Here is a 122,475-nt window from a genome sequence, read left to right as displayed (position 1 = left end):
TTTGCTGAGAATATAAACACGTCAGTGAGAAAAAAATGGTTTGTTTACATTTTTCTTCTGACTAAGAGGCATAACAATGATTTGACGTTTAAACATGTCAAAACATTTTTTTTTTTTTAAAGGGCTTGCTTTAAAATAAAAATGAGATTGACTTCTCATCTGTGCATTTAGTGGGAAATTTAAATGGTGTTTTTGTCTGTGTCTCCTAATTAAAAATTGCTGGAAAACAAAAAGCTATATTTAACAGTGTGAGAAAGATCAAATCGCTAGAATTTGTTTGCACTATATAAATCACGGCTTGATGGTTAGGCATGAAAATCACTTGGCAACCCACTGGGCGATTTTCTCAGTAAAAACTATAGCAAATAGTTATCAAGAGTGACTGAGAGAGGGAGGGATATCTCCAGCCAGTGCCTCCACTAATCTTGAAAAGCTTGCAGCCCCATATGGTAGACATCTTGGATGAATTCTGGTAACATACACTCTCTGGGTGGCCTTCAAATGTGCTAGAAAGACTCAGAATACACAAAATACATTTAACAAAAAAGAAAATCAAAGTGGACACCTGAAGAGTTTCTACAAAAAATAAGAAATAAGATATGAAATAAGAAATGTTTCTTAAACACAAAATCAACATATTAAATGATTTCTGAAGGATCATGTGACACTTAAGACTAAAGTAATTACTGCTTAAAAAACCTACAGGAATTTACAGAAATAAATTACATTTCTATGTACATTCTTGGCCTTATACCTCTTCCACCTGTACTATTTATACCCTTTGTGTTGTTGTTTTGGCCTTATTGTAAATCTGAAATCTGTAAATCTCTTTGTTCTAAAACTAGCTCTCTGACCCTTTTTTTTCTCTTTTCAAATTACGACTCTTCTTTGCACTTTTCCAGATTGGTGGTCTCTTCATGCTGCTTAGTTTGGGCCAAGTTTGGACTGTGGTTACGTTATGTTTAACTTTATAACCACTATCATTTGATTGAGATGAGGCGAATAAAGCCACAAAATTTTGTAAACAACAACAACAAAAGAATTCCATGTTGAAATGCTTTGTTTTGATTAAAAGCCACTTCATTCTCCTTTTGACAGACTTCACAATCAAGCCTGGAGAACGCAAGAAACACTTTATAAATCAGTGTTGACCCAACCCTTTGAAGACTATGAGAAATCCAAAAAGGAAATCATGTGTTTTTTCTTCTGTCACAAATTTGACTCCTTAAATGCCAGAGAGTTAAACAGATAAGGTGTACAGGAAAAACTCCTTTATTTTATTTTATTTTTTAAACCATGCATCAAAACGGATTTATCGTTCAAACCACAAAATGTTACTGCATTATTTAAAACCCAAAGCCAAGATCAACAACTGCTGCAATCAGAGAACATTCAGTGCTACAGGAATTGTTCCTTATATAGCAATATTGATTTTAACATGACTTTGAATAAGGTTAAATGTCGCAGTTGAGTTTCAAGATGCAAGTATTTTTAGAAAGGAAGTAAGGTTTCGAGTTTATCCCTAATCTTTTTTTTTTATTATTATTATTAAAGCTCTTAATCATGATGGATTTCATGCTTTATTAGAACTGCAGACAGAAGAGACTAAAGTCCTTAGTCTATTCAATATCAACTGGAAACGCAAATAAAGGGAAGTTTCCTTTTTCAGTGTTTATCCCCTAAGTTAAGCAATAAACAAAGTCATTTCCGCAGTGGATGATTGCTGTAATTAAGTGAACTTAATCAAAGAAGCTTAAACGTCTCCCAGCCATCTCTCACTAGAATTAGTTGCAACCTTTAGGCTTTGTTACATGCAATATTTTCTCTCTAGTGTATCAAACACTACTACTTCTATAATTTTAGTTTAATTTTCTACATCACTTTCTGTTATTCTTTCTAAAATTTGAGAAAATAGAAACTGCAGATGTTCAGCAAACTTGGTTCTGCATCTCATCAAAACATCACAACTCACTTTATCCATATTTGGCTTAATGAGGAAATTGGAACATCTGAAGCGGAAAATTGCTGATGTGTGTTATCACCTTGGCATGACAGAGAAGTTCCAACAATGATTTCAGCCAAGTGTTTTGTGTCAAAAATATTGGTGAAATATTGTCTCAAAGATAATGTATTGTTTTATTTATTAGATTAAATAAACAATCCCACTTATTAAAGTAACATGCAGTCTTAATTCATAATAGAGCATATGGAATATTGACAAACACTACCAGTTAACAGTTTTGAACAGTAAGATTTTTAATGTTTTTTAAAGAATTCTCTTCTGTTCACCAAACCTGTATTTACTTGATCCAAAATACAGAAAACAGTAATCTTGTAAAATATTTTTACTATTTAAAATATCTAAGAAATTGTAAAAATGTATACTTTTATTTAGCAAGGATGCTTAAGTTGATCAAACATGATGATAAAGACATTTACAATGTTACAAAAGATTTCTATTTCAGATAAATGCTGTTCTTCTATTCAAAGAACCTGAAAAAATTCTACTCAGCTGTTTTTAACATAATAATACATTTTTATGATAGCAAATCAAAATAGTAATGATAAGCATTGATTTCTTGTCGGCGGCGAAAGCCAAAAAAAAAAAGAATGATTTCTGAAGGATCATGTGACTGGAGTAATGATGCTAAAAATTCAGCTTTGAAATCACAGTAATAAATTACATTTGAAAATATATTTAAATAGAAAGCAGTTATTTTAAATAGTAAAAATATTTCAAAATTGTAGTGTTTTGCCGTACTTTGGATCAAATAAATGCAGGTTTGGTGAGCAGAAGAGACTTCTTTAAAAAAAAAAAAACATTAAAAAACTTTTGAAATGGTTGTGTATGTTTAATTTTTTTTAATTGTGGAAAGGTTGTTTCACCAAAAAATAAAAAATATGTAATTTACTCACTGTCTTGTTGTTGTTACAAACCTATATGGCTTTCTTTCTTCTGAGGAATATAAAAGAAGTTTTTTGAGAAATGTCTGTTTTTTATGTTTATGGATTACCAAAATATTTACCAAAATTTGGTTATGTGTCCCACAGAAAAAAGAACGGAACTATGCCTTTAGAATTACTTCATATATTAAAGCTAATCTTGCTATAATCATTTTACAGCATAATTTGACTTAGTGTAAATCAAAACCATACTTGAGGGCCAGATGGTGCATTAGCAAAATTCTGAGGAATCACAGCGAGTTGCTGGCCACAGTGAATCATCTCTCACTGTTCTTTTGGCTATGATGGGATGTTATTATACAAGGCAGTCTCAGTTGTGTGAGGAAAAGTAAATAAATGCAACAGAACAGTGGACAAGATTCAACTGGCTAAAGAGACATTCATTTTAATATTTCCCCTGCCACTTGCTGCTCTCTAAACATTAAAGTATTGAAACAGATGATAGTGGAAAAAATGTTTTGCAAGTACTTCAAAAGAAATTGTGTGATTTGGTAGTTAAATTAGCAAAAAACTAACAGTTCCTTCACCACTGAACCACACTCTTAAAAATAAAGGTGCTTCTCAATGCCATAGAAGAACAATTTTTGTCCATTAAGAAACTTTAACATCTGAGGAACCTTTTTGTAAAACCTTTTGTGGTGAAAGAGTGTTCTTCAGATTATAAAAAGGTAAGAAAGAGATGGTTCTTTAAAGAACCTTTGACTAAATGGTTCTTTGTGGAACCAAAAATGGTTCTTCTATGGCATCGCTGTGAAGAACCTTTTAAAGCACCTTTATTTTTAAGAGTGTAAAAGACCAGCTGTGCTGTGCATTAGTCACTCGGTGACTTCACAGGCACGTTTTTTTAGGTGCTCCCTAATTGGTTACAGACAAGCTTTGAAGAAACCATTACATCATGTCTGAAAAGTTAGAAAAGTGGTTCTGAAGCACAAGAAATTGTAAGTCTGCAAAAATCCTAAATGTTAATAATAAAATATAACAGATAAAGTTCTGGACTATGAAATATATAGTACATTGACAAAGTCAACAAAAGCAGGTAGAGCTTTTTGGTATTTGGCTCTGAATCAAGATTGAATCTAGATTAAAGAAACATCTCTTAAACAACACATCTTACAGTCATATCCTGTAAAATGACATTTTTATATGAGATCATTTTGGGGGGATCAACCAGGGGAGGATGGGCCTCATGTGAATCTGATTCTCTTTGAAGTTTCCTCACTACACATTTTTTTTTTTTTTTTTTTGCTTTGACACAGCCACATGTGGCTGCTCAGTAGGATGGTACTTTCTTTATTTAACGCTGTATTTCCTATTTATTGGGTCCTAATTACATTGTATCATTGAAACATTTTCTGAGCAGCTGCCATGTATTGTGAAAAGCGCTATACAAGTAAACTTGAACTGAACTGGAACACAGGACAGTAAAATAAATAGACTTAAATATTTTAAAAGGGAGGAGAACACACTTTCCATCTCATTTGCTGACAATATTTTAGCACAAATGGATATCTCCTTTGGTAAAGGCTTGCTTAATTATGCAATGAAACCAACATGTTATTATTAAGTTAAAAGAAAAGCTATTCATTTGTGACAAGAATAAACATAGTCCACACATAGTCCACAATTTGTTTTGCACAATGAACTATTAGCAGCCAGGAGAATGACATCAAAATAATAATAAATAAAAAAAAACACAAATAGTTAGAAACTGAACATTCAAACTCTAAAGGTAAGTCTGGTGGACATTCTCTACAAAACTTCTAAATCCTGAAAATCTATAAATACATTACAAATTGCATTAGCAACAGCAGCCAATACAACATCCAAAGCAATCCCTCAGTTGGGCCATTACAAAAGTTTAAACAGTGTTTAAACAAGACTTTGAAGAAAAAATGTAATTTGTAGTATTATGCCAAGGAACCTTGCAGAAATAGTTGTTGCTGCTGTAACATCAACTGTGTTGTTTCAGTACAATTAACTACACATTCTAGTCCAAGGATGTTTGAAAGGACTGTTATCCATCTGCTGCCAAGTAACTTTTGGCAGCAAACTCTGAAAAGAGAGAACTGCTCAGTGCCAGACTTTGAGTGATTAACATTCTCCAATCAGACTCATTTGGAGTATGAAGTCATTCTTTAAATTATGGGCTAAAGCCAACAAGACAAACGAGAAAGTTTAAGAGTTACTAAGCCAAATGTTGGGCTTTGCCTGAGTTAGGGACTTTGTAAGCTGATAAGGGAGTTCGAGGCTAAATTTCCAGGAATTGCTCAGCAAGCAATGGCTGAAAAAGAAAGACAGACCATGAATAACAGTGAACAACAAAGCTACACTGACAGGACACAAGGGAGGGCAGAAAAAAACTACTGTAAGATAAACGAGCAATGTGCACTGCGTTCTTTTCATAGAATTTAAAGGGAGAGTTCACCCAAAAAATGTAGATGTGATGTTTATCTGCTTACCCCAGGGCAAGATGTTAGATGACTATGTTTCTTCAGAAGAACCCAAACTAAGATTTTTATCTCAAACCGTTGCAGTCTGTCAATCATATAATGGCAGTCAATGGGATCCATGGCTTTGAGAGTCAAAAAAACACACAGACAAAACTAAATGAAACCCTGTGGCTTGTGACAATACATTGAGGTCTTAAAACACGAAACAATTAGTCTGTGAAAGAACCTGAACAGTATTTATATAATTTATTTTTTACCTCTGATCCACCGCAATGTTCAACTGTCCTGAGCGCATTCACAACAGCCGGCACAGTGCAGATTGTTGCAACCGATTAAAAACGAAAAGATTACATTTTTATCCGGGAGTGTTGACTTTTTGCCGATTCCCAACTTTTGAAACAGATTGACTGAAATTATGGTTGCTGGCTGTTGGGAACGCGCTCAGGACAGCTGGACATTGTGGTGGATCAGAGGTAAAAAATTATTTCAATACTGTTCAGTTTCTTGCACAGAGCAATCGTTTGATGTCTTAAGACCTCAATGTATTGTCATGAGCCGCAGGGTTTAATTTGGTTTTATCTATGTATGTTTTTTTGACTCTAAAAGCCATGGAGACCATTGAATGCCATTGAATGACTGACAGACTGCAACGGTTTGAGTTAAAAATCTTTGTTTGTGTTCTACTGAAGAAACAAAGTCACCTACATCTTGGATGCTCTGGGGGTTAGCAGATAACATAAAATTTTCATTTTTTGGTTGTACTATCCCTTTAATTATTATGACATCTTATTCATTTTGTCCTTGACAATCTTGCCTCATGCCATACAGAGAAACTCTTTTCTGGAAGCCAAAAGTAATTTGTTTTGAGTGATGTGTTTATGAGCTGTATGGCTGGCAGCCTGTTAAAGTTTGATATTAAACACATTTGTTGAAGATATTATTTTAAATTTCAATTACTGTAACTGGCACTACGGCTAACTTAGAAGCATTTCTAGGACAGTCTGCCTCACATGTTTCCATCTCTGTGTGAGAGCCACAATTCCCTTTTATGAGACAAGGAAATCCGCTGTCAAACATGAGGTCTATTTTACAACTGCTACAGCCATATGTAATAAATAATATAAAGTCTTTTACAGCTGCTGAACTTAGGTTTTTAAGATGAGTCTGGTGATTTTACATTGAACAACAATAATTACATCAAATGCCTCATTTTTGTTATACTACATAGTGATCTCAAAAAAGATGAATGCTGTGAAAACTGTCTGTTGGTTTGTCCAGATGGTTTTTTTCATGCCACAAAAGCAACAAAATAAAACTGTAAATCAAAGAACAATGCTTACGAGACAATGAGCTTAAAACATCTTGAATAAAACAATCCTGCCAGACAGCATTTTTTATTTTTTGGTCAATGAGATCATGTCTAAGTATCTTATCAATAGAATGTCTATTTTAAAACAAATTATTCTCAGTTAGTACATCCTTAATGTTATTGTTAAATAAATGAGTCAAAATCTGCTAATATTGGAAGTGATTTTTCACTATGAACTCTTCACCAGCGAGATATGAACTCAGAATTGCGACTTTATTTCTCAGAATTGCAACTTTATTTATAGAGATAGATATAAGGTCGCAATTCTGAAAAATATAGTCACAATTGTGAGTTAAGTCAGAATTGTGAGATCAGTCTTTTTTTCCATCAAAATTTGTTTATATCATGCAATTCTGACAGTTTTCTCAGAATTGTGTGATATAAATGCAAAATTGTGAGAAAAAAATCTGAATTGCGAGATACAAACTTTATATCACACAATTCTGAGAAAAACATATTTTAAAAACAAATTATTTTCAGTTCATACATCATTCATTTTTATTGTTTTTAGTACAATAAACTGTTTAAATGTATAAAATATTTAATGAGTCGAAAAGGAAATCCTAAATGAGTCAAAATATGCTAAGATTATAATCGTAATAATGGAACACGTTTTAAAAAGTGATTTTTTACTATTATTTACAACAGGATCTGCATTTTCATAGGTTTAAATAAAATGATTGACAGACAGAAAGTGTCTTCTGACTGGCTTAAATAAAGCCTCTTTTCATATTATTGTTTACAGATATGTTAGTATTATCTTTTGGTGAGTAGATTTTCTGCATGTTGTTAAATTTAAAAAAAATTGTCAATAAAGTGTCATTTATTGATTTTCACTGTACTACTGTACACTCACTTACAGCATTGCCTACAACATTATATGATTTCTTGATTGTGATTGGTTGACAGACATTTTAAAAGTTGATTAATAACTGCTCAACTTTGGTATCCATTCAAGTCTTGCAACACTAAAGAGAAACGAACCCAGAACTTTAACTAGACTAATTAGAGAGGTCCCTGCAACACACTTATACTTCATTTTGCAATCATGTTTGGGTTTATGTAAATGAGTGTTCATATGGCAATAATTAGCTGGTGGTCTGGGTGTTGGTTATCTCACATTTGTTTCTATTTTTTTCCATTGCAGTAAATTTACGTTGTGGTTATAAAGCCAGGTGCACACCCACAGAAATATGCAATCCACTTGACATAAACAAATCATTTTAACGCCAGCTATATGACTTACACATGACCACTGGCACATTTATGAGAGAAGTTAGTACACATACACATATGCTACACACTACAGACATGAACACATCACCCTTTATTACACACTCTAAAAAATGCTGGGTTAAAAACTGGGTTGTTTTGACCCAGCGGTTGATTTAAATGTTTAACCCAACCTTCTGGGTAGTTTCATTTAACTCAAATATTGCTTAAAAATTACTATAGTTCTTGCTTAAAATGAGCCCAAATAGTTTGGAAATCAACATCTATTAATAATTTTAATAAATGAATATTTATTAATAAGTTGAATAAATCATAATTAAATAATACACTTTTTTTTTTAATTGCTTGTTAATAAATATTCACCTTTTCGTTATTGCTGATGCCTCTAGTAATTATGTGCCTGATTTTAAATTTACAAACTATTTTGGGTTTATTTGAAGCAGTAATTAAGTTAAATAATACTGCCCAGAAGGCTGGGTTAAAGATATAACCTGTGTCAAAACTACCCAAACTCCTACTGGGTTGTATTTAACCCAGCATTTTTTGAAGTGTATGGAAGCCGTTTCCGCTACTGAATTTTTTTTTTTTTTTAAAAGGTTATTGCGACTTTTTATCTCAAAATTCTGACTTTTATTCTTAGAATTTTGTGATACAAATTCACAATTCTGACTTTTTTCTCCAAATTGTAAGATAAAAATTTGCAATTGTGAGTTATAAAGTCAGAATTGTGAGATACAAACTCACAATTATGAGAAATACAGCAATTCTGAGAGATAATGTCAGAACTGCGAGATATAAAGTCAGAATTGTGAGAAATAAAAAAAGCAATTCTGAGAGACAAAGTCAGAACTGTGAAAAATATAGTCTCGCAATTCTAAAAAAAATAATGTTGCAATTCTGAGAAATAAAGTAGCAATGCTGAGAGATAATGTCTTTATAACGAGTTTATATCTGCAATTCTGACTTTATAACTTGCAATTGCGAGTTTATATCTCACAATTCTGAGAAAAAGTCAGAATTGCAAGATGTAAACTCACAATTCTACTCATTAAACTGCACCTTTTTTTTTCCAGACTTCCTTAGAATTTCCCTAGAATCCATCATGGAGAAACATCTGCCCAGCAGCACAGCCGTTATTGGAACACTCTGACATGAATGGATTTATAAAAGACACATCCAAGTCTCAGCTCTTTTTTTTTTGGTCCTAGAATGGCAATTCTTTCCAAAGACACCTAGAAATTGTTTACTTCAAGGTATATAACAGAAGAAAAAACAAAATAGCATGCATATTAATGGTAAATACTCTATAACAGTTCTTAAGTCATACATTTGATAAGCACTTGGCTTCATAATGGGTTTGTAATGATATGAAGACTAAACCCATAGACCAAACCACAAACAATATCCCATAGGCATTAGCCAAAACAAATCTAAACAAAGTCTTCTTGCCTGGCCAGTTCTGCATAATGTTCCCCATTCTGTTTAGCTTTGTCTGACACATCTATTGAGAACCTAAATCCTGATGCTGACAAGTCAGTCAACATTTGTTTTTGTTTTTTTTTTACTGTGAATGTCCATGGTGAATACATTTAGCAATCAGTATAATTAGCTATATTTGTTATAGTCTACACAGCGTGCTTTCATATAGCTAAAACGACAGCTTAAGTTAATTACATTTTGCATACAAAGTTAAAAATCCAAGAATATATGGCAGAGAAAACAAAATGTCAGCCAAACAGGAACCTTGCTAGTTTTAAAGAATTTCTGAAGAACTTCTCTTGAATTTAGGAGAAACTACTGATTAGTATTGCCAGTGTTCAAATGAATAGTTCAGCCAAAAATGAAAATGTACACATTCTCTGGCCATCCAAGATGTAGATGAGTTTGTTTATTCAGCCAAACAAATCTGGAGAAATTTAGGATTACACTAGTTGTTCACAAGTAGATTCTCTGCAGTGAATGGGTGCCGCCAGAATGAGAGTCTAAACAGTTGATAAAACATCACAATAATCCACAAATAATCCACACGACTCCAGTCCATCAATTAATGTTATGTGGAGTAGAAAGCTGTGTGTTTGTAAAAAAACAAATCCATCATTAAGATATTTGAACTTTAAACCTTCCCTTCTGGACAAACTTGAGTCTGTATTCTACAATAATGCTACCTCCAGTGAAAAAGTCCATCCTCTGTTGTCCTCTTTACATTGAAATACACATTTTTGTTCAAAACTGTTTTGGATGATTTTACTTATAAAGGTGCTTGATCTGGGCATATTTTTCTCCTTATTCAGACTAAACAAAGTAAAAATGTCTTGATGGATTTGTCGGTTACAAACACAGCTTTTTGATGTTAATTGATTGATTTATTGAGTCGTGTATAATTTGTGTAGTATTGTAATGTTTTTATCAGCTGTTTGAACTCTCATTCTGACAGCACCCATTCACTGCTGAGCAAGTGATGTGATGCTAAATTGTTGTAATGAAGAAACAAATGCTTCTACATTTTGGATGGTCTGAGGATTTTCAGCATTTTTTATGTTTGGGTGAGTTATTCCTTTAATAAAAAAGTAAATGGGTCTGAAACAGCAAGCTGTAATGGTATGTGGACTATGTGTGGGAGTTGTCTCTTCTCACCTTACAGAAGAGCACATGTTCTGAGTTAAGATAGCTGTTTTAGCACAAGGGATAGTAAAGTGGGTATGCAAACATTTATTTAGATATTTAGTGCTTTAGGTTTACTAGAGCATTTACATCAACTGCTAATGCAATGTCAAATGCAAGTTTGGCCAAATTACAATTTAAATCAGTCAGGTTTTTTTGACAGCTTTGACATCCATGAACGTTTTTTAATCTTGTCACACCAGGGTTTAACTCTACATTGGTTCATGACAACTTCCAGGGCTTGGTTTGTGAGTTGACTAAAGCCAGCACAGCTTGAGGTGAAGGCCCTTGAGTGGCTGTCAGGGATTGTTCCCAAGATATATGGCTCAAGTCGGGGAGTGTGAGAAGCGAAGACTGTGTTTTCATTTAACTATGTGGTCACTGGTGACTAGATCATCCATTCATTATTGTGTCACCAGATATTTTAATAATTTTGCACATCTGTTTTATAATGTGCTAAACAAGTAACATGCAAGACAAGATTTTGTTACCGTTTAAGAGAATTATACCAGCAATGATCTTAAATATTCTTAACAGTCTTCTTTAAACTCTTGTTTTTCATTACACAGAAATTTGTGCATTAATCTAAATGCAGCTGGATCTGAACATTCAACAGCTCTGGAGACACATGGGTTCAAGCCAAAAATAAGCATTATATAATAGTACACTCTAAAAAATGCTGGGTTCAAAACAACAATTTCTGTTATTTAGCATCCCTGCGCTGGGTAAATATTGGACAGAACACATGCTGGGTTATTTTGACAGCTTGTTGGGTTTTATATATTAACCAATTTTCTGAGTTGTTTTTGACATAGGCTAGTGCTGGGTCAGACCTTAGCTGCGACTTATATTTAAACAAAAGACAGAAAATGTGAGACTACAGACGATTTTCTGTTTATACAGTGAAAATTTGAAAGGAATACATTGTAATTCAAACCTTAATTTCATTTAGAATGTTTCCCGTCAGTCAGTCAGGACAAAACAAAATGACTGCCAAAAAATGTAACCGGTTTTATCCGGTTTGGCACATACTACCCAACATTAGGTTACACTGGTCATTTTACTGGGCTATTTGCCCATGTGCTGGGTAGTTTCGTTCGTTTCGCATGATGGAAACGCCTTTTGCCTTGTTCATTATAATACTGAATTTAATTGATTTGATGTTAAAATATGTTCTCTAATCTAAGTACAGTTTTTTGGAGTCAGTCACGTCATTTTTTAGCTAGACGTGAAAGGCGAGGCCGCGGTCTGAGGTTTATAATTCCCCTGGGAACAGCAGCCCAGATTTCGCCGACACACCAGCACGAGAATTAGCAGTGATTACAGTGAACGGTTGAATACACTTTTAATTTTTTATTTTAATTTTTTCAAAAATGCTTAAGCGACTTTAAGGGTGCTTTCAAAGCTGTAGATCGATTTCTCTGTTCCAAAACAGGAATTTAAAATTATTACAATGTTGCATTTTATTCTTGGTGCGGTTGGCTTTCACAAGGCAAAGTTTCTGAACTGACCAAATATGTTAGTGTTAACGCGCGAGTAAACTGTCCGCTCATTGGTCAAAATTCCACAGGTTATTTTCTAGGATTCTGCTCAACTGTCATCCGTTAGGATAAAACAACACAGTTTTGCGTGTTTATTGTTGCAGTTTTTGTAGCTGTGGTTATATAAATTTATAATTTTGTGCAGGAGTCCAGGATTTGTAGGGAAAGCATTTTTTAAATGCATCTACTACAATGACAGCAATAAGAATGACATTATGAAATGAAAAGGCGCGCTTTGATTTTGAATAGTAAAGACGTGTCCACACACAGACATTCACGGGTTAATTTTAAGAGGTATTAGCAACAACAACAAAAAAAAAAAAAAAAAAAAAAAAAGCTACTGCTTTTCCCAGAACTGTAATTGCCCTTTATACATTGTGATATAGCCCGGTTCGTTGGTCCGAAACAAAGTGCCAGGTGTGAAAGCACCCTAAATGTATGCAATATTGTAAACTATGTGGTATTCACCCAAATAAATTTAATTTCTCTTATATTTTTGCCCATGGGTGTTCTTGCTTAATAATAAAAGTGAATTGATTATTGATTGTTGATTATTGCTGTTGTGATTTTTCATTTCCAGCCCATTTTAAGAAATATAATCATTTTTAAACAATAGTTGACTTAAATAAAACAACCCAGCATGTGTTCTTTCCAATATTTACCCAGAACAAGTTTGCCAAATAACCCATTTTTTTTTTAACCCAGCATTTTGGTGTGTGAGGGGGTTCATTATTTCTACCCAGCACCTGGGTAAAACATTAAAAATAACCCAATAAAGTGACCCAATAGGCTGAACCCAGCATTTGGGTTAAAAAATAACCCAGCATTTTTTAGAGTGCATAAAAACTAGCACTTGGGTAAAAATATTAAAAATAACACAATAAAATGACCCAAAAAGCTTAACCCAGGATTTAGGTAAAAAAAGTAACCCTGTATTTTTAGAGTGCAGAAAAATGACCAAGCACCTGGGTAAATTTAAAAATGACCCAACAGGTTGAACCCAGTATCTGGGTTAAAAATAATAATAATAAGCCAGCATTTTCAGAGTGCATATATCTTATATATATTGTAATATTATTTGTGAAATGAAATGTGAATATTAGAAGTTTAAAGTTGTAAATGTAATGAGCCCTATAAAAACAAATATTATTTATATACAATCTTCCAAATACACTACTAAACTATATTCAGAAACATAGACATTAAATTTATGAAAAGAATGGAGAAACGGCGGGGGAGGGGGTTCATTGAGGAGTGGTCACACACCGTCTATGCACAGACACGCTCCTGCAGTGGGATTGTCGTCTCGCGCTCCGACAGATGTACAGTAAGTGCACGCGCTTTATTCATTAGTTGCTGAAAATGATTGCAGTTTTTTGTTATAATAGGTGTTGAGGGGTTGTCGTGGGTCCTAAGTGTTTGGAGAAGACTAAGCATAGCTAGAAATATTTGAGTTGAAAGTATATTTGGAAACTGGTTTATTTCAAAGTAAAGCTGTCTCTGTTTGCATTTTATTTTAAAACGGTGTTTAAAAATATGTTCAATTATTTTCAGTACTTAGGGTTATATACTTTATTACAATGATGATGATAACGATCTTTTTAACAGTTAAATGTCTCCCCACATAGCTGCAAATAATTATGCACGTTTTCTGACAAACTATATTAATTTGTTTTTATTTGTCAATAGCACATATTTCGTTATATTAGTCTATTGTAGATTTTTTTTTAATTAGTGGCCGGATTTGAGGTCTCTTACAAGTGTGCAAAACTTTATTTATGAAAAGTGGTATAGATAGGGGGAAATAGTATATTTAAATGGTAAAAACATACTTTAATATATTATTAAAATTACTTTTACACAGCAACTATTCTATGGTCATCACTGAAGAAAGCTTTTGCAACCAGATGGTGTAGTTACGAGTGTTTACCAGTAGGTAAACAAGGCTAACTGAGCTTATCAGACTTTAGTCGTCATTCATTATCTCAAAATACTATTAAAATTAAATATAACACTGGAGCAAATTAATTGCAAATAAAAGCACTACTGAAAGCTGCTGAGAAGTAGGCAAAAGTTGTTGTGGGTGGATATGCATATTGTAAGTATTTGTTTATTTGTAAAACATCCTCATTCCATGCTTGCAAGAATATGGTATATTTGTTGCTTGTTCTGAGTGTTCTGAGATACGCCAATCCATTAGCAGGAATTTCCTTCAGTCATGCATAACAGTGTCGCCAATCAGATAGAGGCCTGGTCTGATTTGGAAATGAGGGGGAAATGAAGTGTTGTTGCAACAGTTCCTGAGGCACACCACTTAAGCTCCTCGTCGAAATATATTCATATTTACAGCGATTAAATTGCACATAAAACAATTGTGAAAGAGCAGTTTTAGAATATTTGGCAAACTAACAGAACAGAAATCTTATCTAGACAAAAAATCGGAATGGTATGACAACGCCTTTAAGTCTGAAGGTCATTGAGGTCTTTTCCAGCTGAAATATTTTGTCAGTTTTAAGAGGGATGCGGTAACTACTCTGTTTTGAGAGATTGTTAGGCTTGTTAGTCTAAGTGGTGACTCGAATGAATTGTAATTTACATGTTCAGACAGGTTTCTACAATGCTAGTTAGGTCATTTCATGTATGTAGGCCAAAATTTGCTCCGGGTTTACGGATTTTAAAAGCCAACATAATTGCACATCTGGAAATCCAGTTAGAGCTGATCAGATCCATATGTTCCATGCTGTCATCATGCTTGACCATACACAAAACATGGTATGCAGCTGTGTTATAGACATGGTCAGGGTGTAAAATAAATGGGAATAACTAGAAGAGAGCATCAAAGGCGTTTGTTTACCTTCCAGGATATGTTGTGCATTGCCACATGGTGTCTGTCAGCACTTGAACGTTTGCCATTGTGGAATACACTTGTAGCTGAGGTTCAGACTGCACCATAAGGAAGGCAACTGGTTGTAAAATTGGAGTCAGATCTAGTGCATGGGCTTAGAAATATACTCTATACTGTCATCCATTTATATTTGTCTACTATAATGTATTAGCATAATATTCCTCTCTCTCTTATCGCTTGTGTGTCGATGTTTATTTGCTACATTCCAGTGGTGGCATGCATGCCAAAGATTTTTGATGCCTGGGCGGCATGTTACCAAATCTCCAAAATCAATTTCTGACTTAAAAACAGTAAATGATTTAATGTTGTCCTATTAATATTTGTGTCAAACACTGACCTCTGAAATCACAAGGCAGGAAACTAGCATGAAATAATCATGCATGCAAAGATTTGCCTCAGTGAAGTGACATGTCATGGCCTCTGGTTTTGGTTTTCTCAATCAGTCAAGTCTCTCTTCACAGTTTAATTACTTCCATGTGCATATCATTTGATCCACCTTTCCTGTTACTCCTAAACACATGGGCGCCACAAGAGTTTTTCACTCAGTTGATTCTGGCTTAAAGGTTTAAAACTGTCTTTGTTTTGGATATTATTTGTTTTTTTTGGTCCAAATCTCTTTTATCAAAACTCTTGACATTGGCTGCGTCCTAATGTGCACACTATCCATCCTAAATTCTATGTTGTAGTAGTAATTCTCAATACTATTTAGGGCATATAGTGTGGATAGTATGCAGGGACTCTTGATATAGAACGAGGTGGGCCGACCATTTTCTTTCAACGTGCACTGTGGTTTAGTGTGGGGGAAGAATAAAATCCTGGTTACCAAAGTTTGCCGAGAATTCAAGCAGTTCAATGACAGAATGATAATGGAATCTAAAAATGTGCAGATTTTATTTTGCTGGTTTAATAAAAAAAAATTTATATTTTCTGCCATTCAAAAGTTTTTTACTGAAAGAAATGAATAGTTTCATTTAACACAAATAATATTACAAAATATTCTACAGCACATCTAAGGATGTCACTTTATTAATTTGGTAATAAAGTAATCAGATAATTTTTCTGATGATTATTCGATTAATTGGATTTTTGTAGTAATAAAAATAGACCTAAGCAAACCATAGCCTTTAAAATTACTTCAAATACATATTAGGGCTGTGCAATTAATCGCAATCGCAAAAAAATCGCGATTTAAGCACATGCGATTTCTAAACCGCGATTTTATCTATCCCCCCAACGGCACCCCCGCCCCCCTTGAACGTCAAGTTCATTTTATTTTCGATATAGCGCCAGATCACAATAGAAGTCATTTAAGGTGATCTTTCCTATAGAACAGGTATATACATAGTTCTTTTATTAAAGAAACTAAATTGCATTATGTTATTTATCTTATTTACAATACATGTCATTTCTGTCTCTTCATGTTCGCGTGATTACAATGTCTCCTCCGCGAAAACACGGACTGGATCGCGGACTCCATTCATAAAAACGGAATCTACTGTAGCGCGGAATGCCACGTAATTCGTCGATTTTTGAATTAATAAATCAAAAGTTGGTCTGTCACTTAATTCAAAACGCGATATTGACTAGTGTCTGTGAAAACTGAAATGCAAAAAGACCGTTTTAATATGAATCCTGCATGTTCCGTTTGCCTCTGTATGTTTGAATGGCAGAGATGCGTATTTCTTTCTTTACTACAGTGGTTCTCAATCCTGGTCCTGGAGGACCCCTGCTCTGCACATTTTGCATGTCTCTCTTATTTAACACACCTGATTGAGATCTTCAGCTTGTTAGTTCAGTTCATGGATCTCTCTCCTAATGAGCTGATGATCTCAACCAGGTGTGTTAAATAAGGGAGACATGCAAAATGTGCAGAGCAGGGGTCCCCCAGGACCAGGATTGAGAACCACTGCTTTACTACATGCATACATGCATGCATACTGAAGCACACGTGACGCTCCCGCTAATTTTTGGCATTTGCATCTCACATGAACAGATACACTCAATCTCCAAAGCTGCTGTGAGTTTCACTTTTACCCTTTCATTTGAGAAAACTAGCATCATATCTGTACACACAGAAACTTCACGGCAACCTGTCAAAATAAAAGCACGGTTTAACATGAAGCAGAACAATATTAGTCTTGTATTACATTTGTACAGTATAATGTAGGTTTTTATATATTCCTATTGAAATAATTTACATAAAACAATATATATGATAAAAAAAATTATATTACAACAAGATAACCACTTAATTATTATTTAAACGTTTTAAACTGAATATAATTTTTCTTCCATGATTGATTTTAACAGTAAACTTCTGTTTGTTTGCCAAAAATTAAAAGGGTTTATTTTTCATTTGATTAAAAATAAATAAATGTTTATGCTTTTTGATTATCAGAAAAATTAAAACACATTAAAAAAAAAAAAAAAAAAGCGCAAAAGATTGTAGAGCCCTCAAAATGTTAAAATAGAGAGTTTTGGACTTATTTTTCCACTGAAATGAATGTTTTCGTTATTACACAAAGTAGGCTAAAGTACCGGGGGAAAAAGTAACATGGCTAATTTATTTTATGTTGTCTGTTTTAAAGACAATTTTACTACATTTTTGTTTATTAAACTTAATACTATGTTATTTAATTGTGAAATGTTTTGTTATGCACTTAATGTGCACTGAATACATTTAGAATGTATGTATGTAGCTGTCACACCCCCGGACTTTCTATTTGGTTTCTCCCAGTTTTCCCCGCAGTTCTGAATGTTTTTGGTTTCCCCCTCATCGTCGACACCTGTGTTTGTAATTAGTCTGTGTATTTAAGGTGTGTGTTTTCCCCTGTACTCTTGTTGGTCTTTAATGTTATTCCTGATGTTTCTACTCCGTGTTCCTGTGTCTGCCTGTTCCCATTTGGATTTATTAAATGTACGTCTTTAAATACGTCGTTGTTCGTTTGTTCCTGCCTACAGCGTGACAGTAGCTTGTTTGAAAAAGCAAAAAAAAAAAATTAAATAAATAAATAAATCGCAAATAAAATCGCAATCGCAATATTCGTTCAAAAAATCGCAATATGATTATTTTGTCCATATTGCACAGCCCTAAGACATATATACACTAGCAATAATGCAATAATAATTAGTTCTGGCGCCAATAGCCTTGTGGGCAGCGCGCCGTCGCGCTCCGGGTGTCCCATGTTCGAATCCCGACTCGAGGACCTTTCCCGATCCTGCCCCCTGTCTCTCTCCCACTTTGCTTCCTGTCATGTCTGATCGTCCTATCATAATAAAGGCAAAAATGCCAAAAACTAAATCTTTAAAAAAAAAAATTATAATAATAATTAGTTATAATAAAGTATCAAAAGCAAGTAATCATATGGTTTTATTGAACAAAACTGTTAAAATATATAATGTATTACAACTATAGAGCTAATGTACATTACGCATTATAACAAATGCCTGCAGAGGGCGCCAACGGCCTGACGATTGTCACACTTTACTGCGGGATCTAATCCTTGTTTAATACTGACTCAACATTTAATTCAAATGTCCACTTAATCTTTAATATATGTTCATTTATTTATGATAGAAAACCTACAGCCACTGTGATTTTTTTTGAATATGTGGACATCAAAATGTGTAAATTCAGAGTGAGAAACTTTTATTTTGAAATTGCGATGAGCATATAATGGTGTATTCTCCTGTGTTTGCTTATATATCTCCTGTGTTTGTTTATAAATGATTTACAGATCCGATGAAATTGCGCGTGTTGTGTTCCCAGATGAACGATAATACCCAAACTCACAACAACATGCAGTGATGGAGTTTTAGACGCTCCAGTCCACACATGTAAATGATAACGGTTTGAGTAGCAGCATTTAAAGGTGCACTGATCTGAAGTGCCTTGAAACTAGTGATGTGTCGTTCGCGAACGAGCCGGCTCTAAGAGCCGATTCTTTGTCGCGAACGAGAAGAGCCGACTCCCGTTGGGGAGAGCCGAATCTTCTGCCGTAAGTAGGGGCGGGGCTTCATTTGGGAACACCATGCGGCTAATCACATGGGAGGACCCTTATGGATCGTACCATTATGTGAGGAAAGAAGCGATAGCGAGTGTAGTGGTTGGGGAGAGTGGGGACAGTTGCAACACTGTTTGCATTTCCTTTAGTTTCTCAGAGACTGTTTGTATTAGAAAGCCGAAATTTTAATACAATAAAGCCACATCTGTCAGCTACTCACCCATATTGCTGCAACATGCGTACATATGATAATATACGTACAATTTACACTTAAAGGTTGTATCAGCGATTTCTAGCCTAAAACATAAAGTGTCGATTTCAGCTTACCTTTCATCACGATCCGCTCGCTGCCTGCCCCATAAATTGTCTGTGAAAAAACCGCGTCTCTCTGGTCAGCCTAGGGTCCGAGATATGCCAAAAAAAACAATCGGCGCTATCAACACACCACAGATAACCAAACAGTGTTCCAACCAATCAGCGTCAGGGGTTTGGTGTTGTGGACTTTCCTACTGGTGCAGGGATGTGAGGGAGGCGGAGCGAAAGTCCACAACACCAAACCCCTGACGCTGATTGGTTGGAACAATGTTTGTTTTTGTGGGGAAAGGTTGGTAGTGCCGATTGTTTTTTTGGCATATCTCGGACCCTAGGCTGACCAGAGAGACGCGGTTTTTTCACAGACAATTTATGGGGCAGGCAGCGAGCGGATCCTGAAGAAAGGTAAGCTGAAATTGACACTTATGTTTTAGGCTAGAAATCGCTGATACAACCTTTAAATAGACAAAGTGAAATGTTGCAACTGTCCCCACAATAAAAAACCAAAGAATAGTAAATGAAAAACATTCTTGAGTAACAAGTACATTTTTTACCTATTTACTTAAAAAAGGAGAGATAACTAACTATTAAAGGGGTTAATTTCTATTATCGTTATAAAATTACAATTATGTAATGTAATGGCAAGCTTTTAAATCAATTTTGTGGTAAAGGGACAGCATGTTGGGATGGTTGCAACAGTGTGTTGCAACTGTCCCTACAGTGATAGCCATGATAAAAATTGTTATATTAGCTTGAGACAATATCATTGAAACATTAAATGCGAGTCCATTGGGAGAAAGTGAAAAAAATGAGTGAAAAACGAAAAAGCAGCAGCATCTGGCTGCATTTCAGTGATGTTGATTGAAATTAAAATTCAATTCAAATTCAATTAAATTCAATGATTTTTAATGAAAATAAGGAATTAAAAAGTTGCTTACCAATACACGAAACATTCACAACTGAAAAATTGGGCTAAAATAGAAGGGAGAGTGATACTAGAGTGATACTAAATAAAGAGCCATTTGGGAGCCGTAAGAGCCGGCTCTTTTAAGGGAGCCGAGCCAAAAGAGCCGAATCTTTGAAAAGAGCCGAACGTCCCATCACTACTTGAAACACGCATTATTCTATGTGGTGACGAAATTTTAACTGAAACAGGAAAACAGCTCGAGACATATCGCACAGCCCCGCCTACTTTTTTAAAAAAGCCAATAGCGTTCCATTTATATCTGCTTGGGTCATAGCTGTTGAGCTCGGTAAAAGCCGTGTTTGACAGCTTATGACAGCCACAGTCTAATAGATTACCCCCTAGATTCAATATGAAACTCTTACTAAAACAAAATAGTGATCATAATCATGCTGAGGCTGTGTAGTTTAATACATGCCGACTTGCACATATGATCTTCTCCGTGCTATCGCGCCTCTGGACCAAAACCAAAGTCTGGAGTAGACTGTGACTGACACAACGCAAAACTAGACTGCATTTGCCCCAATGGAAAGCAAACACTGTCTAAATTGTTCCCTATCACCTACATTGTGCACTACATGCTATCCACCATGCAGAAAACACTAACACTGTGAACAAGTGACCGATCTCAGCCACAGCTTCAGCATCTATTTATAGTGTAGGGGGCGGGACGCTATAATTATAGAGAGCATTTGATTGGATTGAACGTTTGAAGAGAAGCTGAAGTGCAGCGTGATGTCATCAAATTCATTGATTCATATTTGGCGGAAGTGAGAGACTGTAATGGTATGTTCACACCAAAAGCGAAACAAGTATGCGCATCACGTCACTCGCTTTTACTCACAGGATGTTTTTCCCGTCACTCGTGTGAATAACAAGAAGACACGATCAACCATGGCGGAGATAAATACGAGCGCTGCTTTGAACCTGTTGTGGAAGTCCTAAATATGCTGGAAAGCCAAACGCCGACTTGTCTGGATTTACAGCACCTTCCAGATATGCCTAATTTTACAGTATATACACTGACATTATTATTATTATTTATTGATTGCAGCATCTCTGTAGCCATGCTAATAAAATACGACTACCACTACAACTGAATTTAATTCTGTCTATACTCCAGATACCTATATCATAAATTTCAGGCTATAATATGCTCTCTTCCATTTTCTGATTCAATTGGCTTGCGTGAGAACTAGTAATGCAAATTTTCTGCTCCAGTTGAAATTTTTGAACTTGCGCAGAAGACGCGATTGAGGCAAATATCGCGTGATTGAGGCAAATATTGTCACGCATTTCGCATCATTCGGGTCACCCGGCGCAAATTCGCCTCTATTCACGTCTTTGCATTGACTTTGTATGTAATCGAGTCACGCAAATAATTACATTCGCATTTGGTGTGAATGCACCAGAAGTTTTGAATGCTCATATCTTGTAAACGCTAATTTTGTCATTGTTTTGGAACACCCTAGCTTATAGATAACTTTAAGGCTAACAATGTCATACTAAAAGCCCTAAATACTAAAAACTTTAATTTTCATTTCATGGGGACTTTAACCGACTGTTTAGAATGGAGCCGTCTGAGATGCACATATGTAACTCACACGCATGTAAATTATTAAAGCGCACATATTAAATTAATATGAGTTCTTATTAGCATTATGCTTTATTATGATTTTTTAATAGGTTTAATGCGCCAAATAAATAGGTGGAATGCGCCACTTCTGGTATTGTACAAAATGCAGTTGAGGATTTTTTTAAATCGAATACTCGAATAGAGTCGAGGAATCGTTGCAGTGCTCAAATTGGAATTGTGACAGCCCTAAGCAAAACTGTCTTCAACATTGATAATATTAAATATTTCTTGAGCAGAAAATCAGCATATTATGATTTCTGAAAAAGTCTGTTGAAAGATATATATATATATTTTTTTTATTAAAAACGTTAATCTGTTGGAAATGCTTTATACTGAGAGAGTCTTTCAAGAACAGCAGAGACCACATCAAAGCAACTGCACCATCCGGCTCAACTGTGCAGCTCATAAATGAATTAAACAGGCTGTGCGACGCTGAAAGATTACTGAAGGAAGTTGTTTGAGATGCACATGCAAATAACTTCAGCTGAAACTAACAACAAAGTAAAAAAAAGTACATATAATATTAATCATTCTTTGCTGTTTATACTCCATGTGCCTAAGTTTTCCTACTCCTTGTATAGGAAGTAATAGTAATGTGAAACACAAGACATAAAAGCCTGTCAATGGTTGTATTTGGCCTGGAGTCGATTAGCATCTTAATGAAAGAGCTGTGTTAGAAAGAATTTTGTAATAGAGCAAGTTGTTCTGTTAGATTGCCTGAAACAGATATAGGCTCCATGTGTCTCTCATGTGTGATTTTATTATAGAAGACATTTTATTAAGCATGAGAGCAGAGGAGCAGAATACAGATTAGATGTGATTTCCGTTGAGCTCCTACTTTGGGACGACGGGCACATGTGTAACCCTCTATGCATGATGTTTATCTCTCAAAAACATTAGAGAAGCAGACAGACACAGATGTGTCCGTTGCCTCATGGAAGGGAAAGTAGAATGTGACTGAATTTGATTCATGAAAATTAACAACACATTTTTTTTTGATTTATGACTTTTTTCTCTCTCCCGTGCCGACCAGCCTAATATAGTTAAGCAATGGTGTGAGATAAAGAAATATTTCACCCAAAGTAAAAACCAGATAAAAATCAACAAAGATGGACATGGGTTTGTTTCTTCATTGGAACGGATTTGGAGAAATTTAGCATTAATGGCTCACCAATGGATCCTCTGTTGTGAATGGGTGCCATCAGAATGTTTTTTCTTCATTCCTCCATTCATTCCATCCTCTGTTGTCCTCTCACGTCCAAATTCATTGACATATTTGCTTAGAACCATTTTGGAAAAGGAGTTTGATTTGTGCATATTTCTCTCCTGATTCAGACATTTTCACTGGATAAAGCAATATTATGGATAAAGGATTTATATCTTAACAACAGTTCAAAGTTAAAAACATCTAAATATGGATTTGTTTCTTACAAACATGCAGCTTTTAACTTTACAAGATGTTCATTGATAAACTGGAGTCTGGTGGGTTACTTGTGGATTATTGTGATGTTTTTATCAGCTGTATGAACTCTCATTCTGACGGCACCCATTCACTTCAGAGGATCCATTGGTGAGCAAGTGATGCTAAATTTCTCCAAATCTGTTACGATGAAGAAATTAACTCATCTGAGGGTGGATACATTTTCAGCAAATTTTCATTTTTGGGTATTCCTTTAAAGGCAGAAATATGTGTTATTTGACTGATGGCAGACATGGGGCAATGTTTGCATCCTGTTAGCAAATGATCAATTTGGATGTCTTCACAAAAAGAATAGATTTGATCTAAACATTTACATCATTTTGCATGTATTTTTCTTCACAAGACAATATCTTAGCAACTGAAAACATTACATGGGACTATGGGAAGTCTAGCATTTATTTATGTGGTGGTTGGGTCCTGTCTTTGAGAGGTTGTGTTTTTCATGCCAGGAACAGATTGGTATTCCTTTTTTCTCACCACATAAAAGAGTTCAGCTCTTGGGCTGTGAGAGCTTGAGGGTTCAGACAGGCCCTCAATTGACCTTAAATTTCACAGCTGGTCTGTGAGTGAAACATGCTCTATGTTGTCATTCCAACACAAACATTTCTTAACAGGAAAAAATAAACACTTTTGTTTGTGTCACTGCAGTAGATCATTTACCAGGACATTGTTATGTTTTTAGTTCATTTGGGTATAGCAGACAAACAGATGGGCTGATTCATTTAAGCACATTTACATAATTGCCATATTTTTAGACATTTTTATTTGAACATCAATGTTTGTGGGATTTGTTTAGTTAGAAATTGTGGTTTTGTGATTCATTTTTTGTCTTAATTCATAATAATAAGTATAATCATTATTTATTATTAATTGTATTGTTCCTTGTTTTAAAATATGTATTTTATGAAATAATTATATGTCTGTTGTATTTATTTGACTTCAAATGCATGCTTAGGGGTCAAGTTAGGTTTAGTATTAGGTGATACTAAATGTATTAAAATTGTGTGCATTGCAAATGTAAATGATTTCTGTTTTTTCTTTTTTTTTTCTTTTGTTAAGGTCTTCGGGACGCATTCAGACAATGGGGAAGGCACGGGCATTTCATTCTGGTTTAATCATCATATCATGTTTCCTTGTAAGCACTGCACAGCAAACAGGTAAACACATTTTTTAGACAAATCCTTGCCATGACCAATTTTCTGACTATGAATAATTTATTGAATAGTATATGTACTTTTATTTAAACATGGTCAAACGCCCACAGAAAATCATTTAAATGTTATTGATGCTGAATGTTATGTGTATTTAGTGATTTGACCAACTATTTTTAATTAATTAATTGTGTTCATGTAATAGTTTGTGTTGTAATTTTTTGATCAAAGTTTTATTCAGCAAGGATAATGTGACTGAAGACTGAAGTAATGATGCTGAAAATTCAGCTTTGCATCACAGGAATAAATTACATTTTAAAAATACAGTTGAGGTCAGAAGTTTACATACACCTTACAGAATCTGCAAAATGTTAATTATTTTATAAAAATAAGAGGAATCGTACAAAATGCATGTTACTTTTTTATTTAGTACTGACCTTAATAAGGTATTTCACATAAAATACATTTACATATAGTCCACAAAAGAAAATAATAGTTGAATTTATAAAAATGAACCTGTTTAAAAGTTTACATACACTTGATTCTTAATACTGTGTGGTTACCTGATTCATCTTTTCACACTGAGGGACTCATGCAACTATTACAGAAGGTTCAAACGCTCACTGATGCATTAAGAGGGGGTGAAAACCTTTTAAATTTGAAGATCAGTGTAAATGTAACTTATTTTGTTTTCTGGGAAACAAGTATCTTCTCTAGCTTCTGAAGGGCAGTAGTAAATGAAAAGAAAAGACATAATGAATATATGTACATATGAAAAATAAGAAAAATGTACACATCTTCATCCTGTTCAAAAGTTTACACCCCTGGCTCTTAATGCCAAAATATTTTTTTTTCCTTTTGGAGCATCAGTGAGCTATTAAACCTTCTGTAATAGTTGCATATGACTCCCTCAGTTGTCCTCAGTGTGAAAAGATGGATCTCAAAATCATACAGTCATTGTTGGAAAGGGTTCAAATACACAAAAAAGCTGAAAAAAGAATTTGTGGGACCTGAAGGATTTTTCTAAAGAACAGCGGACAGTTCAACTGTTCAGGACAAACAAGGGACTCATGAACAACTATCACTAAACAAAAAAACACAGCTGTGGATCATTCAGGTAACAACACAGCTTTAAAAATCAAGTGTATGTAAACTTTTGAACGGGGTCATTTTTATGAATTCAACTATTATTTTCTCTTGTGTACTATATGTAAACGTATTTTATGTGAAAATTTTTATTCACGTCATTACTAAATGAAAAATAACATGCATTCCCCATTGTAAAATAATTAACATTTTGCAGATTTTGCAATGTTTATGCAAACTTTTGACCTCAACTGTACATATTAAAATAGAAAGCAGCTATTTTAAAGTTTAAATAATATTTCACATTTTTACTGTTTTTAGTGTATTTTTGATCAAATAAATGCTTCAAGTAACTGACTTGATGACATAAGAGACTTAACATTAAAAAATCCTTCCAGCCTCCAAATTTTGAACAGCATTTGTGTATATGTTTATATGTCTTCATTCTTACGTGTTGTCTATTATACTCTCATTGATAGGCTGCCTGGATGAAAAACCACCCTATGACATTGTATTCCTTGTGGATAGTTCTAGCAGCATCGGTACTCGAGACTTCCGGGAGGTTAAGACGTTCATGCGCAGTTTCGTGGATGGTTTGGATATTGACACGAAAAAAGTACAAGTTGGCCTTGCTCAGTTCAGCACCGATCCCCACAAAGAGTTTCTGTTAGGGGACTATGCAAACAAAGTGGATCTGTTTAAGAAAATCGATAACCTTCCATACCGAACAGGAGGCACGTACATGGGAAAAGCCATGAAGTTTCTTAAGGACAGCTATTTCACAAGTGTGGGTGGAAGCCGTATCAATGAAAAAGTGCCTCAAATTGTTGTGGTGGTCACAGACGGGGACTCAGCCGATGATATAAAGGGACCTGCTGGAGAGCTGCGGCAGAAGGGTATTATCATCTTTGCCATTGGCGTTGGTCCAACCAATATGACGGAGTTAAAGGCTATCGCCAACAGCCCACCTGAACGTTTTGTGGTTAATATTGACAATTACCAAGCACTGCAAGGACTGACAACCACCATGAAGGAGACAGTGTGTATCTTGATGAGGGATCAGGGGAAAGGTAAATTAAGTTTTAAAAGCTTTGTTTATAAGTCAACAAGCCTGCATACAATCCAATCACAAGTAGTCAAGCGCAAGAAGTTTGTGCTGTTTTGTGAATATTCATGTATTTATATGTGCAAATATATAAAATAATGTCAAGTTTTCATTTTGTGTCTATTTCAGCCATTGCTCCAAAGTTTGTTGATGTATTTATCCTGGTGGATAGTTCTGCCCAGGGGGAAACGCAGCAGATAAGGGATCTTCTCAACCAACTGGCTGTGCAGCTCAAAGTGGGTGATGGATCTCATAAGATCGCACTGGCTCAGTTTGGTGAAAATGTCGTCAAGGAGTTCCTGTTCAATGACTACAAAGTAACAGCAAAAGCCAGAGAGTTCATAAATCGGTTCGAGCCCAGGCCCAACGGAGAGCGAAAATTAGGGCTAGCCATAGATTATGTTCGTACTCACTTTCTCAACACAGCATCTGGCAGCAGAATTGCTAAAGGCTACAAGCAGTATCTGTTGGTGCTGAGAGCAGGGAACTCTTTCGACTCCACTCTGAGGGCCATACGAACAATGAAGAATGAAGATGTAACCATTATTGATATCAGATTGGAAGCAAATTTACGCTATCTGTCTCCTACGCTACGCACTTTTCAAGTTGAACAGAATATCATTGATGATGTTGCTGCAGAGATCTCGAAAAGAGTTCAGGAAAAAGACATTTTCAATGTTACAGGAGGTTAGTTTGCCTTTATTTGAACTACAAACAATACAGACATAACAGCATATTATCAATTATATGTTGTTTAAGGTGCACTAAGTAAGTTTAGACAACAGTTCTTTCTAGTCCTCAAATCTGATTGGCTGAGACGAGTGTGATATTCTAGTGATATTGGAACTCTAACCATTTTTACTGTTTGTATCACTCTGCTTATGGCATTTATATAAACACTCGCTGTGAGATAAAGTGTTTATATAACAGTTCAACGGCATGAGTGTGTAAATACATAAGAAACAACAACGGAGTGTCTTAAAAACTCTCTTTTGTGCAAAACTACCTCCTTCCGCCACAGATTTGAATCTCAGTTTGACAGTTTAACAGCTGAGCCCAAGCCTCCATTACTAATACGAAAACACCTCTTCAGAATTCATTAAAAGCTTATTGTATTACTGCAGTAAAAGTTCATTGTATTATGTGTAGTAGAGTAGATTACCTGCATTTGATACAGCATTCATTCTTCAGCTCAATCTCATATTCACAATAATACATTAGTTTGAATGTTCGCTAAGGAAAACGTTATCTTTGTCGTAACATTAATATCCTTTCATCTGTTAAGGGTGATTTCTGATTACAGTGCTGCTCAGTGCATTTGTTGGCTGTGTCAAGCTGTTGTTGAAACCAAGAAATAATTTCTATTTTTAACAGCAATCATTTTTCAATACAAAAGTCTTTACTGCTGACTCATCTAATGGCGGGACAATGTAGCTAAAATCACGAACACACACTGATTCTCAACACTAAATGCTTTTATTAAATACTACTATTATACTTATATTCAATAGTATTTATTGAATAATAATATTTAATAGACAACAACAACAGCCATCATAAAAGTTGCTGAACAATTAAGTCAAAAGTATACAGGCAATGCTCTGATAGACACCATTGAAGGTACATACACATGATGAAATTTTACCAAAACTATTTGCTCTGGAACAAATAATAGATTAATGAGACCAAAGAGTGCCCATTATATTTTTACCCAAAACGAATTATATCTCATGTTGAACCACTATAGAGACATCAGAGCCAGCAGCAAATTTCAGAAGCAAATTTCACAGCCGCTGACCTCTTGGAACTCGCCCTCTCCGAAAACATTGATTAAAATTTTCAAATGGATGTTATCTTTATTAACTGCATGTTTGAACTATAAACAAGTACATTTTCACAAAAACGCTTGTTGGAGTTCTGTTGGACTCTAATTGCACTCTTATTAGCCAATCAGATTCAAGGACCAGAAAGAGCTGTTGTATAAACTCTAATATACAAATATAATTTTAATGTTATGTATAATTTTGTGAAAATATCTATTTTTTTTCTGTTACTGTTACATTTTACCACAGTGTTTTCCTCCTGTTAACCTAAAATAATGTGTTCTTATTGTCTTTGAACAGATTGCAAATCAGCCCAAGTGGCAGATATTGTGTTCATTGTGGATGAATCGGGTAGCATCACCAGAAGCAACTTTGAGCTAATGAAACGTTTCCTCCACCGCACAATTAGTGGCCTCGAGGTGAACTCTGACAGTGTGCGGGTGGGAATGGTTCTTTACAATGACAGACCCAGTGCTGAATTCTACTTGGACACTTTCGTTAATAAGAATGATATTCTGAACTATATTAAAATCATACCATACAGAGGCGGGGGAACCTCAACTGGTGAGGCCCTGAAGTTTGCCAAGAACTATCTCTTTACTAAGACAAGGGGCAGCAGGAAAGCTCTCGGTGTGAAGCAGATTGCTGTTGTCATCACTGATGGCAAGTCTGAAGATGATGTCACTGCCCCAGCTGCTGAACTGAGGCGCTTAGGGGTCACCGTATATGCCCTCGGGGTGAAGAATGCTAGTGTGGAGGAGCTCAAAAGAATAGGATCTTACCCTGACAGGGAGTTTGTGTTCAATGTGGACAGTTTTCAGATGCTTACGTCGCTGGAGAAAAGCCTCAGAAAGAGCCTTTGTAAGGTTGTGGTCGATAGAGGTTTTGACAAGAACAATAGATTCAACCTAAAACAAGGTAACAAACAACAAACATCACTTTCTACGCTGTTGAGGAATGACATACTAAATAAAAATAATACACTTAACTTAAAGGGATAGTTCACCCAGAAATGAAAATTCTGTCATTAATTACTCACCCTCATAAAGAGAGCAGGAACTGGCGTTATGGCGTAGAACATTCATCTCACGCATGCATCATGGTACTCACGAGACTGAGACATGAAAGAGAAGAAATAGTTGAATAAAGTCATTATTTTTGTTTTCTTTGCACACAAAATTTATTCTCATAGCTCCATAACATTACAATTGAACCACAGATGTCATATGGACTATTTCAATAATGTCCTTACTACTTTTCTGGGCCTTGAATGTGGTAGTTGCATTGCTGTTTACGGAGGTTCAGAAAGCCCTCAGATTTGATCAAAAATATCTTAATTTGTGTTCTGAAGATGTATGAAGGTCTTGCGGGTTTGGAACGGCCTGAAGGTGAGTAATTAATGACAGAATTTTAATTTTTTGGTAATTTTTTGGTGAACTATCCCTTTACTTCAATTCCAGAAAAATTCCAGATAATTTACTCAACCTCTCTTTCTTCAGTCAATAAGAAATTATGTTTCTTGAGGAAAACATTTCAGGATTTCTCTCCATATAATGGAGTTTAATGGTGCCCCCAAGTTTGAACCTCCAAAATGCAGTTTAAATGCAGCTTCAAAGGGCTTTAAACGATCCCAGTCGAGGAAGAAGGGTCTTATCTAGCAAGAAGATTGGTCATTTTCCAAACAAACTGAAAATTTATATATTTTTAACCTCAAACACTCGTCTTGTCTATGTCTGCATGAACTCAAAGAACAAAGAAAAAACAGAGATATAGGATGATTTTGAATTTGAAGAAGAAAAGAATTTTCCAACATACCCTAACTGTTTAAAAAAGTATGTAAATTGTCAATTTGTTTTGAAAGTGACCGATCGTTTCGCTAAATAAGACCCTTCTTCCTCAGCTCTTTTAGAGCCATCTGAAGATGCATTTAAACTGCATTTTGGAAGTTCAAACTTGTGGGCCCCATTGAAGTCCACTATATGGAGACATTCTGAAAATGTTTTCCTCAAGGGTCATAATTTCTTTACGACTAAAGAAAGAAAGACATAAACGTCTTGGATGACAAAGGGGTGAGTAAAGTATCTACAAATTTATGTTCTGGAAGTGAACTAATCCTTTAAAGAGCTTGTGCTGAATATGTTATGCTTTAATTTAGTACGTTAAAATATCTTCCGGTTTCTGATTATAATTTCTTGTAACGTTTACTTGTTAATTTAATCCTCACTTTTAGGATGTGTAAACACAGAGGAAGCTGATATTTATTTCCTGTTGGACAACTCCGTCAGCACTCGTACTGACTTCGAAGATGTGAAGAAATTTATTCTAGGCTTCCTGCAATTATTCAACGTTGGTCCCAATCGAGTTCGTGTGGGAGTTGTGAAAGTCGACCGTGTTCCGACTCTACAGTTTAGCCTGACGGAGCACAAAAATAGAGTCTCTTTAGAAGCAGCTGTGAACAAAATCATTCAGCCCTATGGAGGCACAGAAACAGGCAAAGCACTAAGTTATGTGGCCAATCTTTTTAATCAGGCCAGAGCATCCCGTCCCGTTACGGTGCAGGAGATTCTCATTGTCATTACTGATAAGGACTCACAAGTTGAGGTGAGCGATCCAGCGGAGGAACTGAGGATTCAAGGTGTTTCAGTCTATGCTATTGGAGTAAGGAATGCCAACGAGAATGAGCTCTTGAAGATGACGGCTGACGCAACCAAGCAGTTCTATGTGAGCAGCTATGATGGTCTGAATGCCCTCAAAAGCGAAATTATCACAGATATCTGCTCACAAGAGGGTAAGGCTAATCAATAATTGGTTGCATTTTTTTTTGGTAAAATTTTTATTTTAAATATGTTACATATTTACAGATTTTTTTTACTTTCTTTAGCCTGCAAGAACCAAGTGGCAGATATCATGTTTTTGATTGACGGATCTTCTAGCATTTATAGCCTAGACTTTATATCAATGAAGAAGTTTATTACCAAAGTTGTAAATGGTACCATCATTGGAGAAGATAGTGTCCATATTGGGGTGGTCCAGTTCAGCAATAATCCAAGGGAGCAGTTTCCGCTGAATAGGTTCTACAGCCAAAATGAAGTGGAGGAAGCAATCAATGACATTTCTCAACTAACTGGAGACACATACACAGGAAAAGCGCTCTCATTCATTTCAAAGTATTTTGACAAATCCAAAGGCGGTCGGCCTGATGTTCCACAGTTTCTCGTAGTTATCACAGATGGGGAAGCTCATGATGCTGTCGCTGTACCCGCCAAGGCCATCAGAGACAAGGGTGTGACCATCTTCTCAATAGGTGTGGGCAGTGTTAACACCACACAGCTCTGGGAGATCAGTGGAACTCGGGATAAAGTGTACTTGGAGAGGGATTTTGATGCACTTCTGTCCATTGACAAAAACCTACAATTCAAGCTCTGCAGCGCTGATACAGGTGAATCATAAACATTCTTAAAATGTTCCTGTTTGCCATGCATGTCTGTTGAAAAGATCCACTTTGTGGTTTGGATGTTGTTTATTTAGGGGTTTGGCAAAATTTCTCTCTTTCATTTCATTAGTTGAATTGTAATTTGAATTGGACTGACAGAAATTTGAATTTACTGATTTGTAATTTTGAGAAATTCATCAGATATCTGGTAAATTTTAATTTATCAAAAATAAAGACGTATATACACATTAAGAATAGGGGTGGACAATATACCGGTACACATGACTAAACGGTAGAGATTTTTGACTGTTGTCTCTTTCACGGTTACAAGTTAATTGTCTTATTTTTGCAGCTTTATAGGTCTTGAAAGGGTAAATGCACACACTTGTAAGGATCAAAATGCCTGTCTTTGCAAGTATGTAAATACAGTAATTTAGGTCTTGAGTGAAAGCAAACTGCTGAGAAAGAAAACACTTGTAACAGTATATTGGATCCGAGTACCTCTTAAAGTGACAGCAGTCTAATATACCTGCTGTGTCATGATCGGGGCTGTGGGTTTTCCCTCAGCCACCTGAGGTCGCTGTTTGCACTGCACTCTGATTCATCACGTCTGTTTTGTCATTACCACTGATTCACACACAGCTGTTCACAATCTGGACTCTGTATAAGAACACTCACACTTCATTCCGTTTTCAGGTCTGCATTGTCTTATGTCTCCTGTTTTGTCTGTTCACTCTGCGTTCCTGAATTCCTGGCTCAAGATCATGTTCCCTGTTTAGTTTATTTAGTGTTTCAGTTTGTTTCATTTGTGCCGTGTTGGCCTTTTGTTTTGTTTATTTTCTGTTAATAAAATACTTACCTGCATCTGGACCCAGACCCCCTTGGCTGTAACGTGACAGAATGCAGACCTCACTGATGGGTCCAGCGGGGAGTAATTTTTTTTCTGAGGAGGCGGAGGCAGCGTCGGCCACCCGCTTTGAGACCATCTACGCCTGTTTGGCGGCGATGGAGGCCATTAACGCTGAGGCGGAGCGGAAGCGCCCCTACTATAGGGCCAGGGCGGAGGCGTTTTTTCGGGAGAGGGCGACCGCTCTCTCTGTGCCGGACGCGGCGGTGACCGCTCTCTCTGTGCCGGACGCGGCGTTGACCGCTCTCTCTGTGCCGGACGCGGCGTTGACCGCTCTCTCTGTTCCGGACGCGGCGGTGACCGCTCTCTCTGCTCCGGACGCGGCGGTGACCGCTCTCTCTGTGCCGGACGCGGCGTTGACCGCTCTCTCTGTTCCGGACGCGGCGGTGACCGCTCTCTCTGTTCCGGACGCGGCGGTGACCGCTCTCTCTGCTCCGGACGCGGCGGTGACCGCTCTCTCTGCTCCGGACGCGGCGGTGACCGCTCTCTCTGCTCCGGACGCGGCGGTGACCGCTCTCTCTGCTCCGGACGCGGCGGTGACCGCTCTCTCTGCGCCGGACGCGGCGGTGACCGCTCTCTCTGCGCCGGACGCGGCGTCGACCGCTCTCTCTGCGCCGGACGCGGCGGTGACCGCGCTATCTGTTCCGGACGCGGCGGTGACCGCGCTATCTGTTCCGGACGCGGCGGTGACCGCGCTCTCTGCTACGGACGCGCCGGTGACCGCTCTCTCTGCTCCTGACGCGGCGGTGACCGCTCTCTCTGCTCCGGACGCGGCGGTGACCGCTCTCTCTGCTCCGGACGCGGCGGTGACCGCTCTCTCTGCTCCGGACGCGGCGGTGACCGCTGAAGTTCCTCTGGCGGCGAGGCCAGCTCACGTTCCACTGGCAGCGAGGCCAGCTCACGTTCCTCTGGCGGCGGTGTCCGCTCACGTCCCTCCGCTGCACGGGCCTGGCCCGCCATCCCTCCCCCTTATGCACCTTCCACCGTTCCTCCTCCCTCCAGAAATTTTGTTTTGGGAACGTCTGGTAGCCGTTCCCTAGAGAGGGGGTACTGTCATGATCGGGGCTGTGGGTTTTCCCTCAGCCACCTGAGGTCGCTGTTTGCACTGCACTCTGATTCATCACGTCTGTTTTGTCATTACCACTGATTCACACACAGCTGTTCACAATCTGGACTCTGTATAAGAACACTCACACTTCATTCCGTTTTCAGGTCTGCATTGTCTTATGTCTCCTGTTTTGTCTGTTCACTCTGCGTTCCTGAATTCCTGGCTCAAGATCATGTTCCCTGTTTAGTTTATTTAGTGTTTCAGTTTGTTTCATTTGTGCCGTGTTGGCCTTTTGTTTTGTTTATTTTCTGTTAATAAAATACTTACCTGCATCTGGACCCAGACCCCCTTGGCTGTAACGTGACATGCTGTCTGTCATTCATGTTAATCGAACAACAAAGAGAGAAAAATGTCTTACTGCTCTTGACTAAATCACTTTTGTAAATTTAATAAGAAGAAATATATATTTAATTTACAGAGTAAACAACATGCAATATTTTAATACATTTGATTACTCTATACAATGTGTGTAGCATTTCTTATTTATTTGTTCTACTGTAGTTATTGTTATTTAATCACTGACTGTTTACTTATCTTCAGTGAGCTTTAGTTTTTTTATTGAGGCTAGTATTAGTTTTTTTTGTGATATTAACACTGGTGATAAGAATTATGAATTTTTATGATATCAGAGGCCTTATTTAAAGCAAAAATAACTATATCGTGATATACAGTTGAATGCAGAATCTGCAAAATGGTAATTATTTCACCAAAATAAGAGGGATCATTCAAAATGCATGTTATTTTTGCTTTTGTACTGACCTAAATAAGATATTTTACCTAAAAGATGTTTCCATATAGTCCAGAAGAGTAAATATTTCTTAAATTTATTAACACTTGATTCTTAATACTGTGTTGTTCTTACCTGAATGATCCACAGCTGTGGTTTTTTGTTTTGTTTAGTGATAGTTGTTCGTGAGTCACTTGTCTGTCCTGAACTGTCCACTGTTTTTAAGAAAAATCGTTCAGGTCCCACAAATTCTTTGGTTTTTCATCATTTTTGTGTATTTGAACCCTTTCCAACAATGACTGTATGATTTTGAGATCCATCTTTTTACACTGAGGACAACTGAGGGACTCATATGCAACTATTACAGAAGCTTCAAACACTCACTGATGCTTCAGAAGGAAACACAATGCAAAGCCGGGGGTGTAAACTTTTGAACAGAATGAAGATGTGTACATTTTTCTTATTTTTTATTTAGTGCTGCACTTCAGACGCTACAGAAGATACTTACATGTTCCCAGAAGACAAAAAGAGTTAAATTTACCCTGATCTTCAATTTCAAGACGTTTTCAACCATAGGCTGAAGCATCAGTGACCAGGCAAAAATTTACTCCAGCCTGGTTATTTATGCTGGTTTAAGCTAGTACATGCTTTTTTTAATGGAATATTAATGAAACTTTTTCTCATTTTACTTGTAGGTTGTCCAGGCACGCAACTGGCTGATGTGATCTTCCTAGTGCAGTGCACCAGACGGATTCGCTTGCAAGACTTTGAAAACATTAAAAACTTTTTGATTTCTGTGGTAAACAGCACACAGATTGGGGACAACTTGATTCGAATCGGCGTTATTGTCTACTCAGGCACTCCGATTCAATTCACTTTAAACCAGTACAACAATAAGCGCCAGGTAGTTGAATCCATAAATACCTTGAAGCCCCCAACTGGAAACGACAACACGGCTAAGGCTCTTGGATACTCACTCAGTTACTTCAGTGAAGAGAATGGTGGGCGCCAGAAACGGGGCATCCCACAAATGCTGTTTCTAATTACAGATGGTGATGCTAGAGACCGAGATAACTTACGTGCACGGGCTGATGAGTATGCAGCCAAACAAATAAAAGTGTATGGAATTGGAGTGTCTAGAGCTCAAGAAAGCGAGCTGGAGATCATTACTAAGAACAAAAACAAAATCTTCCACGTTGATAATTATGCAGGTCTTCAAACACTGCAGAAGAACATTTCTAGTGTGCTTTGCAATACAACCAAACCAGGTAAAAGCTTTTGCTTCAGACTTTAAGAACTTCTTGATTTCAGATCCTAGATTTATTAACATAATTACCACTGGCTTGGCTCAGTTTGATTGTTCTGTCTTGCAGAATGCCAGAAAGAGGTAGCCGACCTGGTGTTTCTGATTGATGGATCTGAAAGCATCAAAGAAGACTCATGGAGAACCATGATTGCTTTCTTGCTAAATGTTGTGGACCAGCTCCGTATTTCTCCAGAACTTTTCAGAATTGGTATAGCCCAGTTCAGCAGTGTATATCAAAAGGAGTTCTACTTAAATGAGTATAATGATGCGGTCGGGGTGAAATCAGCAATTGAAAGAATCACACAAATTAAAGAAGGGACAAAAATTGGAAAAGCTCTGCGTAGCGTCACAGAATTCTTTGAGGAAAGCAAAGGGAGTCGCAGACAGAGCGGCATACCACAAAATCTTGTACTCATCACTGATGGCGTTTCATCAGACAGCGTAAACGAAGCAGCCGATGATCTCCGACGCCTGCAAATTCAGGTTTTTGTGATTGGAATCGGAGACGTCTCAATGCCACAGCTCAGCTATATTGCTGGGTCACCAGATAGGCTATTCAAAGTGCGAAACTTCAACTACCTTAATCTGACCACTTCAACATTTCTTTATGCTATTTGTGCTCCTCAACCCTTAGTAGATCCAAGTGAGTAGAGCTGCAATCCATGTGTGATATTAAATTGTAGCACTTTGAAAATAAACTAGAATATACCTTTAAGAGTAACACCAAACTAGAAATCCACCGTATATTTGTACCATATTGGTTATTGGCCTATATTAGAGTTATATATTGTGTTTCTTTTTATTTAGGTTGTTCTATTGACATTGGCATCGGATTTGATAACTCACGCACCAGTTCAAGTTTTCGGTCAATCTTTAGAGACCAGAAAAAGCTCCAGTCCTACCTGCCTGAGATCATCCGCTATGTTTCAGTTGTGCACAACCTATGCTGTGTACGCAGCCCAACCCTCAATACCAATGTAGGCTTCCGATTGGTGGATGCTAATGGAAAGATGCTGGATGATTTTTCCTTTGAAGAGTACAATGAAGGTGTGATAAAGAAAGTGATGGCACTTCAGACTTCACAGTCTCTGAAATTCAACACCCAGCTTCTTCAGTCTTTCGAGCAAAAATTCAGAGCTTCAAATTCTCATGTAAAGGTGAGAATAACAGTTACCAAACCCGCCTATCTGAAAAGTACATTTGACTGACTGATTTGCTAAGCTGGTCCACCAGTTGGACCAGCAACAAACCAGCACTGACCACCACAAACCACAAAGAAGTATTCAAGTTGGTCTAAGCTGGTCTTTTCATCAGAGAAGTTTTTCTTTGATTTCTTGTTTTAGGTGCTGATCATCTTTACAGACGGGTTGGATGAACCTGTTGAGGACCTTCTGCCTGCCGTCAACAGCCTCAGGACAAGTGGTACAGTGAATACAGTTGAAGTCAAAAGTTTACATATACCTTGCAGATTCTGCAAAATGTTAATTATTTTAGCAAAATAAGAGGGATCATACAAAATGCATGTTATTTTTTATTTAGCACTGACCTGAATAAGATATTTCACATAAAATACATTTATATATAGTCCACAAGAGAAAATAATAGTTAAATTTATAAAAATGACCCCATTCAAAAGTTTACATACACTTTATTCCTAATAATGTGTTGTTAACTCAATGATCCACAGCTGTGTTTTTATTTTTTGTTTAGTGATAGCTGTTTATAAGTCCCTTGTTTGTCCTGAACTGCCTGCTGTTCTTCATAAAATTCTTCAGGTCCCACAAATTCTTTGGTTTTTCAGCATTTTTGTGAATTTGAACCATTTCCATTGATGACTGCATGGTTTTGAGATCCATCTTTTCACACTGAAGACAGATTAAGGACTCATATGCAACTATTACAGAAGGTTCAAACGCTCACTGATGCTTCAGAAGGAAAAATTATGCATTAAGAGTTGGGGGTGTTAACTTTTGAACAGAATGAAGATGTGTACATTTTTCTTATTTTGCTTAAATATCATATTTTTTTCATTTAATACTGCCCTTAAGAAGCAACAGAAGATACATGTTTCCCAGAAGACAAAATAAGTTAAATTTACCCCGATCTTCAAATTCGAAAAGTTTTCACCCCTCTTTCCTTTTTGAAACAGTGTGAAAAGATGGATCTCAAAATTATACAGTCATTGTTGGAAACAACTATCACAACAACTATCACAACAACACAACATAGTATTATGAAACAAGAGTATGTAAACTTTTGAACAAGGTAATTTTTATAAATTCAACTATTATTTTCTCTTGTAGACTAAATGTAAACATCTTTTATGTGAAGTATCTTTTTCAGGTCAGTACTAAATACAAAATAACATGGATTTTGTATGGTCCCTCTTATTTTGATAAATAATCAACATTTTGCAGATTCTGCAAGGTGTATGCAAACTTTCGACTTCAACTGTTAAACTGAATTTCATTAAAATGTACTTTCAACAGAAACAACTTTTAAACAAAAGCATCGTCATGCTGTGCGGTTACAGTTAAAGATGCATCTGCTTCAAATCAAAGCAGGTTGAATAGGCTAATTATGTTTACTAAGACTCCCTTTGTGACGTTCACAGGTGTAAAAGCTCTGATGACCGTAGCGCTAGAAGGATTTAAAAACACTGCTGACCTGCAGAGGCTGGAGTTCGGGCGAGGGATGCACTACAAGCAGCTTCTCTCTGTCAGCATGCAGAATGTGGGCAGCGTCATGCAGAAGCAGATTGTAAGTCCATTCAAAATGACCAAATCAAGACAACAGGATGAGACTTTGAGAGAATCAGATCATGGCTCTAATTTTGATGCATTGAGAAATGTCAGGCCTTATTTGTCCCACTCAAGAACATTGTATATTTGAAGTGCATTAGCTGCCTTATGGTTTGCCTTAGCGATCACAGCAGTGTTTCGTCTGCCGTGTAAATAAACATCTTCCTGTGAGTGGGAGTGAGGCTCTCTAAGAGGAAGGGAAACAGCTGTGAGTTTTATAAGAGTGCTGAAGAAAGATGTCAGGATGTCAAGTGCCTGGTTCAACGTGTCAGCAGTCACTTCATTACATAAAACGGCCTCCTCCAAGTGTTTCTCGCTCTCTCAATTTTTTGCAATTCGCAGGATACAGTTGCCTCAAGGGAGTGCTGTAATGTGATGTGTAAATGCACTGGTCATGAGGGAGCACGTGGAAATTATGGTCTTACAGGGATTAAGGTGAGTAGATTTATGACTCAAGATTTACTGAACTTAATTTGAAAATGAAGATGAGTGTTTAATTTGTCACTTTACTGCTGATCAGGGGTCATCTGGACTGAGGGGACTTCCTGGTTTCCCTGGAGAAGAAGGAGGACCTGTAAGTTGTTTGATTTTCACGTGAAAAGCAAGTTACTTTACACTTCACTTGGACTTCATTATGTTTGTGGTGTCTGGTGTTTCAATGTCAATGTCAAACACATTTTAATGTGATGATCTTAAACTGTTACTCTTGCCTGACACAATAATTGTCTTAAACACATATGACATATAACTTGAGACATACTGATACAAAAATTATAAACAAACTTGATCTGGAGTACTGTTTTCTTAATATTAAGCCTACAATGTGTTTTATTGTCACTATTGATGAGGATTGTATGATTTTTGTATAGTATCGGTCTTTAAATGCAAGATATTTAAAGTGTACCTGAAGTATACTTGCAATAGTTTCACTTTAGTACAATCAAATATACTCAAGTATATCTTTAGTTGGACTTCAGCACTACTTATGCACAATTAAAGTGCATTAAGTACAAAATTAGCTGTTCCAATTTAGCAGACATTAAATGCACAGGGTATTTTTATTAAGTATTTAAATATTTAAATGTATTTTTAGTATACTTGAAATTAAATAAATGTATTTTCAAATACATTTTAGCATATTTATTTGTTACTAGGGGCATCATTCAAAAATTTTTAGCTACCAAAGTCATGGTAGAAATACCATTTTTGCATTTCATTTGATAGTGTGTTTACAATACACAACATTACAGAAGAATATAATGTTATCAAATTAAGAAAATAAAAGAAAAAACATAACAAATTTATCGCTGTAGTTATCATTTCATAAAAATGTGCTATTTCAACACATACTACTATTAAAAGCTTACTTTGGGAGTCAATAAGATTTTTATAAATAGTGGCAGCAGAGACTTGTACATTGTTAAAAATATTCAAATAAATGCAGTTCTATGACCTAAATCATGGTATCCACAAAATATGAAATGGTACAACAGTTTGACTGATAATAATAAGAAATAAGCATATTAGAATGATTTCTGAAGGATTATGTGACACTAAAGACTGGAGTAATTGATGATGAAAATGTTGCTTTGCCATTGCAGAAATAAATTATATTTGAAATTACAAAAATTAAAATAAAAACAGCAATTTTAAACTAATAATATTAGAGTACAATATTACCATTTATACTGTATTTCTGATCAAATAAATGTAGCCTTGGCGAGCATAAGAAACATATTTAAAAATCATTAAAAACCTTATAACCTCCAGCTTTGAAGTGCTATTCATTTTTGTGTAAAAATCTTTTTGTATTGAGGCCAAAAATGCATTGAAAACTCTTTTAGTACCTAGCCTGGCTAACGCCAGACCACGTTATGACTTCGTCATGATTCGTGGTCTGGGAACCACATGTTCATTTTCTCGTATTTGAGGCGTGGTTTACAAATGCCCAGAGCCGTTTATTGGAAATTCTTTTCTTTATGTGAAATTCATGTTTGTTTCAGGGTGAGAGAGGGCTTTCAGGTTTAAATGGAACTCGAGGACATCAGGGATGCATTGGAAGAAGAGGCATAAAGGTAACATGCAGTGCTATGTGTTTTTTATGTTAAGTTTTAAATGTGACTTTTAGAGCTTTTCATTGTTTTGTTTTTTCTCTTCAGGGTGGCAGAGGCTACAGAGGTGACAATGTGAGTACATCCATAACAATATGGACACTGACATCTGAAGGTCACATGAACATTAAAGCTGTGGAGAGAGAGCGAGATAACTTAAAGACAGCTGTATACATCAAGTGTCTGCATAATTATTACCAGACAGCAGTTTCTATCGGGCATCTGTGTTTAAATTACTGTCTTTGCGTCTTTGCTTGCCATCTGGAAAGGTTTGTTGTGGCCTGTGGTTGTTGTTTTTATGAAGTTACATTCAAAGTGGTTTCCTGTCTCTTTTCTTTTTCGCTTGCATTTGGCTTGTTAATGAATGTAATGTAACCGCTGATAGCTTATTAATGTCGTGAGAATCTTTTCATCTTCTTTTTAATAGGGAGATGATGGAGAAGATGGTTTAGATGGGGTAAATGGTGAACAGGTAAGAAAAACATCCAGTGAAATAAAAATAAATAAATAAAAAAATACAGTCAAACCAAAATTTATTCAAACAGTGTGTTAGAACAAATTCATCTTGATAATGTCAGATAACTTTGATAGAAAGATATGTAACAAAACATGGTCAGGTCAAAGTTTCAAATCAAATTTTTGGTCCCAAATTTTGATCAATTTTTCTGGTAGTCCACTGTATGAAGAATTTTTAGGTATAATATGCCACAGTTTACTTTATTTTGCTATCCTCATTTATAGAATGAACTATAGTGTCCTATAGTGCATATGCACCCACTAGTAATAAAATCTCAAAAATTAAATCTGTTCTCTGAATAATTTTGGGTTTGGCTGTATAACACTGTACAAAAAACACCTAGCAATTGCATAGTAATGACCTGGCAACCACAAAAAGTCAAAAAATTAGACATATCTAGTTTCGCTTGAATTTTTACAACATGAAAGTCATCCATTTCTGTTGTCAAACAAATTCCACATCTGTTTTGTCCTTTCAGGGTTTAACAGGAGCAGCAGGAAGCCCAGGAGAACGAGGAGATTCAGGCAGCCCAGTAATATCCATCATATATATTCTTCTCTGTACTTTTCAGCTATGACACAGTGTCTCTTTAAGTGCTTTAATTTCATTGATTTATTAATATGCATAATCCTCATTGTGCTCAAACCCCAGGGTCCAAGAGGTATCAGAGGAAACCCTGGAAACCCAGGACAGCGAGGCCTAAGAGGAGATCCGGTTAGTACACTTTAACTGCACGTAATAATCTTAATAGATTATCCTGTAATGTAACAAAACACTATTCATACTATCATTAGAATAGTTTCTATTGACTTCAAAAGATTGTTCAAATCAGATTCAAGTAGTTTGAATTCAGTCATTCAGTTCATTTGTCTCTGTTCCAAAGGAATGGTTTGTGGTTAAGATTGCTTCTTGTTTCCAAATTTGGCAAAGAATGTCTCTAGGGTCTTAAAGCAAAATAATGAATTGTGGTGCAGTGGTGGGAAATAATACAAGATGTAGGGAAAGCAACTGATGCATCATGAAGCAGGTGTTCCAGTAGTTTTTGGATGAGTTTTGACTCTTGTTAATCCATCTAATTATAATTAGGGAAATCCAGGAATAGACAACAACTCCCGCGGCCCTAAAGGTGATGTCGGTGGCCCGGGCGTACAGGTATGGCGAGATTATTTAATTTTAGTACTGACTCTAAACAATTCCACTATCTGTCTGTCTGACTGACTGTCTGTCTGTCAGAATGATTTACAACAAAAATCAATCTCTTATTTTCTTATCATTCTTTCTTTGTGTGCTTAACAGGGTGAACCAGGTCCAGATGGTCTTCCAGGTCAAATTGGTGAAAATGGCAGACCGGTAAATTATTTCTAATCTTTGATATGTAATTGTAGTATTGTAGAACATTAACTTAAAAGTTATTTTTCTGTTTTAATATTTCTATCTTCATTTTCAGGGCTCTAATGGCAGAAGAGGCTCTGCGGGTCAACTGGTACAGTACTGTAGAAATAATATGTAAGCCACTTCAAAAGTTGCACCAACTGACTTTTTGCTTGTGAATTCAGGGTCCCAGAGGGCCTCCAGGAACACCAGGACTATCAGGACTCCCTGGAGCCACAGGTCCACTGGTAATGTACAAATTGATCCTATTTTTTATTTTTTAAATCTGTCAGTATCAGTGGAGATATAGCTGATTTGTTTGCCAGTTTGTTAACAGTGAGAAAAGATGGCAATGAAGATGACAATTGTGTTTGATTACTATTAATTATGCAATGTGAACTATATATAACCTCCATTCAAAATGCATTTAATCTCAAATTGGAATGATCTTTCTTTCTGTCTCTGTTCAGGGTCCTATCGGTCCATCTGGTCCGGTTGGGCAGAAAGGTTACATTGGTCTACCTGGACCACAGGTGCATGTTGAAAAACAATGAATTGACCATTTTATTTGGTTATTGTTGCCATTAATATCTAATAAACCACATCCAGTCATTGATATTGTGTTGATTTCTTTTTATACAGGGAGCTCCTGGATCTCCAGGAAGGCCAGGATCTAAAGGAAGCTCTGGATCCAGGGGACAGAAGGTAAGCGACCTCTTTTTTTTTACATTTATGACCCTGGACTAAAAGACTAGTCATAAGGTTTGTTAGAATAGGAAAATATTTGGCAGAGATACAACTATTTGAAAATCTGGAATCTGAGGGTTTCAAAAAATCAAAATATTGAGAAAATCGCCTTTAAATTTGTCCAAATGAAGTTCTTAGCAATGCATGTTACTAAACAAAAATTAAGCTTTAATATATTTATGATAGGAAATTAACAAAATCTCTTTATGTAATATCTTTAGCATAAAATAAAAATAATTTTGACCCATAAAATGTATTTTTACCTATTGCTACAAATATACCCATGCTACATAAGACTGGTTTTGTAGTCCAGGGTCACATTTAAGCTTTTTTAATACCTGCTTATTTCGCTTTTGCCTTACAGGGCCAGCCAGGTGATCCTGGAGATAAGGGAGCTCTCGGACCTCCAGGCCCCAGAGGACTGCCGGTTACTTATTACTTTCCTTTTTTATAAGCTACCGAAACACTGCAATGTCAGGCATTATCCATAATCATTTAGCAAATTCAGAAATGCTGTTTTGTTCTTAAATGTAGTAATATGACAATTAGTCTGATTGTCTTTATTTGACATTAGACACAGATGCAACCACTGATTATACTATTTTTCATTATCATAGGGAAAAGATGGGGCAGATGGCTATGGATTCCCAGGACCCAAAGGACAGAAGGTTTATATAGAATTATGTTGCAATCATATGTTCTCATATATCAAATTTGTGCAATGCCACAATATACAGTATGGTATAATTTCACTAAAAGCAATATATAGTCTTTCAATATATATGCAAAAAATATTTATTTATTTGTTTACTTTTTTTTTCTAAGGGAGATTCTGGTTTCCCAGGTTATCCTGGACTTCAGGTGAGTGCAGTAATTATAATGTGGCTGTATAATTGTAAAATTGAGTGAACAATGTTTAGTCACTTTCCTTTTTGACATTCAGGGTGAACAGGGTTTTAAAGGAACAAATGGAGGTGGCGCTCCTAAAGGCAACAGGGGAAGAGCGGTAAAAACATTTTGAAGTTTTATTTTTTACTCATACTCACTCTGCATTATGAGCCTTAAGGAGACTTAATTGTATGTCTGATAACAGGGCAATTCTGGTAGGGCAGGACCACCTGGAGAACCTGGCAGCGAGGGGGTGACTGGACACAGGGTATGTTTATATTAAAATTATTCACATCATATGATCATGAGAATATGAAGGGATACAGAATGTTGTTTTCTTCACATAGGGCCAAAAAGGACCACGAGGAACCAGACAGATGTCTGTAAGTTTCTATTTTTTATTTTTTTTTGTTACTGCTATAGTTAACACTTAGATGTTTTTAGATGAACATTTTTTTCCATTTTCATGATCCATTTTTTCAGGATTCTAAAAGTGGTAATGTAAATTTAGTACAAATATAGTATATTTGCAGTAGTTACACACAATAACCACAATTTGAAATATATATAAATAGATTGAAATATTGTTCAATTTAAAAAATACACTACCAGTCAAAAGTGTTTGGACAGTAAGATTTTTAATGTTTTTTAAAGAAGTCTCTTCTGCTCACCAAGCCTGCATTTATTTGATCCAAAGTACAGTACATTTAAAAAAAATATTTTTTCATTTTAATATAACTAATTTCTATTTGAATATATTTTAAAAATTAATGTATTCCTGAATTTTTAGCATCATTACTCCAGTTACATGATCCTTCAGAAATCATTCTAATATTCTGATTTTCTGCCCAAAGAACATTTGTTATTAATATTATTATGTTAAAAACAGCCGAGTGATTTTTTTTTCATTTTTTTGATAAATAGAAAGTTCAGAAGAACAGCATTTAGCTGAAATAGAAATCTTTTGTAACATTATATATAAATAAATATACATATATAAAGACAAATGTCTGTATCATCACTTTTGATCAATTTATAACATCCTTGCTGAATAAAAGTTCTATAATAAAAAATTCTATAATTTGAATGGTATAGTGTATAATGTTACAAAAGCTTTTTATTTCAGATAAATGCTGATCTTTGGATCTTTCTACTCATCAAAGAATCCTGAAAAAAATGTACTCAAATATTTTAAATATTGATGATAATAATAAAAAAAAATTCTGAAGGATCATGTGACTGTGTAATGATGCTGAAAATGTATATTTAATCACAGGAATAAATTGCATTTTAAAGGTTGTATCAGCGATTTCTAGCCTAAAACATAAAGTGTCAATTTCAGCTGACCTTTCTTCACGATCCGCTCGCTGCCTGCCCCATAAATTGTCTGTGAAAAAACCGCGTCTCTCTGGTCAGCCTAGGGTCCGAGATATGCCAAAAAAACAATCGGCACTACCAACCTTTCCACACATAAAGAAACAGTGTTCCAACCAATCAGCGTCAGGGGTTTGGTGTTGTGGACTTTCCTACTGGTGCAGGGATGAGAGGGAGGCGGAGCGAAAGTCCACAACACCAAACCCCTGACGCTGATTGGTTGGAACACTGTTTGTTTATCTGTGGAAAGGTTGGTAGTGCCGATTGTTTTTTTGGCATATCTCGGACCCTAGGCTGACCAGAGAGACGCGTTTTTTTCACAGACAATTTATGGAGCAGGCAGCGAGCGGATCGTGATGAAAGGTCAGCTGAATTTGACGCTTTATGTTTCAGGCTAGAAATCGCTGATACAACCTTTAAAATGTCTTCAAATAGAAAGCAGTTATTTCAGATAGTAAAAACATTTCACATTATTACTGTTTTGCTGTATTTTGGATCAAATAAAAAAAGCTTGGTGAGCAAAAAATAATTCTTTAAAAAACATTAAAAATCTTTTGACTGGTAGTGTATATACATATCTAAATAATATATATTCTTTTGTAGGACTGTCAGCTAATCTCATATGTCCGAGACAACTGTGGTAAGAAATCTTTATTTATGATTCTTTCTTTTTTTCTTAAAAGATGATAAGGATGGTTTTTATTGACATGTTTTATTTATTTATTTATTTTTAAACAGTGTGCTGCAGAGGTAGGTAACATTTTGTCATATTTCAAAGAACACATATTTAACCAATTTAATTTATAAATATGGTTTCTAACTTTTCTCTCTCTTATATATTTGTCTCTCTAGACAACATAAAATGCCCTGCCTACCCCACTGATCTTGTGATTGGCTTGGACATGTCTGAAGATGTGACTCCTCAAGCTTTTGAACGCATGCGATCTGTAGTCCTCAGACTGCTGGACAATATCAACATTGCAGAGAGCAGCTGCCCGACGGGGGCTCGGGTGGCTGTGGTCTCCTACAGCTCCTACACCAAATACCTGATCCGCTTCACCGACTATCACCGCAAGAGGCAGCTTATTGAAGCAGTGAATAACATCGGCCTGGAACGCACTTCAAATCGACGTAACATTGGCGCCGCTATGCGCTTCGTGGGCAGGAATGTCCTGAAGCGTGTGCGAAAGGGTGTCCTGATGAGGAAGGTTGCGATCTTCCTCACGGCCGGTGAATCTCAGGATTCGACGACCCTCACCACAGCCATTTTAGAATACAAAGCCCTGAATATTAAGCTAGGCGTCATCTCACTTAGGAATGTACCTAATATGAGAAAAGCTTTTGAGGTAAGGTTACTGTAAGGATACGTAAATCTGTTTTTCACTTTACTTTTTATTATTTAAAGGAATAGTTAATGCAAAAATTAAAATTCTGTCATTAATTGCTCACCCTCATGTTGCTCCAAACCTATAAGATCTTTTTTCATCTTTGGAACACAAGTTAAGATATTTTGATGAAATCCAAGATCTTTCTGACCCTGCATAGACAGCAATGTAACTGACACATACATGACTAAGAAAGGTATTACATTGTTAAATAGTCCCATTAGTCCAAATAGTCCATTATCTGTGAGTAATTAATGACAGAATTTTCATTTTTGGTTGTTTAACGAAACATTTCAGTGAATTGGTTCTTTAAACCAGTCTGAATGCTGACTGAATTTTGCTTTTGGGTGAGCTGTCCCTTTAATTATTAAATCATGATGTGTGTGCCTAATACAAGAAGTTTGAATACAAAACACTGTGTTTTTTAACAGTGTGTAGACCTATTAATTATCCTTGTGTGATGTTTTGTTGTATGCAGGCAGATGAAACCCAGAGTTTTATCTTGACTGTGCTGGGTAGAGTGCAAGAACAGAATGCTACTCTCAGTAAGATCCAGAGTTGTGTTATTTGCTTTGGTAAGTCCCAGTTCTTTCTCTCCATCTTTCTCACACCCAGAAATTAAATTAAACTTATTACAATATAAATTTAATAATGTGTTTAACATATTTTAAAATATAATTTATTCAGCATCATTACTTTAGTTTTAAGTGTCACACAATCCTTCAGAAATCGTTGCAATACGCTGATTTGCTCAAGAAATATTATTATTATTATTATGTAAAAATGCATAATATTGTGTAAACCATGGTAATTTTTTCAGTATTACCTTGATGAATAAGTTCAAGTACTTTTTTAACATTATAAATGTAACCCTGGACCTCAAAACCAGTCATAAGGGTCAATTTTTTTGAAATTGAGATTTATATATCATCCAAAAGCTGAATAAAAAAGCTTTCCATTAATGTATGGTTGTAATAGGACAATATTTGGCCTAGATACAACTATTTGAAAATCTGGAATCTGAGGGTGAAAAACAAATCAAAATATTAAGAAAATCGCCTTTAAAGTTGTTCAAATGAAGTTCTTAGCCATGCATATTACTAATCAAAAATTAAGATTAATTATTAAATATTAGATATATTTACGTTATGAAAATTTACAAAATATCTTCATGGAACATGATCTTTAATATCCTAATAATTTTTGGCATAAAAGAAAAATTGATCATCTTGACAGTGTATTTTTGGCTACTGTTACAAATATAGCCGTACATTTTTGTTGCCCAAGGTCACAAATGTCTTTACTGTCAGTGTGTCTTTGCTGAATAATAATACTATTAAAGAAACATAATATAATATAATATAATACCTGTATTTTTCTGTATAATATAACTATTTTTAATTAAACAAAATGGAGAGCAAATAGACACCTTTCTTAAATCTCACAGTTTTCTTCTGAGTATAGTGTCTCAAACAGTGTTCATATTTGCAAACATTCTGCCAATAAGGTCATTGAATTAAATAAGAACTCAAATATTTTTTATCAAATGTGACCCTGAACCACAAAACCAGTCATAAGGGTCCATTTTTTTAAATTGAGATTTATACATCATCTGAAAGCTGAAATTAAGCTTGCCGTTGATGTATGGTTTGTTAGGATGCGACAATATTTGGCCGAGATAAAACAATTTAAAAATCTGGAATCTGAGGGTGAAAAAAATTAGAAAAAATCGCCTTTAAAGTTGTTCAAAAGAAGTTCTTAGCAATTGCATATTACGAATCAAAAATAAAGTTTTGATATATTTATGGTAGGAAATTTACAAAATATCCTTTTGGAACATGATCTTTACTTAACATCCTAATGATTTTTGGCATAAAAGAAAAATCGATAATTTTGACTCATACGTTATATTGTTGGCTATTGCTACAAATATACCCATGCTACTTAAGACTGGTTTTGTGGTCCAGGGTCACAAATGAATATGTAAACAAAGTACTATACACTTAAAGGTAGCTGATAGCATTTAATAATTACAAAAAAATATATGAGTGTTTGATTTCTGCAGATCTTCCTATGGAGATCTATGACCATAGTTTGTTTGTGATCACATCTGCTCTCTTTTCTCTTCTAAGATCCCTGCAGACCAGCTAGAGAATGTGAGGGCACCAACCTGGCATCTACTCCTCAGGAATTAGACGTGGACTTTGCAGTGATTGTGGACGGCTCCCGTAGCATCCTTGCTGATGAGTACGAGGGTGTGAAGGAGGTGCTCGGCAGTGTTCTCGATCAGATCGTTGTGAGCAATCAACCCAACGGGGCCGACAGACACGCAAGAGTGGCCGTCTACCAGCAGAGCTCCTCGTACAGTGAAGCTCAGTCCGGCGTCAAAGTCATATTCGGCTTCCAACAGTTCTCAGATCGCGGTCAAATGAAAAGAAGCATCTACCAGGATCTTGAGCAAACCGGAGGCTCTTCCCGACTGGGTCTTGCGATGGAATACGCCATAATGCAGGGCATCCTCACAGCTCCTAAGAGTCGCAAGAACAAGATGGTCCTGGCTATTATTGGGGAGGAGACGGCATCTCAGGACAGAGCGAAGTTGGACTTTATCTCCAAGGTGGCGAAGTGTGAGGGTGTTGTTCTCTTCACCCTGACGGTGGGTAACCACATCAACACTGCTCAAGTGGAGGAGCTTGCTAGCTACCCCTTAGAACAGCACATCATTCACCTGGGCCACTTGAAAAATGGAGAACAAGAGTATACGCAGCGCTTCATGAGGACGTTCTTCCACATTCTGAGCAGTAAGGAATGCTTGATGTGCTTTAAACGATTAGTTTACTTACAGAATAAAAATTCCTGATAATTTACTCACCCCCATGTCATCCAAGATCTTTCTTTCTTTTTTCAGTCAAAAGGAAATTAAGGTTTTTGAGAAAACATTCCAGGATTTTTCTCCATATAGTGGACATCAATGGTGCTCAATGGATTGACGGTTAAAATTGCAGTTCAGTGCAGCTTCAAAGAGCTCTACAGTTTTTGAACCGAAGTACACAGACGAAGAACTAACCACATGTGACGTTTCCAACATGCAAAATGAGCATTTGTGGTTAAAAAGTATATAAATGTAAATTTTTTTAGAAAATGACCAATCGTTTTGCTAGACAAGACATTTATTCCTCATATGGGATTGTGTAGAGTCCTTTAAAGCTGCATTGAAACTGCTATTTGAGCCTTCAACAATGATTCCCATTGAAGTTCACTATATAGAAAAAAAGTGCTGGATTGTTTTTCTTAAAAACTTTAATTTCTTTTTGACTAAAGAAAGAAAGACATTAACATCTTGGATGTCTGGAAGTGAACTGATCCTTTAAGGAAAAATAACTGGACAAGTTTAAAGGATTCAAAAATGTGAAGTGTTTGTCATGTTCTGACTAGAAAGATTAGTTTTTGGTTTTTACAACTTTCTACAACTTAGTGTGATAATTATTGATATCGAAAGTCACAGAAACAACCATGAGGGTGAATAAATTACAATATTTTCCTTTTTGGGTGAATTATCTCTTAAAGGAGAAGTTCACTTCCAGAACAAAAAATTACAGATAATTTACTCACTCCCTTGTCATTCAAGATGTTCATGTCTTTCTTTCTTCAGTTGTAAAGAATTGTTTTTTGAGGAAAACATTTCAGGATTTCTCTCCATATAGTGGACTTCTATGGTGCCCGTGAGTTTGAACTTCCAAAATGCAGTTTAAATGCAGCTTCGAAGGGCTCTAAATGATCCCAGCCGAGGGAGAGGGGTCTTATCTAGCGAAACGATCGGTTATTTTCTAAAAAAAAAAACAGCGATTTATATACTTAACCTCAAAAGCTTGTCATGACAGTTAGAGTAGGTCGAAAAACTCCCATCTCATTTTCTTCTCCAACTTCAAAATCGTCCTCTGCTGGGATCGTTTAGAGCCCTTTGAAGCTGCATTTTGGAAGTTCAATCTCGGGGGCACCATAGAAGTCCACTATATGGAAAATAATCCCAAAATGTTTTCCTCAAAAAACATCATTTCTTTACGACTGAAGAAAGAAAGACATGAACATCTTGATGATCTTGATGAAAAGGCGGTGAGTAAATTATCTGTAAATTTGTTCTAAAAGTGAACTTCTCCTTTAAGGATGGCTTTGTATAACTTTTGCTGAAATCTTGATAGACTTGTGTGTGCTCATATAGTTTATTTGTGATTGCAGAAAATGTGAACACCTACCCTCATTCATCATTCCAGAGTCAGTGTAGTAATTTCCAAGGTCAAGGTCAGCGTTTGGACTACGAGGCTGCAGAGAGACCTGTATATAGGTATGAACTGACAAAAACTGATCTGACAAATATAAATACATGTTTATTTATATGCATGTTTATTCATATTGAATGTAATTTAAATATAATGCAAGTCATTTAAATAGAAATGTGCAGTTTAGTAAAATGCAGGTTAATAAACCTGCAATTAATTTATTTATTTCTGAATGTAATTTACATAAAAAAAGAGGCAGGTAATTATTTATTAAGACTGAAGTTAATAAAATATACAAATAAATAAATAAATAAATATTTAAAACAGCTAAGTAAATTTTTTTCAGGATTATTTGATAAATAGAAAGATCCAAAGATTAGCATTTATCTGAAATAAAAAGCTTTTGTAACATTATACACTATACCATTCAAAAGGCATGGAGTAAGTATCGTTTTTTTAAGGAAAGAAACTATAGAAATTAATACTTTTATTTAGCAAGGATGCTTTAAATTAATCCAAAATGATGATAAAGACATTTATAATGTTACAAAAGATTTCTATTTTGCAAAATGCTGTTCTTCTGAACTGTCTCTTCATCAAAGAAACTTAAAAAAATTATACTAATGATAATAATAATAATAAATGTTTTTTGAGCTGCAAATCAGCATATTGGAATGATGTCTGAAGGATCATGTGACTGGAGTAATGCTAAATATTCAGCTTTGAAATCACAGGAATAAATTACATTTTAATATATATTCAAATAAAAAAAACAGTTATTTTAAATAGTTATTTAAATAAAAATATTTTAAAATAAAACTATTTTTGCTGTACTTTGGATCAAAGAAATGCAGGCTTGGAGAGCAGAAAATACTTCTTTAAAAAACATTCAAAATCTGCCCAAAAATGTTTTGACTGGTAGTGTAATAAATAAATAAATAAATTTTTATTAACATCTAAATGTATTTATAATTAATTGTATATTATAATATATTTTATTTATTTTAAATTATAATTAATTTAATTTCCACTGTTTTCTAGTGTTCCTTTGCCATCCAATGCTTACCCAGATGTGCTGGAGGAAGAGGAAATAGAGCAAGTAGACGCTGGACAGGAGGAGACTGGGGACCAGCAGAACTCAGGCCGTGGAAACTCAGGAGTCAAGTCTCCGGTTGACCGCACAGACAGTAGGTTCTTACAAACCTCTGCTCATATCCCACAGTGCTTTAAGTGCTTAAACATATGCAACAAAAAGAGCTTACATTTTACTTCACTTTAAACAAAAGCAGTTTTATTTAAAAATGGCTTATTAGTTAATGTTTTGCTTTCAGATCCTTGTCAGCTGAACAGTGACCGTGGCACCGTCTGTGCTGGATATGTGGAGCGCTGGTACTATAGTAAAGCGGTCGGTGCATGTTTACCCTTCTGGTACGGGGGCTGTGACGGGAACAGTAACCGTTTCAACTCAGAAAAGGAATGCCTTCAGACCTGTGGCAAACAAAGTAAGTCTTTTGTGCAGTGTCTCAAATCATTTTTTAATTCATGTACAGTTACAGTATCTCACAAAAATAAGTACACCCCTCACATTTCAACAAGCATTTTAGTACATCTTCTCAAGGGACAATACTATATAAATGAAACTTGTATATATTTTAGAGTAGTCAATGTGCAGCTTGTATAGCAGTATAGATTTATTGTGGAATATAACTCAAAATACAGTTATTATTGTCAAAATAGCTGGCAACAAAAGTGAGCACACCCTAAGTGATAACAGTAGTATGTTGTTGAACCATGCAAAGCCACATGTCCTATTCATCATGTTTATATTTTAGTCTGCTTGACAGGACCACACAAAGTTTTGTATCTTGTATTAGAGCAGTTAAAATTAGGTGCTTTAAGTACAATTCTCTCATACTGACCTCTGGATGTTCAACATGGCACCTCATGGCAAAGAATTCTCTGAGGATTTGAGATTTAGAATTGTTGCTCTCCACAAAGATGGCCAAGGCTACTAGAGGTTTAGTAACACCCTGAAACCGAGTTACACTACAGTTGTCAGGATCATACAGAGGTTTTCCAAGATGGGTTTCATTCGAAACAGGCCTTGGAAGGGTCGATCAACAAAGTTGAGCACTCGTTCTGTGCATCAGGTGCAGAACCTCAAAAAGCAGATGCATGAGTGCTGCCAGCATTACTTCAAAGGTTGCAGAAGTAGTAGGTCAGCTTGTCAGTGCTCAGACTATACGCCGCACACTGCAACAAGTCGGTTTGCATTGGCGTCATCCCAGAAGGAAGTCTCATTTGAAGCTGGCTCACTAGAAAGCCCGCAAACAGTTTGCTGAAGACAACCTAACCAAGAGCATGAATTACTGGAACCATGTCTTCTGGTCTGATGAGACTGATAGAAAACTTGTTTGGCTCAGATGGTGTCCAGCATGTGTGGCGATTCCCTGGTGAGGAGCACCAAGAAAATTGTGTCTTGCCTACAGTCAAGCATGGAGGTGGTAGCATCATAATATGGGGCTGCATGAGTGCTGCTGGTACTGGGGAGCTGCAGTTAATTGAGGGAAACATGGATTCCATTATGTACTGTACATTCTGAAGCAGAACATGATGCCTTCACTCCAGAAACTAAGCCAAACGGCAGTTTTCCAACATGATAACGATCCCAAACACACCACCAAGATGACAACTGCCTTGCTGAGGAAGCTGAAGGTGAAGGTAATGGGGTGGCCAAGTATGTCTCCAGACCTGAACCCTATTGAGCACCATGTGTCTAACGTCCAGCAGCTCCGTGTGGAGTGGAAGAGGATCTCAGCAACAACCTGTGCAGCTCTGGTCAATTTCATGCCCAGGATGATTAAGGCAGTGCCAGATAACAATGGTGCTAACACAGTATATTGACACTTTGGACAAGTTCACTTAGGGTGTACTCACTTTTGTTGCCAGCTATTTTGACAATAATGGCTGTATGTTAAGTTATTTTCAGAGGACAGTAAATCTATACTAGCTGCACATTGACTACTCTAAAATATATCCAAGTTTCATTTCCATAGTATTGTCCCTTGAGAAGATATACTAAAATAGTTGTTGAAATGTGAGAGGTGTACTCACTGTTGTATCATACTGTATGGGCTATTCTACAGAAGTGGTGCAAACTGCTGTCCCACAACCAAAAAACACATTTAAAAAGCTTTTACGTATTCTAATCTTAGATGTTTGCTAAGATTCTCTTATTATCTCTTGAAACCCACAATAATATTTAAGTATCAGTAAGCTTAACATATATCAAATCTTTGTTTAGTGAGTACTTTCAGTTGGGAGGTGGCTGTCCCGAACCATGTTTTGTCAAAAATATGTTAATAATAAAATGTTATGATAGTGTTTGGTTCAATGTATGTTCAAACTAATGAATCCTTAACTTAGAAATCAGTATTATCAACTTTTTGCCTTTTACAAAGAAAAATTACATTCAAAATACAACAAATCTCATAAATTACACTTGAAATATTGTTAAAAATGTAATTGTTATTGATTTACCTCTGTAAAAAATTTTAATAAAATAGCAAAAAATAGATTTACAATGTAGATCTAAAAATCTTAATAGGTCAATATAACCCTTCTAATTATATGATTATTACTGTGTTTCAGATAGTGACAAATTTGAGGTGAGTGTACCTTAGATATTATACAATTTGCATTCAGACATATTTTTTCAGTTTTTCAAGACAACTCAAATGGCTCATATAATAACTAGAAAATGTGGTTTCCGTTTCAGAAATCTGGTCAACCCTTCAGACTCAATAGCTGAAAGGTTGCCCAAAGCTCCTCTAAATCTAGCCAACATACCAGTCTGAAAGACCAGCAAAACAGAAAATAGTCAACAAAAATAGTCTAGTTTAATGATTTTTCACCCAAAATTCAAACCGCTAGTTACTATGTCAAGTCCCACAAATCTGCAATTCTGTAGTGGCACAGAAATTACAAACTGCACTGCACCTTTAAGAAATCAATGATCACAGAAGGTACTTTGTCATTATAAAACAACTGCTAAAACATTTTATTCTTTATTAAATCTCCAGGTCCTGAAGTAATCCTGCAGGCGAAAGAGGAAACAGCATTAGTGGATGGTGAGAAATGAGCCGTCTCTCTAACTGCTTGTCTGGCTTTCTGTCTCTATTTTCTTTGTAAAGACAGTAAAAGGATTTGATATGGCAAATACAATATGGCCTGAAGTGTCATTGACCAAACTCTTTCCTGATGTTTCCGCTCACAGATGCGTGCCTCATGAAACAGGATGTGGGGCCCTGCAGTGATTATGTTTTAAGCTGGCACTATGACATCCAGCAGAATGAATGCATTCACTTCTGGTTTGGAGGATGTGGAGGAAACAAAAACAGGTTCGACACACAGAAGGAATGTGAAGCTCTTTGTGTAAGAGTCGTTTAACCAGGACAACTTTCTAAATGACACTTTCTTCACTATCATATTTAGTAATAATTTTCTCAGAGCTAGAAAATTATGTTTTTGCAGGTTTTACTACAAAAAAGCAAATAATTATCTACAAGCACTCCAACACAAAAGCAAATAAGTATTTTTTTATGTTCTTGGTACTTTTATGGTCAGCTAAGTATGGAAGATTTCCTGTTTCCGCCAAGAGATAAAAAAAAGTAATTGCTGCTTCGATTCCACAATTTTTACTTTTTCTCTTGCAATTCTTAGTTATATCTTAGGCTATGTTTACACAAGTGCATTTTTGTTTGAAAAAATGCGGTTACACCTGTCGTTTACACTACTCCGGCATTATCGACCCTCGAAAAAGCTGCAGACCCCATTTTAGTTTGAAAACTCCAGGATTGCATTTTACTGTAAATGGACCAAAATGGAGACTTTTGAAAACAATGGCATACCTGCCCACATTCGCTCTGTGTAAAAAAAAATAACATCATGCTTATTATTAATATAATATGCTGGATGAAGATTGTTTGTGAAACGCAGTGAAAACGACAGTGTAGAGTAAAATTTTCATTTTAAAGCGCCATTTAAAAAAGAAAATGCACAAGTGTAAACAGGGCCTTAGTTTATGCCTTTTTTCCCTAATAATTCTGAAAAGTCAGAATTTTTCACAAAATTCCAATTTTCTTTTATATTTTATTCTGTGGTGGAGACAAATGTTTTTAATCTCCGATTCTGACTTTTTTGCTCAGAATGGCTATATTGTATATTATAGGCTATATAGTTTATATTTTGTATTTTTTAAAGTCTGTTTGTGAAATAAAAAGTCTCAATTACCTTTTTTAATTTTTAATCACTTGGCAGAAACTTCTGGAAGTCACACTGTAAGTGTGTAGATTAAAATGTCAGTGTACATAAAGTTTTTTTTTTTGAGTGGAGATGTTCTGTGACAGCACTAGTAATGTGCAATAATTTTTTTAATACGGTTTTGAAAAATAGTTTTCAATATTTACACATTTGTTAAAGTCTATGCATTTTTTAACCTCTAAAAAACTGCCCACAACCTATTTTACTTCTGTAATCTGTCATATGTTTGAGCAAAACCAGGTTTTCCATAATAAAAAAGTACCGTTGGACTTGATTTTATGTATTCGAAATCCACGAGTCATTTTATATCTTTTATGTTCGCTTGAAATAATGCTAAAAATGCTGTGCTGAACAAAAAAAAGCAAACTGACACATTTGTCATATTTATTCAGTAATATCCATAACTATTACACTGTGATTATAATGGAAGTTTCATCTCCATCCAAGCATTCAACTACATGCGTTTAGCTGTGCAGAAATAACACTATAAGTGTAACTACTGCGTGAAACACTGTTTTAGCTCACCATTTCCTGTTTTCTACGGTGTGGTCTTATTGTATGACCTTAAAGCAGTTGCACAGAAAAACAAAAACATACAATGCAAACGGTTCACACACAAACTGTTGGATTTCACTGTTTTAAAGAGCTATGTTTACATTTTTTGAAATTGGATTTGATCCTAAATGACTTAATTATATTAATTGGCATTATATTTAAATTAACAGTGCACTTGATCGGACATACATATACAGTAACGTCGTCCCATCTTGGCACAGTGTGTCTCACTTCCAGACTTTGACAATGCCATCTCTAGAGGAGGTGACTATAAAGCCCTGGGTGGTTTGGAAAGTCGCAATATCAGTAATAATGTCGTGGTGACCCACAGGAAGGGATTCTGGTCCACGGCGAGGCGTGTCTTCAGTGGATCCGCTCTTTTGCTTACTGTGGATCTCCTGGTGAGGTTGAAGGGAGATGAGAAGATCAGCTAACTATATAGTAAATGTGCAGAATACAAAAATTCAGATAGAAATGAGCTTCAGACCTGTACTACTTCTGTTCCTTCAATGATCTTGCGGTTGTAGAACACAGAAGGGCAGTGAAGAGAGTCGTTTGCACCACCTGCGACGATGTATGACCTCTCAGGGTAGGCCAAATCCCAAAACCTGCAGATATCATACAGAACACAGTTGAATTGTACATAACATGCTCAATTTATCTGCACATGGCCTCATAACATTGCGATGTAAAACTTTTGCACCCAGCTATATGATATTTGCTTGTGGTCTGAATCTGAAGGCAGCTCACTGATGCTTCAGAAAGAAACACAATGCATTAAGAGCCAGGGGTGTAAACTTTTGAACAGAATGAAGATGTGTACATTTTTCTTTTTTTGTTAAATATCTTTTTCTTTTTTTCATTTAGTACTGCCCTTCAGAAGCTACAGAAGATACTTACCTGTACATGTTTCCCAAAAGACGAAATAAGTCAAATTTACCCTGATCTTCAAATTCAAAAGTTTTCACCCCCTGGCTTAACGCATAATTTTTCATTCGGATGCATCAGTGAGCATTTGAACCTTTTGTAATATGAGTCCCTCAGTGTGAAAAGATGGATCTCAAAATCATACAGTCATTGTTGGAAAGGGTTCAAATACACAAAAATGCTGAAAAACCAAAGACTTGAAGGATTTTTCTAAAGAACAGCAGGCAGTTTAACTGTTTAGGACAAACAAGAGACTCATGAACAACTATCACTAAACAAAAAACTGGATCATTCAGGTAACAACACAGTATTAAGAATCAAGTGTATGTAAACTTTTGACATCAACTGTATTTGGAAAGCGTTTAGCTGGAAACGAAAATGCCCCTTACAAATATGGAATATTTCACATTTATGTGGACACAGGCTGTATCCGAAATCGCCCCCTATACCCTCAAATAGGGCACTATTTGAGGGGACAGCCATTTTTAGAGGTGTTCGAAACCATAGTGGACGTTCCCGAGTGCACTCATTCAATCCCACAATGCACCGCAAAAACGAGTGTACAACCGATGTACGCTCAACAGCTAGAGATAACCCATAATGCACTGTGAGAGTCGCGCGCTGACTGAATTCCCGCGTCTCGCCAGACGATGGCGCCCGCAGCTGAAACATCCATCCATTAATTTTACAACGCGCTCTTCCACTGCGTAATACAGCGTACAACACAGGTACAAATTCGTTGTAAATTGATTATTAAATTGTTTAACCAGGTTTTATACGTAAACTCCTTGACATAGTTCAAAATAAATCCTTTAATCTTACTACTCGAACTGTCCGTTTTAAATGATTGTTAAACAGTAAGCAATACTATGCAAAAGCTGCAGTCCTTCCAGTGCACTTAGTGTCCGAATTCACTCACTCGTTTTCATTCACTCCTTCAAGTGAACTGTACGAGTGGACTAATGTAGGGAATAGTGAATAGGGTATAGGGGGCGATTTCGGATACAGCCACAGTCTTTGTAAACAGGTTGGTGTGCAAACATTGTATTCGGACAAGCCTTGATGCCCTCTCGCCTGTTAAATTATCACAAGACAATAGTGATTAGCTTGCCAATTAGCCACACCTGATTCTCATGTCAGATCCAGCTGTAAGTAGAAGAGGGTTTCCATCAGCAGGGCTGCAGTATATCCCATGAATACTGTGAGGAGAGGGCTGTGGAAGACGACAGATTCCAGTGTAATGACAGAAGGTAGGTCTGAGTGAATTGATTCATTATTATGAACATGTATTGTGGTGCAGAAGTAACAACATACCTGCATCTCTGAAAGCGGAGGGGCAGAACTGGCCCAGAGGGTGAACTTCCTGTCTCCAGTCTCCATATCCCACATGGATACCTCATTGTTACCTTGGACAGCTGAAGAGGATGAGAAAAACCTCTGTGAACACTATCTTATATATCTTTTTTTTATTTTGAAGGGATGGATAAATTAACTGTTCTCAACATTGATAATCAGAAATGTTTCTTGAGCATAAATTAGTATATTAGAATGATTTCCAAAGGACCATGTGACATTGAAGAATGGAGTAATGGCTTCTGAAAATTTCAGCTTTTCATCACAGAAATATAATTTAATTTTAAAATATATTAAAACAGAAAACAGTTACCGGTATTTGAAACTATAATTAACTTTTCAAAATATTGCTGTTTTTACTGTATTTTTTGATTTAAAAAAAATCTTGGCGATCACAAGAGACTTTTCACCTGCAATGACAGAGGACTGGTAGAGTGGATGCATCAGTAGGCGTCTGATTCTTGCTCGGGCTGGGTGGGAGTGGCTGGAAATTGGTAACTGAAACCGCATATCCCAGCATGCCATTGTGCCATTACTTGTGCCTATGAAATAAATCCAAGCTTGAGAGAGCAAACCTAGTTTTTCAAATCACTATCATAGTACAGGAACAAAAACTGTATTTCTGCTTCACCTGCTTGTGCAAGCACCATGAAACACTATGCAGTTTTCTTACCCACACACAGCCAACACTGGTGCATGTCCACAGCAAAGGATGTGATGAGGCCTAGGCGCAGGTCATGGCGGAGGGTCCAGGCATTGCTATTGCTGCGGAGGTCCCAACCCACCAAAAAGCCATTCACAGTGGCGTAGGCCAGAACCGTCTGCGCCCCCGAGTTAAAGTGATGTACATCCACCACACAGCCCTCATCCTTTGGATCCAGGAACCTGGAAGAGACTCAGTGACTCACTAATCTGACTGCTACCTGATTCTGATGTTCTTGATTTACTCATTTGTATGTTAGCACACAAATTCGGGATGTTACAAGTGGAGTAACATAACCTGCACACACCTGGTTTGACAGGGCTGGACTTTGGGTGATTTGGGCGGCTTGTTTGCCTCAACTGCAAGAAGCTGGATGGAACCATTATCTGATGCAACAGCAAGGTAATGCGACCCCTGACAAAAAGTCAGTGTTTTCACATGGCCTCCAATCCGAGAATATGTCAGCACCGACCTAAAACGATCATATTTTCAATCATCCCAGCTCACATTACAGTAAAACAGCAACTTAGACAATTTATAAAGTTGTATAGATATTAGAGTTGAAGTCAAAAGTTTACATACACCTTGCAGAATCTGCTAAATGTTAAGTATTTTACCAAAATAAGAGGGATCATACAAAATGCATGTTATTTTTTATTTAGTACTGATCTGAAGATATTTCACATAAAAGGCATTTACATATAGTCAACAATAGTTGAATTTAAAAAAATGACCCCATTCTAAAGTTTACATGCACTTCATTCTTAATTGTGTTGTTACCTGAATGATCCACAGCTGTGTTTGTTTTTGTTTTTTTGTTTAGTGATGGTTGTTCATGAATCCGTTGTTTGTCCTGAACAGTTAAACTGCCTGCTGTTCTTCAGAAAAATCCTTCATGTCCCACAAATTCTTAGTTTTTTTTTTTGAACCTGTATGATTTTGAGATCCATCTTTTCACATTGAGGACAACTGAGGGGCTGATTAAGATGTTTTAAGAGCCGGGGGTGAAAACTTTTGAATAGAATGAAGATTTTTTTTTCTTATTAAATTTTTCTTATTTTGCCTAAATATTATATATTTTTTTGTTTAGTACTGCCCTTCAGAAAATCATAGTCATTGTTGGAAAGGGTTCAAATACACAAATAAGCTGTGGGACCTTTCTGAAGAACAGCGGGCAGTTCACTGTTCAGGACAAACAAGGGACTCAAAAAAAAAAAAACAGCTGTGGATCATTCAGGTAACACAGTATTAAGAATCAAGTGTATGTAAACTTTTTAACAGGGTCATTTTTATAAATTCAACTATTATTTTCTCTGGTGAATTATATGTAAATATCTTTTATGTGAAATATCATATTCAGGTCAGTACTAAATAAAAAAATAAAAAATAATATGCATTTTGTATGATCCCTCTTATTTTGGTAAAATAATTAACATTTTGTTAATTCTGCAAGGTTTATGTATATACCTTGTGGTGGTCGTCTTGCCCTCCATTTTCTGGCTGTCCCAGATCTTCACAGTTCCATCATTAGAGCATGTAGCAAAGATTGAGTGCTCATCAGAGACTCTGATTCGGTTCACAGCAGATTTGTGCTCATGGAGATGAGCCACTAAAAGACCTTTTGGATGCCATCCTGCAATGTAACAGCAGCAGTTACCAAAGTGGAAATAACCTGTGTGAGGCAAACAAGCTAGAAAAAACCCAATCAACTCTAATTTAAAGTAGTTCAACCACAGCAAAACCACCTTTTAAAAAAAGTTAAATTAGTCTTACTATAAGCCACTCACAAAAAGTTACTTAATGGAGCAATATCTTTTAAAACAACTGCGTGATATTCCGAATTTAAGCATAAGCAGAGGCTAGACGTCCACACAATGTATTATCGAGGTGACGTGACTATTGTACCTGGCAGTGGAGGCCTGCTCTCCCACTCGGCGCTCTCCATCATCTGTTTGGCCATGCGCTCTGCATTGCATTGCTCTCTTTTCTGCTGCACCAGCTGCTGTAGCTCGGCCTTGCATGTTGTGATGCGTCTCTGGTACGTGGACGCTCCGGTTACAGACTGTATTACTTGAATAGTAGGAAGTGCTGTGGTTTTCCTGGGCTGCATGGCTCCACCTTCAGGAATCTGCGAATGAAGAGCAACATGAAGCGGTTTAAGATAAAGGTTTTAGTCTTTTATAATCATTATTATTTAAGAACAACAGGCTAACACATTTAATCTGGGAAATTCCAGCACATTCCTGCATGTTTGTGCAAACATGACGGAAAATATCAGATGACTGATATGATTCAAAGCCTTTACAGACTACAAAGCTGCAACACAGACAAATGCACACTAAAAAAGGTGTTGACGAAGAAAGGATGATGGATGAGAAAGGATGAGAAAGAGCAGGGGAGGGACGATAGCACACTGTCGGCTCAGCGGTCGACCTGGGCTGAGGATGGAACATGAGGGAGGTTAAGAGGCTGTGAGGAACTCTCAGATCGCAGGCGCTCTCCGGCCAGAGTTCCGTTGGGCTCCCCACCACCGCTCGGAACTAGAACATTAGGTACCGTCGAGGGCGTCTGCGCCGAGCTGGGAGGGTCCAGAGAACCAAACATGCTCTTCCACTCTTCGTTCAAGTTGGAGTCCTGTTTCGTGTGTTTGCGAGCTGCAAGTAGAGAAACCAAAGTTGATCTACTTTAAAAGTGGTTTAGATGGTTTTGATACTGGGTGCACAGTTAAAGTGTTAACATGCGGACTGACACGTGTAAAAGAAATCAGGCAATTCATTTAGTCAGCACAGTGACATAGAACTTAATATTTTGAGGTCATTAAAAGGATAGTTCACCCAAAAATGGTGAACTATCTCATCACCCACTCTCATGTCAGTCCAAACCCGTAAGACCTTTGTACATCTTCAGAACACAAATTAGGATATTTTTGATGAAATCCGAGAGCTTTCTGACCCTGCTTAGACAGCAACGCAACTAACACATTTAATGCCTAAAAAGGTAGTAAGGACATTGATAAAATAGTCCATGTGACATCCTTAAATTTAAGAAGCTACGAGAATATTTTTTGTGCACAAACAGTACAACTTTGGTACTCCAGTGAACAGGAATCAAAGACTGACACGGAAGTGAAGAATATGTTAAATCAAAAGCGTTATTTGCGTACAAAAAGTATTCTCGTAGCTTCATAAAATTAAGGTTGAACTACTGATGTCACATGAACTATTTTATTATTACTATCTTTCTGGGCCATGAACGTAGCTGTGTTGCTGTCTGTGCATGGTCAGAAAGCTCTTGGATTTGATAAAAAAATATCTTAATTTGTGTTCCGAAGACCAACAAAAGTCTTTGGAATTGTTTGGAATGACATGAGGGTGAGTAATTGATGATAGAATTTTAATTTTTGGGTGAACTATACCTTTAACTCTCAGCAAATAAATCTGCAATATTTTTAAACCACCTGCAACTTTATCTACAGTCCACCTTAAAAATGTTCACACTAGCTCAAAAAGTGTGTGTAAACTAATAAAGTATAAACATATTTATAGGACTTTATGGTTTTCGTGATGTGGAAAACATTGATTGAATCGCGGAATCGAGTCATAAAAATGGAATTTGCTGTATATCGCAGAATGTAAAAGTAGGTCCTATTTTCCAATTTAGTAAAAATAAAACTGAATTTGAGAAAAAAAAAATGTTTTTTGTTAAATTGTTAATAAATTGCTGTTTAATTGTATAAGTTTCATGATTTCAATTAATCAGACATGCTTTTTGATCAATATTTGTTATAATTTAAATTATTAAAACAGTGTCTAGAAAAATTAAAATGGAAAAAAATGAATTTAAATGGAATTTGGAAAAAAAAAAAAAAAGTAAAAATGTATATTTATCCAAAGGAATGGGGTCACAAAGTATTCATCATATTTGATCATCAACTGCTATGAAGAAATCGATGGGGGAAAAAAATTACATAGACTACCATTTAAATGTTTGAGGTCAGCAAGATTTTGAAACGCTTTTTTTGAAAAAGTCTCACAAAGGATACATTTGTTTGATTAAACAAAACAGTAATAATGTGAAATATTACAAGTGTTTTCTATTTTAATATATTTTAAAGTGTAACACATTTTTATAATGCAAATCTGAATATTTAGGGGCAGGCTTTAGTGTCACATTATCCTTTAAAAATCATTCTGATATGCTGATTTTGTACATATTAAGAACTATTTGTAACATTAAAAGTGATCATTTCTTATCATTTCAATGTAACCTTGCTGAATAAGAATATTAATTTATTTAAAAAAACAACAACTTCTGAATAGGATTATATACTGAAGTCAATGATTATTTATGATTAAATTAACTCAGTTACCAGCCGCCATACACTCCTACTGGTTTGTAACAAACTGACTGATACAAAAAGCATTATTAGCCAACATGACCTGTCGTGACTCATGCAAAACACTGTTTCACTATTCAAATCACAGCTGCCTGTTATTTGAAATTCTCAGATTTAGATGCACAAAGCCTCATAGTTAGTCAAAGTGAGTGATTATAACTTCATAAAACAGAGCTCAGCTGCTTGAGACCTAAATAATATACCAGAGGCAGAAGGGATGAAGTCTGTAAACACATGAAAATAAATTACATTAATTTTGAATGGCAACCCAATGACATGTGAGGCGTACATACTGTATATTCATAAATAACAGTAAATATGCACCCAGAAAATGTGTCACCCACCTCTCTTGTCTTCAGACTCCTGCTTGGGCTTGATGAGGTCCACCTGTCGGCCAGTGATGCCCAGTGTTCCCAGTTCAATGACTCCGCTGTGGGCTCCATCACTCAGGTGGCTCTGGTCTATGATGTTGGCTTTGGCCTTGTTGGACTTGAGCATGAAGTCTTTCAGCGATAAGAGCTTGTCCTCCTCAGCTTCCGTCATCCCCTGATAGAAATCACATGATAATGGCTTAACTTGATTTCTACCATGACAACTCTCTGAGGCTCTGACATGACAATGCTGATGTGTCTTGTCTTGGTGGAATAGATCTGCTACGCTGCTAAACGTTTATAAGTTTGATTCTTAATACTGTGTGATTACCTAAATGATCCACAGCTGTTGTTTTGTTTAGTGATATTTGTTCATGAGTCCCTTGTTTGACCTGAACAGTTAAACTGCCAGCTGTTCTTCATAAAAATCCTTCAGGTCCAACAAATTCTTTGTTTTTTCAGCATTTTTGTGTATTTGAACCCTTTCCAACAATGACTGTATGATTTTGAGGTCCATCTCTTCACACTGATGCATTAAGAGCCTGGGGGTGAAAACTTTTGAACAGAATGAAGATGTGTACATTTTTTTTTTGTTCCATTTTTTTTTTCTCCATTTAGTACTGCCCTTCAGAAGCTATAGAAGATACTTGCAATTCCAGAAGACAAAATAAGTAAAATTTACCCTGATCTTTAAATTCAAAGTTTTCCTACTGAAGCATCAGTGAGTGTTTGAACCTTCTGTAATAGTTGCATTTGAGTCCCCCAGTTGTCCTCGGTGTGAAAAGATAGATCTCAAAATCATACAGTCATTGTTGGAAATACACAAAAATCCTGAAAAACAAAGAATTTATGGGACCTGAAGGATTTTTCTGAAGAACAGCATGCAGTTTAACTGTTCAGGATAAACAAGGGACTTATGGACAACCACTTAAAAAAAAACACAGCTTTGGATAATTCAAGTAACAACACAGCATTAGGAATCAAGTGTATGTAAACTTTTGAATGGGGTCACTTTTATAAATTCAACTATTATTTTCTCTTGTGTACTATGTTAACATCTTTTATTTGAAATATCTTTTTCAGGTCAGTACTACATAAAAAATAACATGCATTTTGTATGATCAGTCATATTTTTGTAAAATAATAAACATTTTGCAAATTCTGCAAGGTGTATGTAAACTTTTGAGTGCAAACTTCAGTGTGACATTAGGTAACATGCCTTATTGTTCTTGAAACAACACTTCTATTAACCAACCATTATTTAGGACTAGAGTTAGGTTCAGTGCTATGGCTTTTTCATAACAGAAATGGTGTTTTAAAACAATAAAGTAATTATTTCCTCATTTAAAAATGATTTAGCACAAAGAAACCTAAACTAGCAGCCCTATACATTTATAAAGAAAATAAAACTTAAATAAAATAAAATAAATAAATCAGTAATAATTAAAAAAAAAAAAAAAAAAAAAAAATTGAAACTTATAATTTTTTTCCCTGACCTGTGAAAGAAGTTTCTTAAGCAGCTGGGCAATTGCGGGATCCTCAGGAACAGGGCATTCTGGGATGGAGCCGTTGCGCTTCTTTTGGCGGAGTAACAGGTGTCTGAAAAGGCTTCCGATGTCTTTTGAACGCAGCGCATAGTCAAAGATGGAGCGACTTACAGGCTCCTTCAGCACACTGAGCAACACAATCTCCTTATCAATCTGTTCAGAAAGAGAGTCAAAAATTTAAATGAAAATTCTGTCATCATTTATTCAACCTCATGTCATTCCTGTCTTTTGTCCAATGCAAAAGACGAACTTTATTCAGAGTAGTTGTGACCAATCACCTGTATAATAGGCTGTGTGATGAAAGGGTTGAGATGAGGCATGAGTTTGCAGTAGACGTCAGCGATGTTTAGGTGCTGAGCAACAACGGTGATGAAACCCACGGCTCCATAGCGGATCCACAGATTGGGGTGACACAAGAAAGGAGCTGTGGGACAGCAACATTTTTCATACACAGTAATTATAAAGCACATTCTACAATGGCATACAAAAGAAAAGAATTTCTCTCACCAATATCACTGACAAACTCATAAATGTGAGGTTTCTGCAGCAGCCCCAGCTGACACATGCAAGTGAGAGCATTGAGAGCTTTATAAATGACAAACTCCTCAGCGTCACTCAGGCCTTGCTGCAGAAGAGGCTTCAGGATGGAGGAACTCTGCCAGCCCACATATGCTGCTACACCTGCAGGGAGAAGGAGATTTGGTTACATGTTGCAAGAGACTGTCTGGTATTATATGAAGCAACGGTGAAGGCAACCTACCAACTATGCTGTCAAAGAAAGCTCCACGGAGGTGCCAGTCATTCTTGTCATTGAGGAAGGTGATCATGTGGGAGAGAAGGACATCGTTGGCTTTCTGCCTGCCGAAGAACACGCAGAGGCGCGTGATGCCGTTTTCCATCAGCGTCTGTTTGACAATGTTCTCAGGGTCGCTCAGTAAAGTCACCACCTTCTGCTGAACCATCTCATGCAAGGCCTGCAGCTCTTTGGACAGGGGATGGATCATATCCACAGCATTTTAATGACAGCATGAGAATGTTTCCATACAAGCTGGCTATTATTGAAGTGCATAAAGTGAGATCTTACATTGGGATTCATACAAACAATATCTCCTAACTTCTGAGATTAAAGTGAGATTTAATTGAAGGACAGACATTTACCTGAATCATAGTTTTCATTGGGGTGAAGAGTTTCTTCTGTGTCCTCTCCACTGACGTCTTGTTCAGAGCTCAAATTATTTTCCTGCACCAGCTCCAGAAAACGAAGCGCTGTCTCAGCCAAGTGTGCTATGTTCTCTGTAATATAATAATATAATATTTGGGGACAGTAAGAATTTTTAAAAATTGTTATGTTTTTTGCTATTGAAAATACAGTATAAACAACAATATTGTGAATTATTACAATTTAAAACAACTGCTTTACAGTTAAACATATTACAAAAAATTAATGAATCAGCATTTATTTGAAGAATTCTTTCATAATATTTTAAATGTGTCTGCTGCCACTCTTGTACAGAAATGTGTAAAAGTATCTTTAAAAATCTTACTGACCCCAATCTTTTGAACAGTAATATGATATAATGAATTGTATTCAGTTATATAAATATATATTTATGAGTTTCTCAGCGCAGATTTCACTCAATATTAGAGGGTGTTTCGATCCTTTGTGGGGAATGGTATGGCATTTGGTTTAAGCCTATGCTTATATCCATTGCCACCTGTAAGCTCTTTCAGTAGCTGTGGTCATTGTATCAGTATTTTATTTTCCAAGTTGTGTGAGTTCTTGCAGTAAAAAAAAGCAACAAGTAGCGTCAGTAGCTCACAGAGTGCAGCTAGTTCACATATGTATAAAACGATGTGGATTTTTTACATAATGCAAATCTTTTAGTATTTACACATTTAAAAAGAGCAATTTTGTCAACACAATTTACTCCAGCATTTTCTAGCACTAGAATACCTGCATAAGCAAGCCTGACAATTGTGGCTTCATCTTGGGCCAAGTGGGCAATCCCAGGTAAAATGTATTCTGGGTAGATGTTGACATCATTGCGAGGAACCTCCTTGACCAGCGCCAGCACTTTAGTCAGCGTGCGAACGGCCTCAGCCCTGACGCGCGGCATAGAGTCATTGCAGAAGTGCAGTAAGTAAGGTGTAATCCTGTCCAGCACTATCTCCACATTCAGCCGGCCAGCCAGATGAAGAATCAGCTCCAGGGCTGCCAGCTTGGAGTCGCAGAAACGTAGTGTCTGCAGACAGGATGTGATCACTGACACCAGCACCACCAGCCCTTGCTCCTTGGATGAACTAAGCTCCTGAGATGCCTTCTCCTGTTTTTCAGTCTTCCCTGTCTGGCCAGCACTGCACAAGTTATTGAGGATGTTCTCCAGGTTCTTACGAATCACCAACACCCTCTCATCTGCAGACTGGAAGGTTTCCTTGGCAAACTGAGCCATGTAAGGCTGAAGGAAGGTATAGAAGATTTCTGGGAAAGCTTTGCCTCGCTGCTGTTTTAGATATTCTTCAGCTGTCAGACGCTTTTCCGGTTCTCGCTGCACCATTTGTGCCACCTGCATAAAATGGATGAAATTATATAGAGTAATATTTAGAAAATTCAGCTTTGCCATTGCAGGAATAAATTACATTCCAAAAATGTTAAAATACAGTTGAGATCAAAAGTTTACATACACCTCGCAGAATCTGCTAAATGTTAATAATTTTACCAAAATAAGAGAGATATTACAAAACTCAAGTTATTTTTTTTTAGTGCTGAACTGAATAAGATATTTTACATAAAAGACGTTTACATATAGTCCACAAGATAATAATATAATAGTTAAATTTATAAAAATAACCCTACATGCTCTTGATTCTTAATACATCCAAAGCTGTGTTTGTTGTTTTTGTTGTTTAGTGATAGTTGTTCATGAGTCCCTAGTTTGTCCTGAAACTGCCTGCTGTTCTGCAGAAAAATCCTTCAGGTCCCACAAATTCTTTGTTTTTTTTTCTGTATTTATGTATTTAAACCCTTTCCAAGAATGATTGTATGATTTTGAGATCCATCTTTTGACACGGAGGACAACTGAGGGACTCATATGCCACTATTACAGAAGGTCCAAATGCTCACTGATGCTTCAGAAGGAAAAACGATGCATTAAGAGCCAGGGGTGTACACTTTTGAACAGAATAAAGATGTATACATTTTTCTTATTTTGCCTAAATATCATATTTTTTTTCATTTAGTGCCACCTTTCAGAAGCTACAGAAGATACTTACATGTTTCCCAGAAGACAAAATAAGTTACATTTTCCATTTTTTTTTAATTCAAAAAGTATTCACCCCCGGCTCTTAATGCATGTTTTCTTCTGAAGCATCAGTGAGCATTCGAACCTTCTGCAATAGTTGCATATGAGTCCCTTAGTTGTCCCCAGCATCAAAAGATGGATCTCAAAACCATACAGGCATTGTTGGAAAGGGTTCCAATACACAAAAATGCTGAAAATCCTAAATATTTGTGGGACCTGAAAGAATTTCTGAAGAACAGCGGGCAGTTTAACTGTTCAGGACAAACTAAGGGCTCTCAAACAACTATCACAAAAAAAAAAAAAAAAAAAGCTGTGGATCATTCAGGTAACAACGGCATATTAAGAATCAACTATTATTTTATTTTAACTCTTTTGAATTTTTATAATAACATGCATTTTATATGATCCCACTTATTTTGGTAAAATAATTAACATTTTGCAGATTCTGCAAGGTATGTGCAAACTTTTAAAATTTTAAATTGTATTCATGTTTCACAATATTACTGTATTTTGGTCAAATACAATTAGCTTTGGTTAGCATAAAATACTACTTTCAAACCATTAAAAAAATCGTACCAACCCCAAACTTTTTAACAGTAGTGTAAAGATTTGTAACTTAAATGATAAGAAATATCTAAAATCTCAAATGAATAGAAATGCTACCAGTTCTCTAATACCGCGATCCTCAATTTTCATCAGCACTTGTTCGGTTTGGAAATGTCCTTTGCGGTAAGCCAGCAGCTGTGAGAGATCGAAGAGTGGGACACCCTCAGTAAACAACTCTGCAATCACACAACCTAACAAAAGAAAATAAAAAAAGACAGATCTTTTAAAAACATCACATTATAATGCATTGGCTTTAAGCCAAAAGAAAACAATATAACAGTGATGGATACCAGCTGAGAAGATGTCCATGGGCTGTTTGAGCTCTCCCCTGGTCCTCTGGCTATTGCTGGAGAGATCCACAAGCGGTGTTGTCTGGTCACTTTCTGTGGCAAACATGCTGCCATCCACAAACCTCTCTGGTGCAATATAGCATGTTCTCCTCCTGGACGTGTCAAAGAAGTAGTTGAAATCTGCAGGGTTGTCTTCAGGTAAGTAAGTAGGTTTAAAACTAGCAAAATCTGTAAGCAGCACCCAATTCCAGCTTGTCACCATAACATTCTCAGTTTTAATGTCACCATGACGCACACCAGATTTATGGGCCTGGTCCACAGCATTAAGAAGCTGGAAGGCGATCCACTTCTTCTCCACGTTGTTAAGGAACGGACGGGTACTGATACGGTCATACAAGTTATCCCGAACATACTGCCGAAATAGTATGGCTGCTTTCTCAGTAAGTGTCGCTTTTTGAAAAGGCAAACAGTTCTGACAAGAGTGCAGTCTGATTTTCAGCTCCTCCAGTTCTTGTTTGTAGCTGGTCAGGGGGAGAGAGGGATCCTGGATCGCAAAGACCTTAACCACAACCAATCCTTCTCTATGTTTTGCCCGGGCCACTTTGAAAAAGCGTGTACTGCCAAGACTCTTGTCATATTCATAATCATGGATGTCAGAGAAGTAACTGTCCACTGAAAGAATCTGTGATGGAGCAATTCCAGCCAGCTGGTTCCCCATCTCAGAGATCAGAGATGGTTGTCCTCAAAGACAAATTTATACCTATGACAGACAGACGATAGATAGATAGATAGATAGATAGATAGATAGATAGATAGATAGATAGATAGATAGTTCAGCAGTTTAATTACAAAAATCAGTTTTATCTAAAAATGATTACTATTATGAAAATAGAGTAGAAACATGTAAAGTTTTGTCATAAATGTAATATAATAAATTCAGTATACAGTCTTTACATACAGTGTCATGAGACAAAATGCTGCATCATCTGTTAGCACTACTTGCTAGAAATCATAAAACTCCAAAAATTTACATTATTGCAATTTTCTCTCGATATAAGTTGCCAGTTATAACGTATTATGTTATGTACATATGCGTATGTGTTGTTTGTTTACAGCACTGATGTAAAAATAAACGGTTGTTTACCTGATTCTTTGAGCGCAGCGCGCTGTCAACTAACCGACTGGTTAGAAAGAGATGTTTCCTTTCACCGTACTCAAAATGACATTCTACATCTTGCCCAAGTTGAAACGAATGTTATTAACAAAAATGTCAAATCATTTGAACGATACAATATACAGATATGTACATAAAAGAGCCGCTTCGTTTGTTATTATGTCTCATGAGTGAACTAGAGGTGTTCGTCTCCATTGGCAGATCTGAGATCAGTTCCTCAGCTCAATAGAAACACGCTATTGGATAAAACGCCTCACTTGTCTGATCCCAGATCAGCCGGCAAACCGGAAACCGGAAGATGTGAATCGGGATTTTCGGACTTTAGTTGTAGAGTCATTTCAATGCATCAGAGGCGTTGCTGAGTCCGACTTCACTTGTTTATTTGCAGGTTGTGACATCGTTAAAACACACTTTATTTATAAAAAATATATATTTTTTACTTTTGACGATATGGCACTGTTCAGGGGACTTACCGTGTTAAATAGATACCGTGTTTCTCCAAACAAGTGTTTCACACCAGCACGAGTAAGAATTACACTTTTTTTGTGCATGCAGTTGCAATTTAGTTTTGAAATTTCATAAACGCTGCCAAAAGTAATTTCTATACCTGGAACTTTGGGTTACCAACTTACCAACTAAGTTGTACGTTTAATTTGGATTTTATAGCATTTACTTGTAAATACTTGCAAAGTGTTAAAATTTAGATTAAAATGATCTCTTTTAATTGTAATCATATGCACAGAATGAGATGCCTTTAAAACTTGATTTTTCATTTAGGACGTATTGCATGAATTATAATATATAATTCCATATATGCATTGCATAATTTAAGCAGTAAGTGCTTTACATTGACCTTTTACCCAGTTTCTAAATATTTAGAATGGCTGCTGTTTATTCCTGTCTGGATTCAACGATTAAGATAAAATGACCCTTTATTCATCCTTTAACAGCTGTTTGGAAATGGGACAAACACTTTATACCAGAACGATCCTTCTCAAGCAAGATTCTTCCCACCTTCTGAAGGTGTTATGCTTCTCCCTGGAACTTACAAAAACAAAGTAGCCTTCATCACTGGTGGAGGAACAGGACTCGGAAAAGCCATGACCACCACTCTTTCTTCACTTGGAGCACAGTGCGTAATAGCCAGCAGGTTAGTTATCCTTCTCATAAAGTTATCAAAAAAGTTAAGCAGCACAACTGTTTCCAATACTGATAATAAATGTTTCTTGAGCACCAAATCAGCACATTAGTACGATTTCTGAAGGATCATGTGACACTGAAGACTGGAGTGATTGCTGCTAACAATTCAGCATTGCCCTCACATGAATAAACTACAATTTAAATTGTTTTGAAATAGAAAACAGCTGATTTAAATGATTATACCATTACTGTTATTCTGATCAAATAAATGCAAATAAGCAAAGCCAAAACCTTGAATCATTTTGAATTTGAGTTTTATTATTTGTTTTATGTTTTCTATCACATCACTTCCAGAAATCTTGATGTTTTGAAGAAAACAGCAGAGGAAATCTCTCAGCAGACAGGAAACAAGGTACCTCTGCTTTAGAAAGTCTTTGCAAATGTTGTCGTATTCTTGGAGTAGTGCAAAAGGATTTCAGATTATGGTAAAGAACTTTGCCATGTTTTCATCCTTCTAGAGTTTAATAAACATGTTTGTGTTTCAGGTCCATGCCGTCCAGTGTAATGTTAGAGACCCTGCTTCAGTGGAGGCTGCTGTTAACCAGCTTGTTAACGATGTCGGCCTGCCTGATGTAGGTTTAGATCTCCATCTTAACAGCAGTGATGCAATAGATTCAGCCAAGTACACTGTTTCTGACATGCATTGTCAACCCACAGGTAGTGATAAACAACGCTGCTGGAAACTTCATCTCTCCTTCAGAGAAGCTTTCTCCCAATGCTTGGAGAACCATCACTGATATAGTGCTGAACGGCACTGCGTATGTCACACTAGACATCGGGAAACGCCTCATCAAAGCTGAGAAAGGTGATTATAATATTTATAGAGATGTATAAAAATAGTTGTAGTAATCTAAACAGTAGTGCATAACTCTAGCAATGCCAAATAGGTTTGATTCCCAGGAAATGGATGAAGTGATAAAAAATGTGTACCTGGAATGCAACGTAAGTCGCTTTGGATAAAAGCTTCTGCAAAATGCATTAAAAAAAACATTAAATGGTTGTTCAATTGGTTGATTGGAAGTGGTTGACTTGGAGTACATGACCACTAGAGGGCAGTAAGTGCAAAAGAAAAAAGTCTGTGTTATTTGTCTCAGTGTTTTTTTTTTTAATACATGTAAGTGTTTTTTGTTTTGAAGGACATGTCAAAATTATTTTCTGTGGTAACTGGTCATACATACTGTCAATAGAGATAAACATAGAACCAACCAAAAACATTTATTTTGATATTACATTACTGTTCAAAAACGTTTTTGACTTTTTTTTTTTTTTTTAAATGAACACATTGCATTAAATCGATCAAAATGAACAGTGAAGATATTGATAATGTTACAAAATTTCTTTCAAATAATTGCTGTTATCAAATGTATCAAATAATCCTAAAATAATGTATCTTGATTTGCATGAATGTATCAGCAAATCAGCATATTAGAACAATTTCTGAAGAGTAATGGGTGTGGAAAATTCAGCTTTGCCAACACACTACCAGTCAAAAGTTTTTGAACAGTAAGATTTGTAATGTTTTTCAAATAAGTCTCTTCTGCTCACCAAGTTGCATTTATTTGATCTAAAATACAGCAAAAGCAGTAATATTGTGATTTTTTTTTCTATTTAAAATAACCGATTTCTGTTTGAATATATTAAATATGTAATTTACTCCTGTGATCTAAGCTACATTTTCAACACCTTTTTTCCCAGTCTTCAGCGTCACGCAGAAATCATTTTAATATGCTGATTTGCTGTTCAAGAAACATTTATTATTATTATAAATATTTAAAACAGTTGAGTACATTTTTTTCCAGGATTCTTTGATGGATAGAAAGATCCAAAGATCACCCTTTATCCAAAATAAAAATCTTTTTTAACATTATACACTAGGCTATACCATTTTTTTTAGAAAAGAAATTATAGAATACTTGTATTTAGCAAGGATGCTTTAAATTGATGATAATCACATTTATAATGTTAAAAAAGATTTTTATTTCAGATAAATGCTGTTCTTCTGAACTTTCTATTTATCAAAGAAACCTGAAAAAAATTCTACTCAGCTGTTTTCAACACAATAATAATAATACTACATTTCTGAGCAGCAAATCAGAATATTAGAATGATTTCTGAAGGATCATGAGACTGGAGTAATGATGCTAAAAATTCATCCTTGAAATCACAGGAATAAATTACATTTTGAAATATATTCAAATAGAAAACATTTACTTTACATAGTAAAAATGTACATGTATTTTTAATTAAATAAATGCAAGCTTTGTGAGCAGAAGAGACTTCTTTAAAAAAAACATTACAATTCTCACTGTTCAAAAACTTTTGACTGGTAGTGTACATTTTAAAATATATTAAAATAGGAAACAGTTCTCTTAAATTGTAATAATATTATTGTTTTTACAGTCATTTGGATTGAATTATTGCAGCCTAGGTGTGCATAAGAGATGTATGGTTGTCCAGATGATCCATGATTCTCCTCTTCCGCCTGTTGTATTGATGCTTCTGCTGTAATGAGGTTGCCTGTGGCTTCTTGCACATCCCATTTTGTAAATGTGGCATAAAAAAGTTGTCAAAATGTAGAATGTTTTGGTAATCAAGCATGTTTTTATAATAGACTAATTTATGTGCATTCATGCTGTTTTCTGCTCCCTTTGTTTCTGTGAAGATAAGAGCTTGTGGCTGTAACCAGTAAGCCACAGCGTAATTACTCCTCTTTAAATTAAGACATCATTAGTCTTTGTGTACATTTACTTTGCAGTGATAAGAGCCAAGTATGTGTGAGTACGACGACAAGAAGCAAGATAAGATGATTCTGGTTCATTGCCTCAGTCACAAATTGTGTGTGTTTGTTGTGTAGGGGAGAATTAACTGCTCAGATTTCTCACCTGATTATTTTGACCTCTTTCTGCTTCCTTGAACATTGTGATTATAGACTGTTCAATTACTCCATTAACTCGAAGTCCAAAGATATTACCGTATATTATTGATAACAAGTCTGACCTTCACGACACAGTGTGTTTTATCATCATCTCTTTGTGCCAGAGGTAATCTAAAGCATGGTTTCATCTCATCTAAAGCACTAGAAACTGATAATCTCGTTTAATTTATAAAGGTGCGGCATTTCTGGCCATCACTACAGTCTATGCTGAGAGTGGCTCAGGATTTGTTGTGCCAAGTGCTGCGGCTAAAGCTGGAGTGGAGAAGCTTTGCACGTATGTACTCTGTTACACTACAGATACATTTTTAGGTCCAATTCACCTGGCAGGCTGTGGTCTCCTTTGAGAATCAGGTCCTCCTGTCAAATGCCTTTTTAATATATTCTTGGAGGGCTGCATATATTATCATAATGAAGGTGTCGTGTGCTATATTTCATTTACATTTTAATTGTAGGATGGGGATCTCAATCTCCTCCCCTTAAGGAGGGTTAAATATGCTGAAAATACAGGGAGAGGTGAACAGCACACTTTCTAACTGATTATTCAGATCAGTAGTTCATTAATAATATAATCTCTATATTTATACATTTATTTATATATTATGCTGTAAATATTTTATAGTATGTAAAATGTCTAAAATATATACACACATCTATACATACATTATACGTATATACAGTTGAAGTCAAAAGTTTACACACACCTTGAAGAATCTGCTAAATATTAATTATTTAAGCAAAATAAGAGGGATCATAGAAAATTCCGAAATAATTTTTATTTAGTACTGACCTGAATAAGATAATTCACATAAAAGACATTTAAACCCCAAGAGAAAATAATAGTTGAATTTATAAAAATGACCCTGTTCAAAAGTTTACATACACTTGATTCTTAATACTGTGTTTTTTTATTTTTGTTTATTGCTAGTTGTTCATGAGTCGCTTGTTTGTCCGGAACAGTTGAACTGCCCGTTGTTCTTCAGAAGAATACTTCAGGTCCCACAATTTTTTTTTGGTTTTTCAGCATTTTTGTGTATTTAGACCCTTTCCCACAATGACTGTGTGATTTTACGATTTATCTTTTCACACTGAGGACAACTGAGGGACTCATATGCAACTATTACTATTATTAGAAGGTTCAAGCGCTTACTGATGCTTCAGAAGGAAAAACGATGCATTAAGATCCAGGGGTGTAAACTTTTGAACAGAATGAGGATGTGTACATTTTTCTTATTTTGCCTAAATATCATATTTATTTCATTTAGTACTGCCCTTCAGAAGCTACATAAGCTACATACATGTTACCCAGAAGACAAAATAAGTTAAATTTACCCTGATCTTCAAATTCCAAAAGTTTTCACCCCCCAGCTCTTAATGCATAATTTTCTATATTAAGTATTATTATAAGTTTAATAGATTTTTAAATGTTATTGTATATTACTAATATTAAGATTGGTGATGTTGTTTGTATTATTAATGTTTATTCTTAAGTGATCCAAAAGGATGCTTATCTGATTCAGTTGCCCTGCCTTTAATAAAAAAAAGAAAGAAAAATAAAAATTCTACCAGAGCAATGGTTTGAGTAAAAGACTGAAGAAGAAAAAAAAGATTTTACGTTTGAGAAATATTTCCTATTCAAATATATATTTGTGACCCTGGACTATAAAACTATTCATATAGGTCTTTTTTTTTTGTAATTGAAAAGCTGAACAAATAAGCTTTCCATTAATGTATGATTTGTTATGATACAACTATTTGAAAATCTGGAATCTGAGTTTGAGAAAATCAAAATATTAAGTAAATTGCCTTTAAAGTTGTCCAGATGAAGTTCTTAGCAATGCATATTTCTAATCAAAAATTAAGTTTTGATATATTTATGGTAGGAAATTTACAAAATATCTTTGTGGAACATGATCTTTACTTGATTTTTGACATAAAATAATTTTGACCCATACAAAGTATTTTTGGCTATTCCTACAAATATACCTGTGCTACTTAAGACTGGTTTTGTGGTCCAGAGTCACATTTATTTCTTAAATAAATCTTAAATATTTTCTTTCTATTTTTATTATTAATTTTAGGTAAAAATGTTTGGGTTTTTTAAACCTGCAAATATTAACATTTTAAATCTGTGCTTTTTAAATTTTCAACATGGTTTCGGACTTTAGGACTTAACAGGACTTGTATACAAGATTTGGACCCTACGTAAATCTCTTTTGCTGAATTGGAAAGCGGCCACATAATTACACTGTCTGATTTGAAGAGTGTTCTATACATTCTGTACATAAGATCACTAGAGCCTTTGATTGCATTTTCCTTGGCTTGACCGTGAGCCAACGTGTTTGTTATTGCTTCCACCGTGTGATAAACCTAATAGAAAATAGTCTGTCCCAGCAAGATAATTGCACTAGAAGCTGTGCTTGCCATGTCTGATAGATAGGATGACCAGATGTCCCCAAAAAGTGGGACAAATTTCAAATAAATCAGAGCATGTGTAAGCGGTCTGACTGATTCTGTCTACCCACAGGTCTCTGGCAGCAGAGTGGGGCAGATATGGCATGAGATTCAACATTATTCAACCAGGACCAATCAAAACAAAGGTAGTGTGCATGTTTTTCAGTTCAGTTGCTCTTTACTGAAAATGTCATCGTTGAACCCTCAGTGTGTTCAAAGAGAAGTAGTGGAATCCAATTTGTGAATGAATCATACTTGTCAGACCTTTTCAATGAAAACCAGTCTGAATGATTCTGGCTTAGTCCAGTTTGAATTATTTTCAATCTTTAATGCTTTACATTTTTTAAACCATATGTAATCCATCTGGAAAAACTCTGGTATCTTTCTGAAGGGTGCCTTTAGCAGACTGGATCCCACTGGTTCGTTCGAGAAGCTGATGCTAGAGCAAATAGCCGTGGGTCGTCTGGGAACTCCTGGAGAGATCGCCAACCTTGCCGCCTACCTCTGCAGCGATTATGCCAGCTGGGTATCAGGCGCGGTGAGTTCGGTGACCTTGCGGGAAAAGTACTCACCTAGCATCATCCCCACAGGGCCTCTCAGTTTACAGCCAAATAGAAACGGAGCCAAGGGCACACACTCCACTCCTCTTCCTTCTCTGAGTATCAGAGACAATTTTGTGAAGAATTTGAAAAAAAAAATAGTGCTATAGAGATCAATATGGAATTATATGGTCTGGCGCATTACAGTAATGGCCCTGTACTTATAAAGTTAAGGAGCCCTGACAGAGCAGCTAATATGTTTTTCACAGTAAAAAGACAAATTTCCATCTTATATATCTTCCCTGTCCTCACAGATCATTCGAATGGATGGCGGTAAATATGTCTACATGGCTGGCGAGTTTAATGGCTTAAAAAGGGTGATTTTGTTTTTCTTTCTTTAAAGTCAATCAATTAGAAATTTATAATGGGGAGTTTTTACTACTTTATTTATTATTGTTTACCTTGATTTTATTTGCTAGGTCACACAGGAGCAATGGGCCATGATGGAAGCAATGATCAGAAACACAAAAGGATCGTAAACCATTGAAACGCAGCAACTTGGCACTAATGACAGACCTAAACTCAATCTCCCATTGTAGCATAGATGATCAACTATTTTGAAATATGGTTTTCTGATTGTGTAAAATGAGAGTAAAAAAATCCAGTGAAATCAGTTTATACCAGTTTATCACATTGAGGCCTATAATGAATTGTTTGGAGTTTTTGAGCTATTCTTAATTATAGTTTTGTGTACTTTTTGACCTGCCATTTCTGCCTTAAGTAACCTATCCATTGTAACAATGGCAGTTACATTCTGTATGCTGTAAACACAGGTTATGGTTACATATATAACCTATACACTGCCCTGTACACTGGTATAGGTTCCAGCAATCCTGCAATCCCACAGAGTATAAGGGGTTTGGAGAATAGATGGGTGGATGGATGGTTACTGTACGCATTTTAATAAAATGAAACAAAGACTCCCACAAATACATGTTCTGATTATCCTGTTTAAAAGGATGCAAAAATAATCAGTCTGACCTTTTATGGCAACAAGTGTTGGAACTCTTACAATAACGTTCAACAGCCTAGAGAAGAAATACATATATTTTTGCTTTATTCTTTTTTTAATCATCAATTTGAGGATTAAAAAATGAAATAAATGGGCCATTTTAAAGAATTGGTGCAAACTGCTGTCCCACAACCCAAAAAACACATTTAACAAGCATTTAAGAATTCAAATCTTAGATGTTTACTAAAATCCTTTTATTATCTATTGAAAACCTCAATGATATTTAAAATATCAGTAAGCTTAATATATATAAAATCATCATTTATTGGGTGCTTTCAATTGGGTGGTGGCTGTCCCAAACCCTAACCACTAAATTTCAACTTTTGAAAATGATATTGAAATCATTTTTGCATTTCATTTCATTGTTTTAAAAATATCTATTTTCTTTGTAAATTATAAAACTTTATGTAAAAAATGTATTCAGCATTTTTCATGTCACCACCGAAATGGTACTTGTTTTAGTCCTATGGCTGAGACAGATTTTAACTACACCCCTACATTTACGATCAGGAAGTATTCTTGTGTCATCATTCTGAGTTAAATGTGTTCAAAAGTATAAAAAAATCTGTGTAACTTTAAAGAATGTCACTACCGAACACCATTTTTCTATAATTAAACACTTTTTTGTGAGTTATTCCATAACATTTAGTTTTTATGTGTGTACAGCTGTTCAGAACCGTGCTAGCTAACCATGTGTTGATTAGCATCATGGGATGTTTTGTCAAAAATAAAGTATATTTAAATTAACTAGGATGTTATGATAGTGTTCAGTTTAATGTATATTCAAACGTATGAATCCTTAACTTTTAAAAATTGGTATGATCAACTTTTTGCCTTTTACAAAGACAATTTGGATTCAAAATACAACAAATCTCATAAATCACACTTGAAATATTGTCAAAATTGTTAATAATTGTAATTATTTATTTACCCCTGAGAACGTCATAAAATAGAAAAAAACTAAAATCTTAATAGGTCAATATAACCCTTATTAAATTATACCTTACTGTGTTTCAGTGTGACAAATTTAGAGAGAGAGGACAAATGTTCAAAAACTTTATGAAAATACAATACGAGAATTAACTGCACAATTACTAGAAATGTGTACCTTGGATATTATATAATTTGCATACATACAAAATTTGTGGAAAAAGACACTTTTTTCCCCCAGGACTTTTCTAACTTTGACTTTGAACCAATTCTGTAGAATGGCCCAAATAAGAGAAATACAGGATTTAATTGCTTTGGAGGTCAGTAAGTTTTTTTTTTTTTTTAACTTAAAGTAAAACAGTAATATTGTAAAATTATTACAATTGAGTATATCTAATCTCTATTTAATTTGGTACTCAATTTGAAAAATGTTGAAAAAAGCTGTTTTTAGGATTCTTTGATCAATTGAAAGTTTTTCAATTTATTTGAAATAGACATCTTTTGTACCAACACAAATGTATTCACTCACATTTTTTTTTTCTTAAAATTTAATGCAGCCTTGCTGAATAAAATGATTAATTTTCCTAAAACAAAACTTACTGCCTCCTAACTTTTGAACGGTAGTGTAACCCTTTAATAAATTCTATAATAGTAGATATATTTAAAGTCTTAATTTATAATTTAATATATTTGCTGGATGAAGCCTAAGTCTTGATGGTTTTAGGCCTCAATATGTCCTTACAGTCATTAGTGCTAAATATCTGTTAGCCACAATAGTGGCATTTTCAGGTCAAGCCTAAATCACTGGCTATTACTGCCAGAGTGCTTAAATAGATCATAAATTGCCATCGAAATTCTAGTATCAAAACAATTTTTCAGCTACAGTGCTTCAGGGGAAGAGGCATTTCTCTCCAAAGCAATTCATCGTTGATGTTCCGGTCCAAAAGTGTGTAATCGAAAATTCAAAACATTAAATCTTGATATAGATGGAAAATATGAAAATCAATCAGTGATTCAATATGCGCTACCCAAGTTGATTTAGTTTCACCAAGCTCTCAATGTTCGAACTAGAGTGTTTCTGTTTGTTCGCCCCGACACAAGTTTTATGTCTTGCAGTGTCTGCTTTGGGAAGGTCAACTGTTCAATTATAAGATAAGATCATGATCTATTCAAACTTTAAATGGGAAAGGAGAACTCTACTGAGAGTTGCTTGAACTCTCCAACCCCAGCTTAATGTTCATGTACTGTTTTAAAACCAGGCATTCATTTTGACAGTGACTTTATTTACTGAGTAAACTAACATTTGCGTGTTATGATTATGTTGCAACAAATCACACAATGAACTAAAATCAATGGGGTCCAAAACAAATCAACATTGGATCCCACTGACTTCCATTGTATTTCAAGTTATACATGTTTGGAAGTAAAATTAGCTTGACTTTTAGGGATTGAGGGATGCATAACACACAAAGAGATGCAGGTACTGTAGTCATTTAATAAGTTTAATATTTCTTACACAGTGTCTGTGGTGTTTAGCATAGAGGAGCGTGTCATTCTTTACAGTGCAAAATCTAACATTTGAGACAGGACTGGGGCGATGCATTACAGTCGGCATGTGCTTGCAGTCAAAAATACCCCACTAGCATGGCCTGCCGTCAGTTACAAACATGCATCGTAAAAGTAAATGCGGCCTTTTGGAGTTGTACACAGATCTCTCCAACAGGCCATGTTTCATCAGCATTCCTTGAGGACATTATTGCTTTTGTCTATGATATTGTCAGACAAATCAATACGTATTGTACTTACTGAATAGGTATTGGTGGATATTTTGGATGGGGAAATGTTGTGTTTGTATATGCAGTGTAGGTTGTAAGTATTGTACGTGTGCTGTTGTTAAAAAATCTGTACACTTAGAAACAGTATAGAAACAACAACTTGAAAAGTATGCCACTGGGTTGCCTGTCTATGTGAAATCCATGTTCAAAATGAAAGAACAAAAGAAGGTTCTAGCTACTTTACGCGTCACAGGTGAGCTGAGGATGGGGAACTGGGATGGTGTGAGTACAGATGAAGGCGTTCACATCTCCTCTGCGCACAACACCAGCGCTAACTCTGTCCTGTAGAGCTTGCCTCCGTCGGACAGAGCCATGATGGCGCTCTTATACGTCGGGATTTTGCTGACTTCTAGAACCTGTCAGAGATCAGAAGAACATTTTTAGTGTTTTTAATGTCTATCTGTCAATATGACATTAGAAATGTTCATTTCTAATGAGTCTGAAAGGATTTTTCAGACATGCAGCAAAATTTTTAGAGCCCAATCCACAGAAATATACTGAATATATAATCTAATTAAAATTATTATTATTATTAAAACATTTCTGAGGTGTGGACAAACCCTTGGTTCAAAATAGTCTGAACTGTTGCCACGATCCTCACGATTGCGAGTTAACATTTCGCAGTTCTGACTTTTTTTTTTTCTCAGAATTGCGTGATACATACTCACAATTGACTTTTTTTCTCAAAATTGAGATATAAGCTTGCAATTGTGAGTAATAAAGTCAGAATTGTGATATAAACTTGCAATTCTGAGAACATCAGTCCCTTTATACCTTAAGTATATATCTTGCAATTCTGACTTTATAACTCGCAACTGCGAGTTTATATCACAATTCTGAGAAATAATTCTGACTTAATTCTGACTTTTTTCTCAGAATTGTGAGTTTATATCTTGCAATGCTGACTTATAACTTGCAATTGCTAGTTTATATCATGCAATTCTGACTTTCTAACTCGCAATTGCAAATTTATATCTCTCAATTTTGAGGGAAAAAAAGTCAGAATTGCGAGTTTGTATGTGTTTCATGTAAATACAGTTCTTTTGAACTTTCTATTCATCAAAAACAAAAATATTTTAAAATAAATGAATATATAGTATATATATATATATATATATATATATATATATATATAATATTTAATATAATAATAATATAATATATTTTTATAATATAATAGTTGTTTTAATTTCTAATAATATTTTCTAAATATTGCTATTTTACTATTTTTATGAAATAATTGACACCTTGGTAAGCATAAGAGACTTTCAAAAATACTAAAATATTTTATTGACTCCATACTGTAGATATTTAAAAAAAAAAAAAAAAAATGTTAAATTCTCAGCCAGGAAAACGCCCCAGGTTATGTATGTAACCATGGTTCCCTGAGGGAACGAGACGCTGCGTCATCAACGCTTTGGGGAATGCCATTGGCGAACCACGCTCTGAACATAGTCTGTAACCAATCAGATGACGGGAGTGACCGGTGCGGTGATGTAAGCGACCAGGAGGTATAAAGCACGTGCGTTTGAAGCCGGCGTCAGCCTCTTGGAATGAAGCGAGCGCCGCAGGGATGCGGGAATTATGGTCCATGACGCAGCGTCTCGTTCCCTCAGGGAACCATGGTTACATACGTAACCTGGGACGTTCCCTTCCGGGAACTCAAGCTGCGTCATCAACGCTTTGGGGAACAAGATGTCCACGCCCCCAGAATTCCAAATCCCTGCCTATGGTATGCTAGGACAAGGGTGGAAAGAAGTGTGCCTGGTAACTCACAATTTTGAATTATAGAAATAAAGTTGCAATTCTGAGAAATAAAGTCAGAATTTGCAAAATATAAACTAACAATTCTGACTTTTTTCTCAGAATTGCAAGTGTATATCTCGCAATTTAGAGTTATAAAGTCAGAATTGAGACAAACTCGCAATTCTAAGAAATAAAGTTGCAATTCTGAGAAATAGTAAGAATTTGCAAGATGTAAACTAACAATTCGTACTTTAACTTTTTTCATAGAATTGAGATATAAACTCGCAATTTTGAGTTATAGTCAGAATTGAGACAAACTTGCAATTCGGAAAAATAAAGTCAGAATTTGCAAGATATAAACTAACAATTCTGACTTTTTTTCTCAGAATTACGAGTTTAAATTCTAACTTCATGACATGCAACTGTGAGTTATTAAGTCAGAATTGTGAGATATAAACTTCAAAAGCACGTGCTTTATACTTCCTGGTCGCTTACGTCACAGCGCCGGTGACGTCACTCCCGTCATCTGATTGGTTACAGACTATGTTCAGAGCATGGTTCGCCAGTGGCATTCCCCAAAGCGTTGATGACGCAGCTTGAGTTCCCGGAAGGGAACGGACCAACAATATTGATGACTCACCCTGCACTACACAGATTTTTGTCCAATCAGATGTTCTCTAGAATGAAAAGGCCCCTCCCCCATACACAGCTAGCAAGTTGCTAATCATGGTTTACAGCTGTGACATAACTGAAGCCTACTGGTTAAAAAATGGGCTCTGCCAAATCTTTCTGTTTTAATAGGAAATATGTTGGCACAGAAAAGAAAACTGCACTTTGTGAAATCTTCAATTCTTGTGGAATACTTTGCCCCACAGACTTCCAAAGTAAGTGCATTTCTGTTTGTGCTAATTTTGCTTGTTTCAAACTGAGAGACTAATGCTGATGATAGACTGGGCAACTTTTTGAGCAATGTTGCCGGGCAACTTTGGTAAGTCAACGGGCAGCCAGGTGTGATACAGGGCCCACAACTGGTCTAAATTATCCAGATAGAAATGTTTTACCCATTCTCAATGGGAAAGTGCCCAAGCAACATTGCTCCAAAAAAGTTGCCCGATAAAATTGCTCAAAAAGTTGCCCAGTGTATCATCAGCATAAAGCTGTTATCTGTGGTAATCCACAGATAACTAACTGAACTTGTACTGAACCCAAACAATTCGCTTTTTTTTAGTAATGATAGTTGTGTATCACAGTAGTTTTTTTCCTTTACATCAAGTAAGGTTTTTCTGTCTTCCTCTAAAACTGAAAATTTGCATGAAATCCACATACAGCAGCAGGAAATTTAATTTCTCACTAGTATTATCATTTAAGAGTCTGCTTCAAGAAAGTAGTTTGTGCTTATCGTGGGCTTGGACTGAGAGGCAGAATACATCAACAGATACATCAACAAACCAGCGATTAGCTGGAGTTTTAGATGCGTACCTTGTTGTTTTTCTCACAAAGGTCTTTAAGGAGGGCGTCAAGCTCATTTTCGTCCATGTAACCGTTCCTGTCCTGGGAGAAGCAGAGAGCATAGTGAACATTAACGCGCACAGATGTGTGACAGCCACTGAGGAAACTCAGCGTCATGCCACTTTACCATCATTTCCTGTATTCTCTATTCAGACATTAGGGACGCCTCATGCAATGTTCTCCAGGGAGAGATTGGAAATCAGGGCATTAAGGATCGGTTTTGCACACAGAGTCAATGCAATGACATGCTGGGTCTCGGGGTGCTCATTTGGTGCTCTGAAGAAATAACAGCCAGAGAAAGTGGGCCTCTAACGTCCTTTAGATGGCTTGAGACATTTAGACGTGCTCCTGAAATGGCAATGCATGTGCTATATGTATTGGCTTTGTTTTTGTTGTTATATATATATATATATATATATATATATATATATATATATGTAATATTATTATTATTATTAATTAATTTTTTTTTTTTTTTTTTTTTTTGTAGGAACACAAAAGTAGATTTTATTTGATTTGACTTCCAAATATTGAAATATAGTGCCAAAACTTATTTTATTTTATTTTATTTTATTTTATTTTATTTTACACAGTTTTTGGCCATAAAATAACAGTTGATAGCAACCTGGGGTTGCAAAGATGCTCCAGAGCAAATTGTAACAAATTTTTAAACATTTATTTTATTATATATTTATATATACTGCATCCATATTTTATCAAAAAAATTCAGGAGGCATCTAGATTACTAAGCCAGTTATTTTATTTTATTTTATTATTTTTTGTTTTAGTTTTATTTATTTATTTACACAGTTTTTGGCCATAAAAAATAGTTGATAGCATCCTGGGGTTGCAAATTATATATTTTATTTATATATATATATATATTGAGGTTAAATAACAGAATTTTATTTTTTTGTGTGAACTAAATTAAGTTAAATTATTTATTTTTATTTTTATTTATTTTTTTACACAGTTTTTGGCCATAAAATAAGTTCATAGCAACCTGGGGTTGCAAATATGCTTCAGAACAAATTATCACACATTTTTTATCATTTACTTTAATTATATATTTATGTAATATTTTGAAGTTAAATAATAACAGAATTTTAGATTTTGTTTGAACTATTTTGTTTGCTACTGCATCCATATTTTATCCAAAAATTCAGTAGGCATTTAGGTTATTAAACCAGTTAAATTAAATTAAATTATTAAACTTTTTGTTTTGTTTTAATTTATTATTATTATTTTTTTACACACTGTTTTTGGCCATAAAAATAACAGTTGATAGCAACCTGGGGTTGCAAATACACTCCAGAACAACTTGTCACAAATTTTTTAACATTTATTTTTATAATATATTTATAAAATAATTTGAGGTTTAATAATAACAGAATTTAAGTTTTTGTGTGAAATATTTAGTTTACTACTGCATCCATCATCAAACATTTCAGGAGTTATTTTATATTATTTTATTTTTACTATTCAATCTTTACTTTACTTTACTTAACAATTTTTTTGCCAATGAAATAACCTAGGGTTGCAAAGATGCTTCAGAACAAACTGTCTAACATTTTTTTTGTAAATGTATTTTTTTATTATATATTTATATAATAAATAAATTTGAGGTTAAACAATAACAGAATTAAAATTTTTGTGTTAATTTTGTTTACTACTGCATCCATACTGTGTAAACTTCATTATAACTGTTAGGCATTAAATTAGGAATAAGCTCAAGTAAGTCTGTGTATCTCTAAAATATTCATGATGTGGCCCTAAATCACCTCTTAATGAGCTGATGAAAGAACAAGCTAGCCTGTTGCATTGTCCCAGAGCAACCAATATGAGGCCAAACCGCATGTCTGCTAAATGCAGACCAGCAGTCAGTGTGTCTGTAATGAAATGCCACGCCACAGAGCTTTGAGCATATGCCGCCGCCTCTAATGCCGCATCATTGCACTGTGTTTTCTAATAGCCCAAAAACGGCTATGTATGCGTTTGAACTGATCTCCATGTGAGTTGGCAATCCGAACCTGTCAATCAATAAAGATCAGGGGTGCTGTCATCAGCAGTGAGGAATTTGCCCTATTCAGGGACACAGTAATACATTACAATAGAGCCAGGGCCAAAAGATTCAATGGTGTTGGAGGTGATATCCAGAAAGAGCACTGTCTTTGCATACTAATGACTGCTTTCCTCTGGCCTTATACAATTGGAGACACTCTGGCTGATCTATGCATGCTTGGTTATGCATAAAATCAACCGGTATTAAAGAGCAGGTCATATGGGTTTTCGACAAATATCTTTTTTGCAGTTTGTAATGTAGCTTCCTTGAATGCAAACAGTCTGCAAAGTTGTTAATCAAAAAAGTGCATAATAAATAAAGACATTGTCTCTCAAAAGAAAGAGTCGATTCTGAACCGCCTTAACGAGTCATATTTTCGAATCTTTTGCCTGTAAAATATTACTGTCTTACTGATAGTTCTGACAATTCGCTGTGAACCCACTATTTCCTATAAATGTGTTGATTAATGTAGACTGTCGTTGTTCTAATTGCTTCGTTTAATAATAAAAAATGTAGACATATTTTGGATTACAAACGGTATTGTTTCATCAGTTAGTATCCACCGCTATTGTTTTGTGAAGTGTTTACAGTTTAGCAGCTAATTCATGAGTCACTTGCATTGTATACGGAAAGAACAATCACAACAGACTTGGCCAGCTGACCAATCAGAGCAGAGTAGGTTTATGGAAAGGAGGGCTTTACCAACTTTAAGCTCAGAACTGCTTTGTACGAATCGTTTCAAAATCATTCCAAAATGATTCTAATATTAAATATATATTCTGAGAAAATTACAATGTTTTTTGCCTTTAGATGCATTTAAACCTGTTTTATGGGACTCCACCACAATATTAGGGCACTTTAAAATACCATATGACCTGCTTTTTAAGGTATTTTAAGGTTGTCAGGCACAGAGGATTTTGATTATTAAATGATATGATGAAGTGATTGATCAATGCAAGAGACTTACCTGATCATATAACTCAAAAATCTTGTTGAACTCTTTTCTGGCCATTTTTACCCCCTGAAGAAAAGATTTGTTCAGTAGGTGGTTATGGGTAAATCTAATGCATTTATTATAGGTTAATTTCATAATGATTACACACCTGGAATTTTAGTAGAAAGTTCTCATGGTCTGGTAACAGCCTGTTTAAAAAATAAGAGATATTTGCCATTTAAGGTAATAGGCAATGATAAATATTCATAACGAATTTGCAAGCTCACTAACCGTGCCATTTCTGACAGACATAATTTCCCATCCCTATCTGAATCGAAAATTTTCAGCTGTTAAAAAAAAACAATATTTATTTCCTAAAAACGGCAAGTTCTTTAACACAAAATAGGCCAACACATTTTTGTTGGGCTGTGTAGTTTAATTTGAGCTTACCGTAGTCAGTGTGTACTCCTCTAATTTCTTCTCATCATATGGTTTTTTAGCCCTCTGAAGCAGATCTTTCAAAAAATTCTGAAAAACATTAGGATTATACAGTCATACAGAGTAAGAATTTTTTTTTACATTAATACTTTTGAGAATTCATTAAATGGATTTTAAACAATAACTTATAAACCTTTAAAGGTGTCATTGGATGTAAAATTCACTTTTACAACCACCCTATAATAATAAAAATACACCCAGTGTTTTTTTTTAATCCCCATTAATCATAACCCTTATCTCAGATCAAGCCGTTCACAAATTCTTGGCAGAGTGATGTAGTTCTGCACAGGCCCCTCCCACATCTGTTGACTTATACTGTTTTTTGTAGTATAGACATGCCCTGAGTGAGCTGTAAACAGTCCTCCATTGTTTCGACCTCAAAGCAGGAGTAGACAAGAATGTCTCCTAATCGATTGAGGTGTTTTGTTGTTGGATATAATAATGAACATACCAGTCGTCATTTACTCCTGACATCTGATCCGCTGAAAACGCAGAGGACTACTTTTGTTTTTGAAGGGAATGTGCCCACGATCTGCCTACATGTGTCTATGTTCGCGCAAATCATTTGTGATACAGCTTTTGTGATAATGTGCTAGTTAGCAAGTTCCCTGATGAATGTGGCTAAAGTTAACAGTCTCAGAGAACTGGAGGAGAGGGGCAGGATGAGCAGAGATTATTAACATTTAAAGGGACATGCATCGAAACAGGTCGCTGTGAACAGAGCTGTTTTGACATGGTAGAAGGGGTGTTTTTTTTGCACAACCATTGGGAAATTTTAACCAAAGTATCATATCATAAGCAAAGTATCATATCAATTTGTGGAAAATGTGCATCCGACGACCTCTTTAGTGACAGAAATAGTGCAAGATATGAGGTTGTTAATCAATGCTATACACTTCTGTTTAAGCCATCAGCCTGCATTATTTTAACTAAGTTTCTAAATAATCGTGTTTAACAGCAAAGTCACTGGAGTAAAAAAACAAACAAACATGATCCTGCATAGAAATCACCACCAATCAGAGAAGCACAAACAAATAAATTTGATTTCTTTGAAGGTCTGAAAATGACAATGGAATTGAATCAGTTTCTCTACACACTCAAACTACCCAAATATTTGTATGCATATTTTGAAATTAAAATAAAAGTTCTCTGTTATTAATTTGAATGCAATTTGCAATGCTTCCATGGAATTGTAGTTCTTTTCCTCATTAAAGGGATAGTTCACCCAAAAATGTAAATTACCCCATGATTTACTCACCCTCAAGTCATCCTAGGTGTATAGGACTTTCTTCTTTCAGATGAATACAATTGGAGTTATATTAAAAATGGCTCTTCCAAGCTTTTTAATGGCAGTGTCTGTTGAGATTTTGAAGCAAAATAAAGTGCATCCATCCATCATAAAAAGTACTCCACATGGCTCCAGGGGGTTAATAAAGGCCTTCTGAAGTAAGAAAATATCAATATTTACAACTTAATGAACCGTAATCGCTAGCTGGACGTAAGCGTAGCGTAAGCTCCGGTGAGAATATACTAGTCTTGTGAGAACCAAGTTTTGTTTACAGCGAAAGGAACACCAGACTCCTTTTGGCTATTATCAAATTCCTCCAACATTTTTCTTTACAAATCCTTGTTTTGTACTTCTAATTCATGATTAGTGTTGTTTTGCTCTCTCCTCTGCGTTCCACGTTTTTACTTCTAACAAGAGCTTATGCTATGCCTATGTCCTGTCATCTGCTGGAACGCTACTCTCCTGTGAATGTGCATATGACAGTTAGTGGAAGCTACAGATTACGGTTTATAAAGTTTTAAATATGGATATTTTTCTTACACAAATGCATCGATTCACTTCCGAAGGCCTTTTTTACCCCCCACCCCCGGAGCTGTATGAGGTGCTTTTTATGATGGATGGACGGACTTTATTTTGCTTCAAAATCTGTTTGAAAGAGCCAGGACTTTATTAAATATAACTCCAATTGTATTCATCTGAAAGAAGAGAGTCATATACACCTAGGGTGGCTTGAGGGGGACTAAATAATAGGGTAATTTAAATTTTTGTGTGAAGTATCCTTTTAAAGCCTTGTGGAATATAAGCAGCTTTGACCAATTAGCATCCATGACCGGAACTATCCATATGATGTTTTCTATAATGATGCTATATCTAAAATGCAACGTCCATATTTCACAAAGCTCTCAGAATTTCCTTTTCCTGCCGGAGGTCCATTAGTGGGTCCAAAAACAGTCCAGTGTTGACAGATTGCACTCATCAAATCACTGACTGTAAATCTGGCAGCTGTTCAAAGAAACCACTTCCTATTTTAATTTAAATGCACAAATCCTCAGTGCTTGCTTTGCACAAGCTCCTTTGAGGGCTGCATGTGGTTATTAGTGTTGGGCTCAAAATCAAATCTTTTGTTCTGTTTGTTGTCATACCCCTCAGGCTACAGAAAGACCTAGAGCAGTGCTGACTTCTTAAGATAGAGAAGGTAATCCAATATGGCTATGATTGACCTCATGAATCAGTCTCTTACTGCCTTCTGAGGTGATTTGCATCTTTAGTTTTATTATGTGTTGTTAATTAGTTAACTTTTTAAAAAAAAAGATTTGTCCTGAGTAATATGACACAAGATCATAAAGAGATAATAGGGTGGAAATGAACTTCAAGTATGCTGATCAGTATGTTTGTATGCCAGATATGCTAATGCTTTACTTTTCTTCCAAACTCAAAGGATGTTAACCCTCATGTCCATGCTCACCTGAGAGCTCTGAAGGCTGAAGGCTTTAGTGTAACTAATAAACTTAAACTTAAGGAACAGTTCACCCCAAAAATTGAAAAAAAAAAACTGACAATTCCCACACCCTTTTTGTTTGTTTCTTCATTGGAACAGATTTGGTGAAATTTAGCTTTATATCACTTGCTCACCAATGGATCCTCTGTAGTGAATGGGTGCCATTAGAATGAGAGTCTAAACAGCTGATACAAACATCACAATAATCCACAAATAACCCACATGACTCCAGTCAATCAAGTAATTATCTTGTGAACTGAAAAGCTGTGTGTTTTAACTTTAAACCATCACTTCTGGCCAAAATGCCAATCCATAATCCATGATAACACTTCCTCCAGTAAAAAAGTCTATCCCCTGTTGTCCTCTTGCATCAAAATCCACTAACATTTTTGTTTAGAAGTGTTTTGGACTGTTTTTGCATGTAAACTGTGCTTCACCTGTGCATATTTCTCTCTCAATTTAGCTAAGATGATTTTTTTCACTGGAGTAAGCAATTTAATTATAGCGAAATTTAGCCAGAGGCAATGGTTAAACAAAAAATGTTAGTGATGGATTTGTTTCTAACGCACATTAGCACGCACACACACAGCTTTTCACTTAACAAAGTGTTAATTGATGGAAATAGTGTTGATTACTCATGGATTATTGTGATGTTTTTATCAACTGGTTGGACTCTCATTCTCATTCTGACGGCACCCATTCACATGCATGGATCCATTTGTGATCAAGTGATGTAATGCTAAATTTCTCCAAATTTGTTTCAATGAAAAAAAAAAAAACTCCTTTACCACTTGAGTTTGGCCTGAGGGGGAGGAAACTGTCAACAAATTTGTAATTGTTTGGTGAACTATTAAGTACCTTTAAGAACCTTTAAGTAACTGGTTGATACTTCATGAATTTTTTCCATTCATATGAGAACAGATTATAAAATTCAAAATTGAATCACTGCAATGCATTTTTACATTTTAACATTTCAATACACTAATTGTTTTATTGCATTTTTCTATAACATGTTTTTTGCTGAGGTCAAACTGACCTCAAACAGAACCAGAAATGCTACTATAGTCACATTTCCAAGAAGTACATGTTGACTTTGTTGTAAAATACAGGGTTAAAGATGTAGTGTGTCCTGGTCAGAGCAACACATACAGTTGAGGTCAAAAGTTTACATACACCTTGCAGAATCGGCAAGATGTTAATTATTTTAAAAGTTCACATACACTTGAGTTGTTCATGAATCTTAAACTTCCCTCTGTTCTTCAGAAAAATCCTTCAGGTCCCACAAATTTTTCTGCATTTTTGTGTATTTGAACACTTTCCAACAATGACTGCACGATTTTAAGATCCAACTGAGGGACTCATATGCAACTATTACAGAAGGTTCAAACACTCACTGATGCTCCGGAAAGAAACACAATGCATTGTTTTTCATTCTGGAGAAACAATGAGCATTTGAACCTTCTCTAATAGTTGCATATGAGTCCCTGAGTTGTCCTCAATGTGAAAACATGGATCTCAAAATAATACAGTCATTGTTGGAAAGAGTTTAGATACACAAAAATGCTGAAAAACCAAAGAATCTTTGTGACCTGAAGGATTTTTCTGAAGAACAGCAGGCAGTTTAACTCTTCAGGACAAACTCATGAACAACTGTCACTATAAAAACAAAAACAAAAAAGGGTCCTTAACTGTATATTTGAGCAGATTTGAAATTACTATTATTATTTTTACACCTTAGTTATTGGGTCTGGGTCTTCACACATAAGGAACTTATGCAGAACATAAAGGTTAAGTTCCTCAACAAAGATGGTTGCTCACTGAGCTCACATCTTCTCAGAGGTTAAAAGTTTCTTACCTTAAGTTCATCAGCTTCGATGTATCCACTGTGATCAGCATCATAATTTCTCCAAGCCTGGTGGAAAAATGAATAACATTAAACATTGGAATTGTTACAGAAAGCTTTAATGTTTTTGAAAGAAGTCTCTTATGCTGACCAAGGCTGCATTTATTTGATGAAAAATACTGCAATATTGTGAAACAGTACAATTTAAAATAACTGTTTTCTATTTTAATATATTTTAAATTGTAATGTATTCCTTTGATGGCAAAACTAGTCTTTAGTGTGACATGATCCTTCAGAAATCATTTTAATATGCAGAGTTGGTGCTGTAATCACAATGCAGACAATGCAGTGGTAGACTCACCTCCATAAATTCTGCACAGGATTTCAGCTGTTGTCTGAAAAAAAGCAAGAAGTTTTCCTCTGTAGGTAGTATTTGAACCAGCTGTGAAAGATGTAAAGACAAAGATCAGATCAGCAAAATATATGCACTTTTTAATTAATATAATGTGCATCAATTCCTATGGGAAGAACAAGTTGACTGTCAGCTCTGAAGGGATGTCAGGTTATGAAGTGTCAAAGGCTGCTGGATCTGAGGATATCGGCTCAGTGATAGCATCTCTGAAATGCTGCTCCCCAGAGAGCCGATGACAGCTGCATTGATTGCTGTAAATCCACACACTTTCACTGCTCTGAATAGGTTACAGATTCAACATTGTGAATAAGCATTTCTGTTTTAATAAATAATGTTTTGATGGTCAAATGTGGCTTATGGTACTTGTGTTGGATGAAAGCATTTCAAAAATGAACAAACACTTTTGTTCTCGGGTAAATCAACACAGCGGTAAACCACATGAGCTGAATGTTGCACTGTGCAAACACGTCAAACCTATTTAATTTTAGAGCCTAAACACTAAGGTATGTGTCTGACCGACAGTATTGCTTGTGCATGGTGTTTGGACAGTCAAAATTGTATTTTAATTATTAAATTAATACCACAGCATAAGGTTTTAAGCTTTCTTACCTCAATGATACCTATTTTTCCATCAGTACTTTGCTCGTATTTCTCCACAAAGGCCTTCATTTTGTCTGTGAGTTCCTGGAAAAAAAGAATACATTTAACAATCTGTAACTTTTAGGCGTTTTAACAAAAGATGCAGTTTTTTGCTGCAGACTTCACTGGTTATAATCAAGCTTCTGGCTGTTACAATCCATTTCTTTTGCCTTCTAAAAGCCATTGATGTGTAAGAACAAATACGCACAGACAGATGGGATGTGCTGCTATCTTCAGCCCTCATTGCACAATGCTGATTGTAATTTCATACTGCTTTTGATACAGATGAGAGGAGTTCTCATTCCTCAAAAAACCTGCCCATCTTGGCATAGGACAAAGAGTGGTGACTATGCAAAAATCACTAAAATGAAAAGTACATCAATTCATTTACATGATGGGGTAATGGTTTTAATGACAGTTGGGCCTGAGACTCCAGAGATTGTTACATCCTCTAAAATGCAACCCACCAAGTTTTCAAAACATCCACCTGTTTTCCAAGAGTTATTTGTCTTACTACAGATTCAGTGAGAATCAATAGAGTGGCTGAGACAAATAAAGGCATATCATCAGACAGTCGTCTCTTAGAGGGCATTGCACTGGTGTAGGGCAGACATCTAAATTAAGATGGAATAAAATACTGGAATATGGGTCATAAAAAAACACTGGTGGTCCTTAAAGTTAAACATAAGACCATAACATAACATCTTTTGTCATATTTTACCTATAGGAACATTAGTCATATTACTTAAAGAGGACATATAATGAACATGACTTTTCCAGGTGCATCGACAATGCAGAAAATTAGTTTTGGTAGACCTTTCTCTGCAAACGTGAAAAAACAAGCCGCTCAGATTTTGCTCTCCCCGTGACGTAGGAAGGGGATCTTATTATAATATTACTGCTCCTTAATTTGCACGTTTTCACCCATGGCGCTGCCATTTTGTTTTCGCAAGCGACAATGGTGTACCAGTTCTAACGGCATGGCAAAAGTTTGAGCAAAGCATGCTAAATGTTCTGTTGTTGGCTGCACAGATGAGCACAGAACACTATTTACAGTCCCAGCCTCAGAGAAGACGAGAGTAGTGGATTTATTGATTTATTTACTGTATATTGCGCTGCTGCCACACCAATCTAATACAAACATGATTTATTTCCCAGACCTTCACCATAACCGACTGTTTTTGTAACTCTAGTGAGTTTTTAACATTAATGTGTGTGTATTTGATAGTTTAAGCGCTATAAGACATGAAAGAGAACTTAGTACTCACATGCTGTGCGATAGCCGCTTTCTGTGTGCATGCTTTGAATTCGCTCAGAAAACCGTATATCAGAAGTTTGAAGTAATATGGCTTTAAAACGCACAAATTCAGCATGATAGACATAATAAATAAAACCAAACAGATGTTTTTAGCAGAGTATCTGAGGTACGAGCTGTAAAGGCATGGCCCGTTTCTGGAAAAGGGTCGGGGAGCAGCAGCTTATTTGCATTTAAAGAGGCATGCACGAAAACAGCCTTTTTCTTCTCTCACTCAAAATAGGCATTTTCATAATGATATAATAAATAATCTGTAGGGCATTTTGACCTGAAACTTCACAGACACATTCTCGGGACACCTGGGACTTCAGTTACATATTGTAAAAAGGGGCATAATGGGTCTCCTTTAATGTTAATGCTGTTGTCAGGATGTTTTCTTGCCTTCTGTATCCATTAGCCCAACATTTCTGAACTGATGGTATCTATAATGTCTACCATAATGATTAATGACTGTACAGAACTCTCTTATATTTAATACACAGAGGATTCTGATTAATTGTACAACCATCTTGGAATCCTCTGTGGTTTCTGTCCAAATATTTCTGCTTTGGCTGATATGACAGTGAGGGAGGGATAAAACAAATTAAAGAGACTGGGATGAAAATGAAATTAAGTTTAGAGCAAGCTGCCCTTTTTCAGGTAATGATGAACAGAGTTTGCAATTGTAGTAATTAATAGAAATTTTGTGTCACAGATACAAAAATGTGTGAATTAATGTAAATCTACAAAAAAAAATGCATTAGTTTCATATTGAGTAATGTTGTTGATTTGTTCAATGTTTGTCAGATCCTGTTGGAGGCCCATTTTCCACCACTGAATAAAAAATAATCTAACAAACTCACAATTCTGACTTTTTTTCTCAGAAATGTGAGTTAATTGCAAATTCAGTCAGAATGGTAAGACATAAACTCGCAATTCTGAGAAATTCTGACTTTTGTGAGTTGTTTTGACAATTGTGAGTTTATATCATGCGATTCTGAGGAAAAAAAAGCCAGAATTATAAGTTTATATCTCGGAATTCTGACGTTATAACCTGCAATTTCACGCAATTTTGAGAAAAAAAGTCAAAATTGTGAGAAGTCAACAAAACTACAAAAACTACAACATCAGCATAAAGACAGCAAGCAGCAAAATAATAAGCCATGATCGTTAACTGCATAATTTATTTATGCTGCAATGCATGCTGGGAGCTATAGAAGCCCATTTTCATCACTGAATAAAAAATATATATATATATTGCGTGAAATAAACTCAAAATTGCGAGTTATAAAGTCAGAATTCTGAGATATAAACTTATAATTCTTTTTTTTCTCAGAATCGCATGATATAAACTCACAATTGCGAGAAATAAAGTAAGGAAAAAGTCTGAATTGTGAGTTTATATCTTGCAATTTTATTTCTTATTTCTTTAACTTTATAACCTTTCAGAATTGTGAGAAATAAAGTCAGAATTGCGAAAACTTATCTAGTTTGCATCTCGTAATTCGCAACTCACAATTCTAAGAAAAAAAAATCTGAATTGTGAGTTTATATCTTGCAATTTTCTTATTTCTCAGAAGTGTGTGTATATCTTGCGATTCTGACTCTATATCTTGCAATTGAGAGTTTATATCACATGATTCTAAGAAAAAAAGCCAATTTATAAGTTTATATCTCAGAAATCTGACTTTAAATTGGCAATCGGAAACGAGCTTCCATAGCTCCCAGCATGCATTGCAGCATGAATAAATTATGCGGTTCCCAATAATGGATTATCATTTTGCTGCTTGATGTCTTTATGATGCTCTTGTAGTTAGTTTTGTATTTTTACTCATTTGATGTTTGTAGATTGTCACCATTATTGAGTTTGTATGTTGAGGTCCATGTACATCTATGAATGCATTTTCAGTCAGCCTTATTCAAGAGTATTAGCTGAACATAGTCAAAGTACGGTGAACACAGCTGTACAAGATTAAATGAAATCTAGAAATCTAGAAGTCTTAACGTCTGAATGAACGAAATTGTGATACGCAGAGGCCCATGAGAGACATTTAGGGGGCAGAAAAGCACAGCACAATATCATTAGAGGTGTGAAATGACCCAGCGGCTGCTTTTCCTCAGTCCTGTCACAGTCCATCACCTCCTCTTTACGCCTAATAGGGCTGTAACTCAATGACATAGGAATCTCAATAAAGTCCAGCCACTGGACACCACCTCAGGAACAACATGGAGGACAAGAAAGTCACTGTTTTACAATGCCAAACCAGCTGCACACCTGTATATTTAGATCTTGCAGTAATATTATAAAGATGGTGTGATTGTAGAGGTTCATTTTGTCTTTAACATATTATATAGGTGTATTTTAGATTTAACATTTTATATTTTCAGTGCACATTTCTTTTATTTATTTAAATTGTTATTTAGTCATTAAAGAAGGCCTTTGCACCTTCTTGTTGAGGCATCAGCCAACTAATATTATTTTATTTCATTGGTTCCCTTGACCAAACATTTCCAGTCCTTTACTTCCAAGGGTCTTGAACCACCTGAGCAATTGCCATTGAGATGGAAATGCTTCCAACAGATATTATAATCAGATCCCATAAGGAGCAAGCCTTGAGACATTAAGCATTACTACTGACAGTACTCTGACCTTCATGATGGAATGACTCAAAACTTCACATTTGTTATTTTGACATTCGTTACAGTCATTCACTTCCCAATTATTCCGAATATATTCAATCATTCCCAGCCCTTATGAATGTTATTTGCTTTGCAATTTCAGCCTGTGTATTTTCCAGACAAGAACAAACCTCCATTCGTAGCAGTAATGAGTTTCATCCAAGGTCATTCCACTACATCAAGTCTGCACGCAGTTCCCTTCAACGAGGCTTAGGTTCTTTCATCTTTGTTTTCAACACACTTTGCATTGCTGTTCTTTATAGATAACAGCATAACCCAGCAGATTGCAACTACAGAGGATGGTAGAGTTTTTGTAAAACAAACGCAAATGAGGATTTATTCTCTATGAAGCAAATGAGGGGAGGAGCAGCAGCAGATGTGCACGGACCCAGATGGGGAGACAGACTGACTGTAACGTGCTGACTGAGACAAACCGGGACAAAGTCTCTGTCCTCTAGAGCTTTTAACAGGTCTGATAACATGGCACGCCATCATATGATACAGCAAAGGCGGAATTCATCATCATTTATTATAAACGCTAGCCTGGAGACAAATGTGTGATGCTACAAAAATTGCAATATCTTCTCAAAAGGTCACATAGTTAAAGTGACATTTTACTGAACTAAAATGAGACCCATTTAGACGACCTGTGACCATGACTAACAGCTCAGACTTTCATCTGAGGAGATATTATTAGCGGATATTATCTTGTTGGGTTGCAGTGGTGCCTGATGCAAAATGATTAATGTCTGAAATAATTATATATATATATATATATATATATTCTGAGAGATTTGCAAAGTCCTCTACAAAAAAAAAAAAAAAAAAAAAGTGAGAGAGATTGCATTTTACAATCTTCTTGCAATTTTTTACCATATCAGATTAAAAAAAAGGTTTAAAGATTTTTTTTCCAGATTTAGGCAAAATTTAGATAAGTATGTTTGTATATAATAAATGCATAATTTGTTTATATTATTATTAATAATTATGCGTTCTCTTTTATTTATTCTTTAAAAAAAACTAATCTTATGGTGTTCTAATAGCCACATTAATTAATTGGCTTGCATCTTACCACAAAATGGAAAGTTCACACAATTTATTATATGTGGACAGCAGGAAAATGTGATAATAAATGTCAAGTTTCATCATTTTCCAATGTCAGGGCAAATTTCATATTTAAATCTGTGCAAAATGCATTTTTTTGTGCAATTTTATCATTTTTTTCAAGCTGTATTTATTTATTTTTTTTTTTTGCTTGGTCTCCAGTAATAGATTATAGATAAATAGATACTATTTTTACTTTTTTTTTATTAGCATTATATTGAGTTATCAACACAATATCTAACTGGGGTGTGTCACAAAATCCAGCCTGATTGCTTATATACCAATATGAAAACTAAAGTAAAGAAAACTGTGTGACTTACCAGTCCTGCTTGTTTTCGAGCTTGCTGAAGTTCTTTGATAAAATTCTGCAACTCCTTCCCCTCGATATATCCATTACCTGAGAGCATTTACACCCCAAATCAATGACACAACACAGATGAGACCTGCTTTCATCAGTCTGCCAAAAAGTATATCTGAAATGACTAACAATATATCTTTTTGTCACACTTTGACATCCTCACAGGTTAATGAATGTCTGTTAGGTAAGATAAATTAGACAAATAATTTTAACCAAACTTTTGGAAACCAGTTGCAAAGCAGGTGGCAAGAATAATCCCATTTTTTTCTTCCCCAAAAATGTTTCAGTTCATGAAATCCAACAATAAGGAAAGAAATTACCATCGTTGTCATAATGATGGAATATATCCAGGAACTGAGAGGCTGAGATCTCTACTCCTTGCAGGTACGCGTTTGCCATGTTTTCTCCGTGTGTCAGGCGCTGATGCTGTGAGAGCGATGCTGTGAGAATGGCTCTCTGATGGTTCCAGTATATAAGTGAAGTTCCGCCCTCCCCTCAGATAATGGCAAACGCCCAGCGCACCTCTGTCTCCGCACACCGCAGGTAGCCCGCGCACTAGTGACTTACTGCTGAGCTACACAGATGTGAGACGCATTTAAATCAGGACTTCGTTCCGCTCGGATGTCAGACTCCGACAGAACCCATTGACAATAATACAACTCACAATAAGAACTGTGAAACATCTGGACACCAAAAGATGCCATTTCAAAATCTGACGTGCGTGAAGTGCATTTTATGGGAACAATGACCTATGCACATTATGAATAAAAATGTTTCGACTTCTTTATATATATATATATATATATATATATATATATATATATATATATATATATATATATATATATACACACATACACATTTAGGGGGAAAAAATATATATATATAGTGTTTTTACGACACCTCATCAATCATCGGCCACATTGGCGGCACTGAACATAAACAATGCCACTGAACTTAACGAAACTGGCATATTTTGCTGATTATTGCTGCTGAGAATGGTCAGTTACTTTGGGTACTAATCGGTCGGAGCAGGAAAAACATTTGGAGTACTACTTCTTCCAAAAGTTATTACAAATCAAGGAGAAGAGTGCAAAAAATTGTCTGAGGAACAAACGCCGTTTGTGGTTGGCCAAACTGAACCAGGATTTCCAGGGCAAGAATCTTGACCACATTCGTGTTTATTCTTATCATTTCCGGTCAGGTAGGTGAAATATTACGCAAATATCTTAATTAATACTGCTCGTACGTATCTTTACCACTAACTTTAGTTTGTCAAAATAGTACACTTTTCCTGCTTACTAAGTCCTTTTCTATATGATTTAACAGCTTCCACACGTTTTTCTATTTTAGACAGCATAAATTAGCAGAGCAACATATTCAGTAGTATATTAACAGTGCAATCCATGTTGTTGTTTACATCCAAATATCCAAATAATAAAAAACCATGCATCCAGGTAACTGGCCAAATCGTGACTTTTAAGTGCAAACCCTCTATAACAAAGTGTAGTAAACAGTAAAATTGTTCGCACTACAAACCTGTGTTCATAATTAAGAAAATACATTAAAATCATATGGAAAGACACACAAGTTTGTAATATCAAGTGGCAAAAGTAGCCGTTTTGTACAGCTAAAACTTACAGTGCCAGTAACACCGAAAGCTAGTCCCATAAAGTTTACAAATGGCTGTGCCCACTCTTACAGGAAAAATAAGGTGAATAGTTTTATCAATGTTTGCTAACATAGCCTGTTTTTACATTACATGTCCCAAACTTTGGGCCAAACATTCTGTTGCAATCAGTTTAGTGTGATTTCTACAATAAAACATGACAAATACTGTAATATTTTATAAATGTAGACATCATAAATATTTAAGAAAAGGTTTTGACATTTATTTAAAAAGACTTTTAGGTAAAATATAACTAACTGTGCTAGTAGTAATATTTTTTTTTTGTCTGAGGTGAATTTAATGAAAGAAAAAAAAGGAAAATTCTGTCACTAATTATCTTATTATGAGGAGAGTTTTCAAGATGTGCTTCTACTTGAAGCTATGTACATTTGGAGCTGTGGTAATTGATGATACACTAAGTGTTAATCATTCCAACACAATCTTAAAGGTATAGTTCATCCACAGTATTTTCTGTTTTTATGACTGGATTCCACAAGTTTTCCACAACGCGAAAACCATAGAGTCCTATAAAAAAATGTATACTTTATTAGTCCTCATACACTTTTTGAGCTAACGTGAAACATTTTTTAAGCTGGACTGTAGCTATATAGATAAAGTTGCAGGTGATTTGTTTGCTGAGATTTAAAAGGTATAGTTCACCCCAAAATTAAAATTCTGTAATTAATTACTCACCCTCATATCGTTCTAAAACTGTAAGACCTTTGTTCATATTCAGAACGCAAATTAAGTTATTTTTGATGAAATCCGAGAACTTTCTGAGCCTGCATAGACACGCAACTGACACGTTCAAGACCCAGAAAGGTAGTAAGGACATTGTTAAAATAGTTCATGTGGTTCAACCTTAATTTTTTGAAGCTACAAGAATACTTTTTCTGTAAAAAGAAAGTGAAAATACCTTTTCCCCCATTTCTTCCTGCCAGTCTTCAGCGCACATTCACGAGAGTACCACTGTGTTTGCGCACAAACAGTATTCTTGTATTTTCGTAAAATTAAGGTTGACTCATGTTTACTCACGTCACATGGACTATTTTAATGATGTCCTTACTAACTTTCTAGACCTTGAATGTGTCTGTTTGTGTCCTGAAGATGGATGAAGGTCTTATGGTGCGTTCACACCGCACACTTTGTCTGCGTCAGGCAACGCTCCCAACGCATCTAGTTTGACGCATGTACGTTGAAGCTTGCAACACTTGCTTTTTGGTGCGTTCACACCGCACACGTCAGGCAACGCTCTGTCCCTCAGACTCCTTCACCGCTTTTTGCACTCTTCCCCTGAATAAACCATGGCAAACTAGTAGGGACTGGACATTTTGGAATCTTCTCATGACCATGTTTCGCTAGCTAACGAAATGGGAAATAATTACGTTGAGAAAAGATTTGATAACTTACCCGACATCCCGATCTCTTCAGCAAACTTCATCCAAGCAAGTTCCTTTACATTCCTGTCTGTATACAACAACGAGGACGGATCATACAATTATCTGCGATTGCAGACGGCTACAATGAGCTTTTGTTTTCCATTATTGAAATTTTTTTTTTCGGCTCCCGCTTCATTCAAGATACGTGTGGTGACGTCGCTACAGTGAGACGCTCTGATTGGTTGACGCACTGCGTCAAGTCCGTCAAAAGTTCAGCTAGCTGAACTTCTGCGTTGCTTGCGTTTGCTGCGTTGACGCTTGAAACGCAGGTAACACTTGAAAAGTTGATGGATCCAATGCACACAATGCACCGCAGAGCCTCTGACGGACCTCTGACGGACTCAACCATAGACTTTACATGTAATCTTGCCGCAACTGACAAAATTTTAATTTTTGGGTGAACTATCCCTTTAACATTTGACTGATAGCACGCCTGAAATTTCCTTCATATTTACATGTAATAATTTTTGCAAATGTTTAATAGTGCTTTAAAAATTACAGAATTCCTTTTAAAAAAAGTTGCCTCCTGAAAGTCAAAAAGTAGCCTATAATTGTCACAGTGATTAATCCTTGCATCCAGTTGGATGTTTATGACCAGTTGAATTCTTACAATATAGCATGCAAATGAATTGCATGGTGCATGGCGTAAAAGGAAAAACTGAGTCTAGATTTTTAGTTTACGGATTTAGTTTGGACTTGGAGCTTTGGTTAAGTAAGCTAGTGTCCATCTTTTTTCTTTTTTAATTTTTGATGGTAACCAAGCTTTAATTCACTTAGGATATCAAGTTCATTATTTGTTTAGAATCTACAAAGGTAAACTTTCAATCGGATTGCTGTTCCCAGACACAGGGCATTGTTTTATATGGAACGCTCAACTAATAGCTCAGCCTTCACAATTCAGAGACTTCATCATCCAGGAGAACAAACTGGAAAACGTGTATAAATTGATCCTAGCGCTGAACTTATGGAATTAATTTTCCGTTTGCCTCTACAGACATCATTCCCAGGTTCAGTTTTCTTGTTTTCGCTTGTTTACAGAACATTAATTCGTAAAAATGAGCAATGACCCATGAGATAATTGCTCTCCATATGTTAATTAATGAGGCTTTGCCCAGACAAATGATGGTTGGGTCTCTGGTCCTCTGTCACGGCATCCTGCCTGGCAGGTAGGCAGGCAGACAGATAGATGGACAGTTCACCACACACAGCCAACCTCATGCAATTAGAAACTTCCCTGGTAGTCTGGCAGAGTGAGTGAAATGAGCTTAAATTAGACTGCATGGTGCTAATGGTGCCTCCAGATGTTATCACAACACAACATTGGCATTTCTTAGCACTCAGAGAGAGGCAGGCATGGCAATGTGGCATATGTTTGTGGTGTTGATCACTATTTGCTGTATAGACACACAGATGGGTTGACTGACAGTTGTGGTGTGAACCGAGGCCATTATGAAACACTCCTGCAGAGTATTGTTGTGAGGAGCTTACATCACACCTTAGCAAGTAAACAGTGGCACCTGCACATGTAAACAACTCATATACACCTCAGATGCTGAGATTGACACCATATGCAATCAGAATAATTGTAAACTTATTTCAGGTTTTAATTTAAACTTTAATTAAAAAATTTAATGATGTTCTTACTACCTTTCTAGGTCTTGAATGTGTCTATGGAGGGTCAGCAATCTCTCGGATTTCATCAAAAATATCTTCATTTGTCTTCCAAAGATGAACGGGTTTACGGGTTTGGAACGACATGAGGGTAAGTAATTAATTACAGAATTTTCCTTTTTGGGTGAACTGGCCCTTTAAGATTATGTTTGAATGGTTAACGCTTAGTGTGTAAGCGAATGTCAAATGTATATAGCCTCAAGCACATTTTGTGGTCTGCGTAACTTTTTATAATTGCTGTAGAGAGTTCTTGAAAACTCCCCATAAAAAGATGCCTCAGAGTATGTTATTCATGGAAGAACTATTTATCCATTAAGCAGATCACTGTTGAGCAACCAGTGGGAAATGGGAACCATTTCGTTTATTATTATTTGTTTGTCTTGATCACTCATACGCCTATTTTAAATTATCTCTTACTTGCAAATTTGACTTTGTCTTTTTTATAATAGAAATGTCTTCACTAAAACTGCTTACATTCATATTTTCCAATAATCTGCATCTCACTCAGCCATTTACAAAGTAATTCAACTTTGCTCCCAAGTTAATTGCCAGCTATTTTTAGGAAGTCTGTTTGCAGCCAGTTTCAGCCAGGATTTAGGACATAAAGAAAGTTCTTTTTGTCCCTCAGATCCTGAAGATGCGGCAAATAGCCTAGTACGCTATCAAATCAGTGACAGCTGAGGTCTATCAGCAACCACACAGACATTTTGTCCTGGGTATTTTGGAACACCTCTTAACTGCGATGGCATTTGAGGGGAAGTAGCAAGTCTGGATTGCTCTGATTATTCTATAATAAGCAGTTTCATCCTTGCTAATGTATGTGGAGCTTAAATGGTCGAAGTTCAGCCTTATGTTCAATGAGAGATTTAACAGTCTGAAAAGAGTTTGAGATCCGTCTTTATAGCAGAAATTTCTAAGACCCAAAGACAGTTAAAAAGGGACCAGTATTTCATGCTGACTCCAAAAAACAGGAATGCGAATGTCTGCATTCAAATGAATTTAGGCCTGGCGAACTTTTGGTTTCTGTACTTGACATTCAAAGAAAATCAAAGAAGGTTATGCCCGCAACACCAACATAGTCAAAACTCCTGATTAGGTAAAGATCCATTTTATTGATAAGAATACTCATTATAAGATGGTGCTAATTAGAAGAATGACTTTTTGACCCTCAGTTACGTCTTTAAATTAAAGTTTTCATCCTGTTGAATGAGTAATTCAAAATATTTTGCAGCAAGCTGGTGTTTTTACCGAGACTGTCTCATAAAAAATGGAAAAAAGAATGAGATCTTTGTTAGATTTAAAAAATGTAAGTCTACTAGTGTTTAACATAGTCACTATGTTTGCTCTCAAAAATTTATCCATACAGATAATGCACTGATTTATCATTTCGTTCTGCAAATTTGAACATAAATCAGTAATATTTAGATTTTGATTAATATCTTATTAACAGTTAAATTATCCACTGTTCTTCAGAAATTTATTTTGGTGATTTTGAGATCCATATTTTTACATTAAGTACAATTTAGGAACTCATATGCAACTATTACAGAAGGCTCATACACTCACTGGTGCTTCAAAAGGAAACACGATGCATTAAGAGCCAGGGGGTGAAAACTTTTTGAATTTGAAGATCAGGATAAATTGAACTTGCTTTGTCTTCTGGGAAACGTAAGTATCTTCTGTTACTTCTGTTTCACTAAAGGGCAGCACTAAATGAAAAGGCATTTAGGCAAAAATAAGAAATCTTCATTCCGTTCAAAAGTTTTTACCCCCTGGATCTTAATGCATCGTTTTTCCTTCTGGAGCATCAGTGTGCATTGAACCCACTGTAATAGTTGTAATAGAGTCCCTCAGTTGTCCTCAGTGTGAAAAGATGGATCTCAAAATCATACAGTTATTGATGCAAAGGGTTTAAATGCACAAAAATGCGGAAAAACCAAAGCATTTGTGGGATCTGAAGGATTTTTTTGTGGAACAGTGGGCGGATTAACTGTTCAGGACAAACAAGGGACACATGAACAGCTATCACTAAACAAAAACACAGCTGTGGATCGTTCAGGTAACAAAACAGTATTAAGAATCAAGCGTATTTTGAACAGTGGTCATTTTTATAAATTCAACTATTATTTTCTCTTGTGGACTATATGTAAATGTCTTTTATGTTAAATATCTTATTCAGGTCAGTACTAAATAAAAAAACTAGCACCCATTTTGTATGATCCCCCTAATTTTGCAGATTCAACAACAGTCACAAAACTAGAATTTGTAAAGAAAAATGTTGGCAGATTTTAACGTAAGCCAAGAGGAGACTGGTTTTATAAGACTAACATATTCTCACCAGAGCTTACTCTATGTTATGTCATTCACTACAGGAGGCCTTTTGTAGCCCCCTGGAGCCGTTTGGAGTACTTTTATGATGGATAGATGTACTTTATTGGACTTCTGTTGCACTATTGAATCTCAGCATGCAATTCGCTGCCATTATAAAGCTTGAAAGAGCCAGGACATTTTTAATATAACTCCAATTGTATTTGTCTAAAAGAAGAAAGTCATAAACACCTAGGATAGCTTGAGGGTGAGTAAACCAACTTTTGGATTTGATAACGGATCATTTACTCACCCTCATGTTTTCACAAACCTGTATGCCTTTCTTCTGTAGAACACAGACAATAAAAACATTTTAAAAGCTATTTATTTACTTTTTAATCCATACAATGAAAGTCAAAAAAGGTCCATTATTGTTTTGGACCCCAATGACTTTCACTGTATGGACAAAAACAATTGATATAGGATGGTGTTTTTATAGACTTTTCTAAGAGTGTAGATTGAGAACTGTACCTTGTATCATTATAGCTGAATTTTGTGTGTTTGCTTTGTTCTAAGAAAGATGTCAAATGCTCTGATCATTTCAACTGAGTGAGATTTATTTACATGGTTCATTTTTGGTATTTTCATATTTCCTGACTTTTCAAGTCAGGGAAATACAATAGTGTAACAACACCACAATCACCTTCTGAAAATCAAATACATCCTCGACAGAGCCACAGTGAAGTCTGACATTGGATATTGCCAACCAACCAGATAAAAAAGGTTAACCATAACATTGAGCCTTTATGATCTGTAGTATGTCTTCCACAGTGCCCTCAATTCAGCTGCTTCGTTTAACCCTACACAGCATTTGAGTCGATGCAGTTGCTGTTGTTGATGGCCTCCACTTGATGAGAGCGAGCGATGAAGGTTAAGAGCATGTTCTGGAGCATCTCAGCTCTCATCTTGCTGATATGCAGCACCTCCTCATGATTCACCTTCTCTTCGCGGCTGTAGTCCAGAGAAACCTTGTTGGTGATGAGTGAGAGACCCATGACCCGCAGTCCGCAATGCTTGGCTACCGTCACCTCAGGAACCGTGCTCATGCCTGCGAGGGCAGCAGGAGGAAAAGAGAAAGAGAGGGAGAGACTCTTAATTAAATGGCTGTCATCTCTGTTGTGGCACAGTAGGCAATTTATTAATAAAGCAGACAAGGTCTGGGTCTCACTTAATACTTAATGAGGACTATTGTGGTCTTGTTGGATGCACAGGAAGAAGGACTCACACTGGAAATGAAACGGGCCAGTCACTGACCGGTCTAGCTAGGGGAGCCCACTTAGCATAAACCCCACAGTGCTGCCGTTTGGTAAAAGGAGCCCAATTATCTAAGACATCATTCAGCTCATCAGAGGACCTGCAGTGAGTATAGTTGATGCCAATCATACGGACAAGAGTTATTCAGATCACTGATTAACCTAATCACATTGATTGAAGTGAGCTACTTTGGCCCTTTGGGTGGGCCTAATCTCCATTAGTTAACATTGCAGGTCCCCTTCGCTAATGTGGCACATCATTATTAACCAGCTATAATTTTCATGAAAGACCAATTAAAGAAGAGGCACTACACACAAAAGAAAACAGCAAGTTAAACCACTCAAACTCTTCAGAGAGAGGACATCTGATGCAGCAATGAGGAACTCACTACACACTGCTGTTATTTTATTATTTATACTATATTAGAATTTATACATTTTGAATTAGCTTTGTTAGCATGGCTACAAGTGTGATAATGCATTTATACCACAGTTCAACAGCACAAGTGTGTAAATACATAAGAAACAACAACAGAGTGTCTTAAAACCTCTTTTGTGCACATTACTTGCTTACGTCATGTATTTAAGTCTCAAATTGACAGTTTAACAGCTGAGCCAAGCCTCCATTATTATAAAAATTCACTTTGCAACTATTAACAAAGGAACATTAAGTTGCTTCATTGAGAGCCTTTTTGTATTAAGCATCAAAAGCTTGTATTGAGGTCAAAAGTTTACATACACCTTGCAGAATCTGCAAAATGTTAATTATTTTACCAAAATAAGAGGGATCATACAAAATGCATGCTATTTTTATGTAGTACTGACCTGAATAAAATAGTTTACATTTATTTCATAGAGATGTTTACATAGTCCACAAAAGTGTAGTTGTGGACTATAATTCAAATAGTTGAATTTATAAAAATGACCCCATTCAAAAGTTTGCATATGCTTGATTCCTAATACTGTGTTGTTACCTGAATGACCCACAGCTGTTGTTTCTTTTGCTTAGTGATAGTTGTTCATGAGTCCTAAACAGTTGAGGTGCCAGCTGTTTTTCAACATTTTTTGTGTATTTAAACCCTTTCCAACAATGACTGTATGATTTTGAGATCCATCTTTTCACAATAAGGACAACTGGGGGACCCATATGTAACCATTACAGAAGCTTCAAACACTCACCGATGCTTCTGAAGGAAACACGATGCATTAAGGGGAGTGAAAACTTTTGAACAGAATGACGATTACAGGTACATTTTTCTTATTTTGCCTAAATATTATATTTTGTCATTTAATACTGTCCTTCAGAAGGTACAGAAGATACTTAAACATTTACCAGAAGACAAAATAAGTTAAGATCTTCAAATTCTTAAAGCATCGCTGTCCTCCATGTGAAAAGATGGATCTCAAAATAATAGTCATTGTTGGAAAGGGTTTAAAAACCAAAAAGTTTGTGGGACCTGGAGGATTTTTCTGAAGAACAGCGGGCAGTTTAACTATTCAGGACAAACAAGGGACTTGTGAACAACTATCACAAAAAAAAACAAAAAACACACAGCTGTGGATCATTCAGGTAACAATAAAGTATTAAGAATTAAGCATATGTAAACTTTTGAACAGATATTTTTATAAATGTAACTATTATTTTCTCTTGTGGACTATACATTATACATTTTATGTGAAATGTCTTATTCAGGTCAGTACTAAATAAAAAATAACATGGATTTTGTATGATCTTTTATTTTGGTAAAATAATTAATATTTTGCAGATTCCGCTAGGTGTTCGTAAACCTCAGCTGTATATAGAGTATTATGAGAGAGAAACGGACTGAGTGAGTGTGATAACCTGCATCTGATACAGCATTCATTCTTAAGCTTAATCTCATATTCACAATAAAACATTAGTTTGAATATCCGCTGAGGAAAGCAATATTTTTGTTGTACATACTATAATACATTCAGCTTTATTTCAATTACCGAAAAATGTTTAGTAAAATTTTTAGTTTTAGATAAGACAGACAGACAAAGGGGAAAAGTTTCTTTTTTTACTGTGTACTGTGATTGTCCATACCAACAGAGTCGCTCCCTAAGATATGCAGCATGCGTGCCTCAGCGATGGTCTCAAAGTTGGGTCCACTAACCATGCAGTAGACCCCCTCATGCACAAAATTTGAGTAGCCCAGCTCAGCAGTGATGTCCAAAACTAGTTTCCTCAGGTCTTTGCTGTAAGCATCAGACATGCAAGGAAACCGGATCCCAAATCTGGAGAAGAGATAAAAGAAACAGTAAAATAATACCCAATACCTCTTCCCACTCTTGCACACTTTATTCTACTTTTTTCTCTCCCTTATCTGTGTACCGTTCATCATTGGGTCCACACAGTGGGTGCTGTCCAGCAAACCCTGGCAAGTTAATATGGTCCTTAATGACCATGATATCTCCCACTTTGAAATCTTGACAAAGTCCTCCAGAGGCATTTGTTACGACAATGGTCTCCACACCCATCAGCTTGAAGATCCGCACAGGGAACGTGACCTGGAAAAATTCCCACAGAAAATACAAGCTGTTACTCACAGCAGGGAACCTCTTTGACTAAACCGTCAAATATATCATTTTCACTTTTAAATTAATAAATTAATGAGCCACTGCCTTTCAGGTTCAGACATATTTAATGGAATATATTGAAGTCAAAGATGCAGGTGCAGTTGCAGGTTTTTTTTTGCCTCCTTTCAAATTTATATAAGAAAATGATTACATTAAAAGGCACCAATTATGCTCATTTTTACAAGATGAAAACCCCCACATATCATTTATATCATTTTGAAAATGCACATTTTGAGTAAAAGCAAAAATACACAGTTTTTTGTGTATACCTCTTTAAATGCAAATGAGCTGCTGCTCCCTGCCCTCTTTTCTAGAATAGCGCTGTGCATTTACAGCCCATACCTCAGATACTCTGCTAAAAACATATGTTTAGTTTTGATTATCATGTCTGTTGTGCTGAAATCATGTTTTAATGGTGCCATAGAATGCATTAATACAATCTTTTAAATTGTTCTCTGATATCTAAGGTATATGGCATAGAAAAGGGCAAAAATTCTCCAGAAACGGTTTTACAGGTCCATTTACAACCTTAGGACTTGTCCCTAGAATGAAATGGTCTGTTTTTACCTCATTTGGAAGGTTCATGAATAATAATGATGAACCCTGCTCTGATTGGCTGTTTCACAGAGTGGCTTATTTCAGTAGCTCGCACATGGAGGAAAATATATATTTAATCACAGAGCTGGAGCCGCTATTAATATGCGATTTAATGAAACTTCTGTTTTGAATGCACAATCATTTTTCTTTCACTTTTGTGATCGCATGTGCTCTGTGTAACGTTATACTGCAGCAGCAGTACTTACCACATAAGTTTAGATGTTTGTTAGTGATGCTCAGGATTTGTAAATCATTTGCCATCGTTCGCGCAGCCATCTCTCCAGCTCTCTGTTTATGTGGTAAGTGAAATCTTATGTATTGCGATCGCGACTCTTACGTAATAGTCGCTGTAATGTTAGGATATGCCTATTTTTCAGTGGTCTTTTGCAAACACCAGATTTATAGAAGAAGGAGGAAACGATTGTGTTTGAGACTCGCAGTATGTCATGTCCATGTACAGAACTGTTATTATTCAACTATGCCAAGGTAAATACAGTTTTCCATTCTATGGGACTTTTAAACTATATTCGTTTAAACTTCTCATACAGGTTTTCTGAGCGCACACATCTGACACATTCACACAGAAAGCAGCTGTCACACGGCATGTGAATACTAAACTAAGTTCTCTTTCAAGTCGTATTGCGCTTAAACTGTCAAAAACACACAAGTTTATGTTAAAAACACACCAGAGTTACAAAAACAGTTGGTTATGTCTGTGAAGGTAAACACCTGGGAAGGATATTGCATGTTTATATTAGAACGGTGTGACAGCAGTGTAATATACAGTAAATAAGTCAATAAATCCACTGCTCTTTTGTCTCATCTGAGGCTGGGACTCTAAACAGTTATCATGCTTTGCTTGAACTTTCACCACTTACACACCGTTGTCGCTCACGAAAAAAATGCAGCGCCATAGATGGACTTGCAGATTAAGGGGCGATAATATTATAATAAGATCCCCTTAATATGTCACGGGGAAGTGAATTCTAATGCGCTTATTTTTTCAGAAAAAGGCTTACCAAAACAAAGTTACTGGGTAGTCCTCATTCACATTTTCTGGGTTGGTAGATGTACTGGGGACCTGATTCTAGCACTTAAACAGGGAAAAAGTCTGATTTTCATGATATGTCACCTTTAATTTACTTAAATTTATTTATTTATACTCATAGGGATCTCACTTAGAAATAGACTAATTGGTCTTAAATGGCCCTGGACTAACATTACATTTTTTATTGGACTGGTAAGGGGCCTTCTTTCATTTGAGTAGACCATGTGGATCTGACAACATCCACAAGCCTAAATGAGCAATGGTATTCCACAGTGCCTCACAGTTTTAGGCAGGTATTAAAAAAGCTTTAGTGATTCTAAATGGGATAAATATAGGATTGTAAAGCAGGGAGCCATTAGGGTGGTGTCATTGCGAGCAGGAAATGAATGATGAACTTGCGGGCTCAGTATAGCACAGCTCAATAGGGATGTCACAGTCTGTCAGCCGGCGCTCTCCAGCTGACGAACCAGGGTGGACGTGCGGGGCTGCCACGAGCAACACGGCCATTACAGCTATACACAGACGGGTCACAGAGGTGGTCCGGCATTCTCAGGAAATACGTCCCAGTTTGGTACCCTCTAAATCAAAGCTGACTTACAAGTGGATTGTTAACTCTTAGAGATCCAATTGCTTTGTTTTTGAGTCTTTAAGTCTCCTGAGAGAATTGGTCTGGGTGCCGCATTTTAGGTCTATAGATGGTCTGCTGATTAGCCGTCACCGGCAGCTTGATAAATGTACACTGCTATAAAGTAATGAGAATATGTCTATAAAACAATCTTGTATGTCTTGGCACTGTATCATAAATTGGCATATATTTCAATTTCACATGTGACCCTGAACCACAAAATTAGTCTTAAGTAGCACAAATATATTTGTAGCAATAGGCAATAATGCATTGTATGGGTCAAAATTATCAGGTTAATGGGTTAAATTATGGGTTAATAATTTTCTACCATAAATATAGCAAAATGTAATTTTAGATTTTCCTCAATATTTAGATTTTTTTTTCCACCCTCGGATCTCGGCCAAATATTATCATATTAACAAACCATACATCAATGGAAATCTTATTTATTCAGCTTTCAGATGATGTAAAAATCTCAATAAAAAAAAAAATAGCCCTTTATGGTTTTGTGGATCACATAGTCAAGAAATTAAAAGAGAGAAATTAACTAAATGAAAATTACAGAAAGTCTATTACACCTGATATCTGGAAGTATTGTTAATCACACCAAAATAGTGCATAAATAAGTTGCAATCCCGCAACTATATTAATCCTGCATAGAAAAGGAGCACGTTAGTGCTAAAAACAAAGCAGGGTTTAGCAAATAATAAGCAGGAATATTTAGCAATTTTACATTTATTAAGGTGAGACACTGCAGGTGAATAGGGTAAAAAACATTTTCTCTTTTTTGTCACTCCATAATTAAAAAAAAAAAAAAAACTAGAACAGACAGAAAACAATATATTTTTCAAAATTTTGGGGGGAATAAAATGTATAAAATCAAAAAGCCCAAAATCTCAAACTTTACAGGTGCATGAAAAAACAGAGTTTTTGTCTAAATAAATAAATACGCACATTAAATATTGATTATTTGATATTTTACCTGTATAATATCTTAAAGCTTTCATGAAGTAAATTACAGTCAGTTGACAGACGTCAAGACTGACACAGCAGAGGAGAAATTGTTGAATAAAGTTATGTTTGTTTCTTTGCGCACAAAAAGTATTCTTGTAGCTTCATAACATTACAGTTGAACCACTGATGTCACATGGACTATTTTAATGATGTCCTTACTACCTTTCTGGGCCTTGAACGTGGTTGTTGCATTGGTGTCTATGCAGTGACAGACTCTTGAATTTCATTTCATCAATAATATCTTAATTTGTGTTCCAAAGATGAACGAAGGTCTTAAGAGTTGAGTAATTAATGACAGAATTATCATTTTTGGGTGAACTATCCCTTTAAGAGGGATCAACTACTTTTAACTTGCGCTACAAACGTGAGACACGTGAGACATGAAACGCAATTATGACGTTAAAACCCCCTGTCTATCTAGCCCATGTTTACATAGAAAAACAAAAAATGCATTTTATCTAAACATTTAACACTTTACAGTTTCAACAAGCTCTCTAAATGCATCTGAACACCATAAAGCTGCTTTACTCGCTGCAGAGAAACAGAGGTCAGTGAAGGGCTAACCAAGCTCGACTGTCCAATTAGCCTCCACAAGCACATCTTTCCTTAACAAAGAGATCAGTTAAATAAGCCATAATAACTGTTTGTGTTACCAAGGGCAAATGTGAAAGCAAGTTTACATCCTAAACCGTAAATGAAATTAGTTGGGTGCACTTTTAGGGCACAGTGAGTTGGCACAGCTTTGCACAGTGACTCACAGATATGAGTCAGCTAAAGGGAAATGAACAGTGGACTGAAGGTGCATTTACAAACTAGCTGTCACAGTTTGACAAAGGATTTAATAACCAGATTGGTCGAGCCACTGCTTGTTATATGAAGAGCTTCAAAATTTCTGCTTTTGTGTTCTTCAACAACAACAACAAAAAAACTCATTCAATTATTTTTAAGTACTATAACTATCCGTTCCCATTTGTCAGTCTAGGTCCCAAATTTAAAAACTTATGTTATGCACATATTGACCTGTTTACAGCTAATTGATATTTTTGAGGAAGATAACGCATATAATGAGTCATAAAATTGAATCTGCAGACTTGCATTAGCATCTCTTTTGTTATAGTTAACTAATAGCCAAAATTATTAATATAATGTTCAACAATTGAGTCAAAAGTTTTTGAACCATAAGGCTTTTAATTGTTTTTTAAAGACGTCTCTTTTGCTCACCAAGCCTGCATTTATTTGATTCAAAGTACATCAAAAACAGTACAATTTTGAAATATTTTTACTATTTAAAATAACTGCTTTCTATTTGAATATATTTCAAAATATAATTATTCCTGTGATTTCAAAGCTGAATTTTTAGCATCACCACTCCAGTCACATGATCCTTCAGATATTATTCTGAAATTCTGATTTGCTGCTCAAAAAACTTTTATTATTATGTTGAAAACAGCGGAGTAGAATTTTTTTCAGGTTTCCAAAAGAAAGTTCAAAAGAACAGAATTTATCTGAAACAGAAATCTTTTACATTATAACATTATAAATGTCTTTATCATGACTTTTGATCACTTTAAAACATCCTTGGTAAATAAAAGTATTAATTTCTGTCATTTATTTCCCCCCCAAAAAATATATACTGACTCAGAGCTTTTGAATGATATAGTTTGTAGATGAATACTGATCTTTGGATCTTTCTATTCATCAAGGAATCCATAATGTACTCAAAATGTTTTAAATATTCATAATAATAATAATAATAATGAAAAATGTTTATTGAACAGCAAATCAGCATATTAGAATGATTTCTGAAGGATCATGTGACATTGAAGACTGGAGTAAAGTTGCTGAAAATTTAGATCACAAGAATAAATTACATTTCAAAATATATTCAAACTGAAAACTCTAATTTTAAATGGTAAAAAAAATCTAAATTGTACTGTTTTTGCTTTATTTCAACTTAATGCAGGCTTAGTCAGCAGAAGAGAATAATAATAATAAAAAATCTTACCGTTCAAAAACCTTTGACTAATTGTGTAATTAAAATAAAATAAATATTAAATGGAAAAAATAAATAATTCTTTGGCAACTGACTACAATAATTGAGTACTAAAATTACAAACAATAAATAAATAAGGCTAAAAAAGAAATTGACAAAAGCACATAACAAAACTGCTAAAACTGAACTAAATGTAAAAACTAGTGGTGGGCCGTTATCGGCGTTAACGTGCTGCGTTAACGTGAAACTCTTATCGCGCGATAAAAAAAATATCGCCGTTAATCTATTCTCAAATTTGGGTTGGGAGCTGGGTCTAAACTACGCAAGCTATGATGACTTTCACCTTGATAGTTTAACGCGGATGTATACCGAAGACTGTAGAATATGGTTGCGCGTTTAAGTCTCCTCCGCCAAAACACAGACGGGATCGCGTCGTCCTCCATTCGGATTCATAAATCAAATGTTGGTCAGTCACTTAATTCAAATCGCGATATGGACTAGTGTCTGTGAAAACTGAAATGCAAAAAGACCGTTTTAATATGAATCCGATATGTTCCGTTTGCCTAGCTGTATGCATTGCGGAGACGAGCTTTTACTACACGCATACTGAAACACACGTGACGCTCCCGGTAATTTTTGGCATTTTCATCTCACATGAACAGAAACTCAATCTCCCAAACAGCTGTGAGTGTCACTTTTACCGTTTCATTTGAGAAAACTAGCATCATATCATACTGTATGACACAGAAACGTCACGGCAACCTGTCAAAATAAAAGTACGGTGTAACATGTAATGGGCTGGGTAGGTGTTGACGTTAAAAAAACACAATCTAAGGTAGAAAAAATAATTTCATTGTTAGTTAGTAAACACAAGTACATCTAATTGAACATAATTTATTTTCATCAACAAATTATCATAGAACAGCTTTATGAGCTTTATGATCCATTCTCAAAGACTTTAAGTCATTATTTGGGTAGCACACATATTCTGAATGCCTTCAGCAGAATTCAAATTAGCCATTTTAATCTAGATTAATCTAGATTAATTCCAAGATTTAATCTAGATTAAAAAAATTAATCTATGCCCACCCCTAGTAAAAACTGAACCGAAAATGTAAAAATTAAAAGCTAATTTAAATTATTAATGAATATAAACAATACTAAAATGCAGATTATTATTAGCATCAAAATAAAATAAAAAATAGCTATGGCAAGTTCATCCGCACAATCCTTGTGTAAAATGAAAAAGTAAATGAAAAATATATGTACCTGTCAGGCTGCTGTTAGGATGTTGCACTACTAATGCTAATGTCATGGGTAAAAACACACCAAAAAATATGTTCAACCTTTGCCTGATAAAATGTGAGAATAGCCAACTGTATTCTTGCATCCTATTTAGGCCGGGTACTATGCAAATTGGGACGCAGTGTTAGTCTGTTTTATGTGCCACAGCCATTAAGACATTAAATACAAAATAGTGTTTTGAAAGACTGGAGTTTGCTAATACAGGAGGGCTGATGGATTTAATGCCCTAGCAGCATATTAAGAGTGAAAAGCTCTTGGCTGGATGTAGAGGGCATGGTGGCCATGACAACTGATTGTAATGCATTGTGTCATGTTGTCAGGGCTGCAATTACAGTGACAGTCCCACCCCAGGGCAAGAGGTTGTAGATTCCTCTGTAATTTAGTAAAAAGTGGCTCTCTGGCCCCATGTGCAACAGATAAATTATTCCCCAGACAGACTTTGATAGAGAGAAAGCTAAGAGCTCACATAATTCATCCTGCTCAGTTGAACTCTGGGGTAAATTAACATGGAAAACTTGTCAATTAAGACTTTTAATATCATATTTTTTGTTGTTAACATTTGTTGTTAATGCATTTAGTTTCTTTTTAAAGGAAAACAAACCAGTTTTCTCTCCTGTCAATAAGGTTCACAGTCACAAAGGACTACTGAACGTTGTGAATGAACTGCTTTGATATGAGAATGGCAGCAGCAGCGAGTAGTTTGTTTCTTCTCCGCACCTGCATTCTCTGCATTAAGCCTCTGTATTCATGCCGTGTGGCTCCTGATTGTGACAGATAAATTTAATGGCCCATACAGGAGGTAACAGCTCCTTTCTGTTTTTACAAATAGGAGCTGTTTACAAGTTCTGTTGTCCTTGAGGTGATGCTAAGAGAAACCAAGGCCACTGCTTGAAACACACACACGCCACAATACTTTTATGAGACACTGATGCCCCAAAATGGGGTTTGTGAAATAGCTTTTACTTTAAGTAGAGAAGCCACTGAGTTTGTAAGTATAATAAATGGATGCATCTTTGCAGGCTATCGAAAGCCAAGATGAAGCTGAATCAGTTAACTGAAAGGAAAACAAGATGGCTGTGCTAGTACCTGTTTATTTGAGCTCACCTTACACAATGAGTAACCCTCGTAGAGATGAAATCTTCCTTGCATGAAGACGCACGACTTGCCTTTGATTTGGCCAAACACCAGACACCCTTCATGACCAGGAACTATGCATAAAAAGACACACATATGAGTTTTGAGATTTATTTCCCCCTATGTTTTTAAAAGTCTATTAAGAATTTTTTTTTTTTGAGATCCATCTTTTCACACTGAGGACAACTGAGGGATTTATAGCAACTATTACAGCAGGTTTAAATGCTCACTGATGCTCCAGAAGGAAAAATGATGCATTAAGAGCCAAGGGTTGAAAACTTTTGAACAGAATGATGTGTACATTTTTTTTCTTATTTTGCCTAAATATCATATTTTTTAATTTAGTACTGCCCTTTAGAAAGCTACAGAAAGATACTTGCATGTATCCCAGAAGACAAAATAAGTTAAATTAACTCTAATCTTCAAATTCAAAAAGTTTTCACCCCCTGGCTCTTAATGCATTGTTTCCTTCTGAAGCATCAGTGAGCATTTGAACCTTTGGTAATAGTTGCTTTTGAGTCCCTCAGGTCAGTACTAAATAAAAATAACATTGTATTTTGTATGATCCCTCTTATTTTGATAGAATATTTAACATTTTGCAGATACTGCAAGGTGTATGTAAACTTTTGAACTCAACTGTATTCTGTAAAGGGCCCTATGAAATCCATTTTATTTTTTCCCCCAAATTCCATGTTTTCCATTGTATTTTTTTAATGGCTTCATTTAAATAATATTAATCAAAAAGCATGTCCAATTAACTGAAATCCTGAAACTTTTTAACAATTTAACATCAATTTATTAAAAGTTTAACAAAAACTAAACCTTTTTACCAAATTTTGTGTTATCCATTAATCTTCCGAATTCCATTATTATAGTTGCATTACATCTTAATGATCAAAACATCTCTAATTAATATAATTTTATATATAAAAAATATTATTTTATTAATTTATTTATTTTTAAAAATACTATTGTGTACTTACATTTTTCTGGTAAATAAATTCTCCTAAATAATTTTTCTGGTAAATATTCCTTGTAAATAGATATTTAATAATTTTATAATTAGTAGCAGTACTATCATTACTTTACGCAATAAATTCTTGTCACAATTTCTTCAAGTTAAGCCAAAAATTTTATTTGGCAAGTTGCTGTGAAGACCTCTAAGTTTCTGTTTGTATATGATATAATGATAGTTTTTCTCTAAAGGAATGGTAAAATGCTCATGAATTGACTCTCATAAGCAGCTCTAGAGATTATGTTTATGTTATCATGTACTCATATATTGAGGCAGCAAAGGCTAAAGACACACGTCAGCATCATGCACTCTTGTGTGTAGTAAATGAAACTGTGCATCTATCTATCTAAATATATTACAATTGTAGTTGAAATTTAAGGGTGTGATTTAAGTCCTAAGGTTCCACCTTGAGGTGAAAGTTTTATGAGAGTAACATTTAGTCTGTAAATATATCCCTGTAACCCCCAATTTTATATTGATTCACTCTAACACAGTGTGGTGTATGAGGACGTTTGATGATAAAATGCAGTTGGCTATAAAAGCTGACTTTACCTGATTAAAAACCTCCTGCTGTAAAGCATTATTCTTTGCTATCTCTCTAATATATTGTGTTTACCTTCATCTAATGCATAACCTCTCTGTAATGAGCAAATAAAGGGTCAGATGCTGCCATTGATAACAGAAGCCATCTAATCCTTTTCTGTAATATAATGTTAACTGACTAATGACTATTCCCGAGTCTCAGAGATCCTGCTGGCGTGGCTTTATTTGGAAGTTCATCGATTTGCATTTGCATGTTCACTTGCTCTTTCAACATCTGAAAAGTTGATATTTGCCACTTAGGGATGTCATCAAGGATAGCATTAGTGTGACTGATTGTGTATCATTAGTGTACAAACAGGTGGAGCAAACATTGTTTTCTAAAATGATGAGCAAGTAGGAGGCTGCAGTTTGTTTGTGGCTTCAGGAACGAACTTTGACATGGGAACAAGTCGACTGAGCCAAGTGAATGGGAGCTTATGTAAAAGTAACCTTGAATTTTGGCTGATGAGATGTGTTTGGCCCTAAAACCTGCAGCGTAATGAGGTTCTGCTGGAATAATAGCTCTGTTTTTCCAGCGGCCGATTTCTCTTTTCTTGTACGAGCGTTGACGAATGACTCTGAGGAAAAAAACTCACTGAGAGAGGGGGGTTATTACACTCACCGTGAAATGTATTTCCTGCGACATTGTCAAAATGAATGAGCAAATGAACGTTTCAGTGCATGCAAAACAATGACTGTAATGAGAAAAGGTCTGAGAGAAATTTAGTAATGCTTAAAAAATCCTGAATATTTATATTTGTTTTAATGAAAAACAAGTCAAGTGCATATTTTAAGAAATATATATATATGTCCCTGGACCACAAAACCAGTCATAAGTAGCATGCGTATATTTATAGCAATAGCCAATACATTGTATGGCCCAAAATTATAAATCTTTCTTTTATGCCAAAAATCAATAGGATATTAAGTAAAGATAATGTTTTCTATGAAGATATTTTGTAAATGTACTACTTGATTCCTTTTGATTAGTAATATGCATTGCTAAGAACTTCAGTTGGACAAATTTAAAGGTGATTTTCTCAATATTTAGATTTTTTTTTTGCACCCTCATAAATACCTTGTGTTAAACTGCCACTATATGACTGAATCTGTTGGTAGACAAGATTGTAACACTTTTACATCCACCTATATGATGT

General features: G+C 35.7%; 5 protein-coding genes across 8 annotated transcripts in view; 2 read left to right on the top strand and 3 right to left on the bottom strand.

Annotated features, from left to right (window-relative positions):
- Positions 1–23,496: 23,496 nt before the first annotated feature.
- Positions 23,497–57,232, top strand: col6a4a (collagen, type VI, alpha 4a). The gene is made up of 40 exons (XM_073847762.1): positions 23,497–23,521; positions 26,236–26,826; positions 26,991–27,548; positions 28,985–29,602; positions 30,915–31,472; positions 31,566–32,123; positions 35,555–36,127; positions 36,233–36,808; positions 36,973–37,322; positions 37,509–37,587; positions 38,780–38,925; positions 39,309–39,401; positions 39,487–39,540; positions 40,970–41,041; positions 41,126–41,152; positions 41,505–41,549; positions 42,073–42,126; positions 42,246–42,308; positions 42,681–42,746; positions 42,891–42,944; positions 43,042–43,077; positions 43,151–43,213; positions 43,436–43,498; positions 43,608–43,670; positions 44,077–44,139; positions 44,330–44,380; positions 44,538–44,573; positions 44,656–44,718; positions 44,806–44,868; positions 44,948–44,983; positions 46,578–46,614; positions 46,713–46,724; positions 46,827–47,320; positions 47,838–47,934; positions 49,492–50,160; positions 51,596–51,701; positions 52,678–52,823; positions 52,968–53,138; positions 55,719–55,766; positions 55,913–57,232. Exons 1-40 carry the CDS (start codon positions 23,497–23,499, stop codon positions 56,083–56,085), a joined length of 7,650 nt encoding a protein of 2,549 aa, XP_073703863.1. The 3' UTR covers positions 56,086–57,232.
- Positions 57,233–57,328: 96 nt separating this feature from the next.
- pik3r4 (phosphoinositide-3-kinase, regulatory subunit 4) lies at positions 57,329–72,361 on the bottom strand. Of its 4 annotated transcripts, none has more exons than XM_073847354.1 (21): positions 72,150–72,361; positions 71,006–71,765; positions 70,773–70,906; positions 68,765–69,374; positions 67,969–68,103; positions 67,571–67,792; positions 67,318–67,491; positions 67,089–67,234; positions 66,760–66,963; positions 65,237–65,438; positions 65,096–65,116; positions 62,930–63,150; positions 62,402–62,624; positions 61,964–62,129; positions 60,804–60,968; positions 60,467–60,678; positions 60,204–60,335; positions 59,755–59,855; positions 59,565–59,653; positions 58,001–58,121; positions 57,329–57,911 (listed from the first exon to the last, which is right to left on the bottom strand). In XM_073847354.1, the coding sequence occupies exons 2-21, from the start codon at positions 71,721–71,723 to the stop codon at positions 57,741–57,743; spliced, it is 4,167 nt and encodes a 1,388-aa protein (XP_073703455.1). In that variant the 5' UTR covers positions 71,724–71,765; positions 72,150–72,361; the 3' UTR covers positions 57,329–57,740. The 4 variants fall into 4 exon arrangements, with proteins under 4 accessions (XP_073703455.1, XP_073703457.1, XP_073703456.1 ...); XM_073847356.1 differs by having other exon boundaries at positions 63,053–63,150; XM_073847355.1 differs by lacking the exon at positions 65,096–65,116.
- A 159-nt stretch (positions 72,362–72,520) lies between these two features.
- Positions 72,521–81,827, top strand: decr1 (2,4-dienoyl CoA reductase 1, mitochondrial). The gene is made up of 10 exons (XM_073847232.1): positions 72,521–72,704; positions 73,130–73,329; positions 73,674–73,731; positions 73,865–73,955; positions 74,041–74,184; positions 76,489–76,588; positions 78,839–78,911; positions 79,157–79,303; positions 79,619–79,681; positions 79,784–81,827. Exons 1-10 carry the CDS (start codon positions 72,630–72,632, stop codon positions 79,841–79,843), a joined length of 1,011 nt encoding a protein of 336 aa, XP_073703333.1. The 5' UTR covers positions 72,521–72,629; the 3' UTR covers positions 79,844–81,827.
- Positions 81,828–82,803: 976 nt separating this feature from the next.
- Positions 82,804–101,452, bottom strand: calb1 (calbindin 1). The gene is made up of 11 exons (XM_073847402.1): positions 101,326–101,452; positions 100,968–101,044; positions 95,541–95,615; positions 94,881–94,961; positions 94,532–94,588; positions 89,843–89,920; positions 89,684–89,739; positions 89,562–89,601; positions 89,426–89,479; positions 86,367–86,438; positions 82,804–83,497 (listed from the first exon to the last, which is right to left on the bottom strand). Exons 1-11 carry the CDS (start codon positions 101,402–101,404, stop codon positions 83,384–83,386), a joined length of 783 nt encoding a protein of 260 aa, XP_073703503.1. The 5' UTR covers positions 101,405–101,452; the 3' UTR covers positions 82,804–83,383.
- Positions 101,453–108,687: 7,235 nt separating this feature from the next.
- pnp4b (purine nucleoside phosphorylase 4b) overlaps positions 108,688–122,475 on the bottom strand; it is a 25,779-nt gene continuing 11,991 nt past the window's right edge. The window contains exons 3-6 of the mRNA XM_073847121.1: positions 119,692–119,795; positions 111,761–111,936; positions 111,473–111,663; positions 108,688–109,199 (exon numbers count right to left, since the gene is read on the bottom strand). Coding sequence (XP_073703222.1) covers positions 108,952–109,199; positions 111,473–111,663; positions 111,761–111,936; positions 119,692–119,795 — 719 coding nt within the window. The 3' untranslated portion in view covers positions 108,688–108,951. The remainder of the gene's footprint in view (positions 109,200–111,472; positions 111,664–111,760; positions 111,937–119,691; positions 119,796–122,475) is intronic.

This window comes from Garra rufa, chromosome 9, assembly GCF_049309525.1.
Source record: "Garra rufa chromosome 9, GarRuf1.0, whole genome shotgun sequence".
NCBI classification, from domain to species: Eukaryota; Metazoa; Chordata; class Actinopteri; order Cypriniformes; family Cyprinidae; genus Garra; species Garra rufa.
Note: the sequence above shows the minus strand (reverse complement) of the source record. Positions and strands in the feature narration are given on the sequence as shown.

Coding starts and splice junctions, on each gene's coding strand:
- pik3r4 (XM_073847354.1), bottom strand. CDS start 71,723: ATGGGGAACCAGCTGGCTGGAATTGCTCCATCACAGATTCTTTCAGTG. Junction 65,439..66,759: donor TTAAGAAACTTCTTTCACAG/GTCAGGGAAAAA, acceptor GATTTCTATCAG/GGGATGACGGAAGCTGAGGA. Junction 58,122..59,564: donor GGATCTGACATGAGAATCAG/GTGTGGCTAATT, acceptor TGATATCTGCAG/GTTTTGGGATTTGGCCTACC.
- calb1 (XM_073847402.1), bottom strand. CDS start 101,404: ATGGCAAACGCGTACCTGCAAGGAGTAGAGATCTCAGCCTCTCAGTTC. Junction 94,589..94,880: donor CCTGTGCAGAATTTATGGAG/GTGAGTCTACCA, acceptor TTTTTCCACCAG/GCTTGGAGAAATTATGATGC. Junction 89,480..89,561: donor ACTTTCTACTAAAATTCCAG/GTGTGTAATCAT, acceptor TCTTTTCTTCAG/GGGGTAAAAATGGCCAGAAA.
- col6a4a (XM_073847762.1), top strand. CDS start 23,497: ATGTTCATTGATAAACTGGAGTCTG. Junction 36,809..36,972: donor TCAACCCTTAGTAGATCCAA/GTGAGTAGAGCT, acceptor CTTTTTATTTAG/GTTGTTCTATTGACATTGGC. Junction 47,321..47,837: donor ATATGAGAAAAGCTTTTGAG/GTAAGGTTACTG, acceptor TGTTGTATGCAG/GCAGATGAAACCCAGAGTTT.
- decr1 (XM_073847232.1), top strand. CDS start 72,630: ATGGCACTGTTCAGGGGACTTACCGTGTTAAATAGATACCGTGTTTCT. Junction 76,589..78,838: donor GGAGTGGAGAAGCTTTGCAC/GTATGTACTCTG, acceptor GTCTACCCACAG/GTCTCTGGCAGCAGAGTGGG. Junction 78,912..79,156: donor CAGGACCAATCAAAACAAAG/GTAGTGTGCATG, acceptor ATCTTTCTGAAG/GGTGCCTTTAGCAGACTGGA.